Source organism: Primulina tabacum, chromosome 2 (assembly GCF_025594145.1).
Source record: "Primulina tabacum isolate GXHZ01 chromosome 2, ASM2559414v2, whole genome shotgun sequence".
NCBI lineage: Eukaryota > Viridiplantae > Streptophyta > Magnoliopsida > Lamiales > Gesneriaceae > Primulina > Primulina tabacum.
Genome location: NC_134551.1, coordinates 22,831,206 through 22,975,384, shown reverse-complemented (window position 1 = coordinate 22,975,384; position 144,179 = coordinate 22,831,206). Strand labels below are relative to the sequence as shown.

The window sequence follows — 144,179 nt, the reverse complement described above, 5'->3', positions numbered from 1 at the left end:
CAATAATAATAGTTTAAATTATCGTGTTTCAATCATTGAAACTAATAATAATAATTCAGTTAATAATTCTGATAGTTTTGATAATTTACAAGATATTTCTTTTCCTGATCCAGATAAAAAACATTTATCTGTTTTAAGCATGATTATATCTCAAAAATGGTATACCAATATAACTTTATTAATTGAAAATTCTTATAAAAAGAATTTCATTGCTATGATTGATAGTGGTGCAGACTTAAATGTTATACAGGAAGGATTAATTCCTACGAAATATTTTCATAAAACTACTCATTCTCTCTCTCATGCAGGAGGAGAACTATTAGAAATAAATTATAAATTACCAAAAGTTTATATTTGCAAAGATAAAAACTGTATTCAAACCAGTTTTTTATTAGCAAAAGATATTTCTAGCCAACTTATACTTGGTCTTCCTTTTATTTATCAAATTCATCCTTTAACTTATGTTGATGAAACAGGTATTATAGGAACTTTTCAAGGTAATCCTATTTCCTTTAAGTTCATAACTAAACCTGTTCATAGAATTCTTAATGAATTACAAGAAAAAATTGATAGAAAAACTTTTCAGATTAATTCTTTAAAAGAAGAAGTTAATATATTAACTATAGATGATAAATTACAAAATCCTAAATTACAGGAAAAAATTAAACTTATTTATAATAAGTTTTCATTAGAAATATGTAATGATCTTCCTAATACTTTTTGGAATAGAAAGAAGCATATTATATCTCTTCCATATGAAGAGAATTTTGATGAAAAAAATATTCCTACCAAGGCTCGTCCTTGTCAAATGAATTCTGAATATTTAGAATTATGTAAGAATGAAATTCATTCTTTATTAGAAAAAGGTTTGATAAAGCCTTCTCAATCTCCTTGGTCATGTACTGCTTTTTATGTTAATAAACATTCTGAACAGGAAAGAGGTGTTCCAAGATTAGTCATAAATTATAAACCTCTTAATAAGGTTTTAAAATGGATTAGACATCCTATTCCTAATAAAAAATATTTATTAGATAGACTTGTAAATGCTATCATATTTTCAAATTTTGATTTAAAATCAGGATTTTGGCAGATTCGGGTAAAAGAATCTGATAGATATAAAACTGCTTTTAATGTTCCAATAGGACATTATGAATGGACAGTAATGCTATTTGGCCCTAAAAATGCCCCTTCTGAATTTCAACAAATTATGAATGATATTTTTTATAATTACAGCAATTTTATAATTGTTTATATTGATGATATCTTAGTATTTTCTAATGATATTGAAATACATTTTAAACATTTAAATATGTTTAAAAATATTGTTATTCAAAATGGACTTGTCATCTCAAAATCTAAAATGATTTTATTTCAAACCAATATTAGATTTCTCGGTCATATGATTGAGAAAGGAAAAATAATTCCTATACAGAGAAGTATAGAATTTGGTTCAAAATTTCCTGATATTATAACTAATAAAACTCAGTTACAGAGATTTTTAGGAAGTTTAAATTATATTTCTCCCTATATTAAAAATCTTACTAAAGATTCTGCTATCTTATATGATAGGTAAAGAAAAATCATTTACCTTGGTCTGAAAGACATACAATAGCTGTTAAAAATATTAAGGAAAAGGTTAAAAATCTTCCTTGTCTTATGCTTGCTAATCCCCAATGGGATAAAATAGTTGAAACTGATGCCTCAGATATAGGTTTTGGAGGAATCTTAAAACAGAAAGATCCTCAAAATAAACAAGAATATCTTATTAGATTTTATTCTGGTAAATGGAATAATGCCCAGAAAAATTACTCCACAGTAGCAAAAGAAATTCTAGCTATTGTCAGATGTATTTTGAAATTTCAAGATGATTTATATAATCAAAAGTTTATTATAAAAACTGACTGTAAATCTGCAAAATTTATGTTTAATAAAGATTTTAAACATGATGTTTCTAAACAAATGTTTGCAAGATGGCAGGCTCATTTAGCTCCTTTTGATTTTGAAATAATTTATAAAAAAGGTGAAGATAATCACTTACCAGATTTCTAAACTCGAGAATATTTATCCTAATGTTTTTATCTACAGATATGTATTCCCGAGGAGGAAGAGGAGAGTCCTCTTATAGAGGGCGAGGTGGTAGGGAAAAACCCCATAATATCATTGCACAGCATGGTAAACAGAGGCTTATAGCCCAGAACTTATCCAGTTCATCAGCCAGTAATACTGAGCAAAATAATGAGTTATACAATGAATTTCAAGAATTCTTGAAACAAAAGCAGAGAAGTAATACAGATTCTCAATCTTCAGCATCATATGCTAATATTATCAAAGAGGATGATAATGATTCAGCTCTATATACAGAGACAAAACATCGAGAATTTATTCTTCTTATAGAAGAAAGAGATACCCAATGGGAAAAAATTCCATGGACTATAATGGAAAGATATTTAAACAATACATCATATGTATATGGTTCTTATAAGCAAAGAGGATTTTATGAAAATCTTCTGATATCTACAAAAAGTGTTGACATAACTCACTTTTTCAGTAATACTCAGCAGAAAGGAAGTTATAACTTTTCAAAGTTTATCATCAAGAAGATCATATCTGTTGAAAAATGGGGTATATCTCCATTAGTTGAAAAAGAATTTTATTCTGAAAATCATAAAATGAGTTTTAAATTCAATTTTTGGGATTATATTGAAAGTTTTAATAAAACCTTGTTTTATGAAAATGAAAAAAGAAAACATACTTGGTTTTTAAAAATTTGTGAAAATGTTTTTCATTATCCAGTTCCAAATTGGTTTTTAATATGGTGGAAGATATTTGGTCCATCCGCAAAGATTTTGCCAGAGATTTTTATAAAACCCATGAATACTTGGTTAAATGTTTCTCCAAGTATTAAAAATTCATTTTCTGAACATTGGATTGATGGAAAGACTCTATGTCTATTTTTCATGGAATTTGGAATCTCATGGATCTGGAGATGACAGCCAGAATTCGGTTACACTGATGAAGGCATCCCTTGCATATGGAGGGTTAGTTCCACAAAATTTTGGGACAAATTATTAAGAGATGATCCAGAAACTGGAAAATCATATGGTTATGAAACTCTTCATCAAATGGAAGAAAAAATTTCTTTACATCAGAAAGAAATTAATAATCAACAAGAAAAGGAAAAAGCCTCTATGAGTCCTTTCAAGATTCTTACTCAGAAATATTCTGAAATATATTCAAAAGAAAAAATGATCGAGATCTATATTGAAGAAATGAAAAAAGATCTTTTCCAGAATATTGGAGGTGCTGATTCAAAATCAGATAAATCTATGGCGTCCGAATCTAGTGAAAATCAATTTATTCATCTTATGAAGATGCAGGATGCTCAAGACCCTGAGGATGATATTCTTCAATTTTCTCAGATAGATGACATTTTTGAGAATTTGAAAAATTCTTTAAAAGACAATATTAAAGATGATTAAAATCGTCAGAAAAAAAATTTGCAGCTGGTGCAGTTGGTGGAATATCACATCATGGCATATCGGGTGGAATATCATATCACTGTAGACTTTTTGACTACTATTTGCATTAATAATGCATTGTATTATTTACTTTAATAAAGTATTGTACTATTTTTATTTTAGATGGAATCCGGGGTTTCATGTCCGGCTCTTCTATCTATTTATAGGTTCATTCTGTGTCTTTAGGAGGACACGGTTGAGTTTGCTCCCCTCTCATTTCTCTCTTGTAAAAACCCTTCTGAATTATATCAATAAAAGTTTGAAGTTCTGGTAATAAATTTGTAAGTTCTTACTATTTTTATTTTCTGTTTTTATTTACTGTTTTAAATTTTTATATTTCATTAGTTGAGCCTGTATGACAGGCTAAAGCATTCGTGCTAAATTATTACCTTACTATGACATGATCTATATTTATTTGTTCTTGAGATCAGATTGAGATAATAAAAGATCTATTTAAATTTTTGGAATTTAATGTAATATAAGTGTCTTTGGTTAGAACATAAGGTAAAAAGATGAACCAGGAAATGGTAAACACAAGGTTCGAGTTTAACCAGGAAAAATAAATTCATGTTGTAGCCCTTTAGCCTGCTTAGCCGAGAGATGGCGTTTAAGGCGTTCATGGGTGATTTTTATGAATTTATGATTATGAGGTGGACCTCGGTAAAATCCTCTGTTGTTTAATTTCTTTGGTATATATTTTATAAATCCTTTTATGTTTTGTAAAAGTTCCAAATATGAATCTTATATTCATTATTATTCTGAGATTTAAATTTTTCATTTTCTTAGCTCAATCAGAGTTGAATATGGTATATAGGCTGGAAACCAATAACCTCCATGTGTGCGAAAGCCACTAAGGAAAAGTTTGGTAAAACAAAGCCACGTATCAGATTCCTCATTCTGATCCCAAGTCTCAGATGGTGAGGAGAGAAGAGAATGGAGAGAAAAGTTTCGAATTTCTTTTCGATCTTGCGACTTATCGGTTTATCCAATCGACGAACCAACTTCAGTTCTGGGATCGTTGACACGAGGTCTTCGATTTGAGGTATAAATTTTATATTTTTGGTGAAGTTTGAAATTCGTCGATTTTTGGAATAAATCCGATAAATTGTTAAATTATACAGAAATTGAAGATTGTTGAGTAGTGTATGATATATGTTGGATTAATTTGATGGATTGAAATGAGAATATATGTCTATATGCCTTATTTATTGATTTGATGTGGCATACATGACATACACGTTGAGCTATGATCCTTGGATACCTTGATATGATTGGATTTGATTTTGGGGTTTGTAAACACAATGCTATGTTTGGCATTATGTGGCCCTTAAAGCATAGACATTAGTGGCCCCGATGATTGATTGAGATTTGGGATTTGATGGCGCTTTGTCGATGCTATCATACGAGTATTCCTGATTGAGGCCGGTGTGCCAGCTCGAGCATTGATCTGATAGCGATTCGTTTGATTCTGACATGTGCTCAGTGGATGGGCATTTGACCTGATACCTCCACGACATACATGCATTGCATATCATATATCATTGTTTAGATATATGTGGTATATATTGTGGTTGCTTCAGACTGAGCTTTGCTCACCCCAGAGGGGGCTGTTGTTGTCTTTGTATGTTGACAATGACAAGTACTTCAGGTTATCAGGAGACCGGAGATGGTACTTCTGGAAGGAGTCATGGTTGATTTGAGGTTTCGTGGTCTATCCCAGTATATATGTATATGTATCTATATACCGGGGCATGTCCCGAGGATATGAGTTTGTTTGTATTCAGTTGGTTTTGATTACGTGTGGGCATGTTTTATGACATGAGATGAAATACTATTTTTAGTATTCAAATAATATGTTTTGGGCTCATTGTAAAGAAAATTTAAACTCGTTTTCCGCTGTAATTAATTAACCCTAATCAGAATATATTGTAATAACGATTAGTAGTTAAGGGCCCCACACAGAGTGGTATCAGAGCATAGCTGGGAGTGCTCGATTGAGTCTTGTGTACACTTGAATAGACACAAATGAATTGTGCGTATGTGTTTGATCTATTTGTATTACTTGCTCTTACTTGATTTAGTTTGATTAAGTTATTGATAAGATTGATGATATGAGATGATGTGAAATTGATATTGATTCATGATATTCATCCTTTGATTTTTAGATGGATCCCACGAATGAAACTGCGAGTAGTAGTACTGAGAGGATGGTTGGACAATTTGAAGGATTGTCCATGGATCTGGTGATGGCTCGATTCTAGGATTTGAAACCACCGAGGTTCTTTGGCACCGAGAGTGCATAAAGAGCATAGGCCTGGTTGAAGGATATCGAGCATCTGTTTAATATTGTTGAATACTCTAAGGCTCGGCGAATGAAACTTGCCCTTTATCAACTAAAAGACCACGCAAAATCTTGGTGGGAAGCCGCTGAGATTGGATTGAAAGAGGCAGGGATTGAAGTCACATGGGATGTCTTCAAGGCCCAGTTTTTGGAGCAGTATTCCCCTCCATCTTATTATACTGCCCAAGAGAATGAATTCAATAGTCTGCAGCAGGGAACGATGACTGTTGCAGAATATGCTTCGAAGTTTTCTACTCTGTTGAAGTATGCACCTCACGTAGCTGCGAATGCAAAAGCAAAATATAACAGGTTTGTAAATGGATTGCATCCTGCTATATATACTTTTGTCATTTCTGGTTTACCTACGAGCTACGCGGAGGCAGTCGAACGAGGAAAGGCCGCAGAAGCTGGATTAAGGCGAGGAGGTCCACAGTATACTCCTCCACGTCCAGTGTCAGCTCAGCAGCCTACCTTGCGTCCAAGAGGTAGGAAGTTTAAGAAGACTGGTTCAACTGTTTCTTCATCTTCTTCGAGTTCGAGTGGATCCCAGCGAGGGAGTCCTGTGATTGCTCCTTACTGTAGCCATTGTGGAGGCAAACATACTATCGATCAGTGTCGAGGTATGTTTGGTACTTGTTATCAGTGTGGACAGAAAGGCCATTTTTCTCGAGTATATCCGAATAGGGGTACGACTTCTTCCCAACCCCAACCAAGATTTTGAGGTGGCCCCAGTATGATGAGACATGTTGTTCCTGTTCCCTCTTTTCAGCAGTCGAATGTTCCACGATATCGAGGACCAGGTCGTCAGACTTCTCAAGTCCCTCCTCAAGTTCGAGTGTATGCTATGACTGAGGATCAGGCAAAAGAAGCTCCTGGTGGTGTGATTGCAGGTATCTGCATTCTTTGCGACTATCCTGCATGTGTTTTATTTGATAAGGAGCATCTCACTCATTTATATCTCATTCATTTGTTGCAATGCATGATATTATGTGTACTCTGTTGTATGATACATTGTCGATAGCCACGCCAGCCGGAAAAATTATTCTGTCTGAGAAAGTTGTGCATAATTGTGTATTGATATACGAGAATAATGTGATGTTGATTGTCCTTCCAATGCACAACTTTGATTGTATTGTTGGCATGGATTTCTTGACAACAAATCGAGCTACTGTCGATTGTTTTCATGGAGTGGTTCGATTTTGACCTGTTGGTGGACCCAAATGGAATTTTTATGGCAAGGGTTCCCAAGCCAAAATTCAATTGGTATCGTCTTTGGAAATCTCTCGACTTTTGTTTAGCGGAGATGAGGGTTATCTTATCTACGCTATTGATGTCTCTAAGAAGGAGCCATCTTTATCTGATATTCATGTTGCGAAAAAGTTCCCGGATGTATTTCCCGATGAGATTCCTGATTTTTCTCCTCATCGAAAAGTTGAGTTTAGTATTGATCTTATGCCGGGAACTGCGCCTATATCGAAAGCTCCTTATCGCATGGCACCATTAGAATTGAAAGAACTGAAAGAACATGTGAGGCCCGGGGCCGAAGAGGGCGGGGGGTGATCGCCGGGGCCATCAGTTGCACGTACAATGAGCGGCTCCTGACAGGCTTCTAGGTGGAGGGAACATGAATGAACCGACCCACACGGGAATGAGAGGAATTCCGAGACTGTTCAATGTAATGGACTGTACAGTTGAAGATGGCTTAAAAGATTTGATTTGTACTATTCATATCACGAAGGTGCATCTTTTTTTGGTAGCTCATCACATAAGAACTCAAAAGTTAAGCGTGCTTGACTTGGAAAAATTTTGGGATGGGTGACCTCCTGGGAAGTTTTCTAGGGTGCGTGTGAGTGAGGACATAAGCACGGTGGAAAGACTCGTCTTGATACAGTGAGGACAGTCGTCGAATCTGGGGCGTTGTAGTGGTATCAGAGCCGACCTCTCTTAGTACGGTGTGGTTCGGGGACGAACCAAGCGGAAGCTGGTGGGCATGTGAGGCCCGGGGCCGAAGAGGGCGGGGGGTGATCGCCGGTGCCATCAGTTGCACGGACAATGAGCGGCTCTTGGCAGGCTTCTAGGTGGAGGGAACATGAATGAACCGACCCACACAGGAATGAGAGGGATTTCGAGACTGTTCAATGTAATGGACTGTACAGTCGAAGAGGGCTTAAAAGATTTGATTTATACTACTCATATCACGAAGGTGCATCTTCTTTTCGGTAGCTCATCACATAACAACTCCAAAGTTAAGTGTGTTTGACTTGGGGCAATTTTGGGATGGGTGACGACCCAGATTCGACGACTGTCCTCACTGTACCAAGACGAGTCTTTCCAGCGTACTTATGTCCTCACTCACACGCACCCTAGGAAAACTTCCCAGGAGGTCACCCATCCCAAAATTGCCCCAAGTTCATGCTCCCTCCATCTAGAAGCCTGTCAGGAGCCGCTCATTGTCCGTGCAACTGATGGCACCGACGATCACCCCCCGCCCTCTTCGGCCCCGGGCCTCACATGCCCACCAGCTTCCGCTTGGTTCGTCCCCAAACCACACCGTACTAAGAGAGGTCGGCTCTGATACCACTGTAAACATCCCAGATTTGACGATTATCCTCACTATACCAAGACGAGTCTTTCCAGCGTGCTTATGTCCTCACTCACACGCACCCTAGGAAACTTCCCAGGAGGTCACCCATCCCAAAATTACCCCAAGTCAAGCACACTTAACTTTGGAGTTCTTATGTGATGAGCTACCGAATAGAAGATGCACCTTCACGATATGAGTAGTACAAATCAAATCTTTTAAGCCCTCTTCGACTGTACAGTCCATTACATTGAACAGTCTCGGAATCTCTCTCATTCTCGTGTGGGTCGGTTCATTCATGTTCCCTCCACCTAGAAGCCTGCCTGGAGCCGCTCATTGTCCGTGCAACTGATGGCACCGGCGATCACCCCCCGCCCTCTTCGGCTTCGGGCCTCACAGAACAATTACAGGATCTTCTCGATAAGGGATATATTCGACCGAGTGTATCACCTTGGGGAGCTCCAGTTTTATTTGTTCGGAAGAAAGATGGTACTATGCGAATGTGTATCGATTATAGGCAATTGAATCGGACTACTGTGAAAAACAAGTACCCACTTCCTCGTATTGATGATTTATTTGATCAGCTTCAGGGTACTTCTGTTTACTCTAAGATTGATCTTCGTTCTGGATATCATCAAGTACGTGTTCGAGAAGAAGATTTACCTAAGACTACTGTTCGTACCAGGTATGGCCACTATGAGTTCTTGGTTATGCCTTTTGGTCTCACTAGTTCTCCTGCTGTATTTATGGATTTAATGAATCTCGTCTTTCGAGACTATCTTGACCGATTCGTTATTGTTTTTATTGATGATATTCTTGTGTATTCAAAATCGAAAAAAGACCATGCTGAACATTTGATACTGGTACTTCAAACTCTTCGTACTAGCCATTTATATGTTAAATTGTCTAAATGTGAATTCATGATGGACAAGGTAGTATTTTTGGGCCACATCATTTCGAGACATGGCATATCTGTTGATCCTGCGAAGGTTGAAGCTATATTTAATTGGCCGAGACCTATGAATGTTCCTGAGATCCGTAGCTTCATGGGTTTGACTGTTTATTATCGTCGCTTTATTGAAGGATTTTCGAAGATAGCTAAACCTATTACTCAACTGAAACAGAAGAATCAGAGATTCATTTAGTCAGATGAATGTGAAGCTAGTTTTCTTGAACTAAAGACGAGATTGACCACAGCACCTTTGCTTACTATTCCCTCAGGTACCGGAGGATTTGTGGTGTGTACAGATGCGTCTGGTAAAGGTTTGGGTTGTGTTCTGATGTAACATGGCAAAGTGGTTGCTTATGCGTCTCGTCAATTGAAATATCATGAAACTCGTTATCATGTTCATGATCTTGAATTGGCCACCATTGTATTTGCTTTGAAGATTTGGCGTCATTATTTGTATGGAGAGAAGTTTGTTATCTATTCAGAACATAAGAGTCTAAAATATCTCTTTTCTCAATCTGATTTGAATATGTGGCAACGCAGGTGGTTGGATCTCCTGAAGGATTTTGATTGTGAGATTCAATATCACCCTGGATCGGTGAATGTTTCTGCGGATGCCCTTAGTCGTAAGGTGCATGATTCTGTTTTAACTTCTGTTTTTGTCGCCAAAGTACACGAGGATATATGTACTTCTGGTTGGATTTTTCACTCGAATTGGAATTATGTCACTGTCTCAGCATTACAAATTGAGCCGAACTTGATATCAAAAATACGAAAGGCCCAACAAAGTGATGCTCAGATCCAAAAGTCGAAAGAACTTGTATCTGCAGGACATCAGTCTGGATTTCAGATTTCTTCTGATTGTTCTTTACGACTTAATGGTCGGCTGGTAGTTCCTGATGATTCTAATTTGAAATATGTCATTCTTCGTGAAGCACATTGTAGCAAATACAGTATTCACCCTGTAGGTCGAAAGGTGTATTGGACATTGAGACCTCAATTCTGGTGAAGACGTATGAAGAAGGACATTGCTGAATTTATTTCGAAATGTCTTGTCTGCTAGCAAGTGAAAGCCGAGAGAATGAAACCCGGATGATTACTCCATAGTCTTGAAATCCCGAAATGGAATTGGGAACATATTGCTATGGATTTTTTGACTCCTTTACCTCGTTCGCCCAAGGGCTGCGATGCTATTTGGGTTCTTATTGATCGGCTTTCGAAATCAGCACATTTCATTCCGTATGAGCGGACTTATCCTTATAAGATAATGGCCAGTTTATAAATCGAGAATATTGTGAGACTGCACGGTGTGCCAGTCTCAATTGTATCTGATCGTTATCCCAAGTTTGCTTCTAAATTCTGGGGTAGTTTCCAAGAAACTATGGGTACGCGTTTGGCTATGAGTACTGCTTATCATCCTCAAACTGATGGTCAGACTGAGCGTACAATTCAAACATTAGAGGATATGTTAAATGCGATTGTGATGGATTTCAGAATGGGATGGCAAGATTCTTTACCATTGGTGGAATTTTCTTACAATAATAGCTTTCAAACGAGTGTTGGTATGGCACCGTTTGAAGCCCTATATGGGAGACGATGTAGGTCACCGTTATTCTGGGATGAAATTGGTGAAAGACAATTGACTGGACCTGAAATGATACAGGAAATGAATGATAAGGTTCTGTTGATTCGACAGCGGATGAAAGCTGCTCAGGATCGTCAAACGAGTTATGCGAACAAACGAAGACGACCCTTAGAATTCCATAAAGGTGATAAAGTGTTTTTAAAAATATCTCCCTTTAGAAGCACTGTTTGATTTGGCATGCGAGGGAAGTTATCACCTCGATATGTTGGTCCATACGAGATCCTTAATCGAGTTGGGGATCTTGGTTATTGATTAGCATTGCCACCAACTTTATCTGTCATTCATGATGTATTTCATGTTTCTATGTTGAGAAAGTATGAAGCAGATCCATCACATGTACTTGCACCAGATGAGGTTGAACTTGATCCTTCTCTTTCATATGTCGAACAACCTGTTCGCATTATGGATCGAAAGGAGAAGATATTGCGTAACAATTCGATTCCTTTGGTTCGAGTACAATGGACAAGACATGGTGCTGAAGAATCAACGTGGGAATTGGAGAGCAAGATGCGAGAATCATATCCGCACTTGTTTGATTCTATTCCACCTGTTCCACTGTATTCAATATATAGTGATCCATTTACTGATTTTAGTTTTGATATGTACTATAACTGGTGACATAATATATGTTTGCATATGTTATGTATATAGAGATGTTTGAGATTTCGAGGACGAAATTTTTTAAGTTGGGGAGAAATGTGAGACCCCGAGAATAAAATAGTATTGATGGCATTTTTGTAAATAAGTTGATGTATATAGAGATGTTTGAGATTTCGAGGACGAAATCTTTTAAGTTGGGGAGAAATGTGAGACCCCGAAAATAAAATAGTATTGATGGCATTTTTGTAAATAAGTTGAAAAATATTCAATTTATTTTGATGGCATTTTTGTTAATAAGTTGAAAATTAATGAATTAATTTTAAGAGCAAAATAGTAATTAGTGACATATCTTAGACATATGAAGTCCAAATGATTTGAGATTTGGATACATCGTAGAAAGCTCAAAGATATAGAAGTTTCATGTTTTGAGTTTTGAGAAATTTGATAGTTTGACTGGTCCAAAGGGATGTACCGATGTTAAAATGTTAAATATTAATACTTATATTATATTAATAATTATATTATTAAATAAATTGAATTTCCAGAAAGCTGGATAATTGAACAGGCTGTTCCTAGAAATCCTATAATAAATAGGGATTTACATCAGGTTATACAAAATAATGAAGGATCTGTTCAAATACAGTTTAATAATGAACAAAGAAGATTATTGTCATCTTCTATCTATACTAGATCAAGATCCAGTCATTCTTTTATTTCGCCTTTAGATTATTTAGTGGATATTCCTCAAACTTCTAAAGCTTCTACTTCTCAGATAAGAGAAGATGTTGAGTCTCCTGTACAAGATACAGTAGATGAATTAATTATTAATCAGAATAATATTGTGCATAAAAGTAACTTTCAAAAAGTTAGAGAAACTGATACCGTTTCAGAAATGAATTTTAGTATTTAATGGATAGTAAATCTAAAATTGATTTTACTAAAGGATCTTGCTAGAGCAAGGATCAATACATAATTTTATTTACCCAAATGGGAATCTTTCAGAAATTGGTATTTTAAAAGTTTTTCTGAAGAAGAATTTGAGTATATTGTTTCGAAATTTTATACATATTGTGAAAACCAGAATAAATTAATTCATTTTGTTCCTTGGTTTTTTAAAACATTTATTATAGATTATATTTCTATTCTTGAAAGAAATTATATACTTTCTTCTGGACAGATTCAAAAATCTGTTTGTCCTCCTCAACAATCTTTTATTATAGAAAAGAATAATAAAATTTTAAATTTTACTGCTTTTTCTAAATTATTTGAAAATGATATGTTACAAATAACTGTTAAACATATTAATCAGATAATTGAAAAACAGAATTATACAAATTTGTATCTTACGATAATAGGAGAAGAGATAGTTTTTCTTAAGGATCGTATTGATAAAATAATTCTGGCCATTAATCAAATTAAACCAGATGTTCATATTCAAGAAGAAACTAATATTGTTTCTATTGCTACTTCTTCTATTCAATCCCCTCCAGATATAAAGGATTTTAAATTTAAATCTTCTGTTTCTTATATAGAAAAATTACTAGAAGAAAAATTTAGAAATCTTAATTTAAATACTCTTAATAAAGAGTTAGAAAATCATTCTGATGAAGAATTAATAAAATTAAATGGGCAGATAGACCTAACCAAAATAAATATTATTATAATAGACCTACTCCTATGGACGTTCTTATTGAAGAACAGGAATATATATTTGCTAATAGTTATAATGGGAAAAGTATTTATGAATGGAATATTGATGGTTTTAGTGATAAACAAATTTATAATACTGCTCACAGAATGCTTATGTATAGTACTGTGTGTAAAACTTCTGGCAATACTGATAAAAATATCGCTAAGATGATTATATCAGGTTTTACTGGTCAACTTAAAGGTTGGTGGGATAATTATTTAAATCAATTCCAAAAAGAAGATATTATTAATTCTATAAAGATAGAGAATAATATTCAATCAGAAAATGTTGTATATTCATTAATAATGACTATGATTGAACATTTTACTGGTAAATTCACTGATGATAGTGAAAAGATTCGTATTTTATTATGATAGTGAAAAGATTCGTACTTTATTAAGTAATCTAAAATGTAAAACACTTACTGATTTTAGATGGTATATAGATACCTTTTTATCTCGTATATATGAGATACCAGATTGTAATAATAGTTTCTGGAAAGCTAAATTTATAGATCATTTATTAAAACTTTCAATATAATCCCAAAAATTGAATTTAAAACTCATTTTATGATTTTCAGAATAAAATTCTTTTTCAACTAATGGAGATATACCCCATTCTTCAACAGATATGATCTTCTTGATGATAAACTTTGAAAAGTTATAACTTCCTTTCTGCTGAGTATTACTGAAAAAGTGAGTTATGTCAACACTTTTTGTAGATATCAGAAGATTTTCATAAAATCCTCTTTGCTTATAAGAACCATATACATATGATGTATTGTTTAAATATCTTTCCATTATAGTCCATGGAATTTTTTCCCATTGGGTATCTCTTTCTTCTATAAGAAGAATAAATTCTCGATGTTTTGTCTCTGTATATAGAGCTGAATCATTATCATCCTCTTTGATAATATTAGCATATGATGCTGAAGATTGAGAATCTGTATTACTTCTCTGCTTTTGTTTCAAGAATTCTTGAAATTCATTGTATAACTCATTATTTTGCTCAGTATTACTGGCTGATGAACTGGATAAGTTCTGGGCTATAAGCCTCTGTTTACCATGCTGTGCAATGATATTATGGGGTTTTCCCCTACCACCTCGCCCTCTATAAGAGGACTCTCCTCTTCCTCCTCGGGAATACATATCTGTAGATAAAAACATTAGGATAAATATTCTCGAGTTTAGAAATCTGGTAAGTGATTATCTTCACCTTTTTTATAAATTATTTCAAAATCAAAAGGAGCTAAATGAGCCTGCCATCTTGCAAACATTTGTTTAGAAACATCATGTTTAAAATCTTTATTAAACATAAATTTTGCAGATTTACAGTCAGTTTTTATAATAAACTTTTGATTATATAAATCATCTTGAAATTTCAAAATACATCTGACAATAGCTAGAATTTCTTTTGCTACTGTGGAGTAATTTTTCTGGGCATTATTCCATTTACCAGAATAAAATCTAATAAGATATTCTTGTTTATTTTGAGGATCTTTCTGTTTTAAGATTCCTCCAAAACCTATATCTGAGGCATCAGTTTCAACTATTTTATCCCATTGGGGATTAGCAAGCATAAGACAAGGAAGATTTTTAACCTTTTCCTTAATATTTTTAACAGCTATTGTATGTCTTTCAGACCAAGGTAAATGATTTTTCTTTACCTATCATATAAGATAGCAGAATCTTTAGTAAGATTTTTAATATAGGGAGAAATATAATTTAAACTTCCTAAAAATCTCTGTAACTGAGTTTTATTAGTTATAATATCAGGAAATTTTGAACCAAATTCTATACTTCTCTGTATAGGAATTATTTTTCCTTTCTCAATCATATGACCGAGAAATCTAATATTGGTTTGAAATAAAATCATTTTAGATTTTGAGATGACAAGTCCATTTTGAATAACAATATTTTTAAACATATTTAAATGTTTAAAATGTATTTCAATATCATTAGAAAATACTAAGATATCATCAATATAAACAATTATAAAATTGCTGTAATTATAAAAAATATCATTCATAATTTGTTGAAATTCAGAAGGGGCATTTTTAGGGCCAAATAGCATTACTGTCCATTCATAATGTCCTATTGGAACATTAAAAGCAGTTTTATATCTATCAGATTCTTTTTACCCGAATCTGCCAAAATCCTGATTTGAAATCAAATTTTGAAAATATGATAGCATTTACAAGTCTATCTAATAAATATTTTTTATTAGGAATAGGATGTCTAATCCATTTTAAAACCTTATTAAGAGGTTTATAATTTATGACTAATCTTGGAACACCTCTTTCCTGTTCAGAATGTTTATTAACATAAAAAGCAGTACATGACCAAGGAGATTGAGAAGGCTTTATCAAACCTTTTTCTAATAAAGAATGAATTTCATTCTTACATAATTCTAAATATTCAGAATTCATTTGACAAGGACGAGCCTTGGTAGGAATATTTTTTTCATCAAAATTCTCTTCATATGGAAGAGATATAATATGCTTCTTTCTATTCCAAAAAGTATTAGGAAGATCATTACATATTTCTAATGAAAACTTATTATAAATAAGTTTAATTTTTTCCTGTAATTTAGGATTTTGTAATTTATCATCTATAGTTAATATATTAACTTCTTCTTTTAAAGAATTAATCTGAAAAGTTTTTCTATCAATTTTTTCTTGTAATTCATTAAGAATTCTATGAACAGGTTTAGTTATGAACTTAAAGGAAATAGGATTACCTTGAAAAGTTCCTATAATACCTGTTTCATCAACATAAGTTAAAGGATGAATTTGATAAATAAAAGGAAGACCAAGTATAAGTTGGCTAGAAATATCTTTTGCTAATAAAAAACTGGTTTGAATACAGTTTTTATCTTTGCAAATATAAACTTTTGGTAATTTATAATTTATTTCTAATAGTTCTCCTCCTGCATGAGAGAGAGAATGAGTAGTTTTATGAAAATATTTCGTAGGAATTAATCCTTCCTGTATAACATTTAAGTCTGCACCACTATCAATCATAGCAATGAAATTCTTTTTATAAGAATTTTCAATTAATAAAGTTATATTGGTATACCATTTTTGAGATATAATCATGCTTAAAACAGATAAATGTTTTTTATCTGGATCAGGAAAAGAAATATCTTGTAAATTATCAAAACTATCAGAATTATTAACTGAATTATTATTATTAGTTTCAATGATTGAAACACGATAATTTAAACTATTATTATTGTGTTGTAAAATTTTTACTTGTTCTTTAAGATTTTCTATTTCTTTAACTGAATCCTGTATTGTAACTGGATTTTGTTTACTATATTTCTGTTGAAGAAGATTTTTAACTTCTTTCATAGAGTAAGCTTGTTCTTGTTTAACAAGAATATTATTATTATTATTGCTAGTTGAAGCAGTATTCTCCATTTGATCAATAATTGTGGATTTTAATACTGGATCCTTAATCATTTTAAGAAATTCTAAAATATTATTGTTAGTTAACACATTAATATTTTAATCATTGAATTGAGACATTAGTTTATAAAATTCATCATTTTTATCTTCTATATGATTTAAACAAGATTTTCCTTGTATACAATTATTACATTCATTTAAATCATCAGAAATATCTGATTCACTATCTATTATTTCTTCTGAAATATAAGATTCTGAAGAATTCTCAGTTTCACTGTTAGAATTATTATTTGAATCCATTATTATTTTAAATAATGTTTCTTTTAGATTATCATCTATATCTAAATTATTAATTTTATTTTTAGCCCAACATTGATTAGCATAATGTCCTGGCTTTTTACATTTTCTACAAATTATTAATTTATTTTTGTATTTTTCTTCTTTCCATAAATCACGGCTTTCTTTTCTTTTCTTCTTTTTATCTCTTTGTCTATCAGACAAATGTCTTTTCTTTCTATAAAGTTTTTCATCTTTTTCTTTAATTTTCTTCTTACCTTTATTAGGTAAGTCCATACCAAATTGATCACAAAATTTACCTAATTGTTTTTTCTCAAGTAAATTCTGTCTTTTAATTTGATTATTTAATTTTAATTCATTACAGAGAGCTAAACCCTCTTTAATGCAAGTATTAATTAAATTTCCATAAGTATAATTATCATATGGAATATTAATCTCATCTTTTCTTAATACTTTTCTAATTCTTTCAGCAAATAGAAAAGGTAAACCATCTATAAATTTAGCTTTCCAGAAACTATTATTACAATCTGGTATCTCATATATACGAGATAAAAAGGTATCTTTATACCATCTAAAATCAGTAAGTGTTTTACATTTTAGATTACTTAATAAAGTACGAATCTTTTCACTATCATCAGTGAATTTATCAGTAAAATGTTCAATCATAGTCATTATTAATGAATATACAACATTTTCTGATTGAATATTATTCTCTATCTTTATAGAATTAATAATATCTTCTTTTTGGAATTGATTTAAATAATTATCCCACCAACCTTTAAGTTGACCAGTAAAACCTGATATAATCATCTTAGCGATATTTTTATCAGTATTGCCAGAAGTTTTACACACAGTACTATACATAAGCATTCTGTGAGCAGTATTATAAATTTGTTTATCACTAAAACCATCAATATTCCATTCATAAATACTTTTCCCATTATAACTATTAGCAAATATATATTCCTGTTCTTCAATAAGAACGTCCATAGGAGTAGGTCTATTATAATAATATTTATTTTGGTTAGGTCTATCTGCCCATTTAATTTTATTAATTTCTTCATCAGAATGATTTTCTAACTCTTTATTAAGAGTATTTAAATTAAGATTTCTAAATTTTTCTTCTAGTAATTTTTCTATATAAGAAACAGAAGATTTAAATTTAAAATCCTTTATATCTGGAGGGGATTGAATAGAAGAAGTAGCAATAGAAACAATATTAGTTTCTTCTTGAATATGAACATCTGGTTTAATTTGATTAATGGCCAGAATTATTTTATCAATACGATCCTTAAGAGAAACTATTTCTTCTCCTATTATCGTAAGATACAAATTTGTATAATATAGTTTTTCAATTATCTGATTAATATGTTTAACAGTTATTTGTAACATATCATTTTCAAATAATTTAGAAAAAGCAGTAAAATTTAAAATTTTATTATTCTTTTCTATAATAAAAGATTGTTGAGGAGGATAAACAGATTTTTGAATCTGTCCAGAAGAAAGTATATAATTTCTTTCAAGAATAGAAATCTAATCTATAATAAATGTTTTAAAGAACCAAGGAACAAAATGAATTAATTTATTCTGTTTTTCACAATATTTATAAAATTCCGAAACAATATACTCAAATTCTTCTTCAGAAAAACTTTTAAAATACCAATTTCTGAAAGATTCCCATTTGGGTAAATAAAATTCTGCATTGATCCTTGCTCTAGCAAGAGATCCTTTAGTAAAATCAATTTTAGATTTACTATCCATTAAATACTAAAATTCATTTCTGAAACGGTATCAGTTTCTCTAACTTTTTGAAAGTTACTTTTATGCACAATATTATTCTGATTAATAATTAATTCATCTACTGTATCTTGTACAGGAGACTCAACATCTTCTCTTATCTGAGAAGTAGAAGCTTTAGAAGTTTGAGGAATATCCACTAAATAATCTAAAGGCGAAATAAAAGAATGACTGAATCTTGATCTAGTATAGATAGAAGATGGCAATAATCTTCTTTGTTCATTATTAAACTGTATTTGAACATATCTTTCATTATTTTGTATAACCTGATGTAAATCCCTATTTATTATAGGATTTCTAGGAACAGCCTGTTCAATTATCCAGCTTTCTGGAAATTCAATTTCTTCCCATTTTATAGATCTACGTGTTGTAGTATTAAATCTATTAAAATTAGTTTCTATAAGAATAGTTTCATTTAATTTTTTATCTATTTTTTTACACATAGGATTTAGTGTAAATAATGGTTTATAATAAATACGATAACAGATACATATTACTTCTGTACCAGGAGTATAATTATAACCATGAGTTTTAACATTTGATGTTAAAGAATCTAATATATTAATATCAGACAAAGATAAAGATAAATTCAGATAAACATCAAAATATACTGGACCATGAGCCAAATTAGATTGAATTATTCCCATAAGGGATTGTTTCCAATTCAAATTTCTATCATCTCTTAAAGCTGCTATAAAGCTTTCTGGTAGTCCTTCTAATGTTAAAGGTCTAAAAGCTATTTGAATTAAACCTATATGCATGAATCTGTAATTTTTTCTATAAGGTAAAATATCTTTATTGTTTAACAATCTAATAACCATTTCATTATCATGAAGAGGTACTGAAGATTCTGTAGTTTTAAATACTTGTTTAAAACCAATTTTTTCAAAGGTTCGTAACTTATAGATCATTTTAGAATCTATCTTAGGAATAGTCCATTTATTCAATAAATCTAAATTCTCAGGTATATCATATTCTTTATTTAAACTGTTTTGAACAGTTTCTTTAAAATCGAAAATATTCATTTGAATAAAAGTGCTAAATTATTATCCAGACTATTTCTATGGCTCTGATACCATCTGAGACTTGGGATCAAGATGAGGAATCTGATATGTGGCTTTGTTTTAACAAACTTTTCCATATACCATATTCAACTCTAATTGAGCTATTAAAAAGAAAAATTTAAATTTCAAAATAATAATGAATATAAGATTCATATTTGTAACTTTACAAAACATAAAAGGATTTATAAAAGATATACCAAAGAAATTAAACAACAGAGAATTTTACCGAGGTCCACCTCAGAATCATAAATTCATAAAAATCACCCATGAACGTCTTAAACGCCATAACTCGGCTAAGCAGGCTGAAGGGTTACAACATGAATTTATTTTTCCTGGTTAAACTCGAACCTTGTGTTTACCATTTCCTGGTTCATCTTTTTACCTTATGTTCTAACCAAAGACTCTTATATTACATTAAATTTTAAAAATTTAAATAGATCTTTTATTATCTCAATTTGATCTCAAGAACAAATAAATATAGAACATGTCATAGTAAGGTAATAATTTAGCACGAATAATTTAGCCTGTCATACAGGCTCAACTTATAAAAAAAAATTTAAAACAGTAAATAAAAACAGAAAATAAAATAGTGAGAACTTACAAAGTTGTTACAAGAGCTTCAAACTTTTATTGATATACTTCAGAAGGGGTTTTACAAGAGAGAATAGAGAGGGGAGCAAACTCAACCTTGTCCTCCTAAAGACACAGAATGAACCTATAAATAGATGGAAGAGCCGGACATGAAACCCCGGATTCCCTCTAAAAAATAAAAACAGTACAATACTTTATTAAAGTAAATAATACAATGCATTATTAATGCAAATAGTAGTCAAAAAGTCTACAGTGATGTGATATTCCACCCGATATGCCATGATATGATATTCCACCAACTGCACCAACTGCAGATTCTTTTTCTGACGATTTTAATCATCTTTAATATTGTCTTTTAAAGAATTTTTCAAATTCTCAAAAATGTCATCTATCTGAGAAAATTGAGGAATATCATCCTCAGAGTCTTGAGCATCCTGCATCTTCATAAGATGAATAAATTGATTTTCACTAGATTCGGACGCCATAGATTTATCTGATTTTGAATCAGCACCTCCAATATTCTGGAAAAGATCGTTTTTCATTTCTTCAATATATATCTCGATCATTTTTTCTTTTGAATATATTTCAGAATATTTCTGAGTAAGAATCTTGAAAGGACTCATAGAGGCTTTTTCCTTTTCTTGTTGATTAGTAATTTCTTTCTGATATAAAGAAATTTTTTCTTCCATTTGATGAAGAGTTTCATAACCATATGGTTTTCCAGTTTCTGGATCATCTCTTAATAATTTGTCCCAAAATTTTGTGAAACTAACCCTCCATATGCAAGGGATGCCTTCATCAGTGTAACCGAATTCTGGCTGCCATCTCCAGATCCATGGGATTCCAAATTCCATGAAAAATAGACATAGAGTCTTTCCATCAATCCAATATTCAGAAAATGATTTTTTAATACTTGGAGAAACATTTAACCAAGTATTCATGGGTTTTATAAAAATCTCTGGCAAATTTTTTGCAGATGGACCAAATATCTTCCACCATATTAAAAACCAATTTGGAACTGGATATTGAAAAACATTTTCACAAATTTTTAAAAACCAAGTATGTTTTCTTTTTTCATTTTCATAAAACAAGGTTTTATTAAAACTTTCAATATAATCCCAAAAATTGAATTTAAAACTCATTTTATGATTTTCAGAATAAAATTCTTTTTCAACTAATGGAGATATACCCCATTCTTCAACAGATATGATCTTCTTGATGATAAACTTTGAAAAGTTATAACTTCCTTTCTGCTGAGTATTACTGAAAAAGTGAGTTATGTCAACACTTTTTGTAGATATCAGAAGATTTTCATAAAATCCTCTTTGCTTATAAGAACCATATACATATGATGTATTGTTTAAATATCTTTCCATTATAGTCCATGGAGTTTTTTCCCATTGGGTATCTCTTTCTTCTATAAGAAGAATCAATTCTCGATGTTTTGTCTCTGTATATAGAGCTGAATCATTATCATCCTCTTTGATAATATTAGCATATGATGCTGAAGATTGAGAATCTGTATTACTTCTCTGCTTTTGTTTCAAGAATTCTTGAAATTCATTGTATAACTCATTATTTTGCTCAGTATTACTGGCTGATGAACTGGATAAGTTCTTGGCTATAAGCCTCTGTTTACCATGCTGTGCAATAATATTAGGGGGTTTTCCCCTACCACCTCGCCCTCTATAAGAGGACTCTCCTCTTCCTCCTCGGGAATACATATCTGTAGATAAAAAAATTAGGATAAATATTCTCGAGTTAAGAAATCTGGTAAGTGATTATCTTCACCTTTTTTATAAATGATTTCAAAATCAAAAGGAGCTAAATGAGCCTGCCATCTTGCAAACATTTGTTTAGAAACATCATGTTTAAAATCTTTATTAAACATAAATTTTGCAGATTTACAGTCAGTTTTTATAATAAACTTTTGATTATATAAATCATCTTGAAATTTCAAAATACATCTGACAATAGCTAGAATTTCTTTTGCTACTGTGGAGTAATTTTTATGGGCATTATTCCATTTCCCAGAATAAAATCTAATAAGATATTCTTGTTTATTTTGGGGATCTTTCTGTTTTAAGATTCCTCCAAAACCTATATCTGAGACATCAGTTTCAACTATTTTATCCCATTGAGGATTAGCAAGCATAAGACAAGGAAGATTTTTAACATTTTCCTTAATATTTTTAACAGCTATTGTATGTCTTTCAGACCAAGGTAAAAGATTTTTCTTTAACCTATCATATAAGATAGCAGAATCTTTAATAAGATTTTTAATATAGAGAAAAATATAATTTAAACTTCCTAAAAATCTCTGTAACTGAGTTTTATTAGTTATAATATCAGGAAATTTTGAACCAAATTCTATACTTCTCTGTATAGGAATTATTTTTCCTTTCTCAATCATATGACCAAGAAATCTAATATTGGTTTGAAATAAAATCATTTTAGATTTTGAGATAACAAGTCCATTTTGAATAACAATATTTTTAAACATATCTAAATGTTTTTAAAATGTATTTCAATATCATTAGAAAATACTAAGATATCATCAATATAAACAATTATAAAATTGCTGTAATTATAAAAAATATCATTCATAATTTGTTGAAATTCAGAAGGGGCATTTTTAAGGCCAAATGGCATTACTGTCCATTCATAATGTCCTATTGGAACATTAAAAGCAGTTTTATATCTATCAGATTCTTTTACCTGAATCTGCCAAAATCCTGATTTTAAATCAAATTTTGAAAATATGATAGCATTTACAAGTCTATCTAATAAATCTTTTTTATTAGGAATAGGATGTCTAATCCATTTTAAAACCTTATTAAGAGGTTTATAATTTATGACTAATCTTGGAACACCTCTTTCCTGTTCAGAATGTTTATTAACATAAAAAGCAGTACATGACCAAGGAGATTGAGAAGGCTTTATCAAACCTTTTTCTAATAAAGAATGAATTTCATTCTTACATAATTCTAAATATTCAGAATTCATTTGACAAGGACGAGCCTTGGTAGGAATATTTTTTTCATCAAAATTCTCTTCATATGGAAGAGATATAATATGCTTCTTTCTATTCCAAAAAGTATTAGGAAGATCATTACATATTTCTAATGAAAACTTATTATAAATAAGTTTAATTTTTTCCTGTAATTTAGGATTTTGTAATTTATCATCTATAGTTAATAGATTAACTTCTTCTTTTAAAGAATTAATCTGAAAAGTTTTCCTATCAATCTTTTCTTGTAATTCATTAAGAATTCTATGAACATGTTTAGTTATGAACTTAAAGGAAATAGGATTACCTTGAAAAGTTCCTATAATACGTTTCATCAACATAAGTTAAAGGATAAATTTGATAAATAAAAGGAAGACCAAGTATAAGTTGGCTAGAAATATCTTTTGCTAATAAAAAACTGGTTTGAATACAGTTTTTATCTTTACAAATATAAACTTTTGGTAATTTATAATTTATTTCTAATGGTTCTCCTCCTACATGAGAGAGAGAATGAGTAGTTTTATGAAAATATTTTGTAGGAATTAATCCTTCCTGTATAACATTTAAGTCCGCACCACTATTAATCATAGCAATGAAATTCTTTTTATAAGAATTTTCAATTAATAAAGTTATATTGGTATACCATTTTTGAGATATAATCATGCTTAAAACAGATAAATGTTTTTTATCTTGATCAGGAAAAGAAATATCTTGTAGATTATCAAAACTATCAGAATTATTAACTGAATTATTATTATTAGTTTCAATGATTGAAACGCGATAATTTAAACTATTATTATTGTGTTGTAAAATTTTTACCTGTTCTTTAAGATTTTCTATTTCTTTAACTAAATCATGTATAGTAACGGGATTCTGTTTACTATATTTCTGTTGAAGAAGATTTTTAACTTCTTTCATAGAGTAAGCTTGTTCTTGTTTAACAAGAATATTATTATTATTATTGCTAGTTGAAGCAGTATTCTCCATTTGATCAATAATTGTGGATTTTAATACTGGATCCTTAATCATTTTAAGAAATTCTAAAATATTATTGTTAGTTAACACATTAATATTTAAATCATTGAATTGAGACATTAGTTTATAAAATTCATCATTTTTATCTTCTATATGATTTAAACAAGATTTTCCTTGTATACAATTATTACATTCATTTAAATCATCAGAAATATCTGATTCACTATCTATTATTTCTTCTGAAATATAAGATTCTGAAGAATTCTCAGTTTCACTGTCAGAATTATTATTTGAATCCATTATTATTTTAAATAATGTTTCTTTTAGATTATCATCTATATCTAAATTATTAATTTTATTTTTAGCCCAACATTGATTAGCATAATGTCCTGGCTTTTTACATTTTCTACAAATTATTAATTTATTTTTGATATTATTTTAATAATATAATATAATATAATAGTAAAAAATTAAAAAAAATTTAAAAAAAAAAGATAAATATCAATCGAATGAATTCATTGAATTCATTCGAAAGTTTCTGGGGAGAAAGTTAGAGTAGAGGAGAGAAGAGAGTGGAGAGGAGAGTTTCGAAATTTTTTTCGATCTTGCGACTTATCGGTTTATCCAATCGACGAACCGACTTCAGTTCTGGGATTGCTGACACGAGATCTTCGATTTGAGGTATAAATTTTATATTTTTGGTGGAGTTTGAAATTCGTCGATTTTTGGAATAAATCCGATAAATTGTTAAATCATACAGAAATTGAAGATTGTTGAGTAGTGTATGATTTTAACGAAGTACAGAAGATTATAGTGATGTTGTTATGAATTATTCCTAATTTATTATAATTAGGAAATTTTAATCGTAGGGTTGAGATTGAAAAATTATTTGTCAGTTGTTATTAATTTTTATTATATATGCGGTAGAATAACCGACAAGAAACTAAGTTTTGAATCGGAATTAAATTATGTTATGATTTCAATTTGATATGAATTTTCAAAGTTTCAAAAGATATTTGAAACTTATATTATTGAATTTGAATGATGTTATTTATTGAAATGAATATGTTATTGATGTAGATAGATTATTATACTGATATCTTCAAGCTATATCGACTGAAAACGAAGAATTGAGGTATGTTGCGACCGAGTAACATACGACATGTATCTAAATCATATGATATATGTTGGATTGATTTGATGGATTGAAATGAGAATATATGTCTATATGCCTTATTTATTGATTTGATGTGGCATACATGACATACACGTTGAGCTATGATCCTTGGATACCTTGATATGATTGGATTTGATTCTGGGGTTTGTAAACACAATGCTATGTTTGGCATTATGTGGCCCTTAAATCATAGACATTAGTGGCCCCGATGATTGATTGAGATTTGGGATTTGATGGCGCTTAGTCGACGCTATCATGTGAGTATCCCTGATTGAGGCCGGTGTGCCAGCTCGAGCATTGATTTGATAGCGATTCGTTTGATTCTGACATGTGCTCAGTGGATGGGCATTTGACCTGATACCTCCACGACATACATGCATTGCATATCATATATCATTGTTTAGATATATGTGGTATATATTGTGGTTGCTTCAGACTGAGCTTTGCTCACCCCAGAGGGGGCTGTTGTTGTCTTTGTATGTTGACAATGACAGGTACTTCAGGTTATCAGGAGATCGGAGATGGTACTTCTAGAGGGAGTCATGGTTGATTTGAGGTTTCGTGGTCTATCCCAGTATATATATATATGTATCTAGATACCGGGGCATGTCCCGAGGATATGAGTTTGTTTGTATTCAGTTGGTTTTGATTACGTGTGGGCATGTTTTATGACATGAGATGAAATATTATTTTTAGTATTCAAATAATATATTTTGGGCTCATTGTAAAGAAAATTTAAACTCGTTTTCCGCTGTAATTAATTAACCCTAATCAGAATGTATTGTAATAACGATTAGGAGTTAAGGGCCCCACAGTTTGACTTGTCAGCATGTCAAGTCAAAGCATCAGAGACCTGCAGGGAAGATGAGACCACTCCTCATTCCCGAGTGGAAAAGGGTAAACATCACCATGGACTTTGTGACAGGTCTTCCGAGGACTACTGGATGATATAATGTCATCTGGGTGATAGTTGATTGGCTAACTAAATCAGCTCATTTACTATCGATCAAGAAGACTTTCACTGTGATTCAGTATGCAGAACTGTACATCAGAGAGATAGTAAGACTACATGAGATTCCAGTATCCATCGTGTTAGACAGGGATCCGAGATTCACATCTGCGTTCTAGAAGAGTCTATACCAAGCATTGGGTACTAAGCTACTGTTCAGTACTGCCTTCCATCTCTCATATAGACGGACAGTCAGAGAGGGTGATTCAGATTCTGGAGGACCTACTCCGAGCTCGCATGATCGACTTTCAGGACAGCTGGGCGCCGAAGTCACCTCTCGTGAAATTCACATACAACAACAGTTATCAGGCTTCAGTCGGTATGGCTCCATACGAGACATTGTACGGGAGGAAGTGTAGGTCGTCAGTGTATTGGGATGAGGTAGGAGAGAGAGCAGAGTTAGGTCCGGATATTTTCAGGCAGACTGCAGAGTTAGTGGTCAAGATTCAGGACAGGATGAAAGTTAAGCAGATCAGAGGCGCGGAGATATTGAGTTCGCAGTAGGGGATCATGTTTTTGTGAAAGTCGCACCGATGAAGGGTGTGATGAGATTTGGGAAGAAGGGCAAGCTCAGCCCTAGATTCATCGGACCGTTCGAGAACCTATAGAGAGTTGGGACACTCGCATACAGAGTTGCATTGCCGCCGAATCTGGCGGGAGTTCATAATGTGTCCTACGTCTCTATGCTGTGGAAGTACATGTCGAAACCTCGCATGTGCTAAACTATGAACCACTTCAGCTGACACCATACCTATCATTCGAGGAGAGACCCACTCAGATTTTGGACAGACAGAAGAGGAGGCTCCAGAAGAAGGTGATCCACATGGTCAGAGTCAAGTGGCTGAATCATTCCGAGGAGGAGGCTACTTGGGAGACTGAGGTCGAGATGAGGAGTCGCTACCCGGAGTTATTCGATACTTTTTAAATTCCAAGGAAGAAATTTTATTTTAAGGAGGGAGAGTTGTAAGGTCCATGAAATTTAAATTTACGTGACCTGAATGCATGTAATCTAGGATTTTATTTAAATTACGTGTTTATTTACTTTATGCATTTAATGCATAGTTATTGCATGGTTAGGATTTATATCACGATAATTTTAAAAGTTCATGCATTATGGTTTCTAGATGCATTTCGCGCTCGAACGAGGAATGAAGACCGGGGATTATCATGAAAAATAATTTTTACTAAATGATTAATTTAAGTAATTATTGTGAGATGTTTTAAGGTGTTTTTGAAAAATTGGGTTTTGGTGGGTATTTTTATTCGTCGGGTCATATTTTTTAATCGGTACGCATCAAATCAGGATACTTTTTCAGGGCTCGAGCGATATTTTAAAAAACGTACCAAAAATAAATATTTTTCGGGAATGTTTATGGGCTTGTTGGGTTTTTTTGTTTGTTTGTTTTTTTATGTTAAATGAGCTCAAAACTCTTTTAATAATTAAATTAGGACCCATTAATGCTTGTATTCTATTTAAAACCTACCTAAATCAACTCTAACCCTATTTTAATCATTGTGGTCGCCCCTCCCTCCCTCCCTCCCTCCCCATTAGCAGCCTCCACCCTCGACTTTCAGCAGCAACCAGCAGCAAAAATTGTGTCCTCCATTTCTCTTTCAAACAAGTTACCTCCCCACTCCTCTGGTGCTTCCCCGACACGCGTTTCTTCGAGTTCTTGAACACCTACACATTAAGGCACACCATGTATCTTCATTGTTGTATCATTCACGCTATATACTTGCTGTTATGTGTGATATATATGATGTTTTCTTAATCATTGCATGAATATTACGTTTTTGTCTTTGAAGGTGCATGAAAACCATGATTTCTGGTCTTGTCTTTGGTGCCGCTTGGAGTCGTGGAGTCGAGGTGTGCGCGAGTGGAGTCCCTCGGGTGTTCTCAAGTGGTTGTGCTTCATGGCTTTCATGGGGCTGTGGCCTCAGTAGGTCCATAGGGGTCCTAGGGTGGTCTCAGAGAGGCTGGTCCCAACATTTTTGGTGTAGGGTTGGTGAATGTGTGCTAGGGTCACGGCTAGGGTTCGACAAGATTGAGTATAAAAAATTTCCAGCAACTTCTCGGGACTGATCGAAGGTCTTAGGTGGTCTGGAATTATTGGTTTGGGGGCTGGTCTAGTAGAGTTAAGTCTTGGGTTCAGTTGGGAAGAATTTGGTTAAGTTTCGGGTTGATTATGGTTAAAACAGGGAGCTCGGTCCAAGTTTTAAAACGAATCATTTAAGTTTTGAAATGGGCTTGATTTTACGTCTAAGGAATGATTATAAATATGTTTTGGGATGTTTTAAGGAGTTTGGTAAACTTCGGATCAAAATTTAGAAGTCTAGGGATAAAACGGTCATTTTGGGTTTCCAACCACCCTGAACACAAAGTTATCATGATTTTAAATGTTTACGCAGCATGTATATTATTTTTAAATAATTATGAAAAATACGTTGCATGCTAGGTTTTAAGTAAAAATTACGTATATGCATGATTTTATTATATGATGAATATGATGACATGTTTTTGAATGATGAGAGTTGGTTGTGACTAATACGATGACACGATGACATGTAAGGCCATGGCTTATTGGATGGATAATGTTGTCGCTGATGTCCTCGCCGTCGGGTACCTCGGTTACACGTAGATGGATCCATCGACTGACATGATAATACGAAAGTCAGAGCTAATGAACAGAATTCAAATTATGAAAATTAACACGTATATGTTGATATGATGATATGTGCTATGATTATTATTACGTTTTGACAGCTTACGATTATGCACACGTCCTTCCATGATCATGAAATGTATGTTTAATACTGTATTTTATAATGCTGCATAATATGTATATGTATTTTATATCACGGTACGGGTGGTTGAGTCATTAGACTCACTAGGTGTGAATGATGCAGGTGAGCATGTTGATGAGAGGAGAGGAGGTGCCGAATTCTGAGTTTGCAAGGCTAGATGTGCGCACACGACTCGAGGACCACACTTTTCAGAACATCACGTTTTTATGAGTTTGAGTGGACATGAACATGCATTTTGATATGTTGATTTTGTTATGTTGATGATTATCAGGATGTTTACTGGAGTTATTTTTACGAACACATAATATGGTTGTGTCGGAAAATTTTAAACTACAATATTTTACTTTCAGATATTTTTTAATCGCAGTATTTTATCGTGCGATTGGTTACAATTATTTTTAAAATGCATATTTTTCAGCAGCCCTGCATCCATGTATGTAAATGGGATTTTCGTGTATTAGCTTTCAAAAAAAAATTCTTATAGTATTTTAAATTAGTAGACATGTGATATCAAATCTTTTAAACATTCCTTAAGTGCACAGTCCCATAACTGGACAGTTTCGGAATCACTCTCCTTCCGGTGTAAGATCGGTTCATTCATGTTCCCTCCGCCTAGAAGCCTGCCAGGAGCTGCTCATTGTCTGTGCAATCTCATAGCACCGGCGATAGCCCCCGCCCTCTGCGGCCCCGGGCCTCACACAATGCATTGTAGTTAGGGATTCGCCGCTCACCTGCGGGTGATGATATCTTAGGTGATATGATGAGCTAATAATGCAATGAATCTCTAGTCAGAGAAAGATATGTGCTTAGGAAGGTGGTTCTCAAGTTGCACATCTGATGCCATTAATATTTGTCAAAGATATATCACATTGTTATTGAATTCATTTACAAATCCTGATATACAAATGGTTGCATATTAGATCGGGATATATATGTTGAAGGGACTGTACCATACGCTAATCATAATTTATTGGTTCTTGCATGTTCTATCAGTGATACCTAGGAGATCATAGGAAAATACTACTAGACGCTCTTACCATGATCCAATGGGTGCTATCAGACATGATTTCTAACATTTTTGTGATCAAAGGTTTGATGCACGAAATGTGGCAAACAAGAGTAAACCATATAAGAAACAAATGTTGTTTCGAATCACATGAGTTGTGAACCTATTACTAGCTATATCCCTGAATCATTGAACCATTGATGATCGCACAAGTATTGAGTTTTGTATTCTCATCGAGATAGTCAAATTCAAGGAGCTAAAATTGGCGAATTTAGTCTGATAGGGATCAAACGTATTGCTTATAAACGATTTTATAAGTACATTGCATTATTGGAAGTTGTGGAAGTTAGATTAATGGCTAATTAAGAGAGAGTTAAATTTAGTGAATGAGTTCAAAAAATAGACAGATTTATGATATGAACGATATTTATATCCTCGTGAGATTGACGTTGTCCGATCGTCGATTGGGGTTACAATGAATTCACAATTATTTAATTAGTGAATTTAGAATATCTCAATTAAATAATAATTGAATTGTAGTGACTACTATGTAAGATTATCATAAATTTCTAGAAGAATCTAGAATTAATTAATTAATTAATAATTTAATTATACTATATCAGATATTATCAAGATTTTATAATTATCTAATTATGCCTGATATTTCAAGAGTAGAAAATAAATAATACAACATGAGAATTTTAAATAATGAAAATTATAGAATTTTGATTCAAGTAAAATCCTGATGGGATTGAGAGACTATGTTTAATAAATATATGTTCTCAAAATTTGATAATATACAAGAAACAATAACATACATAAATAAGGTTTGGAATATTTCTCACTCTATATACACAAATCTCGACCACCAGCCCTTGGAGGAGCTCAAGGTCGATCATCAATAGAACACCGCCGTCGTCCTCGCCTGCCATCCTGACAGCCGCCGGTCCTTCGACGATTACTATCGACGTGCAAATTTCGTCAAGAATTCTAATCAATCTTGTCAAGGGATACACTTTCTAATCTTGGATTTAACTCGGAGAATCAAAGAAGGCATTTATTCTAGTAGATCATTCGTAGGGATATAAAAGAAAAGTTATTACAGTCTAAACATAGAGATAGTTGGAGTCAACATTTAGAACACAAATTTAAATTAAGCTAAAGCCCCTATAAATGTTTAATAAATCATACGACACATAAAAGATTTTTTATAGTAATAATACAAAATTTTAAACTTTTGACATTTTTAGGTACGAGAAAATGATATTCTAATATAAACCACTAATATTTCTTTCACTTTTTGCCCATATTAAAATCCAAAAGGATCTAATATTTATGAAAATATAGAGACATGATTAAAATTATTAACTTATAAATTTTTACTTTAAATAAATTTTATTTTATTTACGATTATAATAATATCTATGTTTTTGAAATATATATTTGTGTACGTACAATGTTGATATTGATAGGATCGATTGGGGGGATCATCGTTGAGCTACAATAGCTCGGTTTTTTAAATATTGAACACCGATAAATTAAATCGAGTTTGGTATTCAAACTAAGCGGAAGACACTCGAAATAATCCTTCGTAGAAATCGATTAAATATTTTGTAAATCATTTAAAATATATGGAAGTTGAATGAGTAAAAATATTTTGGTTGAAGCATTTTATCAAACACTTGATGTGCAATATTTTATTTGAAGGACACAAAAAATGCTTCAACAATGCATCTTTAAAACTATGGAAAGTGATAAGTAAATGCAGTAAACAAATAGACACGAATTTGTTTATAGATGTTCGGAGACTTCAAATGCTCCTACGTCACCACTTCTTCCCCTTGGAAAGTTTCACTAGAAGACTTTGATTTATACAACTCTTTGTACAAACCCACTCAGCTATGACTTACCCACTGACTAAACTGAACTCCTAGCACTCAAGATTGTAAGCAGCATCTCACAATCAGCATATTGTTTAATGTCTCATATGCAAAGACTACAAACACATTGTTTTACGTCTTTGTGTGAAAACTCACTCAACTAAACTTTGAAATTCAACTCTCTTGTATATGTGTGAGTGATTGTGTGTGAGAAATTTATCATTTATAGTGTACATCTCAAATGTATCCTCACACAAGGGCTTGTGCTTTCAACTAGCTGATTTCTTCATGCTAATTGCTCATGCTTTTAATCCTCTTCAAAAGATCTTATTTGATATTCTAGATGTTGTATTTATAAGCCCCAACAATGATATATACGTTAGACACAAGAATATGACCGTTTGGAAAGTTTCTGTACTGTTTCTGAGATTACAACGGTCAAATTCGTCTTATTGGGCATTTTCCCGACTGGTCAACTCTGGTCAACTCAACTGGTCGTTCTGTTCAACTGGTCAGCAGCTGGTTCAGTTCAGTTGAGTTGGTCAGCTGCTGGTTCGGTTCAGTTCAGTTAGTTAGCTGGTTCAGTTCAATTGGTCTGGTTCAGTTCAACTGGTTCGGTTCAGTTTAAGCTGGTCTGGTTCAGTTTCAGTTGGTCAACAGCAGCTGGTTCAGTTCAGATCAGCTGGTCAGCAGCTAGTTCAGTTCAGTTCAGCTGGTGTGCTGAAATCATCTTAGCTGATTTCAGTTTGTGCAGAAACAGTAGCTTCATTGTTATTTATCAGCATCTTAAGCTTCGACTTCTGAAGATGATTTGTATATCATCGTCTTATCTTTCCAACGCATACTGAATCGCTTCATTTCGATAACCGAGCTGAGAGATATGATCAAAATACCGCAACTGCTCATACCCAACTGATTGCTGTTTTCGTGCAATCAGTTCGGTGCGATCAGTTAGACCTTGATAACATCCGAATTTGCCCAACTGACGTGAATTACAACTTGTTCCAAATTGAGTTTTCTTTTTAGTTTATTGGCGGATTTTCATTTGGATCATCCAGCTGAGAGATATATTTAAAACACCGAAACTTGCCATAAATTCAGTTTGTGCAGGTTTCAGTTTCAGCTTGCTTCTTGTTTTAATAACTTCGCACTTGAGTAAATATGTTAGAAACACAATAACAAGTTTTTTAACATCAAAATAAAGATTGTGAACATGAAATGTTTCAACATATATTATTGATAAAAAAATAAAAAATGGAGTTTAATTTAAGATGCTTAAACTTGGAAAAATAATATAAAAGATATATAATGATAAGAATCTGACCGGGTGTTACATGCTAATGGTTGAAAGAAGATTTAAGATGCGTTGTTGCCTCGAACTTTCAAGCTTGATTGTGATTAAAGATGATGAATCAAGCATATTTAAGCAAGTGGTTGAGTTCAACAAAGAATATAATGAAGGAATTCCGAACAACCAAGCATGTGAGTGCGAAATGGTCCGAGAGTACAGCGGTTGGCAAGCACCAGCGCAAGAAGACGCGCAGCGGCACGCGCGCAGGATAGAACAACGTGCGCCACCACACCACAAGTGGCGCCCCCACGCGCAAGGGCGCGCATCCGCGCCACAACCGGTGTTCCCGCGCGTGGCTTCCTGGTCAAGAGCAGATCATGTGCACACAGCCAAGCAGAATGACAGCACAGGCCGCGCGTAAAGTCACGCAGCTGCGCGCCCATGCGTGCGCCAAAGCGTGTAATTCGGCGCCACCGCGCGCCTTGACAGAATCTCGCGCGCCACCGCGCGAGATCACGCGCTACCGCGCGCATTGCCGTGTCAACTTTGCTAGCCAACCTTAGTTTACTACTTTTACACGATTTATGTTGTTTTTCTTGCTTTGTTTTGTCTATTTAATGATTGTAAACACTATGAACAATTCATAATTGAGATTGATATAAAATTCTTGAGAAGTTTCTCTCAAATTTGCAAGGCATTTTGCTTTGATCTTCAACACAAATCAAACTTATCAAAGATTGTATCTTTGTGGCGTTTGTCGATTGTTTTTCGCACGGATTGTCAAAACAAGTTCTTTGAAGGTTCGTTTGAAATTCGATTGTTTTTATCATTGATATTTGTTGCTGAGTTATAATCGCTTAGAGGTGAATATCACAAATCGTTACTTGTTTCAAAAGATCGGGACAACATAATCGATTCTTGTTCGTTATTGAATTGAGGGCTCGATTTCAATAATCGTGTTTGCTTTTGATTCGTACAAGGATTCGTATCATTTGGTATTAGAGCTTCTGGTTCTGTTTGATTCAAGTAAGTTATCGTTGTTGTTGCTATTTTCAGATCTGTTTAAAATTTCGTTTTGTTCTCAGATCTGTTATCCTTTCGTTGCTATTTTCAGATCTTTCTAAAAAATAAAAAAAATAAAAATTCGTTCTGTTATCAGATCTGTGTTATCCTTTCGATTCTATTTTCAGATCTTTCTAAAATTTAGTTCTGTTTTCATATATGTGTTATACTTTCGTTTCTGTTTTCAAATCCGTGTTATCCTTTGTTCTGTTATCAGATCTGCGTTATTCTAGCGTTCTTGGTTTTGTGCAGTCCAAGTGAGATAGTTGCAAGTGTTCACGAGTTGAATCTTGTTAGTTTGATATACAAGTACAAAGCTTGAGCACATCTTAGAGAGAACTATCAAATTCGAGTGAAAAACACTTGAGTGCGAGCGTTATTTCTTTGGAGTGACCGGTGAGTATTTTGTAGTGAGTAAAAAAAAAGAGGAGTCGAGTGAATTTTCATTGGAGTGACCGGTTGAGGATTCGTGGTGAGGAAACTTTATCTTTTATTGTTTTATACTAACCTTTTTCTTGTAGGTATAATGATTGACGAAAGTCAATTTCAAACCATGTTAGGAGGGTTGGATAGAATATGGGAGAAGGAGTTTAAGCCTCTACGAAAAAAATATAGGAGGTGCGAAGAAGAGGAAATACATGATAGGCAATATGATGAGGATAGGCGACGTAGAAGATTTGGAGGGAATAGATCAATGTATTTGCAACGTGATGATGATAGGGGATGTGAGGGAGAGAAAATCAGTGTTAGGCCAAAGAAGGGGTTGAGATGTGAAGCTATCAAATATGAATATTAATGTACATTTAAAAACTCAAATTCTAGTACTTGTGATATTATATGTTGTTGGTGTTTAGCCGTTGGGTATGATATTAATCAATGTCCACGTGATAAGGTGGCCATACTAGAATCATCTGTTGAGCCTGAATCTGATGTTGTTGCTGAACTTAAATCTGAAGTTGAGGCTAGATTTGATGATGATGGTATTCAATTAGTTGGTGAGTCGAATGATGTTGAACAATATATAGTGGAGGTTGAATCATTAGTGTGGGGACCCGGACGCTAATTCATTCCTTAATCGTCTTTAGGAATAATTCAAACAATTATAATAAACAGGGTCTAAATTTTTTTTTTTTTAAATACAAAGCGAAAACGTAATGTAATTCAATTCAAATTACATATTAAACATAAACATACAAATCTTGTATTATCTACAAGAATTCAACTAGGTTCAACTATATCTCAGTGCTGAATCCTAAGTTGCTTCGAAGCCCGTATCTCCACGCTATCTAGTCCAGCCTCGTTCTCTTCTTGACCCTGATCCTATCCCACCTGTTGCCATGCACACATACAAACAAGACAACAGCTGGATAATTCCGGTGAGAATTACATTCTCAGTATAAATCATGTATACATGCAATCATAAAAACAATGTAACAGCATATAACAGATATGTCTAACATGTATTCAAGTCAGAATATAAATCCATATCAAGAATAAATCCTATTCTAAACATGTACCATCATCAGGAAACATAAATCGACATGTACCATATTCAGGAACATAACTCAATATAATATGTCAATTAAACTCATGACTCCACATTTTAGACTGGACTCAATCCTAGCCTAGGGATCTCGGTTTCCAGATGTGGTATTCTTATATCGACCAACAGTAATAGAAAAGACTCAAGTTCTATCCACGTCGATATAACCAAACATCCAGTGTCCTGACCTAACCGTCATGTACTGTGGTCCTATCACCAATACACTATCTTGTGACATCGTTGTAGAACCCGTAAATAAGTCTACGTATAAGCCATGCATAATTCTAGTATTTTAAATTTAATTGACTTCATTGCATGATTATTTTAATACTTTTCTTTGAAGTTAATTATTTTATTATTTCATGCAGTAGTTTGATTTTTCAGTTATTTCAGTGAGGCCGGACTGGAGTTGGAGCTTTGAGATAGAATTTAAGATTCAAGAAATATTTCCAGAAGTTAATTTAGCTAGCGAGTAAGTTCATTTAAGTTAAAAAGGATGTTTTGAGGATTTAATTTAAGTTACTTGAGGTGATTAAGAAATAAGCTCATTTAATTACTTAATTTAGGGATTAATTCACTAAATTAATTAAAGGATTAGTGAGGCTTTTAAGGGTTATAAATTTACTAGCTAGAAAAAATTTTCCTTCCATTTATTAGATGAATTTTCGGCCACCCTTAGTAGATTGAGCAAGGATATGCCAACTCACCTTTGACCCTTTCTTTGTATTTAATTAGTAGGATAATCTCTTCATTTTTTTCTAGCACCATTTAATTAGTGATCAATCTTATCCTAGCCTTGTTGGACATGCAAAAATCGGCCACACTCCACACTTGTATCCCTCCAAAAATCATTTGATAACAAGCAAATTCAAATTTCAAAATGAGGGAGACTTGGTCTTGATTTGTCCCTTATATTTTGGCACCCATCTCCCTCACTCCCCTAACCATTTCCTCATCTCCCTAATCTCGAAAATCAGAGCCATTTCAGAGTAGAAAATCGTGACCCTCACAGCCTAGAACTAGAGAGAGAAATCGAGAGCAAGGAAACAAGAGAAGCGCTCCACCTCCTCCGCGCCGAGTCGTCGTATTCTTTTCGTTTTTATTTCAAACGAAAACCAAGGCATGTCTAGATTCTTTCAAACCTCAATCAAGTCCTATTATCAATTATTTTCATTACATGATCATGATTTCGTTGGCCATAAACCGAAACACACCAAGAAATTTCAGAAAAATATAACATGCAGATTTTCGGTTTCCATGACAAGCTTCAAGGGTTCTGAAACGTGGATGGCTCGACTCCAGGCTCCCAAGGCGGCTCCTAGAAATGTAATAGGTTGCATTAGGACCATGTTGGTCCATTCATTCAGTCCCCATGATTGCTGGAAAAACCGAAATCACAGCAAGCTCCCCATAGGTGCAGAGTTGTGTTCGAAAATTCAGTTTTGTTGTCCAAGGGTAAGGATCTGATCATGGCTGCCCTAGGGGCCTATAGCCCTGGTTGGATCACTCCCCTAGCATGTCTAAGACGTGACTAAGTCGCCTTTTTGGTGGCTTGGTCCATGGCTCATCGGTTTTTACATAAAACATCAAGAACAGCCCCCTCCCCTCTCGGCCCCTTCGGTTTTGACAGCACATGTACTTCGAGTTGGTTGGTTTGGTGTGGATCTTGGTTGGCCTATGGCCCTTATCCATGGTTCATACCATGCCCCTAGATGTCTAGATCGTGCCATGGTCAATCAAATGGCCACTGGAACGACACGAGACAGCAATCAAAACAAAACACTACACACGCACGCATGAGGGCCCTCGGTAAGAACTTTCGGGTGGTTGCTAGAATGAGGCGAATTGTGGCTGGCCTAGGGCCCTTAGCCATGGTTCAAATCATTCCTTGGGACGTTGTGGAGAGGCTTTGGTCGGTGGTTCAAGCCCCAATGGCCAAAAGTCTCGCAAACGACGCGATGCAAGCAAGGTTGCAGCTGCTGGAAATTTACAGCAAGTTGCTGTGTCGGTTTGGAGGCTCGTTTGAGTTCTTGGTTGGCTTTTAGCCTATGGCCTTGGACTGGACAGTGCCTCATCGAGTTAGAAGGTCGTGTCTTTGACCGTTTGTGATTCGGATCATTTTTGAGGTCGTACGAGAATTTACGGTGCGATGTGCCAAATTGACTCTCGAAAGAGCGTTTCTTGTTTTGACCTCCATTTCACCTAGATTTCGACCCTCATCATTTTAGGAGCATTAGTTCATAATTTTAAGCGTATTTTAATCATGACTATACGTCGGTTCAGTGTTGGTTTGGGTTGGTTCGGAGTCATGATTAAATACGAAGTCGGTAGACGTAATTGTCGCATTTTCAAACGTAAATTGCATGGTTGGTCAAGTTTAAGCTATTGCATATTTTTCATGACAGTTAGGTTGCAGCGAGCCTGGGGACGATCCAATCCAATCCAGTTGGTAAAATTACAGGATTTTTCATTATGCCATTTAATTATATTACGTGCATGAAAATAGAAAATACTTATTTTTGAGATTTATGCGATATTGCTTGTGGTCAATTCACTATTATGGGAGCATTATTTTATACGGTCGCCAGTGACCGATCAGTTCAGTTTGGTACCACCCGGTCGCCAGTGATCGGTCAGCTCAGTTCAGTTTGATACTCCCCGGTAGCCAGTTACCGATCAGTTCAGTTCAGTGCAGGGGCCACAGGCGTAGACCATAATCTCAACAGAAAATTTTTATCAGTTATTTCAGTACAGGGCTCCAAAGAGCAAACATTTTTACTATGATTTCAATTCAGTTATGCACGTATTATAATTGCTCAGTACAAGTTATTTTCAGTATGCCTCATGACATGATATTTTATCCCATGCACATTTTACTTCAGTATTTACTCGTTACCTACGATATTTGCATGCTGAGTCTTTAGGCTCACTAGACTTGATTGTTGTAGGTACTGATGAGGCCAGGGCCGAGGGCGGGGACCAGTGAGCCAGCTTGGGTCGGCAGTAGTGGCACCCGAGAACCTCAGTTTCAGCACTTGCCATTTTTTTATGCTCAAACATTTTATCAGCTGTTGAATATTTTTAAATTGTTATTTTCGGCAAACTTTATTTTCTTCCGCTGCTATATTTTAAACATTGAACTTGAGTTATCAGTTGATTTTATGAATGAGGCACTCCATTTATTTTTAAAAGAAAATTTTAAATTTTTCCGCAAATTTTCAAGCAAGGAGTTTTCGGGCCTCGACAGTGCAATGTGCCCGTGGCTATCCCGCCACTATCAGGTACTTCTGTCACAAGATTACTCATCTAATGCGTGCTTCTATAACTCCATAGAACAAGCATTTAATCAAATCAATAATCACAATCATAAAACATAATAATAAGTATGTGATTTAGGAAAACTCAAGTACATCCTACTTGAGTCGATGTCCCAATACCACATTGACTTATACCTTTATATTCTCGGTCTGACGAAGACGAATTTCCGACTTCAACTGTGTCCATACCCAATCTGATAATGACAATCGAATAAATACAATATCAGTATATAACTCAGTTCAAAACCTGTTCTGATCAATACTCAAATCAAAACATAATCTGATCAATGTCAATCGACATGTGGTACCGCACTATAATCTCAACAAATACCGAATCTGATCACTATCAATTTACGGATGTTTCGACGGCCTAATAATACAATCTCGATAACCCCGTCAGTCCCAACATCACAGATATAGTACCAGAACTCATAATTAATATCGATACGAATCATAATCTCAACGATAATACAAATCTGATATCGATTCTTAATCAAATCGACTCTGAAAATCATAACAATTACATAAACAGTATGTTCTTCATTCTGACTTCAAATATACGATGTCTACTGTCTTAGAAACATCATACATGATTCCTATTCAATTCTGACACTATCATAATTTCAAACGATATCTAAACGTAACAAAACTTACGTCGGGTTGTAGTCTGCGTTGATAGAAACTCAGTACTGAAGTCGGATTCAAAATCGTACGAGCGGATTTCTCGCAAATCACAAAATAAACGTCGAAGAGTCTTAAGTTGGCTTCCCAACTATTCCTTCTGCTTTTCTTCCTTTTGTTTCTAAGGAATTGTACGATTATATGTATATATATATATACACGTTGCACATGTAAGGGGTAAGTGGCACCTTTTCCTTCTGCATGTCTCGCTCTCGGGCGGTCATGAATTTCCGCCCGGGCGCTTGTTCGGCGCTCGAGCGGTTAAAACTTACCGCTCGGGCGCGATAGTTTCTGTCGAGATACTCGGCTGAACATCTCCTGGCACTCGGGCGGTAATATTCTACCGCTCGGGCGCCAAACATTCTGTCCAAGAAGTAAAATTGGCGCTCGGGCGGTTTTTTTCTACCGCTCGGGCGTGAGATGTTCGGCCCAACATCTTGAGATGTTCGGTTCAACATTTTGGCTTAAAATAAACCAACACCCGGCTTCGTCACTTGAACTCCTAAAACCTTCATTCATCACAATCTTGTCAATTAATCAACATCTGATTACAACAATTAAATCTCGGGCATTACATTTCTCCCTCCCTTAGATATGATTTCGTCCCCGAAATCACAGGCAGTCAAATTGGATATCAAATCAGATACAAGAAGGAGATACACAGAGGCCAAGAGCAAACTTACCCTAATGAAATAATTTTTAAATTTGCTGTCTCATATTAGATTATGTCTCTCAGTTAGCTTCTTCGATATTCTAGCCAATTCTATTGGACTTTCAACAGCAGAATAGTCTTCATTCTGAATTATCTTTCTTTTACTGATTCTGATTTCAATCTGGAATAAAGCTTCAAGAAGTATAATCTCATAATACCACTCGAAATAGCTCTAACAGAACTAATCTCACAATACTGGCTATACAACATCCGTATATACCAATTAACAGCTCATAATAAATCAATACTATCATTTCCTATCAATCTGATAATTTTAATCAGAGTTATATTCAATTTTCGCCTCAAATATCAACAGTCGTCATCCGACGTTGGCATATTTGGTCTGTCTATTCTGAGCTGTCTTCATTTTCTTCTGGATCAGCATTACTTCCTTTGTCCTATCTCTGATCCTATCCGATCCAATCTCAGGTATCACCGAGATATTATTCCCATACGAAGGAAACCTATAGTTTTCACTGTACCATGCCTCGAAATATGCTATCTCTATACTCATCTGATAGCTATCGTTGTATAATCATTCTCAAGTGACAAGACATCAGGTCACTAGTGCTAAAATCCAGCACTACAGTTCCTGGATATCCTCCAGTATCTAGATAATTCGCTCCGATTATCCGTCAATCTATAAATTATAGACGAAAGATCATGTTATACCCTCTGCCAAAGGTACAAAATCAACCAAAAATCATGGTATGATATAATCAACTCTGACATTCGATACAGTCTGATCCCTTTTCTGACATACCTCTCAGTTGTCTAGTCATATCTGTACGTCATCATGTACAATATACATATGCAGATTTGAACAATCGTTCAATCATCACCACATCCTGGTACATTCTTGGCACGATTTCGGTAAGTCTATCACCAGATCCATAGAATTATACTCCTATTTCTATTCAGGAATCGATAATCTGTATATTCAATCTCCTGGTTTCTATCTTCCTGTCCTCATCTGTCAGCGATTTAGACATTTCAATACAAATTCTGATATAGCTGATTTCATTTGTTTACATCAAAACTGTCCGTTCGAATTATCACGCATTTTCTGTCACCAGAATAATACTTAATCTACTACTGTGTGCATCTGACAATACCTGTCATTTAAAATTCGAAATATCGGGCACAAACAATTCAGCTAATTCTATAAAATAAAGCATTACATACCTGGTATTCTGATTGACACACTGTTCTGGCTATCAAAATTAAATTCTGAACAGTCTGATCAAACTTCAAACGTCATGTCCTTTTTATTGCTTTAAAAGTTCTAGAAAATTTTTTTTTTTTAAAAAAAAACCTCACATAGCATCGGCCGAATTGCTTACACAAGCATAAAATATTTTTGATATCATTTTAAATAAATCAACCAACTAACATTTGAAAAGTATAGCTCATACTATAACCTCTCAAAAACCACTCACAAATAAAACGTCGTAAAAATATTTTTAACATATCTTGAAATCATAACTAGTGCGGAAAACTAGCGTCGGTCCTCGGGTTATGTGCACCTTCAGTCCAGCAAAGTCATCCATCAAGACCTCCATTATCATATTCATAATCAGTATCACCTGCATCAATCACACCTAGTGAGTCTAAAGACTCAACACGTCATATTCTTGATAACGAGTAATACATAATACAGTTAACATATAACGGTGAAAAATACTTGTACTTAAAATATCGTTTTCATGAAGATTCATAAACTTCAAATATTTTCGTAAACATTTTCATGATGCATAAAACTTTTAAACATAAACATTTTCATGACATGCAAACATGAATTTCCTTTTCCTCAACATGACATGACATAAAACCTTAAACATAATCATGAACATTTCTTTTTTTTTCCTTTGTTGAATTCAGATCGTTAATTGTGACTTTTCTGACATGACATGACATGACGATGGATCCATCTACATAAAACCACAGTACTGGGCGGCGGGGACATCAGCGACACTCTCACCGGTCAACTGAGCCTTGGCCTAACATGATCGAATAGAAATACGATCGTCGGGGCTCCCTCTGGGGCCTTCTCCCATAAATGGACTCCCTTTGGGGCCTTCTCCCCTCACGATATTCCCATTCTTCCTCAAACCTCATAACCTCATATTCGCAATAATGGAAACACGATCGTCGGGCTCCCACTGGGACCATAACCCTCACGACGTCGCCATTATCAACGAATTAGTCACAATCACTTCACTTCCTTCAACATTTTTCATTCACATCACTTTATAAAAATCATGCATAACATAACATTTTGTTTTCGAAACCAAGCATGCAACATGTCTTTTAAATGTCTTCCATAAATCATAAAAATCAAATATACATTTTAAAAATCATAATTTAATCATGTATACATCATAAACATTTAAAAATAATCATAATATCATAAAAACAGCATTTAGGGCACTGCCATGACGTTTACTAATTTCTAGGTGTAAAATGACTGTTTTACCCCTGTACGTATAATTTCTCGTTTTTGACTTTTCCTTGAATTCATTGACTCTAAAATGTCCAAATAATTATTTAAGCCTACATGAATTTTCTCACATTTTTACTTAGCTTAAATCGAGGACTTTTGATTTAATTTTTAAATAAGACGTATTAACACGTTTTAATCCCGAATTAAACCAAATCTTAATATAAATTTCTCAAATTAAAAACTTAGACTTATAATAATTATTTAAGCTTAAACCTAATTTTTCATAATTTTATAAACCTTAAAACTAGGCGTTTCAATTAATAAGTTAATTAGTGTTTCGTGCGACGATTAAATTCCGAATAAATCCAAAACTCGTTATTTTGATCCCAAATTTTTAACATAACTTTTTTATGATTTATTCTACCCTTCAAAGCCATGAGCCACCCCCGTGGACCCTTGGATTCATTTTTAGTTCTTTAATTTCGAAATATGACACCTAAGGGAACCACCCGAGCCATCTCCCAAAATACTCGAGCCACGCCCGAGCCACCTCGAACCAAAACCTAGCCAACCCACCTAAGGACCCTACTGTGCAAGCCCAGCCCAAAAACCCCTGGCGGAACCACAAGCCTGCACAAGCTGCTTCCAACCTGCGCAACTTTCACAGCTTATTCTCGGGTGGAGTACTTGTTGGCAAGGACTCCTCCCAGCCCCTGGATTTCGAGTCCTAGCATGGCTAGGACTCATCCCCTGGCCCCTCACTGACCCTAGCCAAGCCATGGTCCCAACCAAACACCAGTCAAGCAACCCAACTCAAAAAGACGAGCCCCTCATCCCCCTTGACAGAAAAGTGGTTCAGCTTATTTCCCTTGATCGTGTGCTGTGTTATGGTTGAGTTTTATGACCCTAATGCTTCGAGTAAACCCCCTTGATCGTACTCCTAACATGGCAGCCCTCAAAACCACATAATAACATGAATATGGAATCAAAAACAAGCCAAAAACAACCAACACATGAAAAGAACGTGAATATCACAAGTTACCCCTTGTTTTCCATGCAAACTAATTTTAAAAATTACTATGGTGTGAATGATGAGTAAAAGAGAGAATATGGCGTGCCTTTGCATATTTAACGCACGATAAAAACGTTGACGATTGAAGAACGACGACGAGGGACGACGCTTGAAAACTCTAGCAAACTTTGATGCTTTTCCCTTGAACTAACAAAACTTTTCCCATGCCTTTTGCTTGTGTGTGCCGTGTAAATTTGAAAGAAAGAAGAGTTTTATTGGTTGGGGGAAAGTGGGGCGTGTAGTTAAAGGGTTTGGGGTAGGTTAATTACATAATATATAGTTAATTAAACACTAATTAAGCTTTGGCCCATTAAGAGATTAATTAAGCCCATTAATGCTTAATTAAAATATTTAAAAGATTTAAAAATAAATTTGCTTAAATTAGTTTGTGAATTTATTAGCCGGGTTGCCAAAACCTTTGCATTTTTGTTGAAAAACCAACACCCATAAAATTTACGCCCCGGCGTATAAAATCACTGCAAAAACCCCATATTTTCAAAAATAAGAAAAAGCATCGCCCATACTTTAGATAATTAAAAACAATTATTTATTAAAAACATTTTCTATTTTTCAGCCCTCGGTCTCCGTTCCTCGATCGCAACTCGAATAACTTTTTTAAAAATACATTTTAATGCAACCATGTAGAAAAATATATTTTAAACATGTCAATATGCACAACATAATTAATTAATGCAATTAAAACATTTAATTAAAATACAAAGAATTAAATAATTGCATGCATGTGGTTTGCGTGGACTCTTAAATTTTCGGGGCATTACAATCTTCCCCTCTTAAATTGAATTTCGTCCTCGAAATTCGCTTATCCTTAGTAACCCAAAGTTTATACTTAGTTCTAGTATCCCAAATATCCACGCTTCCGCTGCGCTTACTCTAATAAAACTTAAACTCTAGAATGTCCTCAAGTCTCTTTATTCCCAATTAAATTTTCCTTCTTATATCCTTATTTGCGAGTTGCAACATATAATGACCCAAATGACCTAGTGCTATTATTATTGTAACCTCGAATTTCAATTTTTCTTACGATCCCCAATTCTAAAATATGGATAACCAAACTTATCGTATATTACTTTCATTATTTTATACCCAAAATGTTCATCAACCTATCAATTTCAATCTTAAAATCCCCAAACGCATCTGCTAACGTTTAGATTTTTCAAGCCTAATATCGATTAATTCTTAAAAAACCTTGATTAAAATTTATTTATAATACTAAAATCAAGATATCCCAAGGTTCTGAATATTCTTAAAAGTCTAAATCATCAAAATTCTTACCATATAACCCATTCAATTTTCGCTTATTGCTAAACTAGTCCCCAAATTCCTTAATATTCACAAAATTAATTCTTAATTTCTTCAAAAATTATCTTAATTGGTCCTTAATTTCAAAAATCCTACAGTTAACCCATAAATTCTCAGTATTCTTAATTTTCTTCTACAGTTTTCCCATGACATAATTTCGATAAATTTAACCTTATTTATCAAAAAATCAATTCTTATAACCAATCTTACCTTTCATCAAACTTAAGATCCCAATTTATATATTTCTATACTCCCAAATATCCTTGCAGTCTTCGAATCATTATTCCTTACGTCTAATTCCCAAAATTAATTCACCTAATAACCACGAATCATAAGTATTTTCTTAGAAAATCTACGTGTCCCAAAGCCTTCATAATATTCGTGATCAACTTATAGCCCAAAAAGTAGAGCGTCAATTCTAAAACCCAAAAATCAACATCGTCCAATCCCACCACAAAACCAACATGCGTTAAAATCAAATAATTTCTTATTTCATATCGTATCACGTATAAAAATTCTAAAGCATATAAAGCATATATCCTCATAATGCTATTAAACATGTGACGTGAACATATAATTCATGTACTTATGCAGGTAATATCATAAAATCATATAAAGCATGTAAACTTACAGATTGAGGCTTGACGACTGATCTTTCCGGCGCTGATGGTGAGACAACCCTTTACAAGACCTTTGCTATGATACCGACTGAAACGTCCTGTCCTTTTTATTGCTTTAAAAGTTCTAGAAATTTTTTTTTTTTTAAAAAAAACCTCACATAGCATCGGCCGAATTGCTTACACAAGCATAAAATATTTTTGATATCATTTTAAATAAATCAACCAACTAACATTTGAAAAGTATAGCTCATACTATAACCTCTCAAAAACCACTCACAAATAAAACGTCGTAAAAATATTTTTAACATATCTTGAAATCATAACTAGTGCGGAAAACTAGCGTCGGTCCTCGGGTTATGTGCACCTTCAGTCCAGCAAAGTCATCCATCAAGACCTCCATTATCATATTCATAATCAGTATCACCTGCATCAATCACACCAAGTGAGTCTAAAGACTCAGCACGTCATATTCTTGATAACGAGTAATACATAATACAGTTAACATATAACGGTGAAAAATACTTGTACTTAAAATATCGTTTTCATGAAGATGCATAAACTTCAAATATTTTCGTAAACATTTTCATGATGCATAAAACTTTTAAACATAAACATTTTCATGACATGCAAACATGAATTTCCTTTTCCTCAACATGACATGACATAAAACCTTAAACATAATCATGAACATTTCCTTTTTTTTCCTTTGTTGAATTCAGATCGTTAATTGTGACTTTTCTGACATGACATGACATGACGATGGATCCATCTACATAAAACCACAGTACTGGGCGGCGGGGACATCAGCGACACTCTCACCGGTCAACTGAGCCTTGGCCTAACATGATCGAATAGAAATACGATCGTCGGGGCTCCCTCTGGGGCCTTCTCCCATAAATGGACTCCCTTTGGGGCCTTCTCTCCTCACGATATTCCCATTCTTCCTCAAACCTCATAACCTCATATTCGCAATAATGGAAACACGATCGTCGGGCTCCCACTGGGACCATAACCCTCACGACGTCGCCATTATCAACGAATTAGTCACAATCACTTCACTTCCTTCAACATTTTTCATTCACATCACTTTATAAAAATCATGCATAACATAACATTTTGTTTTCGAAACCAAGCATGCAACATGTCTTTTAAATGTCTTCCATAAATCATAAAAATCAAATATACATTTTAAAAATCATAATTTAATCATGTATACATCATAAACATTTAAAAATAATCATAATATCATAAAAACAGCATTTAGGGCACTGCCATGACGTTTACTAATTTCTAGGTGTAAAATGACTGTTTTACCCCTGTACGTATAATTTCTCGTTTTTGACTTTTCCTTGAATTCATTGACTCTAAAATGTCCAAATAATTATTTAAGCCTACATGAATTTTCTCACATTTTTACTTAGCTTAAATCGAGGACTTTTGATTTAATTTTTAAATAAGACGTATTAACACCTTTTAATCCCGAATTAAACCAAATCTTAATATAAATTTCTCAAATTAAAAACTTAGACTTATAATAATTATTTAAGCTTAAACCTAATTTTTCATAATTTTATAAACCTTAAAACTAGGCGTTTCAATTAATAAGTTAATTAGTGTTTCGTGCGACGATTAAATTCCGAATAAATCCAAAACTCGTTATTTTGATCCCAAATTTTTAACATAACTTTTTTATGATTTATTCTACCCTTCCAAGTCATGAGCCACCCCCGTGAACCCTTAGTTCTTTAATTTCGAAATATGACACCTAAGGGAACCACCCGAGCCATCTCCCAAAATACTCGAGCCACGCCCGAGCCACCTCGAACCAAAACCTAGCCAACCCACCTAAGGACCCTACTGTGCAAGCCCAGCCCAAAAACCCCTGGCGGAACCACAAGCCTGCACAAGCTGCTTCCAACCTGCGCAACTTTCACAGCTTATTCTCGGGTGGAGTCCTTGTTGGCAAGGACTCCTCCCAGCCCCTGGATTTCGAGTCCTAGCATGGCTAGGACTCATCCCCTGGCCCCTCACTGACCCTAGCCAAGCCATGGTCCCAACCAAACAACAGTCAAGCAACCCAACTCAAAAAGACGAGCCCCTCATCCCCCTTGACAGAAAAGTGGTTCAGCTTATTTCCCTTGATCGTGTGCTGTGTTATGGTTGAGTTTTATGACCCTAATGCTTCGAGTAAACCCCCTTGATTGTACTCCTAACATGGCAGCCCTCAAAACCACATAATAACATGAATATGGAATCAAAAACAAGCCAAAAACAACCAACACATGAAAAGAACGTGAATATCACAAGTTACCCCTTGTTTTCCATGCAAACTAATTTTAAAAATTACTATGGTGTGAATGATGAGTAAAAGGGAGAATATGGCGTGCCTTTGCGTATTTAACGCACGATAAAAACGTTGACGATTGAAGAACGACGACGAGGGACGACGCTTGAAAACTCTAGCAAACTTTGATGCTTTTCCCTTGAACTAACAAAACTTTTCCCATGCCTTTTGCTTGTGTGTGCCGTGTAAATTTGAAAGAAAGAAGAGTTTTATTGGTTGGGGAAAGTGGGGCGTGTAGTTAAAGGGTTTGGGGTAGGTTAATTACATAATATATAGTTAATTAAACACTAATTAAGCTTTGGCCCATTAAGAGATTAATTAAGCCCATTAATGCTTAATTAAAATATTTAAAAGATTTAAAAATAATTTTGCTTAAATAAGTTTGTGAATTTATTAGCCGGGTTGCCAAAAAATTTGCATTTTTGTTGAAAAACCAACACCCATAAAATTTACGCCCCGACGTATAAAATCACTGCAAAAACCCCATATTTTCAAAAATAAGAAAAAGCATCGCCCATACTTTAGATAATTAAAACAATTATTTATTAAAAACATTTTCTATTTTTCAGCCCTCGGTCTCCGTTCCTCGATCGCAACTCGAATAACTTTTTTAAAAATACATTTTAATGCAACCATGTAGAAAAATATATTTTAAACATGTCAATATGCACAACATAATTAATTAATGCAATTAAAACAATTAATTAAAATACAAAGAATTAAATAATTGCATGCATGTGGTTTGCGTGGACTCTTAAATTTTCGGGACATTACAATCTTCCCCTCTTAAATTGAATTTCGTCCTCGAAATTCGCTTATCCTTAGTAACCCAAAGTTTATACTTAGTTCTAGTATCCCAAAAATCCACGCTTCCGCTGCGCTTACTCTAATAAAACTTAAACTCTAGAATGTCCTCAAGTATCACCTAATATAATTCAATCTTATTCTCATTTTACTGCAGTATATGATATTTACAAAATTTACTGGTAACAATCTTTTTCCCCAAAAGATAAAGGATTCAATACTACAGTATACACAGACCCAACAGGTACAACATATGTCAATGCCATTTATACAAAATCATGTATAGGATGTATAAGGACTTCACAATACATATTCACAATAATCATAAAAGATCAGTACCTGCCACTATATCATCAAGTGCATCCTGGGTCTTTTCCTTGATCCTTACTCCCCGATGATTCGGCTCCATGAGATCTCCGGGAGCCTTTCTGTGGACAAACTCTAGCAAAATGTCCTTGTTGTTTACAGAAATTGCATCTACTAGTCACTCCATGACATTGCTCTGTGAGATGTCTCCCTCCGCAAGTTTTGCAATAAATTACTGTATAACTCGGGCTAGAACCGTTGGAGCTAGATGAACCGCTCCCTAACTTGTTGAACTGCTTTTTTTGAACTTTCAACTGCTCTCTCTTTCCACTGCTGCTGCCAATCTCGATTCTGGAAGGCAGTTGTTGTGGTATCGGGGTTGGAAGAACAATTGAAGCTTCCTTTTGTCTCATCAGAACGGTTTCTGCTCTTTTGGCTCGATTCAGAGTATCAGCAAAGTTACTCGGTTGTTTCACATTCACCAAGGTGCGTATCTCCGGATTCAATCCTTGGATAAACTGATCAGATACAGCTGTATCATTTCTAGCCACTTGAGGGGCAAAATGTAACAAGGTGAAAAACTGGGCCAAATACTCATCGACATTCAACTGACCCTGTCTTAGATTTGCAAACTCTGCACTTTTATCCTGTCGGTATGATAGAGGTACAAATCTTAGATGAAATTCAAATTTAAAATGTAATCGTTGAACCACGCTGTGCTATGGCTTCCCTGGTTACCAGCCACCAACTCATAGCGACTTCCCGTAGTTGATTTCCAACCAGTTTAACTCTACAATCATCTGTAAAACCAAGAAATTCAAATAACATTTCTATATCCTCCAGCCAATTTTCACAATCGACTGGCGCCTCAATACCCCTCAGAATCGGCGGTTGAAATGACTGAAATCTCATCAACTGTGTTTCCATCAGAGTTTCTGACACATCCATCGGATCAGTCGAAGTACTACCTCGTTCGGGAATTCTTCTAGGAGGAATATCTGATAATCACAAGCATTAGTAGTAACAGGAGACAAATCCGTCTCAATCCCAATCCTGATCAGCTTACCTCTGATCAAGAATTGGTTCTGATCCAGTTTAAAATAATACATATTACCAAATCAACTCAGATATTCAGGTAACATGTAACTTTCTAAACAGTAAAAATATACTGAAATCTTAGCATATACAATGTAATTTCAACATTATATTCCATCATATGCCATGTAACTTCCGGCAGTAAAACATAACATCGTGCTAGCATACACAATGTAATTCCACATTATAATAAACCACATGCTAGCATTCACATGCAAGGAAAGAAACTCCTTCTACCCTGCTCACTAGCTTCTATCTCAGTCCAAGAACCTACAGTTCTAGAACCTAATGCTCTGATACCACCTGTTGTGGGGACCCGGAAGCTAATTCATTCCTTAATCGTCTTTAGGAATAATTCAAACAATTATAATAAACAGGGTCTAAATTTTTTTTTTAAAATACAAAGCGGAAACGTAATGTAATTCAATTCAAATTACATATTAAACATAAACATACAAATCTTGTATTATCTACAAGAATTCAACTAGGTTCAACTATATCTCAGTGCTGAATCCTAAGTTGCTTTGAGGCCCGTATCTCCACGCTATCTAGTCCAGCCTCGTTCTCTTCTTGACCCTGATCCTATCCCACCTGTTGCCATGCACACATACAAACAAGACAACAGCCGGATAACTCCGGTGAGAATTACATTCTTAGTATAAATCATGTATACATGCAATCATAAAAACAATGTAACAGCATATAACAGATATGTCTAACATGTATTCAAATCAGAATATAAATCCATATCAAGAATAAATCCTATTCTAAACATGTACCATCATCAGGAAACATAAATCGACATGTACCATATTCAGGAACATAACTCAATATAATCTGTCAATTAAACTCATGACTCCACATTTTAGACTAGATTCAATCCTAGCCTAGGGATCCCGGTTTCCAGATGTGGTATTCCTATATCGACCAATAGTAATAGAAAAGACTCCAGTTCTATCCACGTCGATATAACCAAACATCCAGTGTCCTGACCTAACTGTCATGGACTGTGGTCCTATCACCAATACACTATCTTGTGACATCGTGCAATGTGCCCGTGGCTATCCCGCCACTATCAGGTACTTCTGTCACAAGATTACTCATCTAATGCGTGCTTCTATAACTCCATAGAACAAGCATTTAATCAAATCAATAATCACAATCATAAAACATAATAATAAGTATGTGATTTAGGGAAACTCAAATACATCCTACTTGAGTCGATGTCCCAATACCACATTGACTTATACCTTTATCTTTTCGGTCTGACTAAGACGAATTTCCGACTTCAACTCTGTCCATACCCAATCTGATAATGACAATCGAATAAATACAATATCAATATATAACTCAGTTCAAAACCTGTTCTGATCAATACTCAAATCAAAACATAATATGAATCAATGTCAATCGACATGTGGTACCGCACTATAATCTCAACAAATACCGAATCTGATCACTATCAATTTACGGATGTTTCGACGGCCTAATAATACAATCTCGATAACCCCGTCAGTCCCAACATCACAGATATAGTACCAGAACTCATAATTAATATCGATACGAATCATAATCTCAACGATAATACAAATCTGATATCGATTCTTAATCAAATCGACTCTGAAAATCATAACAATTACATAAACAGTATGTTCTTCATTCTGACTTCAAATATACGATGTCTACTGTCTTAGAAACATCATACATGATTCCTATTCAATTCTGACACTATCATAATTTCAAACGATATCTAAACGTAACAAAACTTACGTCGGGTTGTAGTCTGCGTTGATAGAAACTCAGTACTGAAGTCGGATTCAAAATCGTACGAGCGGATTTCTCGCAAATCACAAAATAAACGTCGAAGAGTCTTAAGTTGGCTTCCCAACTATTCCTTCTGCTTTTCTTCCTTTTGTTTCTAAGGAATTGTACGATTATATGTATATATATATATATACACGTTGCACATGTAAGGGGTAAGTGGCACCTTTTCCTTCTGCATGTCTCGCTCTCGGGCGGTCATGAATTTCCGCCCGGGCGCTTGTTCGGCGCTCGAGCGGTTAAAACTTACCGGTCGGGCGCGATAGTTTTTGTCGAGATACTCGGCTGAACATCTCCTGGCGCTCGGGCGGTAATATTCTACCACTCGGGCGCCAAACATTCTGTCCAAGAAGTAAAATTGGCGCTCGGGCGGTTCTTTTCTACCGCTCGGGCGCGAGATGTTCGGCTCAACATCTTGAGATGTTCGGTTCAACATTTTGGCTTAAAATAAACCAACACCCGGCTTCGTCACTTGAACTCCTAAAACCTTCATTCATCACAATCTTGTCAATTAATCAACATCTGATTACAATAATTAAATCTCGGGCATTACAATTAGATGGGGGAGAAGTGTTTAATTTGTCTACTATGGAGGCGGAGAGTAGGCAATGTGGAACTACCGTAGATCAACTTCTTGAGGAACTAAATACTTTATTTGTTCAATTAAATCCAATTGTTGTTCTTGAGAATCAATTGAAATTCCTTGAATTGAGCGAAAAAGAAATTAAAATGGCCGAAAGAAAAAGAGAACAAATGAGTGAGATGACCATAGAAAAGAAAAAAGAAAGAAAAGAAAAAGAAAGAGAGGCCAAAGGAAAAGAAAAGAAAAATAAATTAAAGGCCCAAAAGAGTCAAAAGAGTGAGGTTGAGAGTTATTTATTATTGCATAAACCATTTCATGTACCTTTGTACAAAGTGGTTTATTCTCATTGTGATGATATAGCCGGTTCAATCCCGAGCATTGTTACTTCTTCTTTGCAGGAATCTGATGAAGTCATGATGAGGAGGCGAGACAGTTTTATTGGTGTGAGAGTGCAATGGGATGATCCATATGATGTCAAGAGAAATCACCGTGAGGTAAGGGTAGTTACCACTGCAACGACTGGGAGGTATGATTTGCTTCCTTACCTTAATTTTGTGTCGTTTTGTTTTCAAGAATGTGTAGAGCGAGTTGCAAAGTTGGTGGTTAAGGGGTCGGATGTAAATTTATCCTTATTCCTTGATTGTTATGAATTTGAGATCATGGATGAATTGCATGTACCTACTCTGAATTTTGAACGTCTCACGATTTACAAAATTGATGGGGTTTGTTTACTACAAGGGTTTATATACATTAGACTTAAATTTTGTGATAAGATAAGATATTGCATTGATAGTACATGTGACGTGTCCTATTTCCATGATTTATATTTGATTGGTGATGGTTGTGAAGATTACATGAATAGTATATTTAGGGTGTTCTATTTGCATGATTTATGCTTGTTTGATGGTTTTGAGAGATGCAAGGATGAACATGATTATTTCTTTGTTCATGATGAATACATGTTTAAAAAGAATGAATTTTTCATCCTATGTCCATTGCATGAGTTGTTGCTTGATATTGAGGCACATGACATGTGTTTAATTGGTAGCCATGAAGTAACTAGAGTCATAGATATGATGCATGAATTTTTACTATGGTTGCATATGAGGAGGTATATTGAGTGGAATTGTGAAACATGCATTGCACGTAAGAATTTTTATGTTCATAATGAATACAATTTTAAGGAGAATAAATTCTTCATTCTATATTCATTGCATGAGTTACGTACTAGTGATGCATATAGTGGTGATTTTATCTTTGATAAAATGCATGATTATACGTGTTGATTGCATATGAAAAGGTATGTTGAGTGGGATTGTGAAACATGCATTGCATATAAGAGAATGACATTTTGGATAGATTCTTATACCGTGCATGAACTATGTCTTATTCCTAGTGAGCTATTGTCGTACACGTGTATGGATTTCATTTGTGTGTTAACTAGGTCTAAGAAGGGGAGAAACCTTATTTTTGTGATAGTTAATGATATCTTATCATTTGGTGTCACTCGTCAATTGGTGTATGTTGAGGATGATGAATACATATGGAAGGCGACCGTGAAGTTGGAGTTTCTAGTACTGATAGAGCGAGTAAATGATAGCGTCTACAATCTTGAGCTTAAAGGTAAGCATGTTGATAATATACTTCTTATTATTACTAACTTGCTTCGTTTTTGTGTAGGTAGACAAGATTTGAGGACAAATCTTTTTGAAGAAGGGGAGTATGATACGAATCTGACCGGGTGTTACGTGCTAATGGTTGAAAGAAGATTTAAGATGCGTTGTTGCCTCGGACTTTCAAGCTTGATTGTGATTAAAGATGATGAATCAAGCATATTTAAGCAAGTGGTTGAGTTCAACAAAGAATATAATGAAGGAGTTCCGAACAACCAAGCATGTGAGTGCGAAATGGTCCGAGAGTACAGCGGTTGGCAAGCACCAGCGCAAGAAGACGCGCAGCGGCGCGCGCGCAGGACAGAACAACGCGCGCCACCGCACCACAAGTGGCGTCCCCGCGCGCAAGGGCGCGCATCCGCGCCACAACCGGCGCTGCCGCTTGGGCTTCCTGGTCAAGAGCAGATCATGTGCACACCCAGCAGAATGACCGCACAGGCCGTGCGTAAAATCGCGCAGGCGCGTTAGACTGGGTGAAGTGAACTAATAGCCGCTCATATCTCTCTATAGAAGAACTCTCTTCCCTTGCCAACGCGGGTCACTAAAGTCACAATCAGAATGAAAGGATCCGAAGGAGGCTGGGCTTGTCTTTTGAGCCCAGAGGTCCTGGTTCGAATCCTGCTCGTGACAAGCGAGGGATGCTCGCTAGCAGCTCAAGGGGATTGAAGGCTAAGGCAGGGCTCTTGTTGCAAAAGAAGGTCTAAAAAGGCAGGAAGCGCTAAGGTCCAAAATATGGAAGAAAGAAGCGTTTCCACCACTCTATCACCCAGTCAATTCTCTTCCACTTAATCCCTCTTTCATAGCCACATATCTTTCCGGCTAAGGAATGGGAAATCTTTCTCACAGCGCGTAATTCGGCGCCACTGCGCCCCTTGACAGAATCTCGCGCGCCACCGCGCGAGATCACGCTCTACCGCGTGCACTGCCGTGTCAACTTTGCTAGCCAACCTTAGTTTACTACTTTTACACGATTTATGTTTTTTTTCTTGCTTTGTTTTGTCTATTTAATGATTGTAAACACTATGAACAATTCATAATTGAGATTGATATAAAATTCTTGAGAAGTTTCTCTCAAATTTTCAAGGCATTTTGCTTTGATCTTCAACACAAATCAAACTTATCAAAGATTGTATCTTTGTGGCGTTTGTCGATTGTTTTTCGCACAGATTGTCAAAACAAGTTCTTTGAAGGTTCGTTTGAAATTCGATTGTTTTTATCGTTGATATTTGTTGCTAAGTTATAATCGCTTAGATGTGAATATCACAAATCGTTACTTGTTTCAAAAGATCGGGACAACATAATCGATTCTTGTTCGTTATTGAATTGAAGGCTCGATTTCAATAATCGTGTTTGCTTTTCATTCATACGAGAATTCGTATCATATAAGTAATATTTAATTATGGATAACTAAAAATGATTGGCTACCACATTTTGTTCCTCACCCAAAAAAATAAAAAATTAGTATATCTACTTATTATAAAGCGTTAATAAATTGTACATGGCCAGTTTCGGTACGGTTTCCGGTAAAAAAAAACACGTGGATTGCATTGCTTTCTCCAACGCATCAAAACTTTGTGCTGTCACAAAATGGGCGCTTGTGTACGTTTACAACATCCGGTTTCTTCTTCATCTCATTCCTCTCCGATTCTATCTGCTTACCATCCTTCTCTCTCAATCCTTCACTCTCAGTTTTTGAGTTCATTGTTCGGTTTCTTTCGAGCCCCCCATCTGCTTGTCATCATTTCCTCCCAAAAGTTTTGTGCGTTGTTCGATCTCTTTCGTCTCGGAAAGCGTCGACCAGGTGCGTTTTTCCCATGGTTTTGTTTGAATCCGCTGTGCTACTCATGTTGCTGTTTTTTCCCCGCTATATTTAGCGTGTTGGAAAGTACTTTGGCACAAAGCCCATATAACGATTCGCAAGGGGTTGGGTGTGGAAAGATGATGATTTTGAGTTTAACTCTTCCTCCTCCGGCAAGTTTCACGCTTCGGTGGTCCCTGAAGTCGACGGTAGCAGAGACCGCTACGCAAACTACAAGATCGTGACATCCCTGTGCCGCACAGAGGAAATTGAGCCTGGGAAATTCATCCGAAGTGCAATAACACCGAACAGATTTTCAAAGATTGCATTGGGAGGTACATAGTTTTTTTATTTTTTTTAAAATAAGAAGTTGGAAAATGGAAGGTTGAATTTAATGGTTGTTTTGCTGTTAAAGAAGTACTGGTTTGTGTTGCATTGTGTTCGTTTGATCTATTGACTAATTTATTTAGGTTTCATATGTCCCGTAAGATGATAGTTTTATACATAAAATTCACCTTTTTTTCATTTATTATGAATATGAATTAGGCTTTCAGCTAGATTATTGAAAGAAGAAAACACATGTTTATGTGTTCGATGATGTGAAGAAATTGACATAGACTACCTGTAGGAGCTGCAACCAGGTTTCGTGTATGTTTAAGACTCAAGTTTGGACTTCTCGTTTGCAAAAAATTCTTCTGAAAATATCAGGAAAAGAGATTAGCAATTGAAATGGTGACGGATTGGCTTTTTTTAAAAAAATTGCATGGATAGGCAAATTTTGCGTGCCAAAGGAGTGAGTGAAAAATGACTTGAGATGATTTAAGGAGCGAATGTGTTTAAGATTTATTTAAATATTTAAGGAGCGAATATGCTGAAATTTTGATTTAGTTGAGGGCTTGACTTCACCTTCATCTCGGCTAGGTTTTGATTCAATCATTTATTTCTTTTACTTGCTATAGGTAACAACGGTACTTGAGAAATTTGTAAATCGATTCTGGAAGGACCAATGCTTTTCAGCCTGGTTTTGTAGGTAGCCCATAGTTTTTGTAAACAACCATGTGGGAGATGAATGAAATTGAAAATTCTTCGGGTGGATTTGTCGAGAAGCCTTAGAGAAGTGGAGTAACCTCGATTAACTATGTCGCATCTGGTTTGTGCGCTTGTTTGTTCATGTGATGAGGATGTGGATAAGCTTATTGATTTCGGTGTCCTTTTGTCTTTATGGTATTTTCCCTTCTTGGGCTCGAAAAGATTTTCCTAAGTTAGTTTGCTCCTCTGTTTTGTTTTCCTCGATTTTATTGCTTTCAATTTGTTATCGATGTCCCGCATTTTGTTTGTTCTTTTCTTGCTTATTTATTAAGTTACTGGGGTCTTGTCCTGCTTTTGGTTTGTTCTTCTCATGTTTATGTTTGAGCTTTTTTATGTCTTGAGTTCGGTTAGCGTGAGTGGTTGGGCTTGATTTTTGTCATTGTTTTTACGGTGTTCTTTTGGATTCTCGGCTTTTGCCCTAATATTGACTTGAAATTACCCAAGCACCTAGCTTGCTTTTGACATCAGGGATCTAAAATATTTGGCATACTTCTTTTTTATTCTATTTATTCACTAATAATAATGAATAGAGTTCAATTTTTTTATTGTTTTTTGAAATCAATTAATTCGTTTTTTCATATGAATTTCATTTGCTTAAATTTTCCTTTTTGGTCATACGACAGTGATGAACTCTATTTCACCACTTTTTTTATATTAATCTAGACCATCTATTCTGAGATAAATCGTAGTAATTACAGCTTTTCAACCATCCATTTCATTGATTCATTTTATAATTCAAAACTCCTAATTTCGAATGAAACATCTCTTCTATTTCACAAGAATCCTTTATTTCAGGCTTAAGAAAAAAACGGATTCCTTGATGTTGAAGAATATATCTTAATTTAGACGAGCTACTGACTTGGAGTTTTGATATTTTGTAAAATACATATGCTTGTGACATTTAAAATATTTAAATTTCAATGAAAAGCTGCACTTCTTAAATAATTTATTGATGCATCTGCCAATCAGGAAGAAACTCTAATTCGGTTGACAGACTATTTTTTGTTAGGCAACTATGGAGCACTGAAAAAATTCTGTTGGCAAGAATCAATCTGTGTTTCAATCTTTTTTTAACAAGCAATTGAAATGCCATGAGCCTTCTCCACACAAAGCTTGGATTGGCTTCAATCCTTGCTTTCCAAAAAGAACACTTGGGGTAAACTAGGAGTTAAGGTCCTCGCTACTAAAGCATTTGATCTTGTCAAAAGCTTCTTCCCATGTTTGGGTTAGGGAACCATATTAATGTTCGCTTTGTACTAAGAAAATGTATATCTTTTTATGTCTTGACAAGAAAAAACATCCTGCTTTTGAAAAAATATGTTTTATTAGCTAAAAGTTGAAGTAATGTCACAATTGGGTAAAAGTTTATCTAAAAAGTACTCATTCCCTAATTTGTGTTAATTAGTTGAATCATCTTCTTTCCATTATTGTTTATCTGACCTGCTCAAGCACTTACAATTTAACTGTATCCAAGCTTAACGATGTATTTTGTTTGTGATGTGTATATTTTTAAACTTGATTTATACCTAATTTGTAGAACCCGTAAATTAAACTACGTATAAATCATGCATAATTTCTAGTATTTAAATTAAAATGATTTTTATTGCATGGGTATTTAAATTCTTTTCTTTAAATTTAATTATTTGATGCAGTAGTTTAATTGTTACCTTTCAGTTAAATAAGTGAGGCCGGACTGGAGTTGGAGTATTGAGATAAAATTTAATATTAAGAAAACATTCCTAGGATTTATTTAAGATGAATAATAAGTTAAATTTAATGTAAAAGAATGTTTAAGGAATTATTTAAATGATTTGAGATAAGTAGTAAATAAAGTTCAATAATCAATTTTTTAATTCACTAAAATATTTAATGGGTAGATAAAACACTAGATATTTAAAATTCAATAATTAAGAAATATTTTCCCTCCATTTTATTCAAATTTTCGGCCACCCCATTTCTAGAAGATTTAGTTTTTTTGATTTGCAACTCAACTTTGATTCCTTTCCATATCCATTTCATGGTAGTTAATCCATTCAATTTAATCATCAATAATTAGTAATTTAAGCAATTTCCTACCCACATTTTTTATGACAAATTCGGCCCCTCCTTCATTAATTTAAAGATATTTGACAACCCATTACTTTAATATCTCTCCTTACCTTTTCTTGCTAGATAATTCCCTAAAATTTATTCTCCACTAATTAATATTTAAGCAATATTCTCACTTATTTTATAAGCATAAAATCGGCCCCCCCTTATTTTTAATGATTTAAAATTAGTTTATCAACTCATTCCTTATTATCTTTCCATAATCTTTCATGGTAGATGATTTTTCCCCACTTTTAAATCACCAACAAATAATTAATTAAGCCATATTTCTCCATTGTTCCTAGACCTAATCATCGACCAAGTGCACTCCAACTATCCTTCAAATCTTTTGATATCAAACCTCCTAACAAATTCTAGGATAGCAAGATTTGATCTTGCCATTTTCTCCCATTTAATTAATAGATTTTCCTTCATTTCTCCCAACCATTCTCCCCTTCCCTTTCACCGAAATTGAGAGAAATTCTCAGAGTAAAAACCGTGGGAAAACCGAGAGAAACAAGAAAGAAAAATCGAGTAGAATAGTGAGTAAGCGAAGCACTCCGTCTCCTCCGCGCCGCATCGTGTTTTCTTTTGTTTTCTTCAAAACAAAAATCCCGGCGTGACTATATTTCTTTCACTTTTCAATCAAGCCATAGTAGTATTTTTTTAAAACATCACACTCATGGATTTATGTCATGAAAACCGAATTACATAACAGAATTTTCGAACAACACATGCACAGATTTTCGGCCCCAGTCTTGTCGTTTTTGGTGTGTACAGGTGGTTGGCTCAATCCTAGGCTTCCATGGCTGCATCTAGACATGTACTAGGACATGTTAGGAACACGTTGGTCCATTGGTTCAAGCCCCATGCAAGCTGAAATTCAGAAATGACAGCGACTTCCCCTTAGTGTCATATTGTGTTCGATTTTCGAGTTTGCTGTCCAAGGAGGATGTTTCTGATCTTGGCTGCCCTAGGGGCTATAGCCATGGTTAGAACATCTCTTTGTTATGACTAAGATGTGATCAAGTTGGTATTTCGAAGCTTGGTCCATGATGGAATTGGTTTTTCAAATAAAAACAAGCACAGCCCCTTCGACTCCTTCATTTTCTGCATGTGTATCTTCGGTTTTGTGGTGTGGTGTGGATTTTGGTTGGCCTCTGGCCCTTAGCCACGGTTCATACCATACCCCTTGATGTCTAGATCGTGCCGTGGTCAATCAAATGGCCACTGGAATGGTCCGTGACAGCAAGCGAAGCAAATCTCCCCACGCGTGTAGTTGGTTGTTCTCGGCTGGGAGTGTGGTCGCGTTTCTGGTGTGGGCTGAATTGTGGCTGGCCTAGGGCCCTTAGCCATGGTTCTAACCATGCCTTAAGGTGTTGGGAAGAGGCTCTGGTTGGTGGTTCAAGCCCTAATGGCCATTTGCCTCGCAAACAACGCAAAGAAATGCTGACACTGCTGCTGTATTTTTTTTTGACAGCAAGTGGTGTTGCGGCTCAGGGATGCGTTTCGAGTTCTCGGTTGGCTTCTAGCCTATGGCCTTGGACTGGACAGTACCCCATTGAGTTAGGAAGGTCATGTTTTTGGCCGTTCACGATTTGGTCTAGTCTAGAGGTCGTACGAGAACTTACGGTGCAATGTGCCAAAGTGACTCTCGAAAGAGCGTTTCCTGTTTTGACCTCCATTCACCAAAATTTCGAGTACTGTAATTCTAGGGGCATTATTTCATCATTTTAGGCGTATTTTAATCACAACTAAATGAGGGTTCGGGTTGGTACGGAGTCATGATTAAATACGAAGTCGTTGGGCGTAATTATCTCGTTTTTAGGATTTAATTAAAAAGTTTGGTCAAGAAAATCATTTGCATATTTTCATGTAAAATTTAGGTTTGCAGCGAGCCTGGGAACGATCCAACCCATTCGGTAAAATTAGTACATGATATTTAATTATGTTATTTAATTATATTACGTGCAAAAATATAAAATATTCATTTTTGAGACTTATGCGATATTGTTTGTGGCCACTTCATTATCATGGGATTATTACTTCACCCGGTGGTCACTTACCGGTTCAGTTCAGTTCATTTATTGGTACGGATATCCAGTTCAAGGGCTGTGATGATCTCTACCGCCCAGTATACTGTGGTTTAGTCTGATCAGGCGATCCAGTTCAGTTCAGTTCAGGGGCCACTTGCGTAGAACATAATCTCAACAGAAAATTTATGACATGTTATTTTATTACAGGGCTCGATGGAGCAAACATTTTACTTACGACTTTCAGTTCAGTTATGCACGTATTATAATTACTCATGACATGATATTTTACGTTACGCCAAACTCATGATATTTTTACCATGCATGCAATTTTATTATTATTACTTGTTATTTATGATATATGCATGCTGAGTCTTTAGACTCACTAGGCTTGATTGTTGTAGGTACAGATGAGGTCGGGATCGAGGGCGGGGACCAGTGAGCCATCTTGGGTCGGCAGTAGTGGAACCCGAGGACCTCATTTTCAGCATTTACCATTTTTATGCCCAAACATTTTATCTTTGTTGGATTATTTTAAATTGTTATTTTGCAAACAATAATTATTTCCGCTGTGCTATTTTGAACATTAAACTCTATTTATCAGTTTATTTTACGAATGAGGCAAATTTACTTATTTTAAAAGAAAATTTTAAATTTTTCCGCAAATACGAATTTCGGGCCTCTACATAATTTCTTATAAATGCCATTATTTAAACAATATAATGCATTAAATTTTTTCAAAATATAAATGTTTAAGACAAGAGAAAATAGTATGTATATGTAAAATATGCCTATTACTAAAACTTAAAAAATAGTAACTATCTACTATATGTATAAATTGTGCTTTTTATACTTATCCAATGGCTAGACAAAAAGATCACGTGTATCTTAACCATAGCTATACAGTAACAACATTGATCGAAGAATAGATAAGCTAGAATATATCTTCCTTTGGTCAAAGCGAATTCAGGATTTTGATTATTGACACCCACAATTAGCAAAAATGTATTAAACATGTTAACATAATAACTGCTAATGGTGACATTTTTCCTAAAAAAAAGGTAAAAGAAAAAAGTTAAGTAATATACAACATATTTAGTTGTTAATTTCCTGCTTATTGCTCTTATATTCATTCAAACTGGTTAGCTATACTCAATTCTAACCAAATTAAAGATTATAAGTTTAAACATTTTCAAATCTATATATTTCTATATCTAACATGTCATTTTACACAAAAAAATGTGACATATGCATAAACCCATTTATTATAGCTTTTGTTTTCTACAATACTAACATTTTTTCTCCCCATATTCAACGTTAAGAAAAGTTATTTTCATTTGTTTTTAGGTTTTTTTACACAAATTGATCAAAATTGATTAGTCTTTTAAAAAATCGCAGTATATATTGTTTTTTGTATTAATTTATTACAAAGAAATCTACAGTTGCTTCACTTTAGTTTATATTTATTTAATTGTCATATATTAACAAAAAAGAAAATATAAAATTAGACATATACAAAATATAAATACATATTTATCATCTTTAAAATATAAACAAGACTGATCATATGTTGCACTATAAACATAGGTAAACACCTCGAAAATTGAGGTGACCTTACCTAATCTACTTATTATAAAGCGTGTATAAATTGTACATGGCCAGTTTCAGTACGGTAGTAAGTCATTACTTGACACGTGTAACACACTTGCTAAATGGATGAGCTGATACCGACCGCAACAAAAAATGCAGCAACCTATGGAACCGGTTTCCTTCTCTCCTTTTCTCCGTTCTCAGCGTCTTCTTCACTTGTTTATTGTTTCTTGTTTCTTGAGTTCAGAATCAATGCCAAAATCAACCTACTCGCAATCCTAAGGAACTCATCTTCCATTTCTGTCGACTTTAGCCTTCATTTGGCTTACTTCATGCTCTAACATACACACAGAAAAACTCTGCATAAACACCTGCTATGGCGGCGGCGACTGCTATCAAAATCGAAAACCCTAGAAGCCTTTTGAATCTGGATTAGGATCCGACGACGAAAGCCGCCTCCTCAAACATCCCAGCGACGTCTTCCGAATCAGATGCTGATAAATCGACGGATAAGTTCGAGGAGATCAATGCGAAAACGAGCGACGTTAATGGAAACACTGCGGTTACGGATATCCTGAAGAATATTAAGCGCGCTGAGCGCTTTTGAATGTCTGTCAAGTTCACTGAAGAGGAGAAGCAAAACACTCGAGCGGACTGGTTTACTTTTTCTGTCCTCTCTTTCCCGTGAACTTCTTTTTTTTCATTGTGTTTAGTATTTGAAAATTGTGCCAGGATTAAGCTTTAGGTTTGTTACTGGCAGCTTCAAGATGCACCTTTTTAGAGTTCTGAAATTTAAATTAGGAATTACTTTATCAATCTTCTCTATTCACTGCGACTCTTCTTTCATGTGTCATTTGTTTCTAACGAAGCAGCCATATAGGATTATTTCATGACGAGTAAATGCTTTTGTTGTTCAGCTTCTAAGTTTTTTTCCGCAGGAATTGGTGTTATTTTGTTGTTCGAAGAAATTACTTTCATCTGTGTTGAGTGGGTTTTCAAGAGAGCTGTTTATGCTATTAGACCTCTGTAGTAGCCTCTTCAGAGTATAATAGCAAATAAAATTTACTTATTTTGTGAAACAAAAATTTGATTGTACGATTCAAATGTAGGTTTGGAACTTGTACATCCGTCAATGGATCAGATTATTCCAAGAAAGTAGAGGAGCTGCAGAGGAAGGTTAGTGCTGAGAGGTTTGTCTTTTCTTATTTGATGTTCATGTTTCTTGGGTTATTCTGTTAAAATCGTATTTTGTGTTTCCCTAGATTTGGGGTTGTGCAACCTGTCTCCGATGATGAGGAAGCAAAGAAGAAGGCTTTGACTTGCTAGGTTTGGGCCCATTTCCAAGCCTGTTTCGGCGGAGGAAGACAAAAAGAAAGCTAGGGCAATCAGGTTCTTGTCATTCCACTCATGGCTCCTTTCTTGTGTCAATAAAACATAGTCTAGAATAATTATGTGCTGGTTTAGACCACCTATATTCCACAGGTTTTGTAAACAATCCAGTTCATTGTCAAAAGAAAAGGGTGGAAAGGACATTGAGGAGGTAAGAGTTGGGCATTTCAATTACTCACTCATTAGTTTGATGACACGAACGTGTATCGCGTTGCAAAGATTAAAAAACCCTGGTAATTACTTTTTGTGAAAATAACTAAAACACATTTGTTTCGATTAAATCTCCCTCACCTTCATATAAGCTGATTGCTTAATTAGTTAATAAATTGTAACATAATCTCAAAATAACACAACATCTGCACAATGAATAATATGTGAAAATTAAAAGCATATAATAATGTAATTGTTGTATTTATAGTTCTTTAATCTTTCTTGATGCTATAATTGTTGTATTTATAATTCTTTAATCTTTCTTGATGCTATAAAAGATAATTTAATGGATCGATTCCATATTTTTGTGTAATATTGTAAATACCGAAATGGTTTAACTTTAATGGAATCTTTTATATAAAAAAATATTAATAATTGGTTAGTTATTAAAATAAAAGTCATGTATTTAATATACTAATTATTTATGTGATAATTTATTCAAGAAAAAATCGAAAAGTACTCACAAAATTAAGAAATATATTTAATTCATGAATCATCTTTTTTTATTTTATTTTAACTGACATAAGGCCTTTCAATTGTTATGTGATTATATTACCCGGAGATATTGTGGATATTTAAGCTAGATTTAGTCAGAATAACACTAGGTATGCTGGATCAGTTGTTGCTAAATTATTAAAAAAACTCATAACCCACTGGTAGCTTGAATACATTCTTAAAAATTTTGTGGATAATTTACGGAAATCAAATGAACTAGGATGGAAGTGGTAAATCTTTTTTATGTTGTAGGTTACGTTATAGTAATACGATATTTAAAAAAAATGAAATATTTTATTTTATACAGATGTGTCTGTGTGAGGATTAGGAACAAAGACCATTCCTAATTATTTAATCTACACGTGCATGTACATCTAAAAGAATCTAACACTAACAATGGGATTAAAAACCTAGGTACAGATCTTTACGAACAAGGTTCCCACACTCTACAAAGCAGGCAAGGAAGAAAAATAATAAAGTAGCCGTGACTTCTAAATGACTGCCTCCGAATTGTCCTCGACGGATTTATTTCTTTGAAACTTAAATAAGAAGCATGGCTTTTCGTTTAGGCAAATAATCTTTTTTGTTTTTTATCCACTGATAACTTGTTGTCAGCCGTTGTGTTCTGCTAACCTATACGTGGTTTGTTCAGCTCCAAAAATCAACATTCAGTCACCTATGTTATAAGCCTATATATGAGTTGCACTCCATGCTTCACATTTTGCAGATTGCTACATCTTCTATACAGTTTTGCTTTTTAGTTTTTCTTTAATTTTTTTAAAACCAGCTACTAATATTGATCTACAAGAGGTTGTATGCCGTTGTCTATTTCATTTTTTTAAAAAAAAGATGTAACCAAAATATTTGTTTGCTAGCTGTCTGATCCTTTCTCTTGTAGGTTAGACAAAATTCATTTAAAATAGTTAAACAAACCAGGAGTGCTCATGTTAGAATTCATTTAGTGCTACGAATCATTCAGTTCATCTCATTCAAAATCCAGTCGCTTTCAATGTCTCCCTCACCTTTATTTAGGAGTCAGACGAACAAATTAAACTCAGTGCTATAGTTTGTCCCATTTTAGATTACGGATATTGATCTACCAACAGAAGATGTCTTTCACTATTTTTTCGCAGCATTACTGGGCTGTCAAAACAACCAACATTTTCTTTTCAAATGTGTTCAATTATATTTAGTAGATTGTGTATTGGATCCAAAATTATTAACATTCATATATTCAGCTGTTTGATTACTGATTAGAATAAAAGAGATAAATGTTCTAAGTTGTTTTTTTGTGTTAGCTGTTTGCCTTGCAATGAATTGATGATATATTATTGGATATTCTCATTGATTCTCTTTATAATTGCTTAACCTCCTACATTTGACGACGTATCATATACTACACGTCAGCTTGTTCTCTTATGGTATTTGGTTTTCTTCCTCAGGTTCAAATCAGCAGTTAGCCACAAGGGTTCAAGTATGCTTATAATGATGAGTGCAGAACAACATATTTTATACTTTTTGGGTTTCTACTTTTGGAAAACATAATGTAAATTTTATGTGAATTATGATCTGGTTATGTTACTTTACAAAATATGGTGTGATACCTACATTTTGTTGTCGTTTGGGAAAAAAATTAAATATGCTTAGCAAATTAAAAATATATTAATAGTACTTTAAATATGAATCAAAACTTTTAGTCCTTACATCTATTGCATACAAACATATACAACTTTATTACATGTAATCTTCACAATGGATTTTTTTTGTAATTTCTCTTACCACATACATACTTATATGCTTAATTACCTAAAGCATAAAATACTTGTTACATTATAAATTTTCAATATCCATCTTCTGCTAACTACAAATTCAGTATGTGAACCAAACTCAATGGAAAACAATCTTTTCTATACATGTATTAAATATAAACAATATCAATATAACTACCTATTTCAGGAAAAAATACAAGCGAACTAATAGGAAGAGTTTACTCTAACCCAATATGGGACATCATCTTACGAATAATCCCTAACATGGAAGCAAAACTATTGCTCCTACTAAGCTATGCGACGGGCATTGAGGCAATCTTAAATACCTACGAACTCCGTCAAATCAACCATGTACATTAAATGAAAAATAAAATCTTTATCTTTTGTTGTCGAAAATGCTTAGTCGTTGCACATGTGCGTAAACATATTATAAACTTTAGATTAATATGAGCTCCAAACAATTTTTATCCATATATTTTAATTTCTTTTATTAGGCCATCATTGTTACCTCTTATTCAGCTGCTTTATGATTTAATATTTACTCTCATGTTTATATGTCGTAAAAAAACCCTAGGTTAGAAAATTCATAAATCCGTCAACTAAATTCTCAAAAAAAAAATGTTAAACATATTGACATCCTGTAATGACCCGACACCACTCACCCGCGATCATTACTCATAGGACTTCTCCAGCCCCAGCACCGGAGCTTTTACTTTCCCAGGATTAGAACCCAAGACCTCCTGGACATATAGGTCTTGGCAACAATCCTGGTACCAAGTCTCTTTGAACTATGTACTTATGTCAGGAGGTCATGGGTTCGAGACTTGGGGAGGTATCACTCCACCATCCTGGTGTGGAGAGTCTTATGAGTGATGACGCATGTGGAAAGCCCGTGAGGGAAAATGCCCCAGTGGGAACCCAAGATGGGACAAGGCCCCCGATGGAGCCCAAGATCGGGATAGCCCATGGTCGTTACAATAAAAGGCGCCTTTTATTGTAATGACCCAACACCACTCACCCACGATCATTACTCATAGGACTTCTCCGGCCCAGACAATGGAGCTTTTATCTTTCCAGGATTAGAGCCCAAGACCTCCTGGACATATAGATTGTTGCCCGGCCTAGCCTCAACAGCCTTTTCTTTGTCAGAAATATTTTCGTTACAACTCTTACATATAATATTACAAACATCTTTAGTTTAAGTCATAATCTCCATCTGCACTTGTTAATTGCCATATAGATTTATATTTTATGCTTGAAGGTCTAGCAAGTTAGATTCTATAAATATTTTATGTCAATCACTTATTTTCACGCCTACCGATGACATAGATCTGTTTCAGCGAGGAAGAAATTGGTTCATATCTAATTACAAAATTTAATTGTATTACTAATTTTAAAAAAATTATAAATTCATTTTATTTCATTTTTTCATTACGATAATGACGTCATTATCCATATCATTACGATAATGACTTTTTTCCATACTTAACATTGATAGATTTTGTTTCCCATTTGTTTTTCTTTAACATTTGTACTTGAACAGATTAATTTTGATTAATACCTTTAAAACTAGCCATATATGTTGTTAACTATGTCAATTAAATTAAAAGAAATCAACGATTGTTTTATTTTTGTTTAAATTTAATTATTTTTATGCATTTAACAATAAATAAAGTTTTAAAAAATACATATACAAATGTAGACGCGTGTTTCATTGCTTGAAAAAAAATATGATAACTGAGTAAACACCTCAAGAATTGAGTTGAGGTGACCATATCTAATACAATTACTAAAATACAAATAGAGCTCGAATATTTTCGGATCCGGGCCCACCAGGCCTGTGTGGGACGCACCATTATCCAACCAGAATCCCAATGCATCAAAGTAATAGCATAAACGGATTCAGTTCTTATCGCTATTTTCTTGCGAATATGGGGACTGGTGTATCGAAGAACTCAGATGACAGCAGCGCCCATGGCAGCGAAGAGAGAGAAGACCAAGGTGGCGGCCAACTATTCGTCTCCCTCAAAATGGAGAATTACAAGCTCAAAGGCGAACTCATTCCCCATGTCTACGGCTCTGTGCCACTCGTCGGCTCCTGGGATCCCTCCAAAGCTGTATGTTTCTCATTGCCATTTTTATGTAATTTGATTGTTTTCAGTTGCTCCCTTTTGGGTTGGCTGATTTTCCCGCCTCACAGCTCTCCATGGAACGCGAGTCGACGTCTATGTGGGAATTAAGTTTTGTTGTGCCCTCGAACCATGGTAAATTCCTAGTCTGGGAACTCGTTTCTTCGTTCTTCTTGTGTTTTCGAAGTTTTATTTTTCAGATTTTAACTTTTTTTCCCATTGACAGAGACATTGGATTTTAAGTTTTTGTTGAAGCCCAAGTATAGCAACAGTCCCTATATTGTGGAGGAGGGTCCAAACAGGCAATTGACAGGGGGTATTTTACATGGGGATAGGAGGTCGGCTGTGCTTAAATTGACCGGTGATGAGATTCTCGAGTACAAAGTATTTATTAAAGCGGATAGGGTATCACCATTTGATCTTGCAGCAAGTTGGAGAGCATATCAGGAGAATTTTCAACCCTCAACTGTTCGTGGAATCCCAGATGTCAGTATAAATTCAGCTGCTGAAACCAGCGCTGAGGTAATAAAGAGAATAATTCTACTTGTTCAATGATATTTCCTTCTTCTGTTTCTATTAAGCAAATGCTTTTTAGCAGATGCTTTGCTGAAAGCTGTATGCATACTATCTCTAATTATCTTCCAGTTACTGTTTTATTCCTAAATTTTATCTTCAACTTTCTACCAGCGAGTCAAGTTGTATTGTTGGCAAGCTTGTTTTATAGACATGGTGACTGAGAACAGCAGGTTGTTTGTGAGAATTTTATTTTCTTTGGGCTGGTGATAAATTTGACAGCAGCTTGTACAAAATCGTAAGAAATATTTTAGTGAAGAACTTTTATCTGATTTGTATTGCTATCAATGATTTTTCCTGTTGTTCTGCTATTACTTATTAGATTTACCTTGTAGGTGGCCTTTATAAGCTCCTAGGGGTGAAATTTCTTAGGTTGAATAGCTTATAGTTCAGCCATAATCATTTTGTTTATTATACTCCAATGCAGAATGGATCTTCAGCCAGTTTGGAGCTCGATCTTGAGCACTATGTTGTCCCAGCTCCAATAACATCTGCAAATTCTGGTCTGGTTTATGCAGCTAACATGACAGAAAATCCTAGATCGCTTAGTCGTGTGGGGATATTTTCTAAAAGTGATGGTTCTAGTGGTACATTACATCACCAAAGAGATACTGGCACTTCTGCTGATAGGACTGCAACTTCAATGGTTTTGTTATTCTCTTTAACTATATTATATGCTTCGTTTAAATTTTTGTGTAGCGTTTGTCTTTATAGAGCTTTGAGGAAAAACTTATACTGTTAGATGAGATTATGCACAACTAAAGAGGTCACAGGATTTATATAATGATTTACATACAAATTAGATCTCCACTTTCCAGCTCATCTCTTATAAACTTCCTGTCAGCTCCAAATTGTTTCATTCTGTCGTGCTGAAATGTTTATGAGCAAATAGCAATGCTAGTTACTGACTGATCCCAGTGCTGAGTACTGTAATTTTTACTCTTCACGTGAGCTGACTACTACGTCTTGCTTCTTACTTCTCCATTTTATGAGATTGCATCCCGAAATGGTACAAATGCCCAAAGTAGATTTTATGTTTGATGGGTGAATTTGCTTATCTGCATCAATTTGAGGACCATAACTTCTGTTTTTGCTGAGTAAATGCCTTTACCATGATTTATAGATGCACATTGGCATTTCAATTTTCCAGTTTCTCTCAAAGATCTTTCGCGTATTTCAATTGTGATACAAGGATGCTCAGTGGAATGGGCTCCTTCAGTTTCCATATAGTATGTAACGCCCAGAAAATTTAAAAGTCCACGCGAACCACATGCACGCAAATTATTAAATTCTCTTGTATTTTAATTAAATGTTTTAATTACATTAATTAATTATGTTGTGCATATTTACATGTTTAAAATATATTGTTGTACATAGTTGCATTAAAATATATTTTTAAAGGTTATTCGAGTTGCGATCGAGGAACGGAGACCGATGGCTGAAAATAGAAAAATGCTTTTATTAAATAATTATTTTTAATTATTTAAATTGATGGGATGCTTTTTCTTATTTTTAAAAATATGGGGTTTTGAGGTGATTTTATACGCCGGGACGTAATTTTTATCGGTGTTGGATTTTCAACAAAAATACGAATTTATGGGCAACCCGGCTAATAAACTCACAAAATTATTTAAACAAAACTATTTTAAAATTCTAATTAACCACTAATGGGCCTAAATTGCCTACTTAATGGGCCTAAGCCTAATTAGTGATTAATTAACTATAAAATATGTTAAACCCTCCCCATTATCACCATAATCCCCACGCCTACAATCTGAATTCTCACCAAAAATCTCTCATACTCTACACGACACACACCTCAAGGTTGATAGAAAAATTCAAAAGCTTTAAGGGAGTTCAAGCCAAGGTCGTTCGTCGCCGTTCTTCGCAATCGTCAACGGATAATCGTGCGTTTAAAACGCAAAGGCACGCCATATTCTCCTTTTACTCACCTTTCACACCATATTATGTGTTTGATACATGATTGCATGAAAAACATGATACAACTTTTATATTTTCGTTTTTATGGTTATACATGCACAAAACAAGAGTTTTTCTTTTTTAAAACTCTTCATAATGATGCACAAAGGGGCTGCCATGGTAGGGGTACTTGAAGGGATGTTTTTCCACATGTTTAAGGGTCCCTAGGTGTATGTTTAAAGGCTGAAAAAAATAGAGAAAGAATAAAAACGAAAATAGACTTCTTAAGGGAAAGGACTCTTCGACTAGAAGTGTTTGAGGGTCACGGCCGCTAGATGCGGTTAGGGAGGGTCCACTAGACTTAATTGGGCTGCATAGGAACGTCATGTTCTTTTTATTGCTTTAAAAGTACTAGAATTTTTTTTTTTTTAAACCTCACTTAGCATCGGCCGAACCATAAAATATTTTTGACATCATTTTAAAAATAACCATCCAACTGCTATTTAAAAATCCAAAGGAAAATATTTTAAAGCATAAAATCGTCAAACATTTTACCAACCTAAAAACATTATTTGAAGAGTATAGCCCATACTATAACCTCTCAAAAATCACTCATAAATAAATTTTCGTAAAAATATCTTTAAAATCACGTAAAATCATAAATCATAACTAATGCGGAAAACTAGCGTAGGTCCTCGGGTTATGTGCACCTCCAGTCCAGTCAGATCAACCATCAAGACCTCCATTAACATATTCATAATCAATATCACCTGCATCAATCACACCTGGTGAGTCTAAAGACTCAACACGTCATATTCTTGATAACGAGTAATACGTAATACAGTTAACATATAACGGTGAAAAATACTTGTACTTAAAATATCATTTTCATGAAGATGCATAAACTTAAACATTTTCGTAAACATTTTCATGATGCATAAAAACATTTTCATAAAAACATAAATATACTCATATTCATATTCGTATTCATATTCATATGCATATCCATATTCGTATCCATATTCATATTCGTATTCATGTTATGTTCGTGTTTGTTGAATTCAGATCGTGATTGTGACTCGTATTCTTAATCGTATTAAGCGATGGATCCATCTAGAGAAAACCACAGTACTGGGCGGCGGGGACACCAGCAGCACTCTCACCGGTCAACTGGGCCTTGACCTACGTATTAACATATTCGTATTCGTATCACGTATTCGTATCCGTATCCAAGGAAACACGATCGTCGGGCTCCCACTGGGACCATAACCCTCACGATATTTCCAACATGTAGTAGTCACAATCCCTTCACGTCCTTCAACATGTTATCATCACTTAATAAAAACATGCATATAATATCATTTTATTTTGAAACCAAGCATGCAACATATCTTTTACATGTCCAGTTTAATCTTTAATAATTCATGAACATTTCAAAATCATATTTACACATATAAAATTCATAAACATACATAACCATTGAAAATAATCATATTATCACATAAAACAGCATTCGGGACACTGCCATGACGTTTACTAATTTCTAGGTGTAAAAAGACCGTTTTACTCCTGAACGTATAATTTCTAGTTTTTGATATTTTCTTGAATTCATTGACTCTAACATGTCCCAAATAATTATTTAAGCCTAAATTAATTTTCTCATATTTTTATTTGGCATAAATCGATGACTTTTAATTTAATCTTTAAATGTGACGTATTATACGTTTTAATCCCGAATTAAACCAAACCTTAATATAAAATTCCCAAATTAAAAACTTAGACTTCTAATAATTATTAAACTTAAATATAATTTTTCATAATTTTATTAAGCTTAAATCTAGGTGTTTTCCTATTCGTTTTTAAACTTAGACGTACTTCCTAGTTTTGACTCGTATGGACTCGAAACTTAACCAAACTTTACCAAACTTGAACCAAAGCTTAATAACACCTAACTAACCCATATCCGACCAAATTCCAGCCCATTAAGTCCCTTGAATATGCCTAGAAAGCTACTGAATTTTTCTGCACAAGAGTCCTAGTCCTAATATGATTCGAACCTAGGCTAGCTTCGCATCTAGCCCTTAACCACCATGTCCAGCCTCTACCCATCCCTCCTATGCAGCCCAATTAAGTCTAGTGGACCCTCCCTAACCGCATCTAGCGGCCGTGACCCTCAAACACTTCTAGTCGAAGAGTCCTTTCTCTTAAGGAGTCTATTTTCGTTTTTATTCTTTCTCTATTTTTTTCAACCTTTAAACATACACCTAGGGACCCTTAAACATGTGGAAAAACATCCCTTCAAGTACCCCTACCATGGCAGCCCCTTTGTGCATCATTATGAAGAGTTTTTAAAAAAAAAAAATTTCTAGTACTTTTAAAGCAATAAAAAGAACATGACGTTTCATAGTACTTCAATCGTCCTAGTTCTTGGATCTCCAATTCTCTAGCTAGATATTTTTTCAGAGCTTTGTTTTCCTTTTCATCATTTCTTGTAATGCCCAATCCAACCAGAATCCTCGTACATAATATTTTTTTGCAAAATAATCCAATCTAAGCTGAACAATAATACCACTGTATTTTTTTGGTTACTAGATAATCTATTAGTTCACTGATGATTACATGAGAATTCATGACAATCTATACCATTGGGACAGTACGACAACAAATGACGATTCCTGCACCATGAATCACAATTACACATTTATTTTACCTTGCTATTGACAAATCACATATGGATGGAATCGAACTCGTCTTAGTTCTGGAGCAGACATTAACCTGTCATTATGGCTTCAGAACATTCTGATCACATGCATATTTACTTCATATCGGGAACTATACCACGTATAATTTCAAATATTTTCAAGTTATAATGGATATTCATAGAACACACAATATTTATTAGTACAGTCTCTGTCGATATCAGTAACTTCTTGTTGGCATACAAAAGCATTATTTTCTGAAAGCCATGATCAAAATATTTGGGTGAAAATAATTTTATAACATGGTAGCCAGAGTGATTATAAATGTTTACCCTTTACACTCATTGAATTTGATCCAAAAATACTTTTCTTCCTCTCTATCAGTCACAACAACCTACTGTTTTCTTCTTGCAGACTATTTATAAACCAATTATAACACTTCACTATGACATGATCAACCCAAGATTCCTATTTATAGGATTGGGATCTAGTATCAATTAGGAATACAGTTATACTCTGATTCGGAATAAAGTTCTTGCTTCAGTTGAGAATTAAAATCCTACTTTTTGCGGAATAAAATTCCATATTTCAGGAATTTGAATTCAATCAAGAATTAAGGTCTCCTTGTTCTATGGGATTCTTGTTTAATTCGACTTGTTTCCTTGCAGAAATCAGGTTTTATAAATCCTACTCATGTGCATGTCACATTAGTTAATTCTCAATGATGTTCTCACAATTTCTTACCTCTTTATTTGTGTACTCTTTCACTTCAGAAAGTCTCGAGCTTAGAGATCCCTTTAAATTATAATCTCATTGCGAAATAGATACGTCGGATTGTTCACTGAGTTTGCTGAGCTCTGTCTTCTTACTAAGAAAATTTCTGGATATTTTTCCTGACTGCTCAATATTAGGCTATTCAGCCTGGGCCGCACTTATAATTTTTTTGGTACAGTATCACGAAAATTTTGAACCTTCATATTTCTTTTTGTATTTTTGGAGAGTCTACCAAACCATATCCTAGCATTTTTTTTTACATCAAACAGCTCTAAATGCCAACTGAATATTTCAGTTGGAGATGGTAAATTTTAACTTATTCTTTTTTCTTATTGGAGCATGCCACTTTGCTACAAGTTTGGATTTTTACCACTTCAATAAGCCATCTTAGGTGTAATTTACTGCATCCTACAACTTTCTTTCTTGATGGTAGGTCAACTACCTCCCCATGTATAGTTCTTTTTACATGCCTGCAGTTCTGCCCTTTGAGCACCTTTTAATTGTGCTCATTTGATTGAAAAAGTTTCTATGTTTTAGTGAAGATTTGTTGACACAAAGTTTACAAGAGGACATAGAGGATGTCCTGTACACTCCCTGTTCCCTTTCCTAATAGTGATGGGAAGGTGATAATTGCTCGTTTTTTTAGGAGAATCATTGTCTGAAACTTCACTTACATATATTCCTGGAGTTGGTTGGAATTTATGAGCTGATCTGGATTTGTATATCTCCAAGTAAACCTAGTCGAACTTAAGCATACCGTGGAGCAAGTTATGGACAATCTATTTGGTTGTGTTTTTGTTGGTTTTTGCTAACTCAAAGGTTTCATGGATTCCTTATCTTTTGTAGATGATATTGTCATTTGTCTCCCCTTGGAGATAAGATTTAGAGACATATGATTTTTAATCCTCAAAGTGACATTGGCAGAAATGAAAATTGTCATGTTGAATATCCAATAAAGATGCGCTTAATAGCTCTAGGATGTTATATTCCTTGGTCTTGTTATGAAGATGAACAAATGCAATGCATCCAAGTATTTTAAGAGAGTATATTTTTGGTTCTAATGCTAGGATAGACTTTAGAGAGGATTTCAGTTGCTATTTTATACACCAAAACCCTTGTAGTTGGGTAGTGATCATAAATGCAATTGTGACAATAGTTTCCATCTGAGGCAGTTTGGAACATTTTTATGAAGGAGAATGACTCTACTTGTCTTTAATAAATGACCATTGTTTCTTTCTATGACTCCATTTTATTGTGGGGTAGTAATGGTTGAGAATACCTGAGCAATGCCTTCCTTTAGAGACTAAGGAGATAAAACTTGATTGAAGTAGACCTTTTCATTTTAAACCTAAATTGATTTTAAATCATTCTATAAAAATTTGGAAGTATCGTCTTACATTAGAGTTTGACTTGATAACAAATATCGGAGGGAAAATGGTGTGATCGTCAATAAACAAAACAAACCATCATGAGCCAGACACGTTATACATTGGAGAGGGTCCCCAAAAATATGAGTGATTCAAATCATATGGAATAAAACAAATTTTATTCTGATTGGACAAAGTATGCTCTTATGTTTTACAAATCCACAAACTTCACGATGAAAGTGTTAATTTTGTGACCTTTTCAACAAAGATGGAAATATAGTTTTGAAAACATAAAATGATGGATGCCTAAATTTAAAATGATGAAATCAAACAATATTTTTATTGGATTATACAAATGGCTTACATGATTTATTTTGAGACGCTATAGGTGTTTTCCCCTTTTTTCCAGATAATGTACCGTCGCTCTCCTTAGAGGTCCAATATCCTTTGTTATTCTCTTCCTACTTTTAGGATAAGGAATGAAAGTATGGAACTTGATAAAGAGAAGTCCTATAATCGGTGGCTCCAGCGATGGTGATCCACAACTCCTTGATACAATTGTTTGAACATTCGATTCTTGAAAATAAAAAGCTTATCCGAAAGTGCTGGAGAACATACAACACTGTATTTTTCCAACGCCCCCAAAGTTCCTGTTAGTTTACCGAACTCCGCTTTATTGAGCTTCATCAGACTAGACATCCCCACTTCCTTTTGCAGTTGGCATCGTCCATGAATTATGCAGTAGTTGTTGTAAATTATACCTTTTTTTTTCAATGGAGAATATCATTTACTCCCACAATATTGCATCCCTTTTCTCACACAGCATTGTTTTTATTTGGACTGTAACCTGATATTTTTCTATTAGGGAATGGAAGTCATTGTCCCAGACCTGGCAAAATTGTCTACAGGATCTGGTCTGCTCGAGTCAAAGTCAGGTGGAATTTTTTCAACTTTACAAAAGCAAGAAGGTCACAGGGGCCTCTTTGTGGACAGGGGGGTAGGATCTCCTAGACTTGTAAAATCAGCAAGTGCGACAACTTTCATGGTTGATCTCAAACATGATTCAGAATCCAAGGTTTGCTGCAACCTTCTATATACAGACTTGAAAACATGTATCTTTGATTTGTTGCCTGCAGAAATTGCTCACTCTTAACTCATTACTCATTGTTTGTTGTTAGAACTCTATGCCAGCAGCTGCAGGAGCAGTTGCAGCGGCAGCTGTTGCTGATCAGATGCTTGGACCAAAGGAGGATAGACACCTGGCCATTGTCCTTGTACATTACTTAAATATTTTGTTGATACTCAGTCAAGTTTCATTTTCTCTTTTCAGTGCCTTTCAATCTTGGCGTGATTGTGCTAAACATTTATTCTCCTATTTAAGTTGTTCAAATCATAGGAACCTGGAAGATTCTTTATGTGCTTGTTTTGAAGTTGTCAGTTTGATGCCCTGAATTTTACTGGTTAGAAATGAAACGTCGTATGAATTTGCCTGCTACAGGTTGGATTGCCAGCTCGGGGCAAAACATTTACTGCAGCTAAACTTACTCGGTATCTTCGTTGGTTAGGTCATGACACCAAACACTTCAATGTTGGGAAGGTAATTTTTTCTGTTTTTGTTTTTTTCATTTTATTGGTTTTTGGTACTCTTCTTCTCATGGAATCATCTAATGAGGAAATCTGCTTGAATGATGTGTTTTTTTGATTCAGTATCGGCGACTAAAGCATGGAACTAATCAGGTACTATCAATTGGTGAAACCTCTTCTCTCTTATTTCACAGAAAAGATTGGGGTTTAAGGTTTCCTTTTGAAAATCCTCTAAGGAAGCTGCCAAATCCATTTGATGATAAGAAGAAATATTGTTCATACTGTCTCCGATTTATTTTTATGGTTATAAGTGAAGAATAAAGTTTATTTCCCCATTTGGGCATGCATTGTGGGGACCCGGGCTCTAACTCAGTTGTCTTTGGGATTAATTGGATCTTTGCTAGAAAATGTGGGTCAAAATTTTGCTTTTAACATTAACAACAATTGTATATACATCATACACAAGTGATATCTCTATTTTATTTTCAACAAAGCAGGTACATGTCTTGTTTCATTACATACTTAAACAAACTAGTATTTGAAACACATTACATATCAAATGTAAAAACTACTAGTTCATCTTCTACGCCCGTAATCACCACGCTATCTCGATCTCTCATCTTTATCTCGATCCTGATCCTGTCCCACCTGTTGTCATGCACGCATACAGACACAACAACAGCCGGAAACTCCGGTAAGAACAAATCCTAGTATAAAACATGTATACATGCACATCATGCCATTAAATACAAAATCATAATACATGAATCAGTAATCATGACACATTAGTGAAGACAGATAAAACATCTTTGACTCTTATTCTTTGACTCGACTCATATCTAAGTCTAGGGATCCCGGTGTGAATAAGACGTAACAAGTCTCCCACTTACTCTCCCAATCGGGGTGGCAGTACGTCTTATTTCTAGACTTCGGCCCTGTCTGTATCGAATGTCTACAATCGGAGTCGATCTTCTCCTATGCCTCGATACCACCGAATATCTAGAAACTTGGCATATCTGCCAATGACTCTCCTATCTCAATGCTTGTATATAAATCAATATAAAACACAACATAACAAGTTATAAAAATCTAGTATGTGATTTGTGGGAAACTCAAACCGGTTCTGTTTCGAGTTATATCTCCCCAATCCAACATTGAATTATACCTTTCGTTGTTCAGTCTTTGTCGATGTCGAGATCTCGATGTCGAAGCTAGTCAAGATAAATCTGAAATGACATATTCAAGATGCATTCTATCAATCTCTAGCTTACATCAATACACATACGGGTCAATATTCAATCTCGGTACATTTCAACGGCATAACGGCGTAATCTCTCAATACCGATCAATTCAAACATCAATAATCAATAACCATAGCTCATAATTCTCATCCTAACAAAATCTACTATGCTGAAATCTGTATATACCCAAGTCAAGACATGCTGGAACATGAAAAAGATCGCATATCATATCCGTTCTTCAATCCGGTTACGAATATCATTTCACAATAATCATAAGAACACACAATAGTAATCAAAATCTGATTTCTCCAACATGTCAACCTCAAAACCTGCTGAAAGACAATAATACTTACATCCTTTCGAAGCTAATGATACGAGGAGCACAAATATAGACTCGGATCGAAAATCGGATGGTTGGATTCTTGCTTGGATAGAATTCTTGTATATGCAACTTTAAAGACCTTAAGCTCTCGGTTCTTCCTCCTGAAATTCTGAATGAAGGAATGCATTACAACTCATATATATATTTTGCATGGTGAAGGCAAATGGCTTAATCTTTGTTCAACACGTCGCACCGCGGGTGCGCTCGCTCTGCACCGCGGGTGCGCTGAGCCTACTGTATCACATCCAAAATTTCAGAAGAACGACCGCGGGTGCGCTGGCTTTTGGACCGCGGGTGCGTTGCCCTCTCTGTCCCAACACCGCGTGTGCGGTGTCTCTACTGTACCCCCAAAACTCGAATTGCAACGTCGCCTCTCCATGTCTGTTCTTCCATTCCCTTATTCATAATATGAGATAACTCAAAAGTATCAAACTAAGATCTCGGGTATTACATGCATTTCCATTGTTATATCTCTACAAAGTTCATGGTAATCGAGACAATATGCAAGACTATAGATTTGTTTAGTTGGGTAAAACTACAATATCCTCAAAGAATCTTTGTTTTCCATCACTAAATCGTGGTATGTCTTTAACCTTTGTTCAAAAAACTTGATTCTAAAGCAAAAATGAATTTTCATCATCATATAAAGAAGAATCGCCTTTTACTGTGAACTCTATTATGACCTGCCCTTTGTAATACTTATCGTTATGAAAATCCAATGTTTATAGGATCCATGCTTAAGTTTTTTGACTGTTCGACATATATCTGCTACAATATTTCTTCGGGATTTGGCTTGGTTCTGATTAACAGAATAAGTAATTAAGGATTGATTAAGGACAAGTAAAACATACATGCACGTACATTCAAACAGGAACTAGCACTTGATTGTTGTTGTAGAAATTTGAAACTATTAGATGCTTACAATAATTTCATGAATTAAGCTTTCCATGTACAAATTTTGTGATGGGACTATCAGGCTACATGCTTGGTTCAATTAATCTAAGTATCCTTGTATGGAATTGTTGTGAACCAATAGGTTTTACATGGAATTGTCAGTTACTAGCTATCCAAACACTGGATGAGTTCAATGCTTTACCAAAAACTTACACTCTTAGGCTTGAGAATATACTGCAAACACGATGTGAGCCGAAGCTTTTGATAGGCATCCAATTACAATATGTGTACTCTCAAGTGCTCAGACATAGAACTAGTATATGGGTATGGTAATAAATTTTAACGAAGATGAAACCAAACTTTATTTGATCATTTACGTCTATTTACCTTTAATCTCACAACACTATCTACGCAGTCGGCAGATTTTTTTAGAGGTGACAATCCAGAAGGCTTGGAAGCTCGGAATGAGGTAAACTGTATAGGATTATTCCATTGAAATTTTTTAATTACGGTTTAGTGCCTGAGTTAGTATCGGATATGATTTAACACTTAAGCTAAGTGACATATTTTGGAATTTTCTTCTCCTGCTCAATATTGTTTGCTAATAGACGTTAATACTGGCGATTCTGTTATTGAAAAATAACACACTTTCTTTGGCCTTGTTGCTTTGGTTCTAATGTTTGGGGCATCCTTAATTAAGATTTTATTTCCAAATGGTTTCAATTTTTGTGTCGGTTTTTTCAATTCACCTATGTGGAATAATAACTGAAAAAGAGTAATTTTAACCATTTTCTCCTTTTTTCCTCCCCTCCTCTTTTGCACAGCATTATATGATAGATAAACGTAGGGAATGAAACTCTAGATGTTTTGATTCCACACTCCCCGTGTTAACTTCGAAGTGTCACATTCTATCTGTTAATATTCAATGAGACACCATACTTGATATCTTTTGCACTTGAGCACATGTTTTAATGGTCCCAGCCTTCAGTTTTTATGTCTGTTCCCAAGGCTGTGGGAACTCTTTGGCCTAAGACCTTTATATTAGGGCCCATATTAGGCCCGCTAATTATTGAGGCACATAACAATACCACCCTCTTGAAAATCATCCTTGTCGGCCGAGATATGAAAAACTTGGTCTTCCATGAATTCCGCATCATTCAAACCAACATAAATGACGACTATGACAATACCGAGGTTGCAATACTCATTCCCAAAATATTGGAAACCAAGAGGATACTCTTCAGCCATGCTGTGGTTATCATATAAACTAGCAGCCCCCTTTTCTTGTTGCTATGAGGATCACACCCACAATGATTAAAGGGGATGTACCCTTTTCATCTTTCCCAGCTGGATGTATTTGTTGAATCCCGGCTTTTAAATTTGAAGCTAATTCTTGGTCAACATAATTCAAGATATCACCACCAGCTTGATCTCAAGTTTCACAATAGGAGGTAACAATAGCAACAAATGCCACAACTCCATCACTACTAGTCAAATCAATTATCCATACCCCAACCGTGTTGGTTTCATCAATCGGCAACCTCCATTCCTTCATTGCTAATTTAGGAATGCAATTTAAACTAGCAACATTGACTTCAAACACCAACATAAGAGTTCCACCAAGCATAGCAATTAATTTCAGGATATTCAGAATCACAATCTCATGAATTACTGGAGAAACATAATTAATGATATGAAGTCAGTAAGGTGTAAAGCCAAAGGTTACCCACTCTTCTTTTACAATCACCATTCACCAGCAGTCCCAATAAGAGATAAAACTCCATTGAGCTAGATTGAAAGATGTTGTCCCCCTCCATCATTTTTGTATTTCTGATACTTGAACACCTTACTCCTTTTTTCATCTATTCTACTCTCAAATGTCTGAACCCATCCCTATCTCCAAGTGGCTACAGTTGCAAAGCTCCAACCATAGAATTACCTCCTCACTGCCAGGAAATATTTCCTTAGCCTTCATAGCCATAGTTGTCAAGGGCGCAAGGCGCACCGAGGCGCACAAGGGCTCTGGAGCCTGAGGCGCAAGGCGCAAGGCGAGGCGCGCGCCTTACCGAAGCAAGGCGCACGTTTTAATTATTTTAAAAAATATATTTATCTTAGAATAATATATTAAAATATGAAATAATTAAGTCATAATGTCACACAAAACAATAAATAATTAATAAGCTCATAATAATAAGCAACACGATTAAAATTCTTCAATCATCCAAATCAAGTTCATCTTCTTCCATCGAATCATCAGAGTCCCTAGAACTTTCGGACTTGTATTCTTCTTGATCTTCACCACTTTCTTGATCAACATCAATTTCTTCTTCCTCTTCATCCAAAAGATGTGAAATTGGCCTTTTTCTGGTTGTTTTGGATGTAGATGCCCTTACCTCGTTTGAAGAAGATGAAGCACGAGATCTAAAACCATAAATCGGCTCCCCAACCCCAGCCGCTCGGCCTACATCACCCCATGTCAAATCATCATCCCCAAAGACTAGATTATTTTCTTCATTGTCCAATCCTCCCATCAACCATTCATTGCTATCATCGATATCATCCAATGAAATAGGATCATTTTGTCGCGCAAATCATATCGACGTTTCAATGCCCTGTTATATTTAATGAAGACTAGATCATTCAAACGCTTCTGCGCCAACCTGTTTCTTCTTTTCGAATGAAGCTGCAAAAATTTTAAAATACATTCATCCTTCATGAATTGTTCAAAATAATAACTACAATTAATATGTCAAGACTCAAGAGTATCTATTCAATGTTAAAATTTAAATACTTACATGTTGAAACATACTCCAGTTCCGCTCACAACCAGAAGCACTGCACGTAAGGCTGAGAATTCTCACAGCAAAATCTTGCAATTGTGGGGTCGTAGAACCATAAGCCAACCACCATTCAGCTGTCAAATGAGATAAACAAAATTTCAAAGTTAAAATTCTTCAAGTTTTCAACAATATGTTATGATCTTGAAATAAAAAACAAGAAATAATTACCTGGTGATAATTTATTTCTATGTCTAATAGCCATAGAACCGCCAAAAAGCCCATCAGCATTTTTATATTTTGAGAGTTGATATGTGATTTTATCTTGAACGTCAACATCTTCACACATCTTTTCAACACACTCGTACAACCCCTTCATAACTTCAGCATCTTTTTCTATCTCAGGATTCGTATAAAAGAATTCCGGGTTCAAAAAGTAACCAGCTGCATGCAAAGGCTTATGAAGCTGATCCGTCCACCTTTTATCAATGATTTCAAAAATCTTTTGGTACTTCTCTTCATTGTTGTTGAAAGCCAAAGCAATAGCCTCCTCCTTAGCTCGATCCATAGCCTCGTATATATACTCCATGGCAGGTTTTTTTTCACCATCAACTAATCGAAGCACTTTAATAATTGGGCCACCAACTTTAATGGCATAAACAACATGATTCCAAAACGAAGGCATCAATATAATCTCTGTTGCACGTTTACCTTCTACCTCCTTCGCAAATCGACTCGTGTTCCACTTTTCTGAAGTGAACATCTTTCTTAAATTCACCTTCTGTTTTTGAAACCTTTTTAATGTCAAAAAAGCAGTGGCAAAACGAGTTTTCTCAGCCCTAACCATTTCTCTTTGACCTGTGAATTCTCTCATCATGTTCAAGACTTGTGGCCTATTATATATATAGCCATTCACCATCATCCCCTCTCATAAACCTTCTTCAGTACAGGAATTCTGAACAAATCTTCAAGCATTAAATCCAAACAATGGGCAGCACATGGAGTCCAGAATATGTGTGGAAATCTTATCGTCAAAGACTTCCCTGCATATTAAAGATTAATGTTATTCCTTATAAGTAAAAAATTTAATACTTATTACAAAGTAATATCTTGAATTCACATTTCATACCTGCTGAAATATTTGCAGAGTCATTATCTGTAACCAGTTGAACAACATTCTTTGGACCAATTTGCTCCACATACTTTTCAAGTAAGTCAAACAACTTGAGACCGGTATGAGAAAAGCCGGATGCATCCACAGATTCCAAAAATATTGTCCCTCTTGGACCATTCACCAAAAAATTAATCAAAGTTCTATTTTTTCCATCAGTCCATCCGTCAGCCATTAATGAACATCCATATTTTTTATAGTCTGCCTCGTACTCTTTCAAAAGGATTTTCGTACTTTGTATTTCTTTATTTAAATAAGTTACCCTAACTTCATGGTAACTTGGGGGCTTCCAATCATGAGTACAATAAGATGCAGCTCTACAAAATTCCTTAAAACTATCATACTTTACAGCATTGAACGGAATACCTGCATCGTACATCCATTTGACAAAATACTGTACCACAGAGTCTCTCACTTTTTTCTGACTCTCATCATATTTCTTTGAATCTTTTGCTCCCTTCTGCTTTCCTTGACTAACAACCTGATCCATATTGTTGACAAAAAAAATAATCAAGAGGACCAACAGTCTTTGTCTTTTGACTTGAGAAAACAGGGGGGATGGCGGCGGAACTCGCTGTTGAACTAAATATTGGTTGTTTCCCTTTTCGAGGGATTGGAACCACATCATCATCTTCCAAAATTTTCAATTGCTCATCAAATTCATCAAAACTAGGATTCATGTCCATTTGCCGCTTGATTTCTTTTTTTTTTTTTGATATGTAAACTTGAATTTCAGTTCTAACATGCTCGGGGCATTTTGGACATGCTTTGGCATTTCGATGACCTCCAGCAAGATGTTGCTTGGGACGAAAAATTCCTCCCTTGAGAATTTTGTCACAAAAAACACATTGCACGGAATTAGTGTCTTTTGGATTGATTAATTTCCCATAATTCCAGCCAGGATCTTTACGATTCTCCAAATTTTCAGAGGCAGACATTAACCTGGAGAAAATATTGCAACATATTAATCAATAATTCGGTATATATACAATAACATAATTTATAAAAAAACCCGAGGTAGACATGACCACAATCTCAGTTTATGGCAATGAAAGTAGTTAAAAGATATTTCTCAATTATTCGTGGGTCATTCATCCACATCAAAGTTCTAATATTCATCTTCTCAAATATCAGATATCTTACAATCAAATATTTCACAATTAAATATTTACGAGTTTCGTGATCAAAATATTTAAGGTTTCCGTTTCACGATCAATTAATTAATATTTATTTACTTTTTTATTTAAGGTAAAAATTTATTTTTGAAAAAAGCTAACATGGAGCATGGTGGGATGCGGTTGGCAGCCACCACCGCGCTGCATGCAGCAATATATTTTTTAAAAAAATAAAAAAAGTGGAAAATTCGAGAGACAATTTGTAAAATAACATCATTGCCAATTATTTTCTTAAGATGAGCTATGATACTTTCGAACATACACATAGTTATTGGATTTATCATGCCACAAAAAAGATATTAAACTCTTAAAGGTAGTGGGATCCCTGGTTTGTCTAAAGATTAAAAAATATTAAAAGATATTAAAGGCAGTCCAATTGATATTATTGATTACGTGTTCCTTTAGCTGTGGTTTCATGGATTCAAGACATGTGTAGATTTAAATTTCATTTTAATTTAATAAGACGGTCCAATCAAATATGCTTTGATTTCTGCATGCCTTTCTCCCAGTTCTCTTTCTTTGCACATGTGCTACATTCTTTAATATGAACTCTAAAAGAGGTACCGGCACTTCTGCTTTTAAAAAGTAAAAATAGAAATAAGATATCGACAATATCAAGAACCGATACCTGAGCTTCTTCAATAAATGGTTCTTGGCCTTTCTCTTGTCTTATTCACGCTGTCGTCACTCGTCACGTTGTTGGCTATATTCTGTGGTAGTCTTCACAGCTTTGTCGCTTATATAATTTCTTACCTGGGCTGCTAGGGTTTGGGATTGGGCTGGGCCTTTTACCTTTAAGTTAATATTAAAAAAAAAAAAACAGAGAAGTTGCATTTTCAAAATGCAACTTCTCTGTTACAGAATTTAAAAAAAAAAAAGCAATCTCAGGCGCGCCTAAGGCGCTGCCCGAGAGCCCTTCCAAGGCGAGCCCAGGCGCGCGCCTGGGCTCGCCTTTGTAAATTGTTGAGCCTGGGATTGTCCCAGGCGCAACACCCGTGCCTGGTGGCGCCTTTGACAACTATGTTCATAGCTATAATCAGCCATGTATTTCGTTTTTCTTCCAAATCCCATCCCCATCCTTGATAATATTGCCCATACCCTACCTTCTCGTAAAAATCCTTGAATCATCACAAACATATGCAACAGCCCCTCCACCGGATTCATCATGAGACCTTGCAGTTTGAAATCGCCTACCCTTGGTTTCTCTTCCTCTAGATGTTCCTCCCAAGCCTCCCTACACCTTAGTCCGGGAAATCCCTCATCTTCCACGATGTGGAGTTGGCTATCGGTTATTTGCTTTCCATTGTGAAATAAATGGTTAGTGCTTATGGATTGGGCCCTTAGAATTGTAATTATCCTATGTGCTCTTTCCTTTTCAATCACGAGGATAAAAAATAATAACTCATATATTTTTCTAATAGAGAGATGGGCCTTGTGTTTTTCTTCAGTCAGATACCATTCCAGTGCTGTCCAGTGTTCAAATCTCACAATTTCCAGCCCTGCATTCCTTCGCCCTTGCGCAGCAGGATTTCCCCATGCACGCTTCACTTCATCTGGTGGTTTCCTTTCCTTTGAGTGGAACCCTCAAGTCTTCGGAAATATCTCACGGACAAACAATTAGACGATGCCTTGCAAACAGATCCCCATACAATAGTAGCTTCCACAAGCGCATGGATCAGTCTGGGCTTGATCGAAGTATTCGGAAAATAAAGCTGCTGTAACAATTTGCTTATATTCGAGTGGCTGTATCGTGCTACAAGAATGAAATCAATGGAATCTGTAGATGTGTACTCAATTCCACCTATAGAAATGATGTTCATCTCTTCAAAATGATCTCCTCACTTTCTATGCCAAAGACGTAAGATGGCTTTTCTGGAACAAAGCTGCAAAGTCCATAATCATCTGATTCATCATCTCGTTGCAATTGCTCTTGGATCAGCAAGCTTTCCTTCTGGACAGGTTGCACATTTTATTTCTCTTCCCTCTCATTCTCATCAGCATTTTTGTCAGATTCACCTCGAATTTGGTTAGTGTTCTCCTCCTCCTCCCTCTTAACTGCATGCATTCCCAATATGTCCATGGATGGCTCCACCAAATCCACGAGACCTGTATATTTTTTCATCGCCTTGTTCGTTGTTATTACAATCTCATGTAATTTCAACACCATCTTTTCATATCTTCTGCCATCTTCAATGTCTTATCTTCCAATCCATCGATTCTCATGTCCAGCTCCGTGGTTGTCATCTCTTCTTCCCCTCCGATCAACATCCGGTAGGTCGGACCAATTGTTAGGAACACAATTTACGAACTGATTTTATATCGCAACTAGAATGATAATATTTTCCAGAGTTCAACTCTGTTACAAAACCCTAGCAGAAGTGCTAGTATCCTAGTCAAAGCTAGTCCAGAATACAAAATAATAACTGAATGAATGCTCCAGCCCTCCTCTACTTTATGTTTTATTCTCCTTTCCTTACGTCTAGATTCTTCCAAGGCTGTGAGAACTCTTGGGCCTAAGTCCTTTATATTAGGGCCCATTAAGTACGAGGCACGTAACAAAAGAGCACAAAAGCTTGCTTCTGTACTTTTACCAAAAAGACTGCATTGAATGATGAAATATTCTTATACAAATGTGTATCCATGGGCTATATATACATATTAACAATAATAATGTATTATTGTTCTTGTGTTGTAAATTTTGTTAAATCTCCACATGTTCATTCTTTTGAACAGTCGTCATGTGTGTGTGTGTGTATTTTATTCCAATTGTATTTTTGTAAATAACAAAGTGCAAATTTTGAACCCGTTTGTGTTTTTTTCTTCATTATAATCATAAACTGAACGAATTTTTTTCTTTGCTCAAAGTTTTAATTCATGACCTGCTACTAGGTAGCAGCACTTGCAATGGATGATATGATATCTTGGATGCAAGAAGGTGGCCAGGTCAGTCATTTCAGTTTGTTGTGGTGCACTTGATATTTCTCCTTTGTAATGCTTTTCCGGTTGTGTTTAGGTAGGAATATTTGATGCCACTAACAGTACCAGGAAACGAAGGAATATGCTAATGAAAATGGCTGAAGGCAAATGCAAGGTACACTAAGTTTTGGCTTTCTTTGTAAAGTTTTGGCTGTCTTTGTTAATGCATTTGTTATTAGTTACTTTAATTTCCACTCTTTTTCAACAAAATCTTTTGTATGTGTACTGATGTGGTTTACGTACACGACAAAAGATTGTTGTACTGAATCCATCCATGGAACTTCTTCTTTTCACACTTACGTTTTAACGTTTTATTTTTGGGTGTTCTGAGGCTATGAATGGGGGGCCAAGTCTGAGGTTCTTACCCGGGAAGGAAGCTAGAGAATGCAGTTTTCTATTTAACGTATAAAGGGGTCGGGGTTTGGCTCCAGGCATAGAGTCAATTGACCTAAGTAGGAAAGTGTGACTTACCTGAAAAATCAACATATTTCAAACAGATGATTGTTTTTTTCATAGTATGGAGCTAAGTTTTCAACTCATGGATCTTGAGTTGTCAATTCAATGATTCTCTTCTTCTACTGGTTCATCCAAAATAACCTTTATTTGGTTGCCTTCCCTTCTAAAAGGCTGCTTGTAGGCCTATCAGCCTGGTGTTGTGTAATTGAGAAACATAGCTGGTAAAGGAATGATTTACTTTTTTTTTCACGTTCAATATCAGTTCTCAAACTCAAATCTTAAAAGAGTTCTCAATACTTGAAGCACAACAGAAGTGTCTGAAAATTCAAATTGTTAAGAACTTAGTTCGATAATATTCTAGAAAATTGTTAAGAACTTAGTTCGATAATATTCTAGAACTCAAAAGTTATTCTCCACCCAAACACTGAACTGCAAATTAAATACCAAATTAAACACCCAGTACTACATCAGCACTCTCTGTCTTTCCAGAGTCTGCATTAAGTAAATTACTCTATCCCTGGGTGTCTGAAACGTGCCAAATGTTCTTTACTTGCAGATTATATTTCTGGAGACATTATGTAATGATCGACAAATAATTGAGAGAAATATACGTCTCAAAGTTCAACAGAGCCCAGACTATGCGGAAGAGTATGAATATAAAAAGTTTTCTTGTTGTGATGTGCACCATACTATATGTTGTGATTTATGATACATTTCAGGACAGATTATGAAGCAGGATATCATGACTTCAAAGTCAGACTTGAAAATTATGAAAAGGTAGATCCTTCAAACATGATTTTTACCCTCTCTTTATTATTAAAGTTTTCTGTGATGAATGCTAGGATCCATAGTTTTCCTTTTCTGCAGGTTTACGAGCCAGTAGAGGAAGGCTCCTATATTAAAATGATTGATATGGTCAGTGGCCACGGTGGACAAATTCAGGTAATTATCCAGTCTCTCTTTTGCTAGAATTTGATTAGCCATCTTCCTCACAGGTAATGTGACCATGGTAACTTCTATGGGATCTAGTTACCATAAACAGAAATGAATGAACCATTTCTACTTCAACAAAATGATCTAGAATTCCTTTTCAGTGTATATAAATTTTAAAAAGCATATTGATAGGATCTTGTCTCGAATTGGAATGATGTCATGTACTTCGTTTGTGTTCATAGTATTCATTTCTACTGTAGATCCTTTGTTCAAGAAAAGTTTTCTTTTCTGATTTCTTTCCTAAATCTTAGGAAGATTCTGGACCATAAATTGTAATTTTTGACTCATGTAAGAAAAAGAGAATCATTTTCATTCGTTTTGTAATTCATCTGATTGTAAAACTCTGCACTTGCTATGCTTTTTATGCTCAGTTATCTTCATGGTGAATGCTTTGCTTATAAGATCAGGCTTGTGTTTGACCATCCTTATAATTTTAAAATGTCTTCTAGTTGTTTTACATGTGAAATTTCCGGAGATCAATTTTCTAATTTGTGGTGAATTTATTCGAATTTCGAAATGCATCTTGTTGAAGTGGACTTCTATTTATGATTCAAGTCCGGGCACTTACTTTCATTCTCTACATTTTTTTATCATGGGGACAAAAGATAACTGTTTCGTCTTTCAATATGGTGTTTTATCTTTATTTTTCAGCTATTGTTTTGTAAGTAATTTAAGATTGCGTATTATTTAATTTCTTTCTGGGCCTCTCTTTTTTTAACGAAGAACTTTTCTTTTTCTCAAAGTTATAATTGTAGAGTTGATGTCGGTTTGATTTATTTAACAGGTGAACAACATTAGTGGATATCTTCCTGGGCGGATAGTATTCTTCTTGGTATGTTGTAGTTTGTCTTCTCTTGGAACATGTCTCTTTTGCCTTTGTATCATAATGTCGTGGATAGCAAACTGTTGTCTCCAACTCTTCTGCTCTATTTCATTCTTTTGTTTATTATGTTAAATTTAGAAGAGGGATGATGATGGATGTGAGGATTGAGGGAAAACATTGTACATCATATGGTAATGACTTCAAATGTTCTTCCTGTGATGTTGCAGGTGAATACACATCTCACACCACGCCCAATTTTTCTTACTAGGCATGGGGAGAGCCGTGACAATGTTAGATGCCGAATTGGTGGTGATAGTGTGATAAGGTTCTCTCTCTTACGACATATGAAATATTTTTCTTATTATACTTCTTCGTCTGACTCCAATTCAAGATGGTTGTAGTACGAGACATTGTTAACTTCGCATACCTTCCATATTCTTGTAGAATTTTTCCTTTCTTGGTAAGCAATCACTTTCTGATAGATTTTGAAGACTCGATCTACAACTCAAATATTAGTTTAAATAACCAAATACCCTTAGTTTCATGTAAAAATAATTGACTGAGTGCAAGGTGAAAGCGATCATTTCAACGCGTTCATGGGCTCAAAACAAAAACTGCGCCACACATATTCAATAGGAGACTATATCTTATATACGAACAGCTTCTTCATAGTATTAAATCTGCCATGCTGAAAGTGCAACGCTTTAATGATGGTGTCGATGATTGAGATTGTAGTTGTAAAAAGAGAGTGCTGTAAAGGTTAAATTCTATTGGAAAGTTGTTGGAGTTCGACACGTCTATTCAATGATGCTACATCATATTTCAAATTTTAAAGTTTTTGCAGCTCCATTTTTCATGGAGCTCAAAAGTTGTCCATTCAAGACTAGATTTTCTTGTGTTTTACTTGAGTTTATCAAGGTGAAGTGCTTCAATTACGCTTCTTTGTTGTGATTCATGTTATTGCCCTTTTGTGATGTTAATTGCCTTTTATCAGTGATTCTGGGGAGCTTTATTCGAAGAAACTTGCCAATTTTGTTGAAAAACGTCTGAAAAATGAAAGGGCAGCTTCTGTAAGTTTCTCCGATCTCTGAGATTTAGTTGAATTTGTTTTAAATTTGTAAATTTTATATAGGTTTCAGTCAGACAAACATATAAAACTGTACATCCACATTACAAATACGTAAACAAAATTCTTTATGAATTTACTCGAGTTTATACGTTCGCAATCGCATCCTATAGGTTAGATATTATAATGGGAATACATATGGTTTGACTTTCTCAATTAAATCATATAATAAAGTTTATTATATCATAATTTTGATAGCATTAAATTTGATTCTATGTACATTTTTTTATTTTAGACAAGATTAAGAACTACCGCTTTCTCTCAACAAAAATTAATTATGCACAGCTTATATTCACCACATTTACAGGAAAAATAAGTATTCTTCTGTCTACATCTGCTGTTCATTAGCTCTTAAAATATAGTTAATTGTTTTGACTTCTATTTCTCACATGTTTTAGATATGGACTAGCACATTGCAAAGAACAATTTTAACCGCAAGCCCTATAGTTGGATTCCCTAAGGTTTGTGTAATAGTGCGCCCATAGCTGTTGATATTCTATGCTTTCTTTAAACCGAAATCTGAGTCATTCCTTCATTATCTTATTTTGTAGATACAATGGCGTGCACTTGATGAAATTAATGCTGGTGTTTGTGATGGGATGACATATGAAGAAATAAAGAAAAATATGCCCGAGGAATATGAGTATACTTCAGTTTTAAAGCATTAATTTTTCATGTCTTTTTTCCTCGTTTATTTATTTTGTGCGTCAATTTTTTTCAGACCTGAATATTGCATGAGGTTTATGGATGATATCTTGCTTTGTTTTTTCATGATATTTATCTCAGGGGGGATTGTCAAGTGTCAAACTACATCAACATGTCACATATACATAATTGATCATTTATTCACTCTCTCCCCTTTTTAGAGCATTTTCCTTTCTTTTGTTTGACTTTTCAAGCTAGTAAAGCCCACTGCATCACCCCTGAGACTTGATAAAAAGACATGAATCTGAAAGAAATTTTGCAAGATGAGTCCTGGTGAATTCAGGGTTCAGCTGATAAATTGGAACCTAGACTCCTTACAAATGGGAAACTGAATTTATCAACTTAATTAACTAGGAAACAGAGTATTTGATTTCCATATACCTTTTTCGTGTGTGTACCCTCATGTAATGGAAATTAAACAAGCTGGAATGAATTGAACCCAAAATGTGTACTATTGTTGTAACTGGTGGAATAAAAGTGATTGATCACTAAACAAGTATTATGGATTGTACAATTCTGTGTTTGTTTATGATTTTTTTTTGTTTTTATTGAAGAAATGAGTTTGTTTTAGCATCCACTCATTTTTCATCTTATGAATACATTACTGGAAATACATTTTGTGCACTTTTTATTTTTGATTCTTTTCATCATCTCAAGCTCAGCTGTCCTGGGATTAACCTGTTTCGTATATTATAGGTCACGGAAAAAGGATAAGTTGAGGTACAGATATCCTCGCGGGGAATCATATCTCGATGTTATACAACGGTTTGTATTCTGCAATTCCAATGAAATATGTGTTTTCTCAAGGTTCAAACTTTATAGTGCTCACTTGTATCTGCCTTTTCGCATCTTTCAGGTTAGAGCCTGTGATCATTGAACTGGAACGACAAAGAGCTCCTGTTGTGGTGGTTGCTCACCAGGTATACATTTGAACTGAATTTACCTTTCTCCACAAAATGCTAAGCTAATTTTTTTTGTAATTTTCTTATAGGCGGTGTTGAGGGCTCTGTATGCTTACTTTGCAGACCGGCCATTGAAAGAGATTCCCCACATAGAGGTATATGATCCTCAATTATCTTCATTTTAATGAGGTAGAAACCGAGTAGTTTATTTTCTATTGATTTTACTTGAATCAAGTAATCCACATGATTCTATTATGCAGTATTTGCTGGAATCCTATATCATTATGAGTTAATTATTTCAAGTGAATGCATTTTGATAATTTCTTGAAATGAGTGGAATCAACAAATAGAAGTTTGACTTTAGGACCTGTAATACATAGCTACAACTTCCTGTCTTTTTTAGACGACCAGCAGGCATAATACATTTGTACCTCATCTTGGGTTGGTAAGATGAGGATCCTGTATTATCTCTTTGTAAAATCAGTATAATTATAATGAAATAAATCGAGTTAAGGGATCCATGATCAAGAAACTCACGAAGAGTTATGTTAGTATGTAATTACATAGCTTGCCACGGAGAACAAAATATTTGCACCACTCAGCCCCTGCTGCATGACTTTCATTTTCGTGTGTTATTTCAGCTTTTTAACATACTGAAACTTTAAAAAACTCTTTGTGCGACAATAGCAAGGGAATAAAGCTACTAAACTACTGCTCTTTATATTTAAATAGTGAAAACAGTTTTGGTCTTTAATTTTGGCAGATGCCGCTTCATACAATTATAGAGATACAGATGGGAGTCACTGGAGTCCAGGAGAAAAGGTACAAGATCATGTGACAATCCAGTGCGACCGGGAACACGGATTGAAGGATTATGACTGGCACTAATGTAGTTCAGGTGAATTGTTACCATAACCAATTATAGTAGAGAATAAAACAAGTTTTACGCAGCAAAATAATTTGTAATGATCCCACTTCAAAGTAATAAAATTGCGTGGGAAACGTGTTGGGTCTCGGTTTTCTACACGCCCAAACGCAGCGGAAGTTTTAAAATTTTTATTTTTTTTGACAATCAAAATATGTTTTTCTTTGGGCGCCCGTATGATTTTAGAATAAACATTCATAGGATGTTTAGTAATATACTTTTAGTGAATTAATTTACTTGGCTCCAACTATTCCGGGTTTAGCGGAGATAGTTCTTGATGAATTCCTACGAACTTTTCTTCAAGGACTCCTTTCTTCTAATCAGGTCCACGACTAGATGGTTTGATCCTCTTCTAATTTGCACTAGAAAAATTAGAAGAAGTTTTGCGTTGGAGATCAAATATTTATCAGAAAACTTAAATCTCTTTTCTTGAAGAAAATGCCGAAAATATTTGGAGGAATTGAGTTTGTGATTCTCGTGAATCACACTAGGAATGTGGAGGCTTTTTTTTTTTTTTTTTTTTTTTTCAAAATTATGAGTGTTAATTAATTAACCCTAAACCTAATACACATATATATAAGCTTAGGGCCCATTAATTAAATCAACACTTAATGGGCTTAATAAATTAATTACTCTAGTCCAACTAGTTTAATTAATTAATTAATCTTTTAAAGTCCAATTAAGAACTCTAATAATTTGTATGTTGGTCTTGTACTCCTACAAGACCATAGTACATACACCCACTACATTTAATTTAAATCCATTATAAATTCAACATTTGAATTTAATATTTAAATTATAAATTCAACTCCTTGAATTTATCACCTCCAAAATTTAATATTTAATAAACCCAACTTTTGAGTTTAATAAATTAAATTATCAAATTTTATAAATTCAACTTCTTGAATTTATTCTCTCCAAATTTCATAAATTCAACTTCTTGAATTTAATAAATCATAAATTCAACTCTTTCAATTTATTTTCTCAAAATTTAATTATCATAAATTCAACTCCTTGAATTTACTATAATTTTATATAAATTCAACTACTTGAATTTATTATCTCATAATATGAATTCAACTCCTTGAATTTATTCTCTCAAAGAGAACAAACGATCCAGTGCTTGTGTGACCCTCAATGGTTCAGGGATACAGCTAGCCGTGGGTTCACAACTCTTTGTGATTCAGAATAATATTTATTCTTATCCGGGCTTACCCTAGTTAACCCCATTCTTTTCATCAACACCTTGATTAAGAATGTCAGAACTCATTTCTGATCGCACCCATCGGATCATGGTAAGAGCGTCTAGTAGCATCGCCCCATGATCCCCTAGGTATCACTGATAGTGCCTGCAAGAACCAGTCGATTATGATTAACGTACAGTACGATCCCTTCATCTCATATATGCAAATTAATTCGATAGCTATGTGATAACTATAATAGTGGCATCGCGTGTACTATTGGAGAACTCCTTCTCCAACGTACATCTCATACTCTGGCCAGAGATTCCATGCACTATTATTACATCATATCACATAGGATATCCACACCCGTAGGTGAGCGGTGAATCCCCGACTACAATGCACTGGCTCCTATATGTGTCGCAACTGTACCAACCTCGCCACCTGATGACTCTCCTGGAGCCGGTAAACGAGTCAAAGCACAGCCCTAGCATATAGAGCCTCAGTGTTGTCCCGGGTCGTAGGGACTAATGGTGTACAATCATAACCACGGACTTATCCTCTCGATGAATGATAACCACTTGGAAAGTCCGAGGGAGGGTTGTTCGGTATAATCATCATATGACTACCCATCTGCATGTTTGGACATCTTCATGCCCTTACAAGGAAACGCAGTACACAACATCACAGATGCTAGTCTCGAGCTCAAGCGACCTTTATCCATGTTTTAAGCGGCTGAATCGACTAGGAACGAATTGAGAATATGCAATGTTTACAAATGAGTTTCAACATCGAATTACGATTCATTTGTATCAAAGCATAATCAAGAACTTTATCTATGCTGTTTGCATGGGTATACAGATAAAGTATAACGAGACCATTAAAAGTTAAATTATATTAAATTCACTTGAGTCAATAAATTCTCTAGCCAACCGTTGGCTTGCAGGACATCTACTCTAACAAAACGATCAAAATTTGTATAGATCGAGTTTGCATGTTCAATACTCATTCATATAATATAATACTAATAAAATAGTTTATTTTATTTATAGACTAGGTAGGGACACCTCAATTCTTGAGATGTCTTACCCATATTTATATATTAATATATGAGTATTTATATTGTTTTTGTAGAATAATTAATTATGTGTTTATATTTGTACAAGTCTTATTTAACAATGTAATTTATAAACTATATGTATTATGAGTATATTAAATTTTTATTTTTCGTTATAACAATATTCATACATTTAGTATTTCAAATTGGCCTAACAAAATAAAAAAATTGGGACAACAAGAAATATAAACGAATCAAATATTGATAAATTTATACCAATACACTATTATATAGCTTTCGTAGCAATAACTATATTACATATATTCAAATAAATCTAAGAAAAACAAAATAAAAAATAAAACAAAAAGACACCAAATATTTTTGTCGTAGGAATAAACTTGTCCTGGATCGCGATGATTCTGTGGTTGTCCCGGTAAGATGATACGTTAATTGAATCAAACATTTTTTTATTGCAATCTAAAGTCTGATTCCATTTTCTCTCATTCTTTTAGCCAACAAATTCTTTTATTTCGGCACGTAGAACAAAGACCCTAAGCCGATTAAGATTCAGAATCTGTATGAGATTTCAATACCACAAATCTCCATCTCCCATAGATGTTAAGAAAACATTTCTACACGTATAAAAAATACATATAAAATTCGAAAAGATATGTTAATAACATAAAATATGACACATTTGCTCACACTATTTTCACTTGAATATCACATTTGCTCTTGCTTACTGATTAATTTGAATGTATACATTGTTGAACAGAAACACTAAAACTTCTAAAAGAATCAATCCAACACGGAAATAATAGAACTGGTTAAACCTACCGAACTTAAAATATATCAAAACAACTCTACTATCAAAATGCAGTTTGTCCAATCTACATGGTTTACCAAAAACACCTAAATGAAACAAAACTGATCAATTTTTTTGAAACGAGTACATAATTTACCAGAAAGCAATCAAATTGATATCAAATAAACATAGATATCGTTTACCTAATTCAAAAGGAATTGACAACTACTGTAAATCAAGGATTCATGTTTAGAAATCAAGAAAGAAACACTAAACCGTCAGACCTAAAGAAGCCCGAGTGAACTAAACAAACATTTAAACATAACAAAGCGATATAGTGATGTTGCTTATGAGTAGATGTGTACAAGTAGATATAAAGACTAGATAGGGGATAAAACAATGGACTGAATGCAAATATTTCATTAAAATAGCGGATTAAATATCACCTCATTTTATGTACACCAGTAAAAGTTAAAAATACTGACCAACCAAAAACGAAGCAACTCTAAGGAATAAGGACAACAAAAGGGAAGCATGCCAAGGTATCAGAAACCCCAAGCAAGAGCAAGGTAAAAGCAAACAGAAGAATGTTAAAGTGAGCAAAAAAACCAAGGCAAAAACAATTTTCGTTAAATTGAATAATGCATTAAGAAAGTCAATTTTTTGTTTCAATGAGTGACTGTTGATACAAATGAGCTTGTATATGAGAACGAGTGCAAACGAAGGAAAAAACAGATACTTCACTTCCTGGAAACAATCTATTAAACATCTAGTATAATTCGGTAAAGAGACTATTTCAGAAGAATGAGTTTTTTCAAGATTTTATTCAACTGTGCCATCAACTTCACAAGGCCCTTTTCCTATAAATAATGTCACTGCTAACAAAAAATTGTCAAAGAAAGAACCCTGAAGATCACAAAAGTTTTAGAAGAAGGAATAATGTGAGCTCCGCCACTGGGGAAACTTTCTTTTCGATTTTCTTGATTTTCTTCATAGCCCCCAGATCCAGTTCCAAAATTTAATAAATTTACCTTGATTGTTCTTCTCCTCACATACAACTGTGGTGCCTCTCAATAACATTGTGTGAAAAAGTAGCTGCCATAACCACCAGCTTGAAATGTAACATTCTCATCAAGAAAAAGGCATCTTGTGTATTTTGACCATAAGGTTAAATAATTCAGAAAGTATTAGTGATATTAATGTTTGAAAAAAGTGCCTAACAAACAACACCAGGTCACGATGTTCAAATATTTTTATTGGATCAACTTGTTTCATGAATCACCCTTAAAAATAGAGATTAAAAATGTTACATAAAATATTTGAGACCACGTAAATATTGAGGCTTCACAATTCTTGGGAACTGTTGTTTTGATCACTACAATGATGAAGAAGAATCTATTCAGCTTTCTTGAAGAGAATTTAACGAAGCCATCAATACCCAAGACTTGAAAACATGGGACTCAAATGTCAAAATGTAAAGAGAAAACCAGAGTAGGATGCGAGAGTACTTGGACCACACTCGGTTATATTCACGGTGGACACTAAATTGGAAAATGGATTGTTACAGTCAAAGTCAGATATCCATTCTACCGCAAAAATTTACCCAATCAGCTAAACACCAGAATATCAGTAGAAACTATATTTAAGTAATATTAAGTTCGTTTTACAATGTGAGAAATAATGGGTTCGACGGTTTTCCCTCATCAAGATTAATTCACTTCTTATAATAAGATCATTCACTGAAATATACCTAAATACCACCACCGCCACCACCACCACAGCTGCAATTTTAAATTTTAATAACCAAACTTGAATAAGTACAAGGAGAAGCGCATAAGAATTTGTAAAGACCGGTTCATACATTACCTAACCACAATAACTAAAGAAAAAAATAATATTTAAGGTGAATAAGAACGATCGGACAGAAAATATTTGAAAGAACTTACATGAAAATGAAGATTGAGGGAAAAAAATTATGGGCAAGGAAGGAGGGAGGGATAGTGATTAAATGAAAGCAAATATGGGACAAAGCTCGTTCTTGCTCACATTTCTTGATGCTAATAGAACCCCGGGTACCAAAAACGTCAAGAGTCGCTTTTCTATTTTTCCTGTGACCGTATTTGGCAGATTACACACCAAGCAAACTTTTTTTGTTGGGCTTTGGTTGGTGAAATGGTGGGAAACCGAAAAGCAAGGCTCCAAAACAAAAGAAGACGAGGAAAATGGAGACAGGAGAAGGAAACAAACCCTCACTGTAAACTACAGTTCGTTGTTGTGGTGGAGAGAACAGCCCATCCCACGTGCCTGGCATTGTTGCGTTACAGGCCAATGGATTAAAATACAAATTTAATGACATCACCTAATCTTCTTTATAATTTGAGTCGGATGACTGTTTTTGTTTGGTTTTTCACAGGCCAATGGATTAAAATACAAATTTAATGACATCACCTAATCTTCTTTATAATTTGAGTCGGATGACTGTTTTTGTTTGGTTTTTCACCTGTATTGATTCCTCGTGATAATGGAACTCTCCATCACCCTTTCCTATATATTCTCTCTTTTGATGAATTTTCTACTCTCACGACGAGAATCATCTTCCGGGCAACACCATATCTACCATTCTTGATTGCCTGAGGTTCCCCTTCGGGTTGAGGAGCGTAAGTGTAGTAAATTTTTTGCTGTTTGGAAACGAACAAGCGAATGAGAGCCACTTATAAACCATTAACGAATTTTTGCCCTAGGAAAAATACAAATTTCACAGCCATCGAAGATATGCCCATGATAACAAATTTCCTACCATATAAAAAAATTTAAAGAAAATCTCCTCTCATTTCAAGGGTTTCAACTCTCATCACCCCGAGAGCATTAGTGCATTGAATCAAATTTTTTTTCCTCAGACAAGATAATGTGTTGACAAAAAATTGGACAAACATCCCCCAAATTTCGTAGAGAGAATTACAAATGGAAAATTTATATAACTTGCTATAATTAAATAGTTTCTCACATGTTTAGCTAAAAACGTCCAACAGTTTAACATGCATTTCAATAACTGAAAGCACCTTATAAATACCAACACATCACTTCACAATGTATGATTAACCATCTAAACATTTAAATTATTTCCGCAATAGAAACTGAAGAATTTATATCGAACAACAATAAAATTAATACCAAAGAAATATATATGGAAAACAATATTTAATAACAGGACATACCATAATTCTAGAACTTCAAATGAAGCCCAAAAGCAAACAAGTTCAAGAACATTATATTTACCCGGAACACCAAGATTTGTACTCGTTCGATGCTCAACCACGTGATCAAATCAGACACCCAGTTAATGCCAATGGCGAGATATCATTACACAACTTTTTACATTACACGGAGTACAAACACAAATTACACAAGCCGACACGTCTATAATTCATAAACGACCAAGAAAATATGGACCTGATATATCTCACCGATTACGTATATACAGAATACAAAATCATACATCTACATGGAGGACAAAAAATATATATATAACTACCAAGAAATACCAATCCAATGAAGAAAATAACAAACACTGATTCTACCCATCCGAGTATCATGTACAGAGGATGTCATTTGGAGACCACAACTCTTTCAGCGCCACAATCAAGCGTGACTTGTGGAATTCAATCAACCAAGTCTCTTCTTCTGAAAGCCACTCAAGAGTGCATACGAGAAACAAAAAGCCTTCATCTGAGGAATGTAGATTCACCAGGAACTCTCCATATAGCATCACGCTATGTACAAATCACTGGAAATTCCAGGTATATTAATACAAGCCTGGAAGAAGTATAGGAAAGAAATTTGAAAGCAAAATCTAAATCCAAGCAAGAGAACCTCGGTCATTAGCAACTTGAGGACGGCCTCTAGTGGGTGTAGGTGTTCTGTTAGCATTGAGTTCCTACGTCCACAAACAGACACCAAATGAATATCGGCATATAACAGCTTGTTTAGTCAAACAAAAGACGAGATTTAGAAACAAGAAGTATGAGATAACTGAAGCACCTGCATCCACGTGTCTTTATATGGCGTTCGGGAGAAGTCTCTGGAGATGAAATTGCAGGGGGTAGTGGTGAATTAGTTTTGGAACAACAACTAAATATCTGCCCAATACCAAGATAGCACCCAGCATTATTTGAACTACCAGAAGAAACAAACCAAAAAATAAACAAGTCAAACTTTAGAGGATAAAGTCGATGTACGAGCGAATATAGATCCTATCATCATGTAAATCCATCAAAGCCTTTCAATGCATTCCCAAGAATGTTGGTTCCTTGCAAATAGCTTGGTCTCCCGTTCATATACCTAGGAGCAACACCCACAATACTTGGATTGAAAAACAATTAAATAAATGCTCCCAAAAAAAGAAAACAAGTACATAAATAGAGAAACACCATCTAAACCTTAATTTTCATAAAAAAAACCAACACACCTAGAACAAATAAAATTTCGGTAATTAATTCAAATTATTTCCTGCATTAACGCACCCCACCAAATACGATATAAATAAACTGGAGGATACAATTTGAAACTAACCATTTACTACTGAAAAATCATTCCATTTTTTCATAAAGTACACATCTTTAAATATTTGACAAACCCATAATTGATAAAACTGAAGCAAGATTAGCTTTTTCTTTAAAGCAAGAAGATAAGTACCATATCGGAAGAAACTTACCTCGAACATCGACAAAAGCCGAGCGGTGGAGAGAAGAAAGCCGAAACCCCGAACAGAAGCAGGAGAAGAGTTGCAGCCGCGGTGGAGAGGAAAAAACAGAAACCCCAAACAGACGCAGGAGAAAAGCAAACCTAAGAAGCAAAGAATGGAGTAGACACGCTTTGTTGCCGGCTATTCTCTGATGCGGTGAACAGAACCAAGGCTTCAAAACAAAGGAAGAAAAGGAAAACGAAGAGGGAAGAAGGGAAAAAATCGACACTGTAACCTGTAACCGACAAGTGTGTGTTGTTGTGAGAAGAGCCCATCCTACGCGCTGATGTCCCTTGTACGTGATGTGGTTGAGGAACAGGCTCATGACACGTGTTGAGGGTATTACCAGGCACCGGACCAAAACTGGCCAAATTGATCCACATCACACTTTAATATAAGTAGATATAGAGCGCAACTTGAACTAAATTCTAGCATATTTATCCAAAGAATACCAAAGCTTACGAACCCGTTTTAAAAATTGGGAATAAATTCCACAAGTTTCATAAATCAAATCAAATGTTCACTAAAACCAAAACCCACAAAGAAACAATACTAATGAGAGCATTGTTAATTAGACCCCATGACTTCATCTAATTTTTCGTACTTTGTGTTTTTATTGTAAAATTAATTTTTGGTTCAATACGATAAGCCTATTAGATTTTGATGAGAGCATATTAGATAAGCCCACAAATTATGGCCAACACGATCAGCATCGTCGTGGGTCGAAATTAGCCCGACCTTGTTGACAAAATTAACTCAATTAAGAGTAGATAAAAAGAATCAGCCCTGATTTGGAAGTTTGAAAGTGGGGAGTTGAGCAACTACACGTTTGAAAGTGAGGAGTTGAGCAACTGGGGAGTGGAGAAACTGTTTAAACTGTTTCACGCATTGTAGAAAAAAATGAACAAAAACCTAGAAAAATGGAGTATATTTAAAAATATAACCTCTATTTGACTCTCACTTAGATATACGACTTTATTTTTTTATTTAAGTTGTCGTTATTTCTTTACCATTTTCACATAAATCTAATAAGAAAATTGTTTTAATATAAATCTAATAAGAAACAAATGCTTCTGTTTCAAAATTGAAAAAAATTACAAATGTCAGCAGATATGTTTTTACAAGAAACGGATTAGAATCACAAATGATGTTTTGTTCTTTTCTTTTTTACGACATATCAAGCAAAATGTATAAGATGAATTTTCATTTTCCTGTTTTCATTTTATGTTGAGAAAAAAATAAAAAAATTTGGATGCAATGAAGTATTTGGTTGGCTTATTTAATAATGAGATACCAAAAATACCAAAGTAATTAGAAAAATTATAAATAGAAATGGACGGATTATTATTTGAGTTTGCTATTTGTGACCAAACTTACTTAAAATTTAATCTTATGGAACTGTGAGAAAATTTAAAAAATAAAAAATGCCAACAAATGTCTTTGAAATAGATGAAAAACAAGAACTCATAAGTTCCAGAATACCAACTTAACAAGAATTAGAAAAAAATTGAAAAAAATAACAAATTACAGCATGTATGTTCTTCCCCATTAGCTCAAATGTCAAAGGAACATGTCATTGAAACAGAGGAAAAATATAAACGTGTATGTTCCAAAATACCAAATTAACAATAATTAAAAAAATTAAATACATATATTAAACTATTGATTTCTTCTTTATGCTTTTTAATTCACCAACAGAAGGAATCCTCTTTTTCTTTGTTCTTCCTTTGTTAACTCTAAACTTAAGAGGTAGTACAATCAGATAATCAATGCCAGCAGGTATGTTCCATTCTTCGGAGGGGGAATAGGTTAAATAATTTTCGTGTATGCCAAAGCCCATACATTCGTGGTATAATAATGTGAGCACAATTAATATGTCTATACCATGGTGACCAGCGGCATCAATAGCATGTACACACGGAAGTCTTATCAATATCGAAAACTCGACAACGACATGTTCTTCCATTTAACTCTACGAATGCATCATGACCAACTCCGATGACATGGTATTCAAAAGTATTCATCTCAACAACTTCCATTTTCTGTGACTTAAAAAATCTTGATCGCAAGGTAATCTCCGCCCATGGAGTAAGATGTCGTGTTTAAGAAATGACAGCGATGATTATTAAACCACGATGAGATAAGACTTTGAATTTCATCCAACAAAGCAATCATTGGTAGCTCGCGTGCAAACACCAACTTTGCATTGATTGATTCTGATCCATTTGTTGTCATAATATTATACCGAGAACCAGGAAAGTATGCTCTTGCCCATTTTTCTCTATCAATGCCGCCCTCGAGATATTTTGTGATCCCTGGATAGCTGTTTTTCATCTCTTCATACAATTCATAAAACTCAACCTGTTTATAAGCTTTAGCAGCTCGCATAAACAACGTAATTCCACCTACCTTGGACTTTGGCCCTGACTTGATGTTTTGTCCAAGATGCCACATGCAACCCCCATGTCATGATTGCTTGTATACAGAGGCAAGACCATTGATGATTCCTTTGTGTCTGTCAAAAATAAAAACTAACTCAACATCATCAAATATCAATTCATGCAACTTTTCCAAAAACCAAGTCCAAGATTCTTCGCATTCTAAATCAACAATTGCCCAAGCAATAGGATACTCGTGGTGGTTTTCATCTTGTGTTGTGGCTATAAGTAAAACACCTTTATATTTTCATGTCAAATACGTACCATCAACTGATATCACCTTCCTCATATATCTAAATCCTGCAATACAGGCACGGTAGGATAAAAACATATATTTGAAGCTGCCATCTTCATTGACCTTCAAATGTGTTGTTGACCCTGAATTCACTTGTTCAATCATGTATTAATATGCAGGAAGTAAATTGAAACTTTCGATAGGATCTCTCCTCAGTTGATTTATGGCAAGTTGCTTCCCCTTCCAAGCTTTAAAGTAGCTAATCTCGACGCCCTTATTTTGCATCATTGTTTGTATTGATTTCAAGGCAGGCATTTTTTGTTATCCTCAAAAATTTTCCACCAACATATCTGATACTATAGTTGCAATTGCTTGTCGGTGCCTCCTTTTTCGATTAGTCAGATCACAAGTATGCTTATTGCAATAAGTTCGAACTGAAAACCGTGATGATCCATTTTTTTGTCCTACACGCACCCTCCAACTGCAATTATCATCTACACATCTTACTGAAGACAGAGTCATGGTGGATTTTAAACCTCGCATCTCAAATGAAGCTTTTACTGCAATATTATACAATTATCTTTGAACATCTATTTTTCCGTCAAACTCTTTACCAACTGACAAATCAGACTCGTCGGTAAAGCTACATACATGCTCACTTGTAATGCCCTGAAAATTTAAAGGTCCACGTAAACCACATGTATGCAAGCTATTAAATTCTCTTGTATTTTAATTGCATGGATTAATTATGTTGTGCATATTGACATGTTTAAAATATATTTTTCTACATGGTTGTATTAAAATATATTTTTAAAGGTTATTCGAGTTGCCATCGAGGAATGGAGACTGAGAGCTGAAAAATAGAAAATGTTTTTATTAAATAATTGTTTTTAATTATTTAAAATATGATTGATGCTTTTTATTATTTTTAAAAATAAGAGGTTTTGAGGTGATTTTATATGCCGGGACGTAAATTTTATCAGTGTTGGTTTTTCAATAAAAATACGAATGTTTTGGCAACCCGGCTAATAAATTTACAAACTTAGTTAAACAAAATAATTTTTTGTATTTTAATTAGACACTATTGGGCCTAATTAATTTTCCTAATGAGCCTAAACCTTTGTTAGTGTTTAATTATTATTTAAGCTCAAAATTTCTCCATAATTTAATCATAAACTCACGCCTCCCCTACCCAAAATCCTTCAAACTCTTTCTTCCTAAGAAAAGTCACGACACACACCATGATTTCAAGGAGCAAAGTTCAAAATTTTGCAAGGGTTCAAGTCGTCGTCTCCTCGTTGTCGTTCTTCGATCTGTCAACGTAAAATCGTTCGTTTAAAACGCCAAGGCATGCCATAAATATTTCTTTTCTCATCTATCACACCATACTATTGTTTTGAATTAATTTTGTAGGAAAACATGATCCCTTACTGAATAAATTCGTTTTTATGCATTCTTATATGATTACTGTAACGTACCGTGGTTTTACTACTTAAAAATTACGGAAAAATTTAAAATTTTCTTAAATATAAACATCCATACGGTCGTCAACTCATCGTTCATAAAATACCTTTGAAATCATCCATCACCAATAAAATTTTTGCTAAAAGAAACGCTTGCTCAAAACACCTCGTATCAAAACGTAAAATCAGAGTATTAATATTTTCATGCTTAAAATCTTAAAATAACGTGGGTGGTCCTCGAGTCTAGCCTTCTGCTCAGTCCAAGCCTGCTCCTTGGTCCCCACCTCTTGTCTCCTCATAAACATCCTCACCTGCATCGATCAAGTCTAGTGAGTCTAAAGACTCAACACGTATAAACTGGAAATAACGAGTATTACGTAATAAAACCACATGCAACTTTAAAATAGGACATACATACTTGAAGCTTGGCTTTGAAATGAACTTGAACTTGCATACATACATAAACGTGCCTTAACTTGAAAGCTTTCATAAACATGCTAGCATACTAGATCATACTTAACATACACGACTTCATTTTGCGTAGAGAATGTTTCAAAGCTAGTGACCCATAACATAATCGCCTGATCAGACTAAACCACAGTACTGGACTGACAGGGACGTATCCACTGCAACATACATGAGATCTCCGTTCATAATTTAACGGGCTGATTGATCCACGTTAATGATTTTAACGCTTTTCAATCACGATCTAAACCCGTTCATGATTTAATGGGGTGGAGAGGTCCTCGGTCACGTTCACCGACTTCCAAACCCATTCATAAATTGGTCACAAGACATTTAGCATATCTCAAAAATTTAAAATATTTTCTTTGCACGTCGAACATACTTACTTGGCGTTGAGGGATTCGTTGGACTTCGATCGGGGCCGTCACTGCTGCACATACTAACATGAAACTGCATACTTAACTTGCATAGCTTAGACGTATCAATCATACTTACTTACAAGTTCATTCAATTTCTTAGGACGTTCTAAAATTCCCATGACTCGACCTTGTAAATCATTGCACTAACCCATGACATCAAACTCAAAGCATACTATAAAATTTTCCCAAAATATGAAGGACACGGACCCCGTGCTTAGGTTCGGGTAGGGGTCCGGGTCCGTGCGCTAAAATGTGTCGTGTAGAAAAAGGAGGGCACGGACCCCGTATCTAGGTCCGGGTGGGGGTCCGTGTGGGTGCGCAAATTTGACACCGAAAAGAATACAAAGGCACGGACCCTGTGCTCTGGTCCGTGTGGGGGGTCCGGGTCGGCACACAAAAATGACATTGATGAGGAAATAAAGACACGGACCCCGTGCCAGGGTCCGTCCGTGGGTTCGTGTACCTGCGGGACAAGTCAACCTTCGGAAATTCTGAACAGGTTTTGCTTAACAGTCTAGACTCGATGGTACGGACCATGAACCGACACCCCGAGACCCATCCTAGCATGCCATAACATAAAAAATCGTACAAGCACCCAAAGCAACGATGTTCACCATACGACACATACAATTCAAAAACGTGGCAATTGACACTGAAACGTTTTCTACGACTTTAATGTAGTCGATTGCCTATCGACACCAAACGACCTATCAAATAACAACCCAACATCATACTAAGCATACCTATGCACAGCGACGATCACCCGGTGATCCCCAACGAAGCCTGCAACAATAAAATCTCAAGAACACATCAATACATAATTTCTGAAAAAAGTGCAGTTTGAGCAGTCCCACAAAAAATGCTATAACTCACTCAAATCTCGTCCAAAAATCTCGAATTTTATATCAAATCGAAGGTATCGAAAAGTTCTACGTTTTTCTTGTTGCAAGTTTTCTCAAAATCTTGACCAAAAATTCACAGTTTTAACAATAACAGTAAAAACGTGGTTTAGATCTAAAAATTTTCCTTCAAAAATCGATCCACAGAATTAACCGCTCAAACTATGAACATCATACATGAGTTTTACGCATAAAACAATGCAACACATAATATGACATGATCGACGCAGCAAAAGAGAGAGATTATACGTGCCTTTTGATGATAAACTTTACCGAAAAGGCGATACCGAAGCGGAGATGGCGTGAGGATTGATCCGGGACGAACGTGGCGCTAAAATCTTGCAATAAAATCAACAAAGATCTTGCTGAAAATTGACAAGGGAAGGGGCGGCTGCTGTGTTGCCAAGAACCCTAAAGTTTTCTTATCAAAATATGCAATTGAAATGTGTATGTGTGTGTTGTGTGAGTTTAACGTGTATAAGTGTGTGTTAGTGGTGTGTGTGCGTGTGTTTGGGTAGAATTTAGGAAATTAAATTGTTTAATTACCCTATTAAAATGCTAAATAAAAGGCTAATCAAGTTGCTCCTTAACAATGCTAGTTAAAATGTTATAAAGATGCTAATACACTATTAACTTTAAATAAACTCTTTTAATTTAAAAGAAATGCACAAATGCCAACTTTAAAAGTTTTAAAAATTCTAAGCTTCCTAAATAATAATTTAGGCTTCAAAATACTAGAACTAAATAAATCGTTCAAAATACCCCTCCCTCACTTAAAATAAAAATACCGCATTTTAAAATTGCCAAAAATCGTCACCGGTCTTTTCCTCGATCCCGCTTCGAATAATCGCCTGAAAATGAAACTTCGAAAAATATTTTAACGTGCATCACATAAACATAATTAATTTAAAATAATGCATTTAAATAAATCATAGATGGCTAAAAGATCATTTTAAACTTTGAATAAAAAGATTTAACAATTAAATAAATGCATGGGTTATACGTGTACTGAATTTGGGCACTACAGTTCCTCCCCCACTTATAAAAATTTCGTCCTCGAAATTAAGTCTTATCGAACAACTCTGGGTAGCGAACCCTCATATCTGCCTCTGACTCCCAAGTGGCCTCTTCCACTGATTGGTTTAGCGACCGGACTTTGACTAGCTTAATCACCTTGTTCCGAAGTCTGCGCTCCTGTATGTCTAGGATTTGGACGGGTCTTTCCTCATAAGACAGGTCTGGAGCAAGCTGCAATGGCTCATAACTCAGAATATGTGAAGGATTGGCTAGATACTTCCTTAACATCGAGACGTGGAACACATTGTGTACCCCGGCCAGATTCGGGGGAAGGGCAACACGATAAGCTAGTGTCCCAACTCTGTCAAGAATCTCAAACGGCCCAATAAACCTCGGACTTAGCTTGCCTCTTTTCCCAAATCTCATAACACCTTTCATAGGTGCTATCTTGACAAAAACGTGGTCGCCTACGGCAAACTCGAGGTCTCTTCTCCTCTTATCAACATAGCTCTTCTGACGGCTCTGGGCGGTCTTCATCCTGTCTCGAATCTTGACCACCACATCTGCGGTCTGCTGAACAATCTCTGGACCAAGTTCTGCTCTCTCACCGACTTCGTCCATTGAATCGGTGATCTGCACTTCCTCCCATACAATGCCTCATAGGGAGCCATACCAATTAATGCTTGGAAACTGTTATTGTATGTGAACTCCACTAGAGGTAGCTTCGATTCCCAAGTCCCCTGGAAATCTATCATACAGGCTCGCAACAAGTCTTCTAAGATCTGAATCACTCGCTCAGACTGGCCATCTGTCTGCGGGTGAAAAGCTGCACTGAAAAGCAACTTCGTCCCCATGGCTGTATTTAAGCTCTTCAAAAAGGACGATGTGAACCTCGGGTCCCTGTCGGACACAATAGTAACTGGGATCCCATGCAATCGAACGATCTCTCTGATATAAAGCTCCGCATACTGCGTCATGGAGAAAGTCGTCTTCACTGGCAAGAAGTGCATTGACTTAGTGAGTCGGTCTACTATAACCCAAATGGCATTAAAGCCTCTGACTGATCTAGGCAATCCAACGACGAAATCCATCGTGATGTTCTCCCATTTCCACTCTGGATTGGGAGTGACTTAAGCATCCCTGCTAGCCTCTGATGTTCAGCTTTCACCTGCTGACAAGTGAGGCATTCAGACACAAATCTGCGGATGTCTCTCTTCATCCCTGGCCACCAATATAGAATCTGTAGGTCCTTATACATCTTGGTACCTCCTGGGTGAATAGAATTCGGAGATGCGTGTGCCTTTGCTAGAATATCCTCTCTGATCGAATCAACACTAGGCACCCACATTCTACCTCTGTATCTCACGATACCATCTGACACTGTGTAAAGAACACTGCCCTTGGCTTCGTCTTTCAGCCTTCATTTCAGTAGTTTCTCATCTGAGGACTGACTTGTCCGGATACGGTCTAGTAAATCGGACTTGACTGTCAGATTAGACAGTCTAGGAGCTCTGTCCTTACGATAAACCTCTAAATCAAACCTCTGAATCTCAGATTGAAGAGGTTTCTGCGTTGACAACTGTGCTACAACTGCCACTTTTCTGCTCAGGGCATCTGCGACAACATTAGCTTTTCCCGGGTGGTAGCTAATTTCGCAATCATAGTCTTTCACTAGCTCTAACCACCGTCTCTGTCTCATATTCAACTCTTTCTGCGTGAAGAAATACTTGAGACTCTTATGATCGGTAAATATCTGACATTTCTCGCCGTACAAGTAATGTCTCCAAATCTTCAATGCAAAGACAACGGCGGCTAATTCTAAATCATGCGTCGGGTAATTCTTCTCATGCACCTTTAATTGTCTGGAAGCATAAGCTATCACCCGACCCTGCTGCATCAACACTGCGCCTAATCCGAGCTTAGATGCATCGGTATAAAGCACAAATTCACCTTGCCCTGTCGGCATGGCCAGCACTGGCGCTGAAACAAGAGCTTGCTTCAGAGTATCGAAGCTCTTCTGGCATTCTTCACTCCACACGAATTTAGCATTTTTCTTGGTGAGTGAAGTGAGTGGCACTGCTATGGATGAAAATCCCTGAATGAACTTACGGTAGTAACCAGCTAGACCCAGAAAATTGCGGATCTCTGATGCATTCTTTGGCTCAACCTATTCCTTAACGGCTGCTACCTTTGCTGGATCCACTTCAATACCACTGCTAGACACTATATGTCCCAAAGACGCTACTTTCTGCAACCAAAACTCGCACTTACTGAACTTCGCGAACAACTTGCAACTCTGCAAAACCTGTAAAACTGTCCTCAAATGTTGGCTGTGCTCTTCATGGCTCTTCGAGTATATGAGAATATCGTCAATGAATACTATGACGAACTGGTCAAGGAACGGCTGAAATACTCGGTTCATGAGGTCCATGAAAATAGCTGGAGCATTCGTCAATCCAAATGGCATTACTAAGAACTCGTAATGCCCATACCTGGTCCTGAAGGCCGTCTTGTGCACATCTGCATCCTTCACTTTCAGCTGGTGGTACCCTGATCGAAGATCTATCTTAGATAACACCGTGGCTTCCTGCAACTGATCAAACAAGTCTTCGATCCTAGGCAGTGGGTACTTATTCTTTATCGTTACCTTGTTCAACTCATGGTAATCGATGCAAAGTCTCATGCTTCCATCCTTCTTTTTCACAAAGAGTACTGGCGCTCCCCACGGTGAGAAACTATGGCGAATGAATTCCTTGTCAAGAAGCTCCTGAATCTGCTGCTTGAGCTCTAACATCTCAGTTGGAGCTAATCGGTACGGTGCCTTAGAGATTGGCACTGTGCCTGGCATGAGATCAATAGCAAACTCCACCTCTCTCTTTGGTGGAAGACCTGAAACATCGTCTGGGAATTCACTGACTATTGGCACGTATGATAGAGATGGAGTGGGCACATCAGGCGCTGAAATAATACTGGCCAAGAAGGCTTGACACCCCTTGGAAATCAGCCTCCTCTCCTGCATGCACGAAATCATGCGAGGGAAGCCTCTCCATCTGTCTGGCTCAAATAGAAACTGTTCCATGCCCAACGGTCTAATCAATACTGATCTTTTCTGGAAGTCAATAAGGACTCTGTTCTTTGTCAGCCAGTCCATGCCCAAAATAATATCGAACTCCGGCATTGGTAAGACGATCAAGTCGGCATACACTAGGTGGCCGTGTAATTCCAGATCAATGTCTCTGACCACACTAGTAGCTAATAATTTTTCCCTGGATGGGACTGTCACGGAATAATTCACGTCGAGTCCAATGGTCTTGATATCTAAGTGACCAGCAAACGTTTCCGAGATAAATGAATGGGTGGCTCCTGAATCTATCAAGGCCTGGGTATATATTCTCTTGATGAAAATATTTCCTGGGGGACGTTAGCACAACACAAAACTTATGCCCCAAACTACTAACATTAACCTCAAGCATAGAAGAAATCAATACTTCAAGTGACCCAAAAGTATTACTAGAACACTAATAACTCCAAATAAAATTCCACATGCAAGGCAAAATAATACTGAGCTTAGGTAGGAAAAAGGTTACCGGTCAGTAGTGTAGTGTCTGGGTTCGCCTCCTGTGCATGCATAGCGAACACCCTGCCCTGAGTTGGCTGCTTCCACTGTGGGCACTCTTTCAGCAAATGGTCCGTAGCTCCACATTTAAAACATTTCCCGGATCCACATAGGCACAGTCCGGGATGCTGGCGATTGCACTTCTGACACACTGGGAAGTTACCGGGCTTCTGAGGCGCCCCTTGCTGCTGAATTGGACCCTTGCCCTTTGGCGGTCCCTGATATGGTTTCTTCCCTGGCGGCCCCTGAAACGGCCTCTTAAACTGGGGCCTCTGATGCTGCTGCTGCGGGTGTTGTGGTGGTGCCTGATAAGGCCTCTTGCCCTGCCTGTCAGCCTCTATATCCCTCAGATCTTGCTTGGCTGCCAATGCTCTTGACACGGCAATTGCGTAAGTAGTAGGACCAGCAACTCGAACGTCACGGCGCAAGATCGGCCGCAACCCATCCATGAAGTGCCTCAGCTTACTTTGGGCATCATTAGCTATGAGGGGCACAAAGTAACAACCCCTCTCGAACTTCCTGACGAAGTCTGCTATGCTGCTGTTTCCCTGTCGTAGCGACATGAACTCTCTGATAAGACGGGATCGTACTTCTTCAGTGAAGTACTTGGCGAAGAACACTTCCTTGAATTCGGTCCTAGACAAAGTCGGCAAATTAATTGCCACCGACGCACTGTCCCACCAACGTCTGGCATCGTCTGCTAAAAGGAATATGGGACAACGGACTCGGTCTGCATCCTGCAGCTCCATGTAGTCAAAAATCACTTCGATGGACTTAATCCATCCCTCTGCCACCATCGGGTCAGTAGATAACGAAAACTCCTTAGGATTCATCCTCTGGAACCTCTCATACACCGCCTCTGGTCTAGGTCTTGCCCCTGCATTAGCTGCAGCCTGGTTCCCCGGAAACTGCGCGAAGAACTGCGTTATACCAGCGAGCATCTGAGCCTGCATATCCGGAGGTGGAGGTGGAGTATTGGCTCTCTCCTCATTTTGGGCCTCTCTGTCCTCTTCCCTCGCTTCACGGTCAACCACATGTCTAGGAGGCATTCTGTCCCAACAATTTACCCAACACGTAAACCCACTATGCAAGAATATATAATAACAATAGCATAGATGCACGTACTCTGAACTCAAAAATGTACAATGCGCTTACTACATAACATAATTCAAAACTTTAGAACTTACAGACTTGAGGTGTGACTTCGTGAGCTTCTTGCGACTGGCAGTAAGCGTAGCCCATTACAAGAACACCGCTCTGATACCAAATGTAACGTACCGTGCTTTTACTACTTAAAAATTGCGGAAGAATTTAAAATTTTCTTAAATATAAACATCCATATGGTCGTCAACTCATCATTCATAAAATACCTTTGAAATCATCCATCACCAATAAAATTTTTGCTAAAAGAAACGCTTGCTCAAAACACCTCGTATCAAAACGTAAAATCAGAGTATTAATATTTTCATGCTTAAAATCTTAAAATAACGTGGGTGGTCCTCGAGTCTAGCCTTCTGCTCAGTCCAAGCCTGCTCCTTGGTCCCCACCTCCTGTCTCCTCATAAACATCCTCACCTGCATCGATCAAGTCTAGTGAGTCTAAAGACTCAACACGTATAAACTGGAAATAACGAGTATTACGTAATAAAACCACATGCAACTTTAAAATAGGACATACATACTTGAAGCTTGGCTTTGAAATGAACTTGAACTTGCATACATACATAAACGTGCCTTAACTTGAAAGCTTTCATAAACATGCTAGCATACTAGATCATACTTAACATACACGACTTCATTTTGCGTAGAGAATGTTTCAAAGCTAGTGACCCATAACATAATCGCCTGATCAGACTAAACCACAGTACTGGACTGACAGGGACGTATCCACTGCAACATACATGAGATCTCCGTTCATAATTTAACGGGCTGATTGATCCACGTTAATGATTTTAACGCTTTTCAATCACGATCTAAACCCGTTCATGATTTAACGGGGTGGAGAGGTCCTCGGCCACGTTCACCGACTTCCAAACCCATTCATAAATTGGTCACAAGACATTTAGCATATCTCAAAAATTTAAAATATTTTCTTTGCACGTCGAACATACTTACTTGGCGTTGAGGGATTCGTTGGACTTCGATCGGGGCCGTCGCTGCTGCACATACTAACATGAAACTGCATACTTAACTTGATTAGCTTAGACGTATCAATCATACTTACTTACAAGTTCATTCAATTCCTTAGGACGTTCTAAAATTCCCATGACTCGACCTTGTAAATCATTGCACTAACCCATGACATCAAACTCAAAGCATACTATAAAATTTTCCCAAAATATGAAGGACACGGACCCCGTGCTTAGGTCCGGGTAGGGGTCCGGGTCCGTGCGCTAAAATGTGTCATGCAGAAAAAGGAGGGCACGGACCCCGTGTCTAGGTCCGGGTGGGGGTCTGTGTGGGTGCGCAAATTTGACAACGAAAAGAATACAAAGGCACGGACCCCGTGCTCTGGTCCGTGTGGGGGGTCCAGGTCGGCACGCAAAAATGACATTGATGAGGAAACAAAGACACGGACCCCGTGCCAGGGTCCGTCCGTGGGTCCGTGCACCTGCGGGACAAGTCAACCTTCGGAAATTTTGAACAGGTTTTGCTTAACAGTCTAGACTCGATGGTACGGACCATGAACCGACACCATGAGACCCATCCTAGCATGCCATAACATCAAAAATCGTACAAGCACCCAAAGCAACAATGTTCACCATACGACACATACAATTCAAAAACGTGGCAATTGACACCGAAACGTTTTCTACGACTTTAATGTAGTCGATTGCCTATCGACACCAAACGACCTATCAAATAACAACCCAACATCATACTAAGCATACCTATGCGCAGTGACGATCACCCGTCGATCCCCAACGAAGCCTGCAACAATAAAATCTCAAGAACACATCAATACATAATTTCTGAAAAAAAGTGCAGTTTGAGCAGTCCCACGAAAAACACTATAACTCACTCAATCTCGTCCAAAAATCTCGAATTTTATATCAAATCGAAGGTATCAAAAAGTTCTACGTTTTTCTTGTTGCAAGTTTTCTCAAAATCTCGACCAAAAATTCACAGTTTTAACAAGAATATTAAAAACGTGGTTTAGATCTAAAAAATTTCCTTCAAAAATCGATCCACAGAATTAACCGCTCAAACTATGAACATCATACATGAGTTTTACGCATAAAACAATGCAACACATAATATGACATGATCGACGCAGCAAAAGAGAGAGATTATACGTGCCTTTTGATGATAAACTTTACCGAAACGGCGATACCGAAGCGGAGATGGCGTGAGGATTGATCCGGGACGAACGTGGCGCTAAAATCTTGCAATAAAATCAACAAAGATCTTGCTGGAAATTGACAAGGGAAGGGGCGGCTGCTGTGTTGCCAAGAACCCTAAAGTTTTCTTATCAAAATATGCAATTGAAATGTGTGTGTTGTGTGAGTTTAACGTGTATAAGTGTGTGTTAGTGGTGTGTGCGCGTGTGTTTGGGTAGAATTTAGGAAATTAAATTGTTTAATTACCCTATTAAAATGCTAAATAAAAGGCTAAACAAGTTGCTCCTTAACAATGCTAGTTAAAATGTTATAAAGATGCTAATCCACTATTAACTTTAAATAAACTCTCTTAATTTAAAAGAAATGCACAAATGCCAACTTTAAAAGTTTTAAAAATTCTAAGCTTCCTAAATAATAATTTAGGCTTCAAAATACTAGAACTAAATAAATCGTTCAAAATACCCCTCCCTCACTTAAAATAAAAATACCGCATTTTAAAATTGCCAAAAATCGTCACCGGTCTTTTCCTCGATCCCGCTTCGAATAATCGCCTGAAAATAAAACTTTGAAAAACATTTTAACATGCATCACATAAACATAATTAATTTAAAATAATGCATTTAAATAAATCATACATGGCTAAAAGCTCATTTTAAACTTTGAATAAAAAGATTTAATAATTAAATAAATGCATGGGTTATACGTGTACTGAATTTGGGCACTACAATTAAGGTATGAATTTTTGTTCCAATACATAAAATATGATTGCATGAAGGGGCTGCCATCATAGGGACACCAAAAGAGGAGAATTTTAAGAGTGCTTAAGTGTACTTAGATCAAATTTTAAGGGCTGGACATCACCATGGGACAAGGGAGACGGGAATTAGAATCCTTGTGTTAAAAGGACTCTTCGGCTAGGGTTCACTAAGGCTTGCGGCGGCTTTCTGCTGTCAGGGGCATGTCCAGGGGGCTTAGGAGGGTGGTGCCAGGGTCTTAGACAGGTTGCACCAAGGCTGGAACGAGGGCTGGATATGGATAGCTGCACACAGCACATGATCAAGAGTTTAATGGGATTAGGACTCGGCTTTGGGTGATTTAGGAGAGGAGGCTGCGCAGGGATCTTTCTAGGTGAAGGACTGGGCTCTTGACGGTCCTAGCCTCAAGCCAAGATGGACCACGCGAAGCTGGTAAGGGCTGGAGGAGAGTTGAACGCATCTTGGGAGCTTCCTAGCGTGGCTGTGTGTGTGGAGTAAAAGCCTGCGCGTTGTCATGCATGGGCCAAGGGGGCTGGGCTAAGAGGGTCCTAGAGGGGTCGGGTAAGGTCCTAGGAGGGTCGACCAGGGTCTGGACCAAGTGATTAAGGGCTGGAGCCGAAGTAGGAGGAGTTTGAATTATATTAGAACTAGGATTCCTTGTACAGAAATTCAGTAGCTGGTAGGGGCATGTTTAAAGGACTTAGTTGGCTTGTTTTGGCTGGAATATGGTTTATTTAGGTGTTATTAAGCTTTGGTTCAAGTTTGGTTAAGTTTTGAGTCCATACGAGTCAAAACCGGGACATACGTCCAAGTTTAAAAACGAATCGAAGAACTTATAGAAAAACAAAATTTTAAGCCTAAGAAATAATTATGAGAGTGTTTTAAGGTATTAAGATAATAAGTTTGGGAAGATTTGGAACGTTGTTTCGAGGTCTAAGGATGAATACAAAAAAATATGCGTCTAGGGTTAAAACGATAATTTTACACCTGAAAATTAGTAAACGTCATGGCAGTGCCCTGAATGTTGTTTTACATGCTAATATGATTATTTTCAATGATTATGGATGTTTATGAATTTTTATATGTCAAAATGTTTATTTTAAAATGTTTATGGATTTTTATACGTTGAAACGTTTAGTATTAATGTTTATGATTTAATATGTCAAAATGTTATTTTAAAATGTTTATGGATTTTTAATATGTTAAAATATTTATTTTAAACTGATTATGGATTTTATGATCTAATATGTTATGATTTTAACTGTTTATGGGTTTTATGATTAAACGAAAACGTTAAAAGATATGTTGCATGATTGGTTTAAAAGAAAAACGTTATATGCATGTTTAAATTTTAAAAAATGATGAGATATGAAACGTTGAAGGAAGTGAAGTAATTGTGAGTAATACGATGATATGTTGGAGATATTGTGAGGGTGACGGTCTCATTGGGAGCCCGATGATCGTATTTCCATGGATACGAATATGTATACGATGATATGTTAATACATAAGGACATGACTCAGTTGACCGGTGAGAGTGTTGCTGATGTCCCTGCCACCCAGTACTGTGGTTATATGTATATGGATCCATCGCCCAACACGTAGACATAGATGAACACATAAGTCACAATTAACGATCTGAATTCAACGAAAAGAAAAAAATAATACGTATATGTTGATGATAATATGTATATGAATATGTTGAAGATGATACGAAAATGTTTACGAAAATTTTTATGAAAAAGTTTATGTTTGAAGTATATACATGTCATGAAAATGTTATTTTAAGTACAAGTATTTTCACTGTTGTATGTGATCTGTATATGTAGTACTTATTATCAAGATTATGGTGTGTTGAGTCTTTAGACTCATTAGGTCTGATTGATGCAGGTGATTATGATAATAATGTTAATGGAGGTCTAGATGGTTGACTTTTCTGGACTGAAGGTGCACATAACCCGAGGACCGACGCTAGTTTTTCGCACTAATTATGAATTATGATTTTATGATTATGTTAAATATATTTTATGACTTTTATTTATGAGTATGAGTGGTTTTTGAGAGGTTATAGTATGAGCTTATAATTTTCAAATAATGTTTTTAGGTTGGTAAAACGTTTGACGATTTTATTCTTTAAACTATTTCCTTTGGATTTTTAAATGTCAATTGGTTGGGTTATTTTAAAATGGCGTAAAAAATACTTTAATTATTTTATGCAAGTGTGCGGTCGATGCTAGTAAGGGTTTTTTTTTTAAAAAAAATTCTAGTACGTTTTAAGAAAACGAATAGCAGACGTTTCATCACTGCTAGAACCAAGCAATATAAATTTTTGGCTATCATTGGCCACTGGTTTACCATTGTCATACCCCAATTCAACACGTTGTGTAATGCCCGAGAATTTTATCCTAGTAATCCGTAATTATTGATTTATAATTTGATGTGATTATGAGAGGATTAATCGAGACACGATTTGAGGTAACGTGTGATAATTTATGTGCGAGGACAGTGCCTCTCGCGCACGTGCGCGACGTGATGCGCGCCCATGCGCCAAATGGGCAGAAGACCTCGAGCATATGCGCGACATGAGGGCGCGCATATGCGCGAGCTGCACAGGTCGAGTCCAGAGAGACTCGCGCATACGCGCGGAATTGAGGCGCGCATATGCGCGAGCGGCTGGGAAGACACGCGCCGAGACATACTGTCTCGCGCATATGCGCCGAGAAGGGTCGCGCATATGCGCGAGACGTGTTGCGTGAAGGGTGCGCCATTTGCCTTGCTGCATGTACGTTGATGTATATATATATATATACAATGCAATTCCCTTCGTTCCTTCAGAAGAAAACCGAGAAAGGGTCAGGGGAAAGTTGTGAAAAATCCTTACGCCTTTTGTGAAAAATCCGTCCGTCTGATTTTGAATCTGACTGCAGTGCCTAGTTCCTAGCAACGTAGGCTACAACTGAACGTAAGTTTTACTACGTTTTGACATGTTTTGAAATTATGATGTTGTTGGAATTGAATACACGTCATATATGATGTTCTTGACATGTTAGACATCATAGAATCGAAGTCAGATTAAGAAACAGGACTGATTCCATATTATGATTTTCTGATTATATTGATCTGAAATCGGAGAGATTTGGATTATGGACGGATTATAGATTGTATCGGATATGAGTTATGATTTGTAATTGATGTCTGTTGATATGGTATTGACGAGGATACTGAGATTGTGCCGTTATGCTGTTATTTGAATTAAATCCGGATTAATCAGATTCAGTGTTGAACTGAGAATGGAATATTGATATTATGATTCTCAATATGTCGTTTCAGATTTACAAAGACAGTCTTGAGTTCAGAACTGAGATTGCTTCAGACAGTGACTACAAACGAAAGGTATAAGTCAATGTGGTATCGGGAGATCGACTTAGTCGGTTTAGACTTGAGTTTTCCTAAATCACATACTTTACTTTATTGCATTGATATTTGCATTGATTTGATTGATGTACTTGTTTTCTTGATTTATAGATAACAGGTATTAGACGAGTAATCTTGTGACAGAAGTGCCTGATAGTGGCGGGATCGCCACGAGCACATTGCACGATATCACAAGATAGTGTATTGGCGATAGTGCCAAAGTCTGTCACCGGATGATTGGCTATCGACGTGTATAGAATTTGGGTTTCTTTTATTACTGTTGATCGATGTCGTATCGGTGTGGATAGAATTGGAGCTTCTTCTATTACTGGTGATCGATATTATATCGATGTGGATAGAATTAGAGTTCCTTCTATTACTGGTGATCGATACCATATCGATGTGGATAGAATCAGACCTTCTATTTCTGGTGATCGATACCTTATCGATGTGGATAGAACTGGAGTCTTTTCTATTACTGTTGGTCGATATAGGAATGCCAACTTTTGGAAACCGGGATCCCTAGACTAGGATCGAGTCTAGTCTGAATTGTAGAGTTACGAGTATTGTCGACAGCCTGATATTGATTATGTTTCAGATTTTGATACCTATTGCTGTTATCTGTTACATGCTTTATATTTGTTTATATGATTGCATGTTCGTTGATTTATACTGGGATTATATTCTCACCGGAATTCTCCGGCTATTGTCTTGTTTGTATGTGTACATGGCAACAGGTGAGACATGATCAGGGTCCAGGAGATGAGGAGAGATCGTGATAGATTGGAGACTTCGGACTTTGATGTATATAGGGTTTTGGCACTTGATAATTAGATGTTGAACCTTAGTTTTTACTGATTTGTAGACAGTACATGACTTGTACTTTATTTTATACTGAGTTGTATATTAGCTTGATTTCACTAATTCGCATTAAAAAAAGAAAAAAAATTTTATGACCCTAATTACTTGATTAGTAAATTGATCCTGATGACGATTAAGAACTGATTAGCGTCCGGGTCCCCACACGTTGTGTTACTCTACAATACTTTCTCGTTCATATTTTCCACATCATCATTTTTTTATGTTAACTTCCACCATTACTTAGTATAAAGACACCATCAATGTTTTCATCTCTATAAAGTTCACCATTAGCATAATCACCGAGATCATCACAAATATTACCACCACAATCATTATCTCGACGTAAATTGAATTCAGAATCAACAAAATCACCACGAAAATTGTTATCGATGTGTATATGAATTTTAAAACCACCAGAATCGTCATAACCATGTGAGCCTTATTGTCACAAATAACTTTAACTTTCTTCTCAATTTCCACGCGAAATAAAGGCCTACGATGTGCATCACCAAGCAATAGATAGGTCAACAGACACTTTTCACTTCTTAAATACATCGAACCAAGAATAAGATCACAAATATGTGTTGAGTAACAGAATTTTAATTCAAGCTCACTTTTGTTCAAGCCACAATTCACGTATACATGATCTTTCAGCATTGACATGGTTACTTCAACGTCATCAAAATTTATAGCTTCATATCCACCACTCAACCCTGAGCACTATTCAGGTTCTTCTCGATCATTATTTTCCCATTTTCCATCATATAGGAACAAAACAATGGCCTGCATCATTTTCTTGTAGAAAAAAAAGAAAGAAGTATAATATTAAGTAAAAAAAATGTATCACTCAAAATTAAAGGAAATTGAAAATCAAAATTAAAATTATCTATGCATTTAATGTATGAACCTTTTTTTTCTAAAAAAAAACTAATACAAAATTTATTTTATTCTTTGATAGTTCTGAAGAAAATATGTAAGGTCTAGAAAATTCGAACTACGTAATCTGACTGCATGCAATCTAGGGTTTTACTAAAATAAGTGGTCAATTATTTTAAAGCATTACTGCGGATTATTGCATGGATATGTGTTTCATTTTATGGTTTATTAATATTTTATGTATTAGGGCATTTAGTAGTATTTCGCGCTCGAACGAGGAACGAAGACCGGAGACAGTTAAGGAAAAATATTTTTATTAAATAATTATTGTAATTATTCAATATATGATGTAATAAGGGTGATTTATGAAAATGGGCCTTGGAAGGGTATGTTTACTCATCGAGTCATATTTTAAAACGGTACACAAATTTTAGCGAGCTGATAGACTTTTTCAGTGTTCGGGCAATATTTTCAAAAACGTACCTAAATGAAATATTTTTCGAGAATGTTTTTGGGTTTTATGGGATTGTTTTATTGCTTAATGGGCCCAAAATCTTTTTAATCCCTTTATTTTTAATTAAATACCCATTAGCACTTCATATTATAACTTAAACACTACAACAAAAACCTTAAACCTACTCCTCACTAATTCGGCCTCCCTTCATCAATCTCCAGCACCCTCCTTCGAATTTCAGCAGCTATTACCCTTAGGATTTCTCAAGCTTTTTGCAAAGAACTCCTTCCCCGTCTCTCCGGTGCAAGTTCAACGCGTATATCTCAAAGTTTCGAGCTTAATAACACAAAGGCACACCTATATCTTGTTTTTCTCATCATTCACATCAATATATGTTGGTTTGTATATTTTTGCATGAGAAAATCTTATTCGTATCATGTTGTGCACGTTTTAATTGATTTTGACATGAAATATGCCTATTCTTTTTATGTAACTCACGTTTTCATGGTTCTTGTGCAAGGGGCTGCTAGGGCTAGGTGTTAAAGGGTTGTTCACGTCGAGGGTTAAGGCATCAAGGTGCTGGAGTCGGGCTGTGATCGAGTTTGGTTGAGGGACGATCAGGTCTAGGGCATAGGTTGATGCATGGGGTTAGATTGGGCAATGGGAAGGGAATGGGCTATAGAAGATTCGATCCAAGCCACGGGCAGACCATAATGTGTCTGAGACGTGGTCTAGGAGGGCTACACCATGGGTGGTCACGCTCTAGTAGTGGATCGTAGAGCAAGGGGCGAGTAGGTAAGGGCGTTGGCTTGTTTTTCGAATGAATCACGTAGGGCAGATTGCATGGACGATAAGCGTGAGTAGGGCTGGTCCGGGAAAGAGTCCACGGCCTGATCTCGGTCCTAGGTGATGTTGGTTCAATGCTGGTTCGAGTTGGTTAGGTCTATGATAAAAATTTCGAGGGCTTAGCGCATTAGGGTTTTTACGTTGCAAAGGGTAGAAAATTCCAGCAAGGGGCAGCCATTCTTAGGGGGATCAAAAGGGCTGAAATTGAGTTTTTTAGGAGCTGGTAAGGTGTGATTAAGGTTGTGATAAAAATTTGGGAAACTTTGGTTGAGTTTCGGGTTGATTCGGGTTAAAACCGGGACCTCGGTCCAAGTTTTAAAACGAATCGTATAAGTTACAGAACAGGCTCGAGGATACGTCTTGGAATTGATTTAAATTATGTTTTGAGGTGTTTTAAGGAATTTGGTTGGCTTCGGGCCGAAATTTTGAGGTGCAGGGGTAAAATGGTCAGTTAGGGTTTCTAAGGGAAAAATAGTCAATGTATATGTTATCACAAACATGATTTTTTGTAGAGCGCAAATTCAGTACACGTAAAACCAATGCACTTAATTAAATTGTTAAATCATTTATTTAATTTTAAAATGAGTTTAGCGATGCATGATTTATGAAATTTCATTATTTTAAATTATTTATATTTATGTGATGCACGTTAAATGTTTCTCGAGCTTCATGTTTCAGGCGAATATTCGATGTAGGATCGAGAAATAGAGACCGACGACGATTTTGGCAATTTTAAAATACGATATTTTATTTCAAGTTAGAAAGGGGAATTTTAAATTATTTATTTAGTTTTTTTAGCATTTTAAATCCAAACTTATTCATTTGGTGATTTAAGGAATTTAAAACCTTTAAAGTTTATCAAGTTTGTATTTTAAACTTTAATTTGGGGTTTGTTAGTAAAGTTAATGGTGAGTTAATATTTCAATTAGTATTTTAATTAGCATTCTTAATTGTGCAATTAAGCAATAATTTTCCCTAATTTAACTACACAACTCACGCACACACACTATCTCACACACTCACTCACGCCTACACACACAAACACACTTGATTTCCTTCCCATTTCATTTTATTCTCTTAAAATAAAACCTAGGGTTTATAGAGAAAACATCAGCAGCCACTCCCCTTCAAATTTTTCCAGCAATTTTCGTTGGGTTTCTTCAAGAAAATCGAACCACAAATCGTTCCGGATCAACCTTCACATCTTCCTCGACTCGGTGTCGTCGTTTTGGAAACTTTAAAGATTAAAGGCATGTATATTCTATTATTCTTGCGTCGATCTCGTCATATTATGTGTTGTGATGTTTATTATACGTAAAAATCCATGTATGATGTACAAAATTTGAGCAGAAATTTGTTGGATCGATTTTTGAAACGTTTTTGGATCGATTTTGTTCGATTTTCTAGAAAAACTTTCAACATATAAAATGTAGAACTTTTCGATACCTTTGATTTGTCAGTAAATTCGAAATAATTGAATACGAAATGAGTGAGTTATGATCGTTTTTTTGGGACTGCTCGAACTGCATTTTTCTGAAAAATACGTTCTTGAAGTGTTCTTGAAGTTTTATTGTTGCAGGCTTTGTTGGGGATCGAAGGGTGTTCGCTGCTGCATTTAAGTATGTTGAGTATGATGTTGGGATGGTTTTTAGTGTGTCAGTTTGCATCGATAGGCACTTGTCTGCATTAGAAGTCGTAGGATGCGTTTTGGTGTCAAATGTCGTGTTCACAGATTGAGTTGCGTTGTTTGTGATGCGTAGTTGTTTTGGGGTGTTTGTTTGAGTTTGAATCATTGCCTTATCATCCTAGGATGGGTCTTGAGGTGTTGGTTCACGGTCCTTATGATCGAGTGAGTAGGATTAAGTCACAAGTGTAGGGGATTCCGTTTGTTCACAATTCTAGCACCTACACGGACCTCAAGCTGAACCCTTACACCGGGTCCGTGCCTTTTTTCCTTCGAAATGTGAATTTCCATCACCTACCCGAACCCCTACCCGGACCCTTACACGGGGTCCGTGTACTTCTTTTAAAAAAAATTAATTTTTTTGGGATTGTTTTGGGGTTTGATGTAATGATTTAGTACGATAATTAAACGAGATCAAGTCCTGAGAGATTTAGAACGTCATAAGGAAATTTGTCATTTTGGGTGTGAGCATGACTAATACGTCTAAGTTATGAAAGATAAGTGTTTGAACTCATGTTAGTACGTGCAGTAGTGGCCCCAAGCGAGATCCAACGAATCCCTCAACGCCAAGCAAGTATGTTCGACATGCAAAAGAAAATATGAACGGGTTTGGAAGTCGGTGAACGTGGCCGAGGACCTCTCCACCCCGGTAAAGCATGACCGGGTTTAGATCAGGATTGAAAAACGGTAAAGCATGACCAGGGACCATTCCACCCGGTAAAGCATGACCGTGGATCTCATGTATGTGGCAGTGGATTTTCCCTGTCAGCCCAGTTCTGTGGTTTAGTCTGATCAAGCTCATTTATGTATGGATCACTTGCTTTGAAACATATCTCTACGCAAAAATGATGAAGTTTATGTATGTTCAAGTATGTATGAAGCAAGCATGTTTATGAAAATTTTTATGATGATGGCACGTCTACGTTTATGCTATTATGTTCTAGTTTCAAGTATGTAAGCCCTACTTTAAAGATGCATGTGGTTTTATTATGTAGTACTTGATATTTCCAGTTTATACATGTTGAGTCTTTAGACTCACTAGACTTGATCGATGCAGGTGACGATGACTTGCAGGAGACGAGGGGTGGGGACCAATGAGCTGGCTTGGACTGCGCAGGAGGCTAAACCCGAGGACCACCAATGTTTTAAGATTTGATGCATGAAAATTTTAATACTCTCATTTTCATGAAGTGGTTTATGATGTTTAAACGATTATTACTTTTGGCAAACTTGGTTGTGGTTGTTTTTATTGCAAATGTTTTTAGAAGAGCAAGTTATGTTAATGCAAATTTGAAAATTTATTTTTTATTTAAGAAAATTTTAATTTTTCTGCAAATTTTTAAAATAAAGTATGGTACGTTACATTTTTTATGGAAACACGACAAATACGTTGCATGCTTGGTTTGAAAAAAATTACGTATATGCATGATTTTTATAAGTGATGAATACGATGACATGTGTTTGAAGGAAGGGAGTTGGTTGTGACTAATACGAACACGAACACGAACATGTAAGGTCAAGGCTCAGTGAATGGGTAATACTGTCGCTGATGTCCCCGCCGTCGGGTACCGCAGTTATACGTAGACGGATCCATCGACTAGAGCTGATACGAAAGTCACGACTAATGAACGAAATTCAAATAAAGATAATTTAACACATATATGTTGATATGATGCGATATGGACACATTTATGCTTTGTCATGTCATGTTTTTGCTTATGCTTTTGAGATCATGAAATGTATTTTAATTACAATATTTTTCACGGTTGCATATTATGTATGTGTACTTGCTATTACGATTCAGGCGTGTTGAGTCTTTAGACTCACTAGGTGTGATTGATGCAGACGAGCATGATGATGTGTAGTTTGGAGGCGCCGAAGATTGAGTAGGCGGGGCCTGGATGTGCGCACGATAACCCAAGGACTATATTTTTTCTGCACATTATGTCTATGAGTTAGGAGTAAATATGGATATTTTATACACTATCGCATATTTGAATTATTTTGAATATCAGTCTAGGTTTGATGTTGAGATATTCTTTTTAACTGCGGTATTTTTTTACCAGTAGTTGAATGCTTTTATTTTAAAACGTGTGATTGACAGCTGTTATCGCATGCATGCGCTTAAATGTAAATTTTGAAAAATAGTAAAAAAAATTCTATTAGTATTTTAGTAGCACAAGTCATTTCAGTTGGTATCAGAGCCAGGTTCCTGTAAAAGGTTGTGCCACCGACAGCTTTAGCCGCTCAGTCGTCAAGCCTTAAGTCTGTAATTTTGCATGTTTTAAATGTTTTAAATAGCTTAATGATATCACCTGCATGTGTACATGATTTTCTAGTGATTTACTGTATATGCTTAGCTGTTTACATGATTTGAGGATTAAATGTTTTGAAAACTAGATTAAATTTCATGATGGGTTACATTTAGAATTTGGACTGTAGTCAGATATTATGCCTTCCCGACGCTCAGCGATAGACATGATGATACTTCTGGAGGGGATAGAGGCATTCCACCACCACCACCACCACCACCGCTAGGAGACGCAGCTACACGAGTTTTTGAGGGTATTGCGAGACTGATGGAGCAGGCGCAACAAGCTCCTAGACCCCAGACATATATCTATGAGCAGTTCAGACGACTCAACCCGAAGGAGTTCAAAGGTACCACTGAACCTTTGTGGCGGAGGGGTGGATACGGTCATTGGAGCTACACTTTCAGTACTTAGAGATGAGGGATGGCGACATGGTTAGATGCGCCACCTTCATGCTAAGGGATGATGCATCCCTATGGTAGGAGAGAGCAGCACACAGGGTGGATTTGGCTACCCTTACTTAGGGTCAGTTCAAGGACATATTCTATAACAAATACTTTCCAAAGGATGTCAGAGGACGCCTGACAAAGGATTTCATGAGTCTCTGACAGGGAGATCTATCTGTGGTGGAGTTTATCCGGAGGTTTGATAGGGGTTGTCACTTTGTGCCCCTTATTGCGAGGCATGCAGCGGAGAAGCTCAGGCACTTTATGGATGACCTCATAGCCACTATTCATCGGGACGTTATGCTGATGAGACCGGTAACCTATGAAGCTGCCACCGCCTGTGCTTTTCAAGCGGAACATGCCTTGAGAGATATTGACGCCGAGATGCAGCGGAAGAGGCATCACACTCAACATAGCTCGCAACCACAGAAGAAACAGTTCACCAGGTCACCCAGGAATCAGGAGCAGCAGAAGCCCCAATGTCAGTTCAAGAGGCCTAAACAGCAGAGGCCACCGCAGGCTCTAAGGGCTCCTAAGCCGGAGGAGAGACAGCCTTGCAAGCAGTTCAACATGTTCCGCTATAGTAGGTGTAATTTTAAAGTCCACGCGAACCACATGCATGCAAATTATTAAATTCTCCTGTATTTTAATTAATTGTTTTAATTGCATTAATTAATTATGTTGTGCATATTTTCATGTTTAAAATATATTTTTCTACATTATTGCATTAAAATATATTTTTTAAAGGTTATTCGAGTTGCGATCGAGGAACGGAGACCGAGGGCTGAAAAATAGAAAATGTTTTTATTGGATAATTGTTTTTAATTATTTAAAATATGGGTGATGTTTTTTATTATTTTTGAAAATAAAAGGTTTTGAGGTGAATTTATACGCCGGGACGTAATTTTTATCGGTGTTAGATTTTCGACAAAAATGCAAACGTTTTGGCAACCCGGCTAATAAATTCACAAACTTATTTAAGCAAAATTATTTTAAATATTTTAATTAATTACTAATGGGCTAAGTAGGCTTAATTAAGTTGTTAATGTGCCTAAACTAGCAATTAGAATTTAATTAGGATTCTAAGCGTTACCTTTTCTCCTGAAGTTGTTGGAATTATTTGCAATAATATATTGGCTACAATTGAAAAGGTTCGGCCTCAATGGGAAAAGAAAATGGAGCACCTAACAACGCATCTTCACAGACCAAGAACTACGAGATCACCCCTTTCATTCTGGGGTGACGGAGGGATCGTACCATTCGAGCCTTTTTTTTTCATGCTTTTTCCGGAGGTCTGGAGAAAGCTGCACGGCCACACACCCACAAACAAATCAAACTCTCCCCTTACAAAATTCTTCACGGCACACACACAATTTTGAAAAGGAATTTTCGAAGGTTGCAAAGAAAAATTCAAGCCAAGGATCTTCAGGTCATCGTTCTTCAATCGTCAACGAATAATCGTGCGTAAATTACGCAAAGGCACGCCATACATCTCCATTTCTCATCTATCACGTCGTATTATTTTTTAAATATCGTGTGCATGAAAAGCATGAAGTTTTTGTGATTATTTTCGGATTATTGTGCATACATGTATTGAAATCATGAACTTTGATCCAAAATTCATGTTTAATTTGTGGTAAGGGGCTGCCATGGCTAGGGTATGGATTAAGGGTGTTTTACACAAGGTTTAAGAGTCCTTATAACACAAATAAGCTGCACATAAAAACAAACACAAGCTGGAACGAACGTGCATGGGTTAAGGGAAGAGGGCCGAGAGTTGGTGTGTCTTCATGGGTTCGATTTCCTTGCATGGGGCTTGGGGCTTTGGTCAGGGCTGGCTGGGGCTCGAGGAGGGTCAGGTTCGAAGGCTAGGTAGGGTCCTAGGGCGGCTAGGGTCGAGGGATGTGACTAAGGAAGAGTCTTAGTTAACTAGGACTCTCCCATGCGCACAGATCTGAGAGCAGCGGGAAAGAAAGGGTTGAGGATGGCCTGGACGCGAGCCAGGCTGGTCCATCAGGGTCAAGGGAGATTGTCCAAGGGTCGGGTCATGGGTTGGTGCAGGGTGGCTCGACGTAGCTCGAGCCAAACACAGAAGAACGTGAGAGAAGCAGGGCAGCATGTGCTGCGCGAGAGATTGCTGTCATGGGCAGGGCTTCGGTCGCGAGTTCAAGGGCTTGGGCTGGCCTGGGCTGGGTCTGGGCGTGGTCCAGGGAGGGTTAGGTTCATGAGGGGTCGAGTGATTAGCAGCGGGTAGTGTCCTAGAGGGAGAAGGAGTCCTATTGCTCAAGGGTAACACACGCACACACAGGGGCAGATTTGGTCTCACTTTCCAGGAGTGATTGTGCGACTTAGGGAATGGTCCTAGGGGCTGGGATTGCACAGTAGGGTCCCTAGATGGGTTGGATAGGTTTTGGCTCAAGGTGGCTCGAGCGTGGCTCGAGTAAATTAGGAGATGGCTCGGTACGTTCGTTAGGGTGTCAATTTCGAAAATTAAAGAACCAAAATTGAATCCATGGGTCCACGGGGGTAGCTCATGACTTGGAAGGGTAGAATAAATCTTAAAAATGTTCTGTTTAAAATTTGGGATCAAAATAACGAGTTTTGGATTTATTCGGAATTTAATCGCTGCACGAAACGCTAATTAACGAATTAATTGAAACGCCTAGTTTTAAGCTTTATAAAATTCTGAAAAATTTTATTTAAGCTTAAATAATTATTAGATGTCTAAAATTTTAATTTGGAAATTTTATATTAAGGTTTGGTTTAATTCGGGATTAAAACGCAGTAATACGTCTTATTTAAAAATTAAATCAAAAGTCCTCGATTTAGGCTAAGTAAAAATATGAGAAAATTCATGTAGGCTTAAATAATTATTTGGGACATGTTAGAGTCATGAAATCAAGATAAAAGTTGAAAACGTAAAATGTCGAGTCTAGGGGTAAAACGATCTTTTTACACCTAAAAATTAGTAAACGTCATGGCAGTGCCCTGAATGCTGTTTTATGTGCTAATATGATTATTTTTTTTTATAGTTATGGATGTTTGTGGAATTTTTATGTTAAAACGGATATTTTAAATGTTTAAGGAATTTTAGATGGTTATGATTTAATATGTAAAAATGTTATTTTAAATGTTTTGAGGTTAAAATGTCATTTGAAATGTTTATGAAATGTTCATGATTAAATTATGTTATATAGATGTCTATTTGATTTTTATGATTTAAGGAAGACATTTAAAAGACATGTTGCATGCTTGGTTTCAAAAACAAAATGTTATGTTATGCATGATTTTTATAAAGTGATGAGAATGTCAATGTTGAAGGAAGTGAAGTGATTGTGACTAATTCGATAATGATGACGATGTCGTGAGGGTGATGGTCCCAGTGGGAGCCCGACGATCGTGTTTCCATTATTACGAATATGAGGTTATGAGGTTTGAGGTAAGAATGGGAATATCGTGAGGGGAGAAGGCCTCAGAGGGAGCCCATTCATGGGAGAAGGCCCCAGAGGGAGCCCCGACGATCGTATTTCTATTCGATCATGTTAGGCCAGGGTCCAGTTGACCGGTGAGAGTGTTGCTGGTGTCCCCTGCCGCCCAGTACTGTGGTTTTATGTAGATGGATCCATCGTCATGCCATGTCATGTCAGGAAAGTCACAATTAACGATCTGAATTCAACAAAGGAAAAAGAAAAAAGGAGGAAATGTTCATGATTATGTTTAAGGTTTTGTCATGTCATGTTGAGGAAAAGGAAATTCATGTTTGCATGTTATGAAAATGTTTATGTTGAAGTTTTATGCATCATGAAAATGTTTACGAAAATGTTTATGTTTATGCATCTTCATGAAAACGATATTTTAAGTACAAGTATTTTTCACCGTTATATGTTGACTGTATTACGTATTAATCATTATAAACATTATGGTGTGTTGAGTCTTTAGACTCACTAGGTGTGATGGATGCAGGTGGTATTGAGGGAGGACTTGATGAGTGATTTGACTGGACTGAAGGCGCACACAACCCGAGGACCAGCGCTTCTACTTTTTTCCGCATTATGACTTTTGACTCATGCTTTACGATTAAAGATTTTTAAGTTTATTTATTTATGCATTTGAGAGATTTTTTAGAGGTTTAGTATGTGCTATTCTTTTCAAATTATTGCTTTTTAGGTTTGGTAAAATGTTTGACGATTTTATGCTTTACAATATTTTCCTTTGGATTTTTAAATAGCATCGTCGGTAACCCTTACGTTTAAATTTTTAATTTATCGCCTCAATTGCATGGGATATAATGTTGTTTGTTGGAATTAATTTTGGGATTGAGAACTTAGAATAAAATAGGTTGCAAGTTCTAATAGGTGGACTTAAGGGTTGAATTGATTTAATTAAGAGTTTTAAGGACCAAAATGCAATAACCGAAATTAAAGAGACTTAATTGCAAAAAAATTCAAAAATGTAGGGACTGTTTTGAAAATTCCCAATTTATAGGGGTTGTTTTCGTATTTCTGAGATTTTTGGGAATCATAAATTTCGAGAATTTTTGAGCCAAATGTGATTAAATTCAAATTTTTGGGGCTAGAATGTAATTTTCGAAAAAAGAGAAACTAAATCGAAAAAAATTCGAAACTTTAAGGGTGAAATTGCAATTTACAAAAATTTCTTTGGGCAAATTTTATAATTTTCGAAGGATTTCTAGGTTTAAATTTGGGATTTTTGAACATTTTGGATTAATCAATGATAGAAAATTTCTTATGCTTCAACACGATTAGATTTGATGGTATGTTTTATCGCATGAAGGATATATATTTCAGGTATAGTCACATATGCATTGTTAGATTCCGGAGCTACACATTCATTTATATCAGAGTCATTTGTCAAGCGACTAGGAATCATACCAGAGGCTATGGATTTGGGATTCAGAGTTTCGATTCGGTCTGAAGATCAGATGTTTACCTCACAGATAGTGAAGAGATTGGAGTTTCGGTTACAGAAAATAAGGTGCAGGCAGATTTGATTGTGTAACCATTTCCGGAGTTCGACATTATTCTAGGTATGAACTGGCGGAGTTGCCATTGATTTTCGACGGAGGTCAGTATCTGTCCGACTGCCCAATGGTAAGCCATTTATTTTTGAGGCAGCCAGATACCAGTAGATGCTGCACGTCATTTCTTGCATCTATGTGAGGAAGCTCATGAGGAGAGGCTGCTAGAAATTTTTGGCGAGTATTATGATAGTGACCGAGCAGTCAGCCAGAGGATAGTGGATGTTAAGGTGGTCAGGGATTTTCCCAGCGTTTTCTCGGATGATGTTTCAGGCATTCCACCAGACAGAGAGGTGGACTTTTCTTTCGACTTGATGTCTGGTATAGTGCCGATTTCTAAGGCACCCTATCGTCTAGCACTTGCAGAAATTAAGGAGCTGAAGGATCGGATACAAAACTTGCTAGATAAGGGTTTCATTCGCCCGAGCTTTTCTCCCTGGGGCGCACCGGCACTATTTGTTAAGAAGAAGGACGACATCATGCGGCTTTGCATTGATTACCGGGAGCTAAACCGGATCATAGTTAAGAATAAGTATCTATTTGATAATCTTCAGAGAGCATTGGTATTCTCGAAGATAGACCTCCGATCATGATACCACCAGCTGAAGGTGAGAGAGTCTGACGTGCATAAGACGGCTTTCAGGACGCGTTATGGTCACTACAAATTTATGATGATGCCCTTCGGACTGATGAACTTTCCAGCTATCTTCATGAATCTCATGAATTACGTGTTTGAGCTGTATTAATTTTCATAGAGGACATCCTGATTTATTCGAAGAGCAGAGAGGAGCACAGTCCGCATTTGAGGACAACGGGTTTTGCAGGACCATCGACCGTATGCCAAGTTCAGTAAGTGTGAGTTTGGCTAGACAGAATGGCATTCTTGGGCCACATCATATCCCGAGAAGGAGTGGAGGTTGATCCCAGTAAGGTCGAGGCAGTCCGAGATTGGCCAGTGTTTAAGAGTTTGACAGAGATCCGCAGTTTCTTGGGGTTGGCTGCGCACTACAGGAAGTTTATTCAGGGCTTTTCTTCTATTGTGGTGCCTATGACCGCCTTGATGAAGAAGAATGCCAAATTCATTTGGGGATCAGATGCCAGGAGAGTTTTGACAGGCTGAAGCGGTATTGACTTCAATGCATGTTCTAGCTATGCCATCAGGACAAGGGGAGTTTGTTCTTTATACAGATGCTTCAAAGCTCGGTTTGGGCGCAATTTTTATGCTGCATGACAGGGTTATAGCCTACGCGTCCAAACAATTGAAGGTCCATGATAAGCATTACCGACTCATGACCTCGAGCTAGCAGTAGTGATATTCGCCTTGAAGATATGGAGGCATTATCTGCATGAGGAGAAATGCAAGATTTTCACTCATCACTAGAGCCTGAAGTACTTCCTCATGCAGAAAGACCTGAACATGAGACAGCGGAGGTGGCTAGAGCTAGTCAAGGATTAAGAATGTGACATTAGCTACCATCCGCGTAAGGATAATGTGGTCGCGGATGCCCTGAATAGGAAGCAGGCAGTGATTGCTCAGTTGTCGGTATAGAGACCGTGGCATGCTGAGATTAAGAGGTTTGAGCTTACTGGTGTATGCCAGGGGCGACACCCCTAGTCTTTCTACCCTGACAGTACAACCGACACTGAGAGACAGGATTCGAGCAGGGCTGACTTCTGACGAGTAGCTGCAGAAGTGGAGACAGAGGTATGATGAGTCTAAGGGCCTTAGGTTGTATACAGTTGATGACGTCATAGTCACATATCGTGACCGACTGTGAGTCCCTAGCGGTGATTCCATGAGAGTGGATTGATAAAGATAAAAAAATGGTATATTAATTAAATGTTTTATAATATAAATATATAGTTTTTGTTTTATTAAATGATTAAATATTATATGTTTTATAATAAATTGTATAAAATATAAGTTGTTGTGTAATTATAAGTTTTTACTATTTTTTACAGGTTCGATAAAACAAGAATAACCTTGACGTTGCAAATGGGATTAAGATGATTCTTGGACCGGTAGAAAGTTGATGTTAATATCTACAATATTGGTGGCAAGCATGAGATAAAAATCTTCTCACAAGTGGGATCAAATTAAGCAACAAATAAAGTTACCAAAGAAGTGACAGTTTTACCATGCTCTAGCATTTTGACCATATCTCTCAAATTACTTGGTCAAATGGTTAAAAAAAATACCACAATTCAAACAACTCATATATCTACATGTTTTGTTTTATGTGGAGAAGAAAATTCGGATGGGAAGATTTTCAAAAGTGATATGTACTAAAATATTAATTTTTTGGAACACCAATGAAGACTTATGTGTAAAAAATAATAATTTATTTGTGGTTGTCTCCCCAAATTTGGCTATAAATAGAGGTGCATTGTAATGTATTGAGATATCTCTCATTTTATGAACAAACCTTTGAGTTCATAATATTTCTCTATTTGTTTTTCCTTTATTTCTTCATTTAAATATAATTAGCATGTTAAATTCATATTCAAAGTTTTTAGCACTTTGAATAATGAGTAGCTAACTTCCCAAAGTTGAGATGAAAAGGTGAAAATCTTGGCATGATAATAAGGTTATTAAAAGGTAAGAATCTATGTTTTATATTATTTAATCATTATTTATTGTTTATATTATTTTTATTTTTTTAAGTATTATTATACCCTATTTATAAGTGGGAGTTTTGATTTTTTGTTGCTATATGTTACACTAAATTCTTGGAACCATTTAAATGTTAGTTTGGTATTACGAACCATTTAAAGTGGATGCCTTGATTTATTATATATGATTATATCATAATATTAATTTTTTGGAACCATTTAAATGTTAGTTTGGTATTACCAACCATTTAAAGTGGATGCCTTGATTTATTATATATGAATATATCATAATATTAATTTCTTGGTACCATTTAAATGTTTGTTTGGTTTTACGAACCATTTAAAGTGGATGCCTTGATTTATTATATATTAATATCATAATATTAATTTTTGGTACCATTTAAATGTTTGTTTGGTTTTACCAATCATTTAAAGTGGGAACCTTGATTTAGTGTTTACAAATATATATATAGCACAATAAATACTTGACAACATTTAAAAGTTTTGGTATATATTATATACTTATAAGATAATAATATATAACATAATATAAATATGATTATTTATATATATTGGAACCATTTTATTAAGTGGATTTCAATAATGTTCATTAATGATAACTTTATTAAAATACCAAGAGTGGATCCTTTAATCTCAACTACTTAAATTAAAATTTGAACATTTAAAAATTACCAATTAAAGATTCAAACCATTAAAAGAAAAAAAACAAAAAGATATTGTACTGGACTTGTAATTACCTTAGCTTCCTTGTAGATACGATATTCGGACTCACCGAATTATACTACTTGTGGATAACCTGTTATTGGGAGTGCAACAATCAAAGTCGCAACAAGTTTTTGGCTCCGTTGCCGGGGAAGTATAATTTAATTCAAGTCTATTTAATTTTTTTTATAGTTTATTTTTCTTTATTTGAATTTTTATTGCTTTTGTGTGTTTTTATTCTTTTGCATTTGCATTTGCATGAGCATTTGGTCACGTACACTTAGTGGTCGACTCATTCGAAATAACCCTTTATTTTTACAAAACACGGCGGAAGAACCCATCCAAGAAAATGAAGATGAAATTCAATCTCAATAAAATCATGATAGACGAAGAACACTTAGAGATCACATGAATCCTACACGTACTAGTGCACCTTCATGTCTAGTATTTCCCCCTGATGCATCTCATTTCAATTTTAAGCCTGGTATTATCCAACTTTTACCCAATTTTCATGGTTTAGATTCTGAAAATCCATACATACATTTACGAGAGTTTGAAGAAGTGTGCAACACATATAATGATCTAAATTGTAGCATGAACACCATTCGACTTAAGCTTTTTCCTTTTTCTTTAAAAGATAAAGCTAAAACTTGGCTACAAAATCTTAGATCAGGATCCATTCGAACTTGGGATGAATTGCAACAACAATTTTTGAAAAAGTTTTTTCCATCTCATAGAACAAATTCTTTCAAAAGGCAAATCATCACTTTCATTCAAAAACAAGGACAAACTTTTTATCAGTGTTGGGATAGATACAAAGAATTGCTTTAATCTTTGTCCACATCATGGTTTTGAAATTTGGAGAGTTGTTTCTCAATTTTATGAAGGCTTAACACCTAAAGATAGGCAAATGATTTAATTTATGTGTAATGGAACATTTGAAGATAAAGATCCAAGCGAGGCAATTGAGTATCTCGATTCATTAGCTGAAAATGCTCAAAATTGGGACACTATAGGTACAATCGAACCATCAAACAAGATTCAATCTCCCACATCTGGTGGAGGTATGTACACCCTCAAAGATGAACATGATCTCCAAGCTAGATTTACCTCTTTGGCAAGAAAAGTTGAGGACACTTGAATTGAAAAAGAATGATCAATTAAAATCTGTTCAAGAAATTGCGTGTCACATTTGTGATACAAGTGATCATTCTACAAAATATTGTCCCACTTTGCTCTCTTTTAAAGAATGTCTCCATGAACAAGCCAATGTTTTGAACAATTTCAAAAGGCCAAATTTTGAACCATTTTCTCAAAATTACAATCCAAGTTGGCGAAATCATCCAAATATTAATTGGAGGAATGATAATGCTGCACAATTTTCACAACCACATTTCCAAAATCAACAAAATTTTCAAAATTATACACACTATGTTCCTCGACTTAAATGGAGCTTGGAAGATATATTGAATTCTTTCATTGCAAAGCAAGAATCTATCAATACTCAAACTGCTCAAACCATGACAGATTTGAAAGATACTCTTGCTAAATTTGCATCTGCACTTAATGTTCATGAAAAAGGTAAATTTCCTTCACAACCACAACCTAATCCCAAGGATCATCATTCACAAACTGGAACTTCTGGAACTCAACCGATGGATCAGGTAAAATCTGTTATTACACTTCGAAGTGGTAAGGTTGTGGAAAAATCCATTCTTGAACCTTGTGAAGATGATGATAAATCAACTCCAAAGGGTAAGGAAGTGGAACCCATAACTTGCGAAGATGAGGTTCAACAGACAGTGTCACCACCATTCCCTCATGCATTGAAAAATACAAAAAAATCAAATTTGAATTCTGATATATATGATATTTTTAAACAAGTAAAAGTTAATATTCCTTTAATAGATGCAATAAAACAGGTACCGTCATATGCAAAATTTTTGAAAGACTTGTGCACTGTGAAAAGAAAATTGAATGTGAAAAAAAAAGCATTTTTAGCCGAACAAGTAAGTGCAATCATTCAAAATAATAATACTTTGAAATACAAAGACCCTGGTTGTCCTACTATTTCATGTATTATTGGAGAACGAAAGATTAAGAAAGCCTTGCTTGATCTTGGAGCTAGTGTGAATTTAATTCCATATTCAATTTATCAAGAACTCAATCTAGGCGAGTTAAAATCTACTTCGGTAACACTTTTACTTGCCGATAGATCTGTTAAAGTGCCAAGAGGTATGGTAGAGGACGTGTTGGTCCAAGTTGATAACTTTGTATATCCTGTCGATTTCATAGTTTTAGATACACAACCTATCGAAGCTTGTAATGCAATTTCTGTAATTTTGGGTCGTCCATTTTTAGCAACTTCTAATGCTCTTATAAATTGCAGGAATGGAATAATGAAGTTGTCATTTGGTAACATGACCTTGGAGCTTAATGTTTTTAATCTTTGTAAGCAACCACATGACAAAGGAGATGAAAGTGAAGATGAAAATCTTATTGAAACTCTTGTGGAAGAAAACATTCAAGAAGGGAGTACTCGTGATCAATTAGATATTTGTTCAATTGAAACTGTTAAAGAAAATATTGAAATTGATCTTGATGATTTTATCAGGTATCACTCGTTACCAGGATCAGAGAAAGAATTTGAGGCAAAATATGAGAACAAAGATGAACCACCCATATTGGAGTTAAAACCCTTGCCAGAAGAACTGAAGTATGCATTTCTTGGAGAAGATGAAACATATCCGGTGGTAATTTCTTCCAAACTAGCAAGTGATCAAGAAGGTAAATTAGTTGATATGCTTAAAAGACATAAAAATGCAATTGGTTGGACACTAAAAGATCTCAATGGCATTAATCCACTAATTTGCACTTACAAAATTCACTTAGAAGAAAATGCAAAAACATCTCAACAACCACAAAGGAGATTAAATTCACACATGAAAGATGTTGTGAAAACTGAAGTTCTCAAACTACTTGATGTTGGGATTATCTACCCTATTTCTGATAGTAAGTGGGTAAGCCCAACACACGTAGTTCCAAAAAAATCTGGCATCACTGTGATAAAAAATGAAAAAGGTGAATTGTTAACAAGTCGAGTCCCATCTAATTGGCGGATGTGTATTGATTATAGAAAATTAAATGACGCCACTAGAAAAGATCATTTTCCATTACCATTTTTGGATCAAATTTTAGAAAGAGTAGTAGGTCATCCATACTACTGTTTTCTTGATGGATATTCAGGTTATTATCAAATTCCCATTGCACTCGAAGATCAAGATAAAACTACATTCACATGTCCTTTTGGAACATTTGCATTTAGAAGGATGCCATTTGGATTATGCAATGCCCCAGCAACATTTCAAAGATGTATGCTAAGCATTTTTAGCGACATGGTTGAAAATTGTTTGGAGATTTTCATGGATGATTTAACTGTTTTTGGGAATACATTTGATAATTGTCTTGAAAATTTGGAAAAAGTTTTAAAAAGATGCGAGGAAAAATGTCTTATTTTAAATTGGAAAAAATGTCATTACATGATTACTTCTGGGATTGTTTGGGACATGTCGTGTCATCTCATGGAATTGAAGTTGATAAAGCCAAAGTTGATGTCATTGTCAATTTACCCCCTCCAAAAATCATTAAAGAAATTCGCTCATTTTTGGGACATGCTGGATTTTATAGGAGGTTTATAAAGGACTTTAGTTCAATTTCTAAACCCATTTGTAACCTCTTAACAAAAGACATTGCATTTGAGTGGACTCAAGAATGTCAAAATGCTTTTGATAAAATCGATCGAAATTTAACATCAGCTCCTATCATGCAACCTCCTGATTGGTCTTTACCATTTGAAATCATGTGCGATGCGAGTGATTATGCAGTCGGTGCAGTACTAGGGTCAAAGAAGAAACGGTAAGCCTTACGTGATATATTATGCAAGTAGAACTTTAAACAATGCTCAAATGAATTACGCCAAAACTGAAAAAGAACTACTTGCTGTAATATTTGCATTACATAAATTTCGTTCTTATTTGATTGGATCAACGACTATTGTGTTTACTGATCATTCTGCTATTAGATATTTGTTGACCAAACAGGATGCAAAGCCACGACTGATACGATGGATTTTTTTCCTCCAAGAATTTGACATTGTGATCAAAGATAAAAAAGGAACCGAGAATGTCGTAGTCGATCATTTATCAAGACTAGTAACAAGATCATCTTGTGAAATGATACCAATTAACGATAATTTTCCTGATGAACATCTATTTTCAGTTGCTACTACACCAATGGAGTTCCCAAGATAAAAAAATTTTTTTGAATGAGGTAAAAAACTTTTATTGGGATGATCCGTATCTGTTTAAGTATTGTCCAGATCAAATTTTTGGACGTTGCATACCCGACAATGAGGTAAGTAGTGTTATTAAATTTTGTCATTCAGAAGCATGCAGAGGACATTTTTCTTCAAAGAAAACGGCTGCAAAAATCTTGCAGTGTGGATTTTATTGGCCCACTTTGTTTAAAGACACCCACGAAATCTGCAAGATTTGTGAAAATTGTCAAAAATTGGGTGCGATTTCAAAAAGAAACATGATGTCTTTGAATCCTATCATTGAAATTGAAATCTTTGACTGTTGGGGAATTGATTTTATGGGACATTTTCCACCATCATTTGGATACTTGTATATTTTAGTTGCAGTTGATTATGTTTCCAAATGGATAGAGGCAATTCCATGTCGAACCAATTATCATAAAATCGTCATCAAATTTTTGAAAGAAAATATTTTTATTAGATTTGGAATTCCTCGAGCCATGATAAGTGATGGGGGAACTCACTTTATTAATAAACCCTTTGCTTAAAAAATATGGTATTACTCACAAAGTAACTACTCCTTATCATTCTCAAACAAATGGACAAGTTGAATTAGCTAATAGGGAGATAAAGAAAATTTTGAAAAAAACTGTTAACTCAAATAGAAAAGATTGGTCTCTTCGACTTAATGATGCACTTTGGGCATATCGAACAGATTTTAAAACATCATTGAATATGTCTCCCTATAGGTTGGTTGATGAAACTTAAAATTAATAATTTATTATATGTTAAAACCTGTATTTTAAAATTTAAGTTTTATTAAAATTATAAAATTATGTTATTTTAGTATTGTTTGTTTTTATTTAATTTTCTTACTAAATATGTTTTATTTTCAGGTTTTCTACGTGTTGGTAAAATAATGATAACTCAAGCTAAAAAATTCAAATGGAGGTGACTCAAATATGTTTGGAATCCTTGAGAAATTATCTACAACTTTGCAGAAGACATGATTGCCTAAAAAGTTCATTAAGATGATCAAATTGTGCAAATATCAAAAGGAGGACAAATTTACTTTTACTATGACCAGCATATAGTAAAAAATCATAACTATTTCAATATTTAACCAAATGAGGTGAACCAAGTAGCCAAATTCATCTACAGACAATTCCCCACATGTTTGCCGTTTTGAGCAGAGTCAAATTCTGTGATTAAAGTTGTGGAACAAAGCATTGAAAGAAGGGACATGGAATTGAACTTGGAGGAGACAAAGAATACTATTGCAACTACATGGCATTAATAAAAATTTTGACCCTTTCTCTCATTTGGCCTATAAATAGAGGCCTTGTGCTAGCTTGAGAATCATTCTATCTCATTGTAAAATATAGTGTGAGTGTGTATCAAAGTTCTAAGTTCCAATATATTTTCTTTCATGTTCTCAACTATGAGTGATATTTTAGTGTTGATCAAAAGTAAGCTTATGGCAAGTTAATCTATTATGTCAAGGTGAAGAGGATGCATTCTTGGTGAAGTAAGATTGTTTATATTTTGTATATTCTTTCTTTATTTCTTTTCATTTAGCTAACTTATTTTTATTGTAGGTATAAAAATGAATTATTTGTTGTTATCAATTTACATCAAATGCTTGATAGCATTAAAGTGGTTATCTTGATTTGTTGTTTAATTTTGATACAATAAATATTTCATCACTTGTTATTATATATATAGATATATATATATATATATATTTATATAATAATATCATAATATTTCATTTAGACGATAGCGTGGCTCTGCCGGTTGTTCTAAATGAAATATTATGATTTAATAATAACATCTAACAATCTAACATTTACTTTATCGCAACTAACTTTTAATTTTCGCATCTAACTTTTACTTTCTCGCAACTAACTTTTACTTTTCCGCAACTAACATTTATTTTATCGCAACTAACTTTTACTTTACCGCAACTAACTTATTAAATCAATATATTTCATTTAGGCAATAGCGTGCCTCTGCTGGTTGTTCTTAATGAAATATAATGATTTAATTTAACATTTACTTTATGCAATTATTTATTTATATAGTTATAATTATAATCATAGGTACCATATATAAAATATCGGTTAATTCGGTATTTTCTATAGTGGGAACTATATTATATTATGTGTGTGTTTAATTTTCTTGGAACCATTATTTATGGTGGTTTCTTTTGTTTTACTTTTAGTTAAACAATATTACATAAACCAAGAATAAATCCTTAAGCCTTGACAAAATTTATAATTTGTAAACTTCATTCTTGCATTTGGTAATCTATAAATTAATAAATTTAAACTCAAAATAACCTCTCTGAGGATCGATCTCGTACTTACGAAATATATTACTTGCAGACAACCTACACTTAGGTGAATTATTATTTAAGTAGTAGCATTGGTTTATGGAAAACATTGTCATTTGCCTGTGGAATTGGAACATAAAGTTTATTGGGCGATCAAAACTTTTAATTCAAGCATGGATGATTGCAATAAATTGCGCAAATTGCAACTTAATGAACTTGATGAACTCATAAATGATGCGTATGAGAATTCAAGGAATTTATAAAGCAAAAATCAAATCATTTCATGATAAAACAATTCTTAGAAAATCTTTTGAGATTGGTTAAAAGGTTTTGCTTTATAATTCTCGATTTCACATATTCCCAGGAAAATTACGATCAAGATGGACATGCCCATATGTTGTAAAGCATGTGTATCCTTATGGAGCTGTGGATATTGAAAATCCTAAAAATGGTGATGTTTTTAAAGTAAATGGACAAAGGCTTAAACCATTTTTAGAAAATGAAATATTTCAAGAAGAGTTTATTTCCCTTTCCGATTCCCTAAATTTTTATGTTGCATTTAATTTTGTTTGTTTTTATTTCAGGTTTCCTTAATCTTTTTATTTTCCCGGTTAAATGGCGGATAACGGTACTCCGAGACTCTCATAGTCGGTTAAATCAGTTTCCCACAATTGCTGATACAAAAATAAAAAAATCATTTTTTTTCTTTTCAAAATGGATGAAAATCTAAAAAATTTGTAAATATTTT

At 35.4% G+C, this 144,179-nt stretch overlaps 3 protein-coding genes, 2 long non-coding RNA genes and 1 pseudogene across 9 annotated transcripts; 3 read left to right on the top strand and 3 right to left on the bottom strand.

Moving 5' to 3' along the window:
* The first annotated feature begins 56,562 nt into the window (after positions 1-56,562).
* On the top strand, positions 56,563-62,652 carry LOC142531306 (uncharacterized). The gene is made up of 2 exons (XR_012816256.1): positions 56,563-57,164; positions 62,444-62,652. It is a non-coding gene; the product is annotated as an uncharacterized LOC142531306 (long non-coding RNA).
* Positions 62,653-63,828: 1,176 nt separating this feature from the next.
* On the top strand, positions 63,829-67,039 carry LOC142537581 (uncharacterized; annotated as a pseudogene).
* Positions 67,040-69,379: 2,340 nt separating this feature from the next.
* On the top strand, positions 69,380-97,318 carry LOC142531281 (6-phosphofructo-2-kinase/fructose-2,6-bisphosphatase). The gene is made up of 24 exons (XM_075637381.1): positions 69,380-69,609; positions 69,693-69,756; positions 69,848-70,143; positions 70,622-70,840; positions 77,820-78,029; positions 78,133-78,228; positions 78,453-78,551; positions 78,662-78,691; positions 81,471-81,524; positions 89,068-89,121; positions 89,192-89,269; positions 90,167-90,258; positions 90,330-90,387; positions 90,478-90,552; positions 91,388-91,435; positions 91,654-91,751; positions 92,421-92,496; positions 92,951-93,013; positions 93,104-93,195; positions 93,954-94,022; positions 94,114-94,177; positions 94,249-94,314; positions 94,923-95,163; positions 97,233-97,318. Exons 1-23 carry the CDS (start codon positions 69,424-69,426, stop codon positions 94,995-94,997), a joined length of 2,262 nt encoding a protein of 753 aa, XP_075493496.1. The 5' UTR covers positions 69,380-69,423; the 3' UTR covers positions 94,998-95,163; positions 97,233-97,318.
* LOC142531292 (uncharacterized) lies at positions 81,556-84,852 on the bottom strand. The gene is made up of 3 exons (XM_075637391.1): positions 84,064-84,852; positions 83,851-83,969; positions 81,556-83,738 (listed from the first exon to the last, which is right to left on the bottom strand). Exons 1-3 carry the CDS (start codon positions 84,752-84,754, stop codon positions 83,586-83,588), a joined length of 963 nt encoding a protein of 320 aa, XP_075493506.1. The 5' UTR covers positions 84,755-84,852; the 3' UTR covers positions 81,556-83,585.
* LOC142531301 (uncharacterized) lies at positions 85,701-89,037 on the bottom strand. The gene is made up of 2 exons (XR_012816253.1): positions 86,807-89,037; positions 85,701-85,945 (listed from the first exon to the last, which is right to left on the bottom strand). It is a non-coding gene; the product is annotated as an uncharacterized LOC142531301 (long non-coding RNA).
* Positions 97,319-101,310: 3,992 nt separating the features above from the next.
* LOC142531260 (uncharacterized) lies at positions 101,311-103,206 on the bottom strand. 5 transcript variants are annotated; one of them, XR_012816246.1, is made up of 5 exons: positions 102,839-103,129; positions 102,363-102,465; positions 102,166-102,263; positions 101,998-102,061; positions 101,311-101,911 (listed from the first exon to the last, which is right to left on the bottom strand). XR_012816246.1 is itself a non-coding variant. In XM_075637357.1 (4 exons), exons 1-4 carry the CDS (start codon positions 103,191-103,193, stop codon positions 101,909-101,911), a joined length of 561 nt encoding a protein of 186 aa, XP_075493472.1. In that variant the 5' UTR covers positions 103,194-103,206; the 3' UTR covers positions 101,311-101,908. The 5 variants fall into 5 exon arrangements, 1 of the variants encoding a protein (XP_075493472.1); XR_012816242.1 differs by having other exon boundaries at positions 102,166-102,796; positions 102,835-103,151; XR_012816241.1 differs by having other exon boundaries at positions 102,166-102,465; positions 102,839-103,127.
* Between the last annotated feature and the right edge of the window lie 40,973 nt (positions 103,207-144,179).

Excerpts from the sequence above, each read along its gene's own strand:
- LOC142531281 (XM_075637381.1), top strand. The coding sequence starts at position 69,424 with ATGGGGACTGGTGTATCGAAGAACTCAGATGACAGCAGCGCCCATGGC. Across the intron at positions 81,525-89,067 it reads GCTTGGAAGCTCGGAATGAG|GTAGCAGCACTTGCAATGGA; the intron begins GTAAACTGTATA and ends ACCTGCTACTAG. Across the intron at positions 94,023-94,113 it reads TATCTCGATGTTATACAACG|GTTAGAGCCTGTGATCATTG; the intron begins GTTTGTATTCTG and ends CGCATCTTTCAG.
- LOC142531292 (XM_075637391.1), bottom strand. The coding sequence starts at position 84,754 with ATGATGGTGAATGGCTATATATATAATAGGCCACAAGTCTTGAACATG. Across the intron at positions 83,970-84,063 it reads TAGAAATAAATTATCACCAG|CTGAATGGTGGTTGGCTTAT; the intron begins GTAATTATTTCT and ends CTCATTTGACAG. Across the intron at positions 83,739-83,850 it reads ACTGGAGTATGTTTCAACAT|CTTCATTCGAAAAGAAGAAA; the intron begins GTAAGTATTTAA and ends AAATTTTTGCAG.
- LOC142531260 (XM_075637357.1), bottom strand. The coding sequence starts at position 103,193 with ATGAGCCTGTTCCTCAACCACATCACGTACAAGGGACATCAGCGCGTA. Across the intron at positions 102,301-102,834 it reads TTTGTCGATGTTCGAGGTAA|TTCAAATAATGCTGGGTGCT; the intron begins GTTTCTTCCGAT and ends TTCTTCTGGTAG. Across the intron at positions 102,062-102,165 it reads ATAAAGACACGTGGATGCAG|GAACTCAATGCTAACAGAAC; the intron begins GTGCTTCAGTTA and ends TTGTGGACGTAG.